The sequence below is a fragment of the Schistocerca serialis genome, chromosome 11, assembly GCF_023864345.2.
Source record: "Schistocerca serialis cubense isolate TAMUIC-IGC-003099 chromosome 11, iqSchSeri2.2, whole genome shotgun sequence".
Taxonomy (NCBI): Eukaryota; Metazoa; Arthropoda; class Insecta; order Orthoptera; family Acrididae; genus Schistocerca; species Schistocerca serialis.
The window spans coordinates 153305124-153427019 of record NC_064648.1 but is presented as its reverse complement, the minus strand read 5'-3'; the positions used below and the strand labels follow the sequence as shown (position 1 = coordinate 153427019).

At 41.1% G+C, this 121896-nt stretch overlaps 1 protein-coding gene across 1 annotated transcript; it reads left to right on the top strand.

The window, feature by feature from the left end:
* The first annotated feature begins 431 nt into the window (after positions 1-431).
* On the top strand, positions 432-86152 carry LOC126426566 (uncharacterized). The gene is made up of 5 exons (XM_050088465.1): positions 432-501; positions 19955-20115; positions 39731-39801; positions 40428-40572; positions 85670-86152. Exons 1-5 carry the CDS (start codon positions 432-434, stop codon positions 85679-85681), a joined length of 459 nt encoding a protein of 152 aa, XP_049944422.1. The 3' UTR covers positions 85682-86152.
* The last annotated feature ends 35744 nt before the right edge of the window (positions 86153-121896 follow it).

Below are 121896 nucleotides of genomic sequence, written 5' to 3'. Positions count from 1 at the left end.
GTTGTTGTACTTCACGGATTTCAGCAGCAAAATGTAGTGATACAAGAGAGATAACTTTTATTAGTAAATCGAGGTATGCTTATAGTTCTTAGCTTCAGCTACCAGAAAAGTGATCTAAAGTTGGTGTAAAATAATATTACGTTACATAAACAGTGTGGCATAAATGTTTTTGGTGATTGTTTGAAAGATATCAAAGATAAATTTTGTTAGCAGACTGTGGCGAATTCTCAACAGCTGGCAAGAATGCTGGTGATTCATTGTTGACCTCCAATAATATCACGTTACCTCAGCAATGCAACATCAGTTTTGCTGTTGATTATTGTAACTGACATGCATGAATAACTAAACTCCAATTGTAGCAGAAGGTTCTATGAGTTACGTGAGTGCGGTTGTATTGTGCCAGTTGCCTACAGTGAGTTTAACTCTAAAAAATGTTTGCAAGAAGCATCCTGCTTGTGGGGTTGGCCAAGCAAATTATTCCCACAGAAGATGAAAATGCAGGTAAGTAATAAAATGATACTCCAAACATGAACTTAATTCTTACAACACAATGAAATTTTAAAATGCATGAATAATTTTAGTTCATATTTTTATTAAGGAAATGAATTTGAATCTCCAAGTGCATCAACGGGAAGCAGAGCACCTGCATCCACATCTACATATATACTCTGCAAATCACACTTAAGTGCCTAGCAGACATTTCATCGAATCACAATATTTCTCCATTATTCCACTCTCGAACAGGGCAGTAAATACGAACACCTATATGTTTGCATGTGAGCTCTTTTTTCCCTATGTAGGTCGGCGTCAACAAAATATTTTCGCATTCAGAGGAGAAAGTTGATAATAGCAATTTCTTGAGAAGATTTTGCTGCAGTGACAAACGCCTTTGTTCTAATGGTGTCCATCCCAAATCCTGTATCATATCTCTCCTCTATTTCGCGATAAAACAAAACGTACTGCTCTTTGTAGAAATGTCTCGATGTGCTCCGTCAGTTCTATCTGGTAAAAGATCCCAGATTGCCCAGCAGTACTCCAATAGCGGACGAACAAGTATACTGTAGATAGTCTCTTTAGTACTCTGTTACATTTTGTAAGTGTTCTGCCAATAAAACACAGACTTTGGGTTGACTTTTCCACAACTTTTTCTAAGTGTTTTTTCCAATTTAAATTCTTTGTAATTGTAATTCCTATGTATTTACACTCATGGTCATAAATTAAAGATAATGCTGATACATGGTGAAACAACGGTCTGGTGAGCGGTTTGCAGGTTTAAATCACCTCAGGGTATCACCATGTGGTGCATTTGACCTGTGGTCGTCGCACAGTGGCGCTGGCAGCAGTCCACATATGCAGAGGTGTGTTGGTGCAATACAGGGTACAGTGTAGCGAGTAAGTGTGCAGACGTTTTCAGAAGTGATAATGGTACTGTGTGTTGAAAATGGCTTAAAAAACCCATATTTATGACATAATGAGGGATCGAGCACGTCTGGTATGCTCTCGGTCGACGTATCGCTGCATGTCTTCAAACCCCTAGGACACTTCAGGAGCTCCGACAGGCACTGGTGCAAGAATGGGAGGCTATACCCCAGCAGCTGCTCGACCATCTGATCTAGAGTATACCAACCCATAGTGCGGTCTGTGCACGTATGCATGGTGATTATATCCCATACTAATGTCTGGGCACATGTGCAGGAAACAGTGGCGTTTCTTAGCACATGTGTTTCGGGACTTATAATCAATACCGAGGACTTACAGATCTGTGTCATGTGTGTTCTTTATGTGCCTATGCTATTAGCGCCAGTTTTGTGTAGTGCCAAGTTGTGTGGCACCACATTCTGCAATTATCCTTAATTTATGAACATGAGTGTAGTTCAATTTATGCCCTTTTTTATTTATTTATTTATTTATTTATTTATTTATTGTTCCGTGGGACCACATTAAGGAGAAGTCTCCATGGTCATGGAACGAGTCAATACATGAAATTATAACACGATTGTAGAAACAGATAAAATGAAATATAAGAAACATATTTGGGCGACAAGTCGTTAGTTTAAATAAAGAAAATCAATAATGTAACACTGGAACTTGCTTAATTTTTTAGCTCTTCCAGGAGCTCCTCGACAGAATAGAAGGAGTGTGCCATGAGGAAACTCTTCAGTTTAGACTTAAAAGTGTTTGGGCTACTGCTAAGATTTTTGAGTTCTTGTGGTAGCTTATTGAAAATGGATGCAGCAGAATTCTGCACTCCTTTCTGCACAAGAGTCAAGGAAGTGCATTCCACATGCAGATTTGATTTCTGCCTAGTATTAACTGAGTGAAAGCTGCTAACTCTTGGGAATAAGCTAATATTGCTAACAACAAACGACATTAAAGAAAATACATACTGTGAGGGCAATTTCAAAATTCCCAGACTATTGAATAGGGGTCGACAAGAGGTTTTCGAACTTACACCACACATAGCTCGAACAGCCCGTTTTTGAGCCAGAAATACCCTTTTGTATCAGAAGAATTACCCCAAAAAATAATACCATATGACATAAGCGTATGAAAATATGCGAAGTAGACTACTTTTCGTGTTGTAATGTCACTTATTTCAGATACTGTTCTAATGGTAAATAAAGCAGCATTTAGTTTTTGAACAAGATCCTGAACATGGGCTATCCACAACAGCTTACTATCTATCCGTACGCCTAGGAACTTGAACTGTTCCGTCTCGTTTATAACATGCCCATTCTGTCTGATTAAAATATCAGTTCTTGTTGAATTGTGAGCTAGAAACTGTAAAAACTGAGTCTTACTGTGATTTAGCATCAAATTATTTTCCACAAGCCACGAACTTATTTCATGAACTACATTATTTGATAATGTTTCAATATTACACACAAGATCCTTCACTACCAAGCTGGTGTCATCAGCAAACAGAAATATTTTTGAATCACCAGTAATACTAGAAGGCATATCATTTATATAAATAAGAAACAGCAGTGGCCCCAGCACCGACCCTTGGGGAACGCCCCATTTAACAGTGCCCCATTGGGACTGAACATCATTACCACTCTCAATATTGCGGAGGATTACCTTCTGCTTTCTGTTCTTAAAGTAGGAGGCGAACCAATTGTAAGCTACTCCCCTTACTCCATAATGTTCCAACTTGTGCAGTAATATTTTGTGGTCAACACAGTCAAAAGCCTTCGTTAAATCAAAGAAAACACCTAACGTTCGCAACTTTTTATTTAATCCGTCCAAAACCTCACAGAGAAAAGAGACTATAGCATTTTCAGTTGTTAAGCCATTTCTAAAACCAAACTGTACATTTGACAGCAAATTATGTGAATTTAAATGCTGCAGTAACCTTGTATATACAACCCTCTCGATAACTTTAGCAAACACCGATGGCATAGAAATGGGTCTATAATTGTCAACATTATCCCTGTCTCCCTTTTTATAAAGTGGCTTCACTACCGAGTACTTTAATCGGTCAGGAAACCGACCACTCCTAAAGGAAAAGTTACAGATATGGCTAAGTACTAGGCTAACATACATGGAACAATACTTCAGTATTCTGCTAGATACCCCGTCATATCCATGAGAGTTCTTGGTCTTTAGTGATTTAATTATTAACTTAATCTCCCTCTTGTCAGTATCATGGAGGAGCACTTCAGGTAACAGTCTCGGAACACTTTTTTCTAAGAGCGCTATATGATTCCCTGTTGGGACTAGGTTTCTATTTAGTTCACCTGCTATATTCAGAAAGTGATTATTAAATACTGTACATATATGCGACTTATCAGTAACACGGACATCCCCACTACGCACTGATTCTATATTCTCGACCTGTCTCTGCAGACCAACCACTTCCTTTACGACTGACCATATGGTTTTAATTTTATCCTGAGACTTAGCTATTCTGTCTGCATACCACATACTTTTTGCTTTCCTAATAACTTTTTTAAGCACCTTACAATACTGTTTGTAATGGGCTGCTGCATTTAGATTTTGACTGTTTCTAACGTTTTGATATAATTGCCACTTTGTTCTACAAGATATTCTTATCCCTTTAGTCAGCCACCCAGGCTGCCTGTTTGTGCTAGTACCCTGTTTTGAACGTTCTAATGGAAAGCAACTTTCAAAGAGCACGAGAAAAGTCTTGAGGAAAGCATTATATTTATCGTCTACTGTATCAGCACTATAAACATCTTGCCACTCTTGTTCCTTGATAAGGTTTACAAAAGTCTGTACAGCAACTGGATCAGCTTTCCTAAAAAGTTGGTAACTATATTTAACATGTGTTGCAGCACAAAAATCTTTTAGACTTAAAATTTGTGCATCATGATCTGAAAGGCAATTCACCTTTTTGCTAACAGAATGCCCTACTAGTAATGACGAATGAACAAAAATATTGTCTATGGTTGTTCTACTGTTCCCTTGCACTCTCGTTGGAAAGAATACGGTTTGCATAAGATTATATGAATTAAGGAGGTCTACCAGCATCCTTTTCCTTGCACAATCACTTATCCAATTAATATTGAAGTCACCACATATAACTAACTTTTTGTATTTCCTATAAAGTGAACCAAGAACCTCCTCTAGCTTTAGCAAAAATGTTGTGAAATCGGAGTCTGGGGATCTATAAATAACAACAGTAAGAAGTTTAGCTCCACTAAATTTAACCACACCTGCACAACATTCAAACACCTTTTCAGTACAGTACTTTGAAACATCAATTGACTCAAATGGGATACCGTTTTTCACATACATGGCTACTCCCCCACACCGCAAAGAGCTCCTAGAAAAGCTGCCAGCCAACCTGTATCCTGGTAAAAGAAGCCTCTGAATTATCTCCTTATTTAAGAAGTGTTCAGATATACCAATAATTTCAGATTCAACATCTATAAGAAGTTCACTAACTTTATCTCTAATACCTTGTATATTTTGATGAAATCTACTAATTCCCTCATTAATCGGATACCCAAGCTTTGTAGAAAGTGGTTTCTTTGTTAGAGAGACTTCCCTTAAGCAGGAATACCTATCAGCTGACTTCAATCTAAAAAAGGTACAGCTCTAACACCCACAACTACCGGAATTTTCCCATGAGTGATCCCACCAACCCCACCTATGCTGTCACCTATAAGCTTTGCCAACCTCCCCTTCCCATACCTGTTGAGGTGCAGGCCATGTCTAGTGAAACCCGTCCTGCTGATAGACTCCACCAACACCACTGAAATGTGACTCATGCCTTCTGTCATCAGCGCACCCCCAAGTCTCATGTTATTACGCCTGACGGCTGTATTAAGATGAGGCCGATCGTGACGCTGAAACAGTTCCACGAAATGCACATTCGTGTTGCCAGTCTGAGTGGCTATCTTTTCCAGGTCACCATCTATGTCATACTCCCCATCCCTATCAATACTATTGCCAGCCCCACCCACAATCACTACCTGATCCTCTTTAGCAAAATCCCTACATAACCCCCCTATGTTAAAAGTCACCTGAGCCAATCTTGCATTAGGCTTCACAATGCTGGTGACCTGGTACTCACTCCCCAGTACTTCCTGCAACTTCTGGCCCACACCTCTGCCATGAGAACTACGTAACAGCAGAACCTTCTTCTTTCTCTTAGACTTTGCAACTGTCCTAGCCACCGTAACTGCTGAGGTCTGCTGCATACTTCCTACATCTACAGCTACTAGAGATTCCTCTCCACTAGACTCTGACAGTTGGTCATATCTATTACAAACACCAATAGTAAAACTATCTGAAAATCTCCTTCTCCTAGGAGATCTCTTGCCAACAGCCAGCTCCCATTCCCCAACCCCCTTCTCCCTCCTCATCCTATCTAGCTCCTCCTGTGCGTTTTTCAGCTGCACCTGAAGGGCACAGATCTTACGCTCCTGCTCCTCTATCAACTTACTCTTGCTGCATAACCTGCAGTTTGTGATATTCGCTATTTTTGACTTAATTAAAACAGCAAATACGAGTAGTTAATACTTTCAGCCAGAAGGCAAATACTTGTTTGTAAATAATGATTAATGTATAATGAGGCGTCGCATGGCGACGGTGGAATTTTCTAAATAATGTAATTCGTCGTCTTTGGGCGGCAATATAAACAGAAAAATACGGATAGATATGCATCTTTCACTATTTTGTTCGCTGGAGAACAAATGAAGCCTTGAGCGCTAAAGAGACTTCTACTGTTTTTCTTGAGTAATACGGACGCAGATTTGTGGCAGTCTGATCTAATTTCTTACTAAATGTATATAAAAACGTGTTATGTCTAAGTTTGAGTGAAGTGTAAAGAACTGTTATAACTTACCGTGACGACGCACGAGCGACCCAAAGAAGACAATGGCTATTTAAAAGAGCGCTCAATGGACATTAAACAGACATAAAAATCTACTGTCATTGTAGTACTAAGCTTAAGGTACGATATATGTTTTAGTTATAATAAATACTTGTTTTGGGAATACTGAATCATTTAGCAGTGCTCATTCCTATTATCTCCTCAGTATTATTTTCATTTTAATTATGCATTTTGCTAAGATTACAGACACGGAGGTCAGCAGTCCAATGTGTGTGTTACATTGATAAAAAGAAAACTGTTTTATTGTCTTCTTGCATCAGCTTTAATATTGAATTTCCCTTTGTGTGATGTTACAGTTGTTTTTGCGCCCTTAAGAACTTTCTGGTCCCTTAGGAAATTGTTTTGTCATAACAATAACTTCACAACCGGGTATGATCGTATCTACGACCATGAAGTAATTAGAAAGACGATAATGCGATTTCTTAATCAATAGCACGCTAGTTGTGACTGCCTCAAGCCACGCGAAACTGCAAGTAAAAACTAATCACATCTCATAATGCAATATTTTATGACAATGGTCAATCCATGATTCTTACGCCAATTGTGATTGATAAAACAGTAAGCTAAATCTCAATTTCCAACTTTCCATTGAATAACAACATCACTTTTATTTGGTAACATCACAAGTTCCAGGAGAGGATCTCACCAGAATGCCCACTGGCTTCCCCACTGCATTCCCCCCAGTGAAAATACTTCGAACAAGTCTCACACCGCAATCCACTACTCACAAACCTACGGAAAAGCCCACACTTCTCACTCATGGTAAAATTTTACAGTTATTGAAACAAGAAAACAACTTTATCTAAGTTCCGCTACTACAACAAGAAGATGTTAAAAACTGTCTACAATAATCACAAACTTGCTCTATACTACAGTAACTACTATTATTGACAGTATTAATCAACAACAAATGAGAATATAACAAAATACTAACAAAGAATGAAAATCAAACGTCTAATGACAGTAACGAAACTGAAAGCAGTTCGCAAAAATTTCTTCTGAAGTTATTTCACCAGAAAACACCACGATTAGTGTAATCGAAGTTTAATGGATTCCTTTTAGTGCTCATCTGGATGACCTCCCACTTTTCATTATTTAGGATCAATTTCCAATATTCGAACCATTCAGCTATCATTTCTAAATCGTTTTGCCATTTGTTTTGATCTTCGCTCAGGCTCATGAACTAACTGCTCAAAATAATTTTCAGAGAATGTGTTTAGCACAATTTCAGATGATGTTTTATGCGTACCTTGGGATTTAATCCTCGAGCTGGCGCGCGGCTGTGTATGATGTGTGCCGACCAAAAATAAAATGTCTTTGTGCGGTTCCATTTCTGTTTCACAACTGCAAACCTATACCTAGTCCTTCAGTATTGCTTCAGGTAACACAGCAATAAATTGTGTTATCATACGTCCAAGTGAGCACCAGTGATATTAAATACAAAGCGAGCTAGACGAGAAAAAATTTACAATCAGTTCAAATGACTCCAGTTACGAACTAGCAACATAATCCCACATTGAGGCAGGTGTCTATGAGATAATTAGTGATCGAATAAGCAGCTGACCGAGATCTGATGCAACTGCACTGCTTAATGCATCAAATGCGTCATTACTGTTTCTTTAACACCTATCCTTGGGGCAACAGAGAGTTATAGAGAAAAGTTATTTCATTATTGTTTAATAAAACAGTAGTTTAGCTCATATTATGCAAGTTTATTACTCCTTGTTTAAATGAACTAAGGTTAAACTGTGATTTTGATCATACATGACTTACTTTGGTAATATAAGGTAACCTATTCTTTTCATTTGTACAAGGAGACCGCCCCCCCCCCTACTCGTGTTATGAGAAACGGCTCGCCTGCTCGAGCGTTAAATACGTATTTTTGCCAACATATCGAGAAGTACCATCAACTATAGTTGCACGAGTAGATTACGTGTTTGAAATTAAACAAGTTTTGTTTGAACCCTTCAGCAATTATATTATCTGAGTTGTGAGGTCGATAAAAGAATGCAGATGATGCAAGCAGAGTACATGATGAAGTTCCCACACAGTCAGTAGTACAAGATAAACCAAAGCAGAAACTGTATGAGATGAGCCTCTCTGGAAGTGCTTTTAGTGAAATGGTTAAACATAGTTGAGAAGAGATTGAGTTTGACTTTGATTGTATCTTATGAAGCAGGTTCCAGTGATACATGCAGTATAGATAACACGATTGCAGAAATCAATATTCTAAGAGGGACTAACAGCGCTAAAATGTCAAGAAGGAACACAAATGATCCCAAAAGATGGAAGAAGAATATAATTAAAAAAATATAAAATTTAATCTAAGAAGCCAAAGCCAGTTAATTGTTAAACATGTAGATACAAATGCAACAAAAATTTTTCTGATGAAAAGAGGTTCTCCTTTCGTAGAAGCTTCTGAGTTTAAGAATATCCAATGCAGAAAGATTTTATGCCTGGTAACACAGTGAGTCTAACCCCAGCTCAAAGACGAAATACTGATCACCAACTGAAACAACGTAAAGACTCTGTAGTTTACTATGTAAATAAAGACAAAAAACTCAGGTTCTGTAAGAACTTCTTAATTAAAACTTTATGTATTTTGGCAGATTTCATTGACACTGCATACAAAGGGGAAGCTGAGAGTGGCTTTCATAATAAGTGATAAGAGAGGAAAAACAATTCACCATAATAAAACTAAACCAAATAATGTGCAGAGAGTTACAGAACACACAGAAAAGTTTCCTACAATGGAGTCTCACTACTCGAGGAAATCCAGAAAATGACTTCGCATAGACTGCAAACTAATTACATATATCTAAAATGTACAGTCTCTGCAAGGAAGATTGTATGGATTTCAAACCAGTCAGTAAAAAAACTTATAGAGAATATCTTGTTAGAATGATAATCTGACCTACAAACCTAAAAAGATCAATGTCAAAAATGTATGAGTTAGGAAGGAAAGAAAGCATTAGAAACTCAGTACAATGAGCATTTGCAAGGAAAAATGAATGCAGCAAGCAAAAGCTGATGATAAAGAATAATGTAAACCAGACAAGACATTGATGTGTTCTACATATGATTTAAAATCTGTCTTGGAAATTCCTTCAATTCTAGATCAGATCTACTATAGTCTGAAAATCTATGCATACAGTTACACTATCTATGAACTTTCTGTTCCAAATGGTGTATTCTGTTATGCTTGGGCTGAGTTAAATGGAAGAAGAGGTAGCTCAGAAAGCGGTACCTATTTCATGAAATACATTAAACACATTTGATAAATTATAAAACACATTTCCTTCTTCTCTCACACTTATGGAGGTCTGAATGGGAATCAAAACATAGCTGCATTTTTAATGCTGGCAACAAATTTTGACATTATTGAACACAAGTTACTTGAATCCCATCACACATTCACGGAAGTGGACAGCACGCATAATGCAATAGAATGTGTGAGGAAACATGTACCTGTTTATGCCCTTCAGGATTGGCCAAACGTATTCGTACTAGGAAGATTGAAAAGGGTTTGAAACAAGAAAGGTTCACCTTATGCAGCATACGAATTGAAGGCTGCAGAATTCAAGGGTTTAGGTAAACTTTCTGCATCTATAATTAAAAACAGAAGTACTGAGAGTCCAGGAAATAAAATTAACTGGATAAAAGTGAAATGTTTTCGCTACCAGAAATGCAAGCCAGGAGTGATGGAGTGGAGATACAATCACTCATCAGAGTATAAGTAAATACATATATTTGACAAAAGACATACTTTAAACATAAAAAGTATTGTCTTACAAGATCTTCATTCTAAGATTCTGATAATAAGTGGAAAGGAAAAGAAATGCCTGATACAGTGATGCAAAAAGGGAATTCCACACTTGGTATATGTCTCATCCTATTTCAACTGCAGCCACCAACACAGGACCTGAACCTGGTGTAGAAGACAGTGACAGTAGTGACATGGATATATAAACTAGTGGAGGAAAAAATAACTTCTTCAGTTTAGTGATATAATAAAATGACTGGTTTTACTGAAATAATTTGAATGTTTGCCAGAAGATATATGTGTTCTGTTAATTATTAACAAAAAATTATCCATTAACTGGTTAGTTATACATTAATCTTTACTACAAAATATCATTAGTTAATTGTTGCAATGGAACAATCCCTGTGATGACACAATTACTTGTTGCTTAAAAATAAACTAAACATTCTGTTTTGCCAATACTTCCTAAAATGTAGCTGATGGGTTTGTCGAGAAAACCCACAGTTTGGAGGTCATTACTTCTGTTTGTCATACAAAGCACAAAATTTGATTCAAGACAAAACTCAAAGAAGACGGAGAATCTTCAGGGATGTAGAATGAATCAAATTTATTTATGGTCTATAGAAGACACAAATAAACACAGAGATTGGATATGGAAGAAGAGTTGGAACAAAGATATTGTTGAAAGCAAAAGAAGTTAATAGTTGATGATTTAGTAGTGTATGTGCTCTGAAGGTCACACAAATAAATAATATAAAATAACGAAGCTGTAATATTTATGTTAGCTGTTTTCATTAACACATTTCTATTTAACATGTTTGTTTGCGTGGCCATCCTCTGCAACAAGTACAGAAATATTAGTTTTGTAAATAAAACCGCCTTTCCTTGCTGCAACTATAGTTATTTTCTCCCAGACAAGTCTCAACTTTTTTTACTGTATGTTATCTTCAGTGGGGTCTAGTATGACATAGTTTTGTTCATATATATGTTATTTTTAGATTGTACTAATAGACAAAAATAAGATAACACTCCAAAAGAGGATTATTATCATAATAATAATACCACACTACATATTTTCATTCACTTGTCGATGAACCCCTCCACAGAACATTTAAAGCAAAACGCGTATCAATTGATCACTTTATTTGCACATTACATCTCATATACAATCAAATGATTGGGATGTAGGTGACTCATCGAAGAGTAATTTACTGCTGTTTTATAATTTTAAGCACCACAAAATGATTTAATACAGTCATGTTGAAAATAAAGTACAATTAAGAATAAATATTTACTCAAAGTACTTTTTCTAGCATGAAATAGAATAACGTTAAACATCAGGAACAATTACTTGTGATAAGTAGTCATAAATTCTTCTATACTGTAATAATATTCACTTGCTAGGTACCTGTTTAGCCCAAACTCTTCTGGTTCAAGATTTTTAAATTTTTCATGTCATTCTCAAAAAGTTGTGGGTTAGTTTTCGAAAACTTAATTGTCTCACAGATATAGAGGCCAGGAACAGTCGTAAGATAAAGAGCCTTGAACATAGGTCTGTATGATTGTGTTTTTTCTTCACCTGCCATGGTTGTAATGATTTTTTCTGTAGCCTAAAGTCTCTCTGTAAGTTTGTTTTCTTTGGACCCCAAAAAAATTATACCATATCTAATCATAGACACAAAATGTGCATGACATACAATTATTTCGACTGGAGTTTCTATTAAACAACTTATAACATTCATTGAAAATATTATACTATGTAGCCAGCGTCACATGGCATCTACATGGTCTGACCATGACAAATTCTTATTCAGGGATACACGCAGAAATTTGGTACAGTTTCTTGTGGCAAGGTGATTGTCCTCATACGTTTCAAGTATATCCTTTAGAGCTTGTTTTGTGACAAAGTGAATGATTGGTGTCTTTGTTAGGTATATTTTCAGACCATTATTTCTCACCCAAGTCTTGATTTCGTCAAGAGTCTGCTGAAGATAGCTAATTAAATTTTCAAGTTTCTTGCAATGAACTATCACTGTCAAGTCATCTGCGTAAAGAATCATGTCTGAATTTGTGTTAGTCAGCATGTCATTTATAGAATACAAGAACAGTACTGCCCCAATGATAGGTTATTGTGGCACACCTTGTTCTGCCTTTTTTTCAAAACTTGAGAAGAATCTCTTACGATTCTCTTCTATTGCTACTCTCTGTTTGCTTTTTAATAGATAAGATGACATCCAACTCTGAGAATTTTCACCAAAACCATATGGTTGTAGCTTATGAAGTAGTAGTCTGTGGTGTATTACGTCAAAGGCTTTAATTTTTGTAATAAGTTCTTTGATGGCTTCCACAGTGCAGCATCCTCTTTGGAAACTATGCTGATAATTCTGGATAATATTTTGCAGATTATTATAGTTAACTATCTGGTTACATGCTACTCTTTCAGATATTTTGGAAAGTATTGATAAGTATTAGATTGGTCGAGAATTACCCACTTCATTGTGCTAGCCTTTTTTATAAATGGGTCGTATTTCAGCATACTTCAATCTGCTGGTAAAATATCCATCCTCGAAATATTGACTGATTGTGAAGGACAGAAGGTATGCAATACTACAAGTGACTGCCTTTATTATTTTTGTAGAAATTTCATCCCAGCCAACAGAATTAATATACTTAAATGACTTTATGGCATCAACTATTTCAGAGTAGGATATATGAATGAATTTGAATTCAGTGCAGTTAAATAAAGTGGAAAAAGGACACACATTGGAGGTAGAAGTGCATCAGTTTTACATGGATTTGTGAAGTGGCGGTTAAAAGCTTCACAGAACTGTGTGGGGTCTGGAACAGTTTCATCTGCAAATACTAGTTCAAGTTTTGTTTGTCTGTCTCTTTTGATGCCCATTTCATTCTTTACAATGGTCCATACTGCCTTAGACTTATTTTTAGCATTCAGAATGTACTTATTATTTGTCAGTTTTTGGTTTGTCTGACTACTTAATCATTTTTTTTATTTTGCATAATTTTTATATTACAAAATTAAGAATTGTACGTTTGATTGACTTTTGCTTTCATATGAAGTTCTCTTTTCCTCATGCTTGAAATCTGAATACCCTGTGTTATCCATGAACCCTTCTTAGATCTGTCAGTTTTTATGATTAGAATACGAAAGCATTCATTGAACAACATCAACGGGCCTTCAAAAAGCTAATGAAATTCTCTTTTACTGAGGACTGAGTAGTAAACGGTCACGAGATGAGGCAGATTTTATTGCGAAGCATTTCCTTATTTCCTTGTCTAAAATTTCTGACTTTCCTATTTGTGTCCTTTGTGATAACACAAGGTAATAGCAGTAATGAAGCACTGTTGTCTGAGATACCTAAGTTTACTACACATTTTTCTGTTACTCTGTAATTTAAGCTACTATAAAGGATGCAGATTAAGCAGTTGCCCTTGTCATTTCTACAAAAAAAGACCATTTGTGGACATCAGCTCCTTCATCTCAAAGGCAAATTTGTCATTTTTTCTCATGTCTATATTAAAATGAGCACAAACAACAATTTTTTACACAACTTTTCAGTTTTTAGTTGGTGAAGCAAATTTTCAATTTTGACCAGAAAACTACAGGAGAGTTAATGATCAGGGGTACGATAAGTGCTGACTATCAGCATGTTATACTCCTTACGTTCTATACAGCAGCTCTCAAATGTACATTCTTCAATTAAATTGTTGTAATTTTGACTAATTCAGTATTTCACTGATGAATGAACCAGAATACATGAGCTACCCATTGTCTCTACAGATGCTAGCTGCTACTTCGTAATCTGTAAGTTTGTTCAATAAATATTTTCATTTCTAAGCCTATGTTCTCTTAAGCAAATAACCTTTACAAAGCATTTTGTTCACTCTAGAAATATTTCTAAGTCATGAAGGTGACTCACGAGATTACTTGATAATCCTCCAATATTTAAATTCATTATAAGATTATTATTTGCTATTCTGGATGTGACATTATTAAAATTATCTATTCTAAGATGACCATGCACAACGTTTTGTAGGTTACTTATCTTAGTGTTTCTTTCATCGCAGTTTCTATTAAAAAATCCTTAACATTCCATGGTGTTGAAATTTTTCTCTTGTTATGGGGATGAGTGGTTCTTATTGCTTCTTCTGCTGTTGTTTCTTCTGCTGATGTTGTTGGTTCTTCTGTCTCTGTTGCTTGTTCCCATGTTGCTTATTCTTGTGATGATAATGGTCATGATTGTGGAAATGCTGGTGGTGCTGCCACTGGTGACAGGGCCTCTGTTATTGTCACAGATGGTGGTGGTTGCGTTGTCCATTGAGATGATGTTGCTGCATCCATAGGTCCTGCCACTTCTGAAGAGGATTGTTTTGCTTCAGTTGATGTGGGTTTCTCTGCTACCCAGTAGGGTAGCTGAGAGCACTATCCTGCTCCTTCCTGGACTTGGGTAGGCGCGCCACCCCTAGATCGAATCCTCCTGGCGGATTAATAACGAGGGCCAGAGTGCTGGCCAGTCTGGATGTGGTTTTAGGCGGTTTTCCACGTCCTACTAGGTGAATACTGGGCTGGTCCTCACGTTCAGCCTCAGTTCCACGACTCACAGACATCTGCAACACATTCGCACTCTTTCATGCTTTACACTAGACGCAGACAGCTGGGGTACACTAATTCCATCCCGGGAGGGATATGGGGTGGTAGCAGGAAGGGCATTAGGCCACTGCTTAAAATTAACCTTGCCAAATATGTACTTAACCCTGCTGACCCTGCGCTGTGGGACGCAGGCAGTAGAAAAAGAAGAAGATGTGGGTTTTTCTGCTCCTGGTTTCTGATATAAATAGTATTTTTTCTGTAATGTCTGATGGTTTAACTGTTGTAGTTGGTGGTGATAGCTGTACTGTCATTTGTTGCTGGCTTGGTAACCTTGGTTCTGCTGTTCCCGTCGACATTTCAATATTTTTGTAGCTGAGAAGTCTCTTTCCCTTTCCGTTTAAGTGCATTCCATTCTGGTGAAACTGTCTGTACCTAGCTGGTTAACAGGTAAAAATTAGCGTTTTCATACATATAGAGATATAAACGCCATGAATATACTTTAGTTTTCAACATATACATCTTTATGTTGAAAACATTTAGGTAAACAAACCAAACCGGAGGAAACAGTGTGAAGGAAAAACCTCAGAATTTAAAAATGTGCTTATGTTTCGGAATTGAAGCGGTAGTGCTATTTCCAGACCACATGAGAGGAAACGCAGATGCCAATAAGTTGTAAATAGTTGCCTATTTTAATAAAAAAGTGACATGAACTCTTTGATATAATCCAAAAATAACACATATCAAAACAAAAATGTATCGCTCTAGATCCCACTAAAGACTGCAGGTCAGGAATAAAATCCACATGTACTTAGAGACATTTATTTGCTTGGATTACAGTCGGAAGAACAGCTCTAAAAAAATAGGATAACCATCAAAATCAGCTCTCCTTCCAAGGAATAAACAATGCACTTTACTGGTTGATATCTCTTTTCACACAGCCCCTCTCCCTTACAGTGCAGAGCACCTGGGCTGTAGGGGTACTTGGATTTGACTTGTCGTCCAGATCTTGTGCGGATAACTGGTTGTTGTGTGGGTATGAGCACGGGTGCGACCAGTTGTTCTGTAGTCCTCTGGCATCTTGGTGTTGTCTCTCCAGTTTAACTGGGTGTAGGCTCGCCTGACCCTCGATCATCCTGAACTTGAGGAGTGCTTTCATGCTTCGGTGACGATAAGGTCCATGCTGGTTTCTTTCTTTCAATGGATACCCTGAAAGTTTTTCATTTTGAGAGATGTCTATGGCATGGGCATTACATCGCTGTACTTACTAGGGCCCAGTAGAAGGAGGTTGTAGGGGTGCCTGTATGGTGTCTGTGTGCAACATGATGTGCGAGCAATCCGCCAACACTTTGTGCACAAAGACTGGATGTTCACCATGGCAGGACGCCTTTGGCTCTCTCATCCTTGCCACATGGTCACGAATGCTCTGTACCTGCAGTGGCTGTAGTGGTGCCGTTGTGAGATAGTCTGCAGCAATTCTCAAGGGTTCTCTGTGAATCATCTCCACCACTGACGCGTCTATATCCACCTTATACACAGTCTGAAAACCTAAAAATACCAGTGGTAGCGCCTCTGTCCAACGTTCTCGGTGACACATGAGGGCCGCCTTCAGTGTTCTGTGCCACCTTTCCACCATCTCGTTGCTTGCTGTGTGATAACTGGTTGCGTGGTGATGTTGGAATCCACACAGTCTAGCCAGTTCATTGAAAAGACTAGACTGGAATTGTTGACGCTGATCTGTTGTAATATATAGGGGGCATCCGAAACGTGCCCATCTTGTGCATCTGTCTACTGCTGTGAGCAAGTATTCATACCCCTGAAGGTGGAAGTGGATCCACTATGTCGAGATGAACGTGAACAAACCTTGCTGGCGAAGCTGCAAAATTTCCGACCTCTGCCGTCCTACTTCACAACGCTGGCGTTGCAGGCATGAACGACTCCAATTCCTGGCAGCCTTATGAGTCAATGGCCACACAAACAGCTCAGTTAGCAATTTGATAGTGATGTTTGTACCTGGGTGTACTAAGTTGTGGACACAGTCAAAAGCCACTTTGCAGAATCGCTGCCTAATGTAGGCTGTGGTCTCTGTTTTGATACATTCCACCATATTTTGATTTTGCTTCCTTGAATTTATATTTGTTCCAGTCGCTACCCTGTTAGTAAGTCTTGCAACTCTTGATCCCTCTCTTGTACTGTGGCGAGGTCGTCGCAATTTGAGATGCCGACTGTGCTGCATACTTGAGAAAAATAATCGGCGATTATGTGCTCTGCGTCTCTAATTTGCTGTATGTCTGTAGTGAATTGGCTGTCGAACTCTATGTGTTGGAACTCCCCTGTCGAACATTTGTCGCTGATGTTGTGGAATGCTGATATGATAGGTTTATGATCCATGGAAATTGTCACTAGTTGGGCTTCAATGTAAGGGCATATATGTCTCACACTCTCATATACTGTCAATAACTCCCTATTGTATGCACTCCATTTTGTCTGTCTGTGCTGTAGCTTATTCGTCAAAAAACTCAAAGGCTGCCAATGTCCATTCACTTCTTGGTGTAGTGGTGCTCCAATTGCGGCATGGCTGGCGCCGACCACAATATTCAATGATGCAGCTGGGACAGCGTGGGCAAGCAATGCTGCTTCCTCAAGGCTGGTTTGTAATTGGCTGAAAGCTTTATGAATTTCTGATGCCCATTGTAATATTTGATTGCCCTTGATATTCTTACCCGCAACTGCATCCATTGATGGTACCTGGGTGGCAGCTGTTACCGGCAAATGACAGTGGTAAAAATTTACCATGCCTAAATATCGTCTAAGTTGTTTATAGTCCGTTGGCTTTGGTAGATTACACAATGTGGTAAGCTTTTCAGGCTAAGGTCGGAATCCCATCAGCCAAGACTTTTCGACGTAGGAAAGTTACCTCAGGTTTGTACACGACGCACTTGTCTTCATTTAGTACCACTCTATAGTTGCACAACCTCTGTTGCATTTCACGTATATACTTGTCATTAACTTGTGCATCAGCTCAATATGTTAATATGTCATATAGGCCGAAATACGTGAAGCAAAATGGCAAGCCTTGTAACATCTCTTCAATGAATTTCCGCCAGGTTTGGGCTGTACTTTTAAGACCAAATGGCATAAACAAAAAATCAAACAGGCTGAACACTGAGCACCAGACAGAGAATAAGTAAATTGTTGGATATTACGTATCAGTACTTATCCGGGGCTGTTCTTGCGTTCAGCCAACAGTAAGCGTCCCAGGGGCGCCATGTGTCGTCAAATGGGTCAAATGGCTCTGTGCACTATGGGACTCAACTGCTGAGGTCATTAGTCCCCTAGAACTTAGAACTAGTTAAACCTAACTAACCTAAGGACATCACACACATCCATGCCCGAGGCAGGATTCGAACCTGCGACCGTAGCGGTCTCGCGGTTCCAGACTGCAGCGCCAGAACCGCGCGGCCAATTCGGCCGGCCCATGTGTCGTCCTCTTTGCGCACTAGGTGCAACGGGGATGACCATAGGCTGTCTGAGCTTCGTATAACACGAGGCAGAACATATCCTCAAATATCGCTTTAACTCAGTTTGTCTTTCTGGAGCTATACTATGGACGCGTTGTGTAACCAATGGACCTGGTTCATGCATATATAATGCACTGTATAATGCTTAACACTGCTTGGCTGCACCGAAGTATGTGGGATCGACTGTTTTACTTGCATCAGTAATTACGCCTATAACGTTGTCCACAGAGGTTCTCTGAATTACCTTCACCCTGTCACATTGTGTCCCACTTATAAGGCAGGCATTTGCCAAATCTACAGCCAGTGGAAAATGCGACAGAAAATCAGCACCTAATATGGGTTGAATAATGTCTGCTATGACGAAACACCAACTGTATGGAGTAGGGAAACCAATGTCTATCATCATATCTTTGCACTCATACATTTTGATGCTGTAGTTGTTCATGGCCAGCAACTGTAGGGAATCTTGCATTGTGGGCTTAACTGTGCCCTTGACTGGAAGGGTGCTGACCTCTGAACTACTGCCTATTATAAATCTTAAGCCTGAAATCTTAGCAACCACGTACAGCTGACGCGATGTCCTGCCGCGACTAATCGGAAAAGCAGTAAGCATGCCATCATAGGCCTTACCTTTGCCATGTGTTCATCTGCATGTTGCTGCAACATGACTCTTCTTAAGTTGGCAGTACCATTTGTGAGTGCTGCAGCTCGTGGTGCCTAATTCGGACTGCTCTTGCAATGGGCGCCGAACCATTTGTGGTACCAGCAAATATCATAGGCAGCAGTTTGACCCTGAGTGGTATCTAATGGCTGTAGGTTGGATGAACGACGCGACAGCGTCCTCTTACTGGAGTTCTTCCCATTGTGGTCCCCAGTGATGTCCGGTGATTGTCGACAAGATGCGGCGGCACAATTCTGCATGGGCTCCTCCAAAAACTGCGATGCGTATTTGTCACCTTCTGTTGTGACGCTCGCATTTGTCGCTGCTACGCATGTCACAAGGTTGAATCCAATGTGGCATATGCACTATCAGCTACTTGCAGGAATTTATCCAGCAGTTGTCCTTCATACGCTATTAATGTCAACTGTACTTGGGACGGAAGCAGTTGTCACCAGATACGTAGCAGCAACTCGTTAGATATTACAGTATAGTCCACTGTCGCTCGCAAATGTCTCCAAAATACCGACGGGTTTCTGTCCCCATGTTTCTTCTGGCAAAGCACTTGTGAAAGCCTCTGCTTGGGTAACTTCGTGCAGCGAGTGATTAGCGAAGTCCTTGGGGCAAGGTATGCTTGTTGATGGGGTGGGTGTAGTATCACAGCCGGCCGCTGTGGCCGTGCGGTTCTAGGCGCTCCAGTCTGGAACTGCGTGACCGCTACGGTCGCAGGTTCGAATCCTGCCTCGGGCATGGATGTGTGTGATGTCCTTAGGTTAGTTAGGTTTAAGTACTTCTAAGTTCTGGGGGACTGATGACCACAGATGTTAGGTCCCATAGTGCTCAGAGCCATTTGAACCATTTTGTAGAACCACATCGAAGACTACTGTCGTCGTTCGCTATTCCAAATTGCTAATTGCCAGCGTAAATTGTTCACGGTCTTCTGTGATCCGTTGTTGCGCGAAAATGTTTTCCAAGATCGCAAACCGTATGTCTGGTTGTGAGGGTGTAAATGGAGGTGCCCGCAATTGTATGCGCGGCGCAGTTGGCACGAACGAAACATTTCCGGCGCGGGTGTGCGCTCACGGCGCTGCAGTTATCGCTGGAGTTTGTGATCTCGTCGTGTCTGTCTTGCTGTCGTTTCTCAACGTCGACTCTTCTAAAAATTCGGTCTCTTTTTGCAGCTTCAGGATCTTGTCACCAACGGTTTGTAAAGAACTATTTGTGCCTTACATGTTTAACGGATGTAATTCGAAAAATGTTATTGCAACTTACACCGTTTTTGTTTTCGCTGTCACCAATTACGTAGGTCAGAAATCAAACCCACATATACTTTGAGACACTTATTTACATGGATTGCAGTCGCAAGTACATCTCTAAACAAAAAACAAATACAAAGAATAAACATCAGACCATGAAATTCAGCCACTCTTCCAAGTAATGCACTTTACTGGTCGGTCTGTTTTTTCCCCCCGAGATAAATTACAGTTGAAGGAAGGAAATGCGGTTTTATTTACAAAACAGATATTTCACTTCATTTGGTGAACGTATTATCAGATTCCAGACATTTAGTGTTGTTTCCAGAAACTTCGGATTTTCGCATTTATTGTCCCGCGACTTCAGTTTGTGAAAGCAGTTGTGACGTCACGCTTTTCTAAAGTAGTTAGTTGATACAAGTTGTGAATACCAGACTGTGGTGAATACGATGCATAGTCTTCGTCCGTTGACGCCTTGTGTTAAATCGCTGGCGAAAGTCGCAGTCAGTGCCGCAACGGTTTTGCGTGTATTTGTTGATTTGAACAAATGGTTTTTTGTGGTGAGTTGATGTTTGTCACCAAATTAGACGTATCCTATTGAATAAACTGCATGGTGAGCATAAAAATGATAAAAATTGTGCAGTAGTTTATAAGAAATACCTCCGATATTTCTATGTTATGGTTTAACAATTAGTTGTTTTTCTATGAAAACCTATTAAATTAGAAGAGATGAAAGTCGGCTTGGAAAGGAAAAGGCACGGTATTTCTAGGTATTTTGAGTAGTTTTACACGTCATGGGTAGTTATAGTTCACGCGCCAATTCAAATTCATTCTCACTTGCAGCGTACTGTTTGTTTGCTGGTGCCCTCTGTTAATTTCTTGTGTGAAATATACTTGAAGACCTGCTTGTGAACATACTGTCTTTTTATTGTAGTGTTTTTCACATATTCTGCCTCATTGCCCAATTATGTTTGTGTGTTTTTATGTTTGTATTCACTACTCCCAGGGAGGTAAGATCTGTTGCTTTTTGTCGGACTAAAAGTTTTCGTCATAGTTCTTGGCGTATTTGTTTTCTTTCTAAGTTGTAGTTCAGTAATGGACACTGATTGTCATACCGTTTCCACTAGCCTTCTTTATTTTCGTTATGCTATTTTTCTTTTGGTGATATGCATTTTCTGTTGTAAATAATTTATCCCTATTCCATGTAGTTAATTATATTATTTTGTTTCTGCTAATACTGTGACGTGAATGGAATATGACATTTTCATTGGCAATGGAAACGAAAGCTATAGTGAAAGAGATCTATGTGTTTTGTCTGGAGAGTGTAGTCACTGTTTTGGTCTTCTGTCCGAAGATTGGTTTGATGCAGCTCTTCATGCTACTCCATCCTGTGCAGGCTTCTTCATTTCCAAATGACTACTGCAACCAATATCATTTATAACCTGATTACTGATTCATGTCTTGGTTTCCTCCTGGAATTTTTATAAACACGTCATTTTAATATTAAATTGGTGAACCCTTAATGTATTGAAATGTGGCCTATTAACCAGTCCCTTATGTTAGTCACGTTATGTCATATTTCCTTTCTCCCCATATGTGTTCATTGTCTCCTCATTGATTACACGATTTACCTATATTATCAACATTCTTTTACAGTACCATGTTTCAAAATGTTCTATTCCCTTCTTGTATGAATTGGTTATCATCCACATTTTGCTTTTGTAAAAGACCATATTCCACACAAATACCTTATGAAAAGATGTCCTAACACTTAAATCTATGTTCGATCTTGACAAATTTCTCTTCTTCAGAAACCCTTTTCTTGCCACTGCTAGTCTTCATTCACATCCTCTCTACTTTGGCCATCATCAGTTATTTTACAGCAAAACTCATCAACTACCTTTAATGTATATTTTCCTAATCTAATTCTCTCAGTATCACACCATTTAATTCAGCTATGTTCATTATAGTACCTTTGTTTCGCTTTTGTCTGCTCACCTGCTCTTCTAATCTGCTGTCTGTGACAGAGCTACAGTTTTGGTTGCAAACCAGAAAGTTTTTGTTTCTTCATCTTGAAATTTAATTCATGTAAATTTTTCTATGTTCTCCTGTACAACATGCTCAGTGTACAGAATGAGTAGCATCGAGGGTAGATTACAGTCCAATCTCGCTTCCTTCTCAGCCACTGCTTCTCTTTCATGTCCCTTGACTCTTTATAACTGCCTTCCGGTTTCTGTAAAAGTTCTGTATAACGCTTTCACTCCCTGTAGGTTACATCTGCTACCTTCAGATTTTCAGAGGGTGTCTTTGTCAGTAGCTTTCTCCATATCTGTAATTAAGCATACATTTGGCTTTTGTTAAAATCTCTCTTCTAAGGTAAGTTGTAGGGTCGATATTCCCTAGTATGTTCCTACATTTCTCCGAAATTCAAACTGATGTTCCTTGAGGTTAGCTTTGCCAGTTTTTCCACTCTTATGAAAATAATTTGTTAGTATTTTGCCACAGTGACGTATTAAATTGATAGTTTGGTAATATTCTTACCTGTCAGTATTGTGGTGTAGACAATCAATAGTCGGTGTTACAGATGGGGATGACAGAAGCTTTTGAAATTTGGTGGTCCACTGGAAGGCAAAACCCAAAGTTGTGATCATTGTGCTTTGATCATTGACATCATCAAGATGGGTTGGGGGAGGGGGGCACTTATTATATCTGCGGCCAAACGGAACACATGGAATATTTAATTCCGGCAATAGAATTACTCTAACAGGACAATTGTAGGAAGTATGGGGTTTTGAGCAGGGTCAAACTAAATATATAATGGTAAGAATAGTGATTCCATTGGAACTACTCACGGCCTTGGGAGAGCCAGTCCTGACAAAACTCTACCATCTGGTGAGCAAGATGTATGAAACAAGCGAAATACCCTCAGACTTCAAGAAGAATATAATAATTCCAATCCCAAAGAAAGCAGGTGTTGACAGATGTGAAAATTACCGAACTATCAGTTTAATAAGCCACAGCTGCAAAATACTAACACGAATTCTTTACAGACGAATGGAAAAACTAGTAGAAGCCGACCTCGGGGAGGATCAGTTTGGATTCCGTAGAAACACTGGAACACGTGAGGCAATACTGATCTTACGACTTATCTTAGAAGAAAGATTAAGGAAAGGCAAACCTACGTTTCTAGCATTTGTAGACTTAGAGAAAGCTTTTGACAATGTTGACTGGAATACTCTCTTTCAAATTCTAAAGGTGGCTGGGGTAAAATACAGGGAGCGAAAGGCTATTTACAATTTGTACAGAAAGCAGATGGCAGTTATAAGAGTCGAGGGGTATGAAAGGGAAGCAGTGGTTGGGAAGGGAGTGAGACAGGGTTGTAGCCTCTCCCTGATGTTATTCAATTGTGTATTGAGCAAGCAGTAAAGGAAACGAAAGAAAAATTCGGAGTAGGTATTAAAATCCGTGGAGAAGAAATAAAAACTTTTGAGGTTTGCCGATGACATTGTAATTCTGTCAGAGACAGCAAAGGACTTGGAAGAGCAGTTGAATGGAATGGACAGTGTCTTGAAAGGAGGATATAAGATGAACATCAACAAAAGCAAAACGAGGATAATGGAATGTAGTCGAATTAAGTCGGGTGATGCTGAGGGAATTAGATTAGGAAATGAGACACTTGAAGTAGTAAAGGAGTTTTGCTATTTGGGGAGCAAAATAACTAATGACGGTCGAAGTAGAGAGGATATAAAATGTGGACTGGCAATGGCGAGGAAAGCGTTTCTGAAGAAGAGAAATTTGTTAACATCGAGTATAGATTTAAGTGTCAGGAAGTCGTTTCTGAAAGTATTTGTATGGAGTGTAGCTATGTATGGAAGTGAAACATGGACAATAAATTGTTTGGACAAGAAGAGAATAGAAGGTTTCGAAATGTGGTGCTACAGAAGAATGCTGAAAATTAGATGGATAGATCACATTACTAATGAGGAAGTACTGAATAGGATTGGGGAGAAGAGAAGTTTGTGGCACAACTTGACCAGAAGAAGGAATCGGTTGGTAGGACATGTTCTGAGGCATCAAGGGATCACCAATTTAGTATTGGAGGGCAGCGTGGAGGGTAAAAATCGTAGAGGGAGACCAAGAGATGAGTACACTAAGCAGATTCAGAAGGATGTAGGTTGCAGTAGGTACTGGGAGATGAAAAAGCTTGCACAGGATAGTAGCATGGAGAGCTGCATCAAACCAGTCTCAGGACTGAAGACCACAACAGCAACAACAAGAATAGTGACACTACTTCAAAACAAATATTAACCAAAAAGTCAAGCCCACAAAAATATCAACATTCAACATAATAATGCAGTGAGGAAAGCCGTTGTATCGTAAATTTTGCTCAACCTGTAAATCTCAAACGTAGACCAACGCACTTGCTTACGACTCAAAAACCCAGTATTGCAAAGTGTGCTTGATGTAGAGAGCTCATACCCCTGGATGCTGTGAACCCACAAACAACTCCAAAACTTGATACCACAAATTTCACTTGACCTATATGACAGCTGAAATGAAACCAACACACTCAAATCATCAGCTCTGTTACCCAAGCCTTAACGCATTGCTATCCTATCTGTCTACATCAAAAGCTCACAGTACAACAATGGAAACTCACTCACATAACTAAGCTCAGAAATGTAACCTAACCAATGATGGCAAACAAATATACACAATAGCCACTAACCACTGTCCCACACAAGTACCAAACATTAACAAGAAAGACCCCAAAATTGTGAAAAAATTGCGTCATCACCAATTTTGATACACAGAAACAACTATGAACACAGAAGCACATATTATAATTAAAAACAAATAAAATCATAAAAATAACAATGTATAACACATTGTAGAAATAAGTCACATTACCATGCAATCATTACGGAAGATTGTAACTATGAGTAAAAGTGTTATACATCAGATTTATAACAAAACTTCAGTATATTTTGTCAAATTACCAAAATGATTTTTTCTGTGTTCTTTCTCTGTTACATGCCTAACAGATGTAACCTAATTTATTTTAATCACAAAAATCTAATTCTATTTTGTCATTAGTTGTTATCCTAACTGTATTAGTTATAAATAATGTAGGAAAAGTCAAGAGTGCTATCGACCATAAAGAGACATGTCAAGTTGCAGACAGGTGCAATTAAGACACTTGCATAAAGCTTTCAGCCTCAGTCTTCATCAGTTAAGGAGAGACACACACCATTCACACACACAAGCAGGCACACCTCACTCACTTGCAACCACCAACTGTAGCATCTCGGTCGTGTGTGCATGAGGTGTACTTGCTTGTGTGTGTGTCTCTCTTCTACTGATGAAGGCTGTCACCAAAAGCTTTATGTAAGTATCTTTTAATTGCACCTGTCTGCAACTTGACATGTTTCTTTACAATAAGTAGCAATCTGTCTTTTCCTACACTGTTGATATTCGAACCTGGAGTTTCCGTTGTATTAGTTACAATTATTTGTAAATTAAAAGGTATGTGACAACTATTAAACAGCAAGAGCAATGGCAAGTTTAACTTTTGAATGTCACATGCCTAAAATAATAATAATAATAATAATAATAATAAAAGCAAAAAAGTAAAAATACATCCAACTGGCTGAGGAAGTCAAGGACATGTGGCATCAGGATAAAGTTGACATTATACCAATTATACTATCAACTACAGGAGTCATACCACACAATATCCACCAGTCCATCAACGCAATACAGCTACATCCAAACGTATATATATACAGCTTCAGAAATCTGTAATTATTGACACATGTTCAATTACCCGAAAGTTCCTAAATGCAATGTAACATATACCGTACAGTTAAAAGGAAGTCGTGCGTGTTCAAGGTCCACGTCACATTCCATTTTTAACCAGTCATAACGTCTGAGAAAGGAAAGAAATAATAATAATAATACTGTGAAATGCCTCTCAAAGGAATATGAGTTGCAGTACTTGTGCAGAGAGAGAACAAGTGCAGAGTAGACGAATGTGAAAAGCTGCATGGAACCATTGTTTCGAAATTTATTACTCTTTTGTGTGATACATGTATGCTGTAAAATGAAAATTGAAGAAAGTTTTCCATTTCTCAGTAAAAGCTGAACTCTAAATTTCATTGATCGCTGTCATATGATGTAAAGATTATACTCTTCACTTATAGGAACTAATTTGCACGGAGCTGTTCTGTAAATTAAGTGAGCTGTTTGGATGTGTCAAAATTCTATGCACAAATGTAGCTAAGATGTTTTTAACATTTGAAAAGCTGTTTAGTTTATGGTGCATATCTTCGTAATTTCTATTTTACTCCAGGTGTGATGTGCATTAAAAGTAGAATACTTTTATACATAGCAGTTTTTTTTAAAAAAATCAGCATTATGAATTCCTTTATCAGATGGTGGAGTGAAACTTAAAATTTGTTTGTAAGGATAGCAGTGAGGATTATCTGAAAAGTATTACTACACTCTTCATTTTTCAGGTAGCAGCCATGTGTAGAAATGAAGAAAACCTGTTGCAGGCTACTGTTACAGTCCGTAATGAGTGTAGTAGTCTCCTACGGAAGTACCAGACCTTAATTCTTCGAAAACTGAGGTTACAATGAGAGTATTATTGGATCAGTTGGAAGATGCAATGCACTCATTGCAGGTTTTCGTATTTTCAAGGCAATTGTGGCGGCTGTGTATCAATAGAACTATATTATATGATGAGGAAGAGAAATCTTGTGACACAGATCACCTCATTCTCCCACTTGGGATTACTTTAGATACATTGAGAGTTGGCGTTACATGATTTACCCGAGGATAATTGGTGGAGTGCAACAATAAGTTTAAGGTATTTGTGGTATCGCAACTGAGTTGTTGAAATAAGCAATTGGGGCTGAACAGCAAACAGGACAAATCCCCAGCAGAAAATGATTGCATTCATGTAATTTTTGTACAAGTACTGAGATTGGAATGTGTACAGAACACACGTTTTATGTAAATACTACTCAAAGATGAAGAGGAAATCGTGGTTGCTCCATCGAGCCAATTGGAAGATTGCTCACCAAATTTGGATTATGTTTTCTTACATGGTAAGTTGTGATAGTACAAATTTTGGACTCAATGTACTTTTTAGGTTTGCTCTTTTTATCCTTTGTTTCATTTATCTCTCTGATGCCATTTTTTTGTGTGACTCATTGAAAGACTTCTCCTGAAAATTCAGATTTCCTGTAATGAACCTTAGAGCTGCACAAACAAACCTCCCTGTGAAGTGAAACAACAAGATGCCCGTTAATGCTTAATTTATGCTGTGTTTTGTTGGTGTGGTGATAATGTTTTCGGTTTGAGATCTTTGACTTCAGTGTGATGCTACATATAAAACTTTGAACAATGCTGAGCAGACTGATTCTGAGTTTGAACTCAATCTGTGATATGTACAGATTACTGAAATATCCTAGGCTTTAAGAGTTGATACTGCCAATATTTTGTGTTACATACAAGAGCTTAGTGTAATTTGCTTTCGTTAATTATACAGACAGATTTTTATCTTCAGGCTAGTAGAATGATCTGCTTGCAGATGATGTGACTAGGTGAGTCATGTTGACCACATTGTGAGTACTCAGGTCACATACTTCTCTGCAGAGTGCAAGCTATATTGTGGCTGACCTCTTTTTAATTGAAGTGAATACATAGTGCACCGTGGGGTGATCACTCTGTTATAGAAATAATTCAAAAGCCAAGATCGCTCAAATACTGTTTACTGGGTAACTGGTTTCAACACACTAAAGGTGCCATCATGGGATCTGAATGTAGATTAACATGAGGCAGACCAGCTGATATGATTTTATATCAGCTGTGGTCTGCCTCACGTATCGTTATATCCAAATGCTTTATAAATGTTAAGCTACATTCAGATCCGATGATGGCACCTTTAGTGTGTTGAAACCATTTATCCAGTTAACACTATTTAAACAATCTTGTCTTTTGAATTATTTCCTTTTAATTGAGGCTCATTGCTGGCATGACTGACACATGGAAGTCATTACAATGCTGATTGGGTAGAGGTGATGAGTGAAGATTTTAAGCATATGTCAATAAGTTGCGTTACTCGTGAATGTCAGAGTTGATGGTTTCAATAACTTTTTGTTAATTCAAGAGTGGCATCTGTTCTTACTTCCATCATTTATTATGCACAAATGGGTGAGTTGGTTACTCTATTGCTACAAATTTCTTACTGCACAATGAGTGATTTGTGGAGTTGACATTAACTGGGCAGTTGTTTGCAGTATTTGCACGAAAAAGAATTTGTAGCAGAAGACACATTGTGGTTGATTAGCTACTTAAAATTGGACAGTGTATTAGTACTCTACTCTCTTGTTTTGTATAATAGTTACTGTTAGTGCTGTATGCATACAAAATACCTGGGTCGACAGAAGCGTCCGATCCCACGCGTCGGCTCTTACCCGTGACGTAAGGGTGTTGTCGTGTGTGACGTCATGACGGCGCGGAGTTTGGTTTGTGAGTGTAGCATGTTTGTAGATGTTGTTGTGTTGTGATATGTTGTGTTCTCTGGTGGTATGTTCACGGTTTTCGTTCGTGTGGTGTAATGGGCTCAGTTTGCTTTTGCTTATTATCCAGAATTGTTAGTGTGTCGGCTGTGTTTGTAGTGGAATTTGTTTCAGTGAGTTAACAATTTTGTGTGAAGGTTAATTTAGTGTTGTTCGCTGTACATCGTGTGGTAATTTTAGTAAAATTAATCGGTTGTTGTTTTTGTTCAGGAATGGATGTGACGGATAAAATTAACAGTGCACAGGCCAAGGGAAGTGTTCGATCCCTATGTGTGGCTGTGTATGTTGATATTGGTATCGGGAGATGTTTTTGAGCTATATAGGCCAAGGGAAGCGTTTGATCCTAATTTATGGGATCGGGAGCTGCTGTTGAGCTATATAGGTCAAGGGAAGTGTCCGATTCCAGATGATATTGTGTTTAGTGGTGTTTGGGGAGTTTTGTGATGTCGGTTTTTTTCGTCGTTTTGTGTGGTTTGGTATGGGGATGGGTGTCTAAATTTGTTTATATTTAGTTTGCTCCCACCCAAAAACACCCCATTTCCCATGCTTGTCCCGTTAGTGTCATTAGGCTTTTTGTGGAAAGTGTGTGTGTTTGTTTTTCGATGTATTTTCGTCCTCATAATGTGTATGTACCGACTTTATATGTGCCATATTGGAATCATGGTTTATGGTCGTTTCCGCCATATTTGTGATGTCATGGGTCAAAGCAGACGGACGGGATCGGACACTTCCGTATTTCCAAATCCCAGTCTATTAATAGCAATGTAGTAGCGAGCACATAGGAACCCTCATTCCACAGAGAAGATGAGTGAATTAAGTGTTAGTGTCAGTGTTGTTGAGAAACAGGCGAAATCATTAAACTTGAACAAAGTTCCAGGGCCCAATGGAATCCCTGTCAGATTCCCTACTGAATTTGCAGCTGTGTTAGTTCCTCTTTTAACTATAATTCAGTGTAGATTCCTCAAATAAAATATGGTGCCCAGCTCTTGGACAAAAGCACAGGTCACACCAACTACAAGAAGGGTTGTAGAAGTGATCCAGAAAACTACTGTAAAATATCCTTTACATCAATTCATTGTAGAATCTGAGAAGATATCCTGAGCTCAAACGTAATGGCATATCTTGAACAGTATGACCTTCTCCATGCCAACCAGCACGGATTCCAAAAACATTGATCATGTGAAACTCTACTCGCACTTTTCTCATGTGAAATACTGAAAGCTTTGGATCAAGGCAATCAGGTTGATGCTGTCTTTCTTGCTTTCTGAAAAACACTTGACTCAGTACCACACTTACGTTTGTCAAAGGTATGATCGTATGGCATTTCAACTGAAGTTTGTGGCTGGCTTGAGGACTTTTTGATAGGGAGGGCGCAACCTGTTATCTTAGATGGAGAATCGTCATCAGGTGTAGGAGTAATTTCATGTGTGCCTCAGGGAAGTGTGTTGGGAGGCTTGCTGTTGATTTTGTGTATTAATGACCTTGCAGACAATCTGTGCAGATGATACAGTTATCTGTAATGAAGTACTATCTGAAAGAAGCAGCGTAAATAGTCAGTCAGATTTCAGATTGGCGCAAAGAATGCCAGCTTGCTTCAAATGTTCAGAAATGTAAAGTTGTGAACTTCACAAAGAAATAAAATGGTATCCTATGACTCACTGTTGAAATCGACCAACTCGTACAAATGCATGGGCGTAACACTTTATGGGAATGTGAAGTAGAATGGTCACATAGGCTAAATTGAGAATAAAGCAGATGGTAGACTTCAGTTTATTGATAGAATACTGGGTAAGTGCAATCAGTCTACAAAGGAGATAGCTTACAAATCATTGTGTGATCAGTTCTAGGATATCGCTTAGGTGTGTGGGACTTCACCAAATAGGACTAACAGGGGATATTGGATGTATGCAGAGAACGGCGGCATGAATTGCCACAGGTTTGTTTGACTCATGGGAGAAATGTTGAAGAAACTGAATTGTGGGCTCTTGAAGATAGGTGTAATCCCAAGAAAGTCCCCTAACAAAGTTTAAAGAACTGGATTTAAATAATGACTTTAGGAGTATACAACAACTCTATCCATATTACTCACATAGGGATCATTGGCTTAAGATTAGAATAATTACAGAATGCACTCATTATGACATTTACACTTATTGTCAAAAGTGTTATCATATGGGATATCGAGTGAAATTTGTGATTGGATTGACTTTTTGGTAGGGAGGACGCAGTATGTTATCTTGGATGGAGAGTCATCATCTTGTGTAGAAGTAGCTTCAGGTGTGCCCCAAGAAGTGTTTTAGGACCCTTGCTGTTAATGTTGTGTATTAATGACCTTGCAGACAATATTAAAACTAAAATCAGGCGTTGTGCAGATGATGCAGTTATCTGTAATGAAGTACTATCTGAGAGAAGGCGCCTAAATATTCAGTCAGATCTTGATAACATTTCAAAGTGGTGCAGAGATTGGAAACTTCATTTATATGTTCAGAAATGTAAAATTTTGTACTTCACAAAGCGAAAAAAACATGGGATGCTGTAGCTAGGATATCAGTGAGTCACTGTTGGAATCGACCAACTTTGACAAATACCTGGGTGTAGCACTTTGTAGAAACGTGAATTATGGAATGGTCACATAGGATCAGTCATGGGTAAAGCAGGTGGTAGGCCTCTGTTTATCAGTAGAATACTGAGGAAGTGCAGTCAGCCCACAAAGGTGATTGCTTACAAATCACTTGTGTGATTGGCTCTAGAATATTGCTGAAGTGTGTGGGACCCATACCAGATATGACATATACAGAAAATGGCAGCCTGAATGGTCACAGGTTTGTTTAACCCATGGGAGAGTATACTGAAGGAACTGAACTAAAAGACTGTTGCCGGCCGGTGTGGCCGTGCGGTTCTAGGCGACAGTCTGGAACCGCGTGACCGCTACGGTCGCAGGTTCGAATCCTGCCTCAGGCATGGATGTGTGTCATGTCCTTAGGTTAGTTAGGTTTAAGTAGTTCTAAGTTCTAGGGAACTGATGACCACAGATGTTGAGTCCCATAGTGCTCAGAGCCATTTGAAAATACTGTTGAAGATAGACATAAATTGTCCCGAGAAAATCTATTAACAAAGTTTCAAGAATCGGTTTTAATTTATTACTGTAGATAATTACTGTACGCACAGAAGCATTCACTCACTCATTCTTCCTGGGCTCCATATGTGAGTGGAACAGGAAGAAACTTTAATAACTGCTACTGTGGAATGTACCCTCTGCTATGCACCTAACAATGGTTTGTAGATTACCCTGTTCCAGTACTCTATCAATAAACCGATGTGTACCACTTGGTTTACCCAAAGCTGAGCCTATGTGATCATTCCATTTCATATCCCTACAAACTATTGCACCCAAGTATTTCTATGAGTTGGCCAATTCCAGCTGTAACTCTTTGATATTATAGTCATAGGGCACTATGATTTTTTGTTTTGAGAAGTGCACAGTTTTAAGTTTTTGAACATTTAAAGCGAGTTGCCTATCTTTGTACCACTTTGAAATAGTTTCAAGATCTGGCTGAATACTTATGCAGTTCCTTTCAGATAGTACTTCTCTATAGATAACTGAATCATCTGCAAAAACTCTGAGGTTAGTATTAATATCGTCTGCAAGGTCATTAACATACATCATCAACAGCAAGGAACCCAGAGTTATTTCTACATCTGATGATGACTCTCCATCCAAGATAACATGCTGTCTCCGACCTACCAAAAGATCCTCAATCCAGTTACAAATTTCCCTTGATATCCATATGATAATACTTAAAGCATTTAAGTATGGTACCGTGTTAAATGCGTTTTGAAATCAAGATACACTGCATCTACACCTGCTTGCCTCGATACAAAGCTTTCAGTACGTCACATGAGAAAAGTGGATCGGTAGTCAGGGCTTGTATTGTTAGCCAATCAACAGATTGGAATAATAGTTAGAATTTTTTCGCAAACTTAACACTTTTTGAAATGGAACAATTCCTAGAGATTAGAGTGAGTTTTCGTTTCTTTGGGCCAAAAATCAGATGATTCTCGTGGGTGTGGAACATGTCAGAAAGTATAACATAAAAAACATAGTACATTTGAATATAATGCTAACTACCCTGATCATTTGTCAGGAGATTACGAAAATAGGTGAATATGTTACAGTAAACTGGAACTGCAAGTATTTACAGAATCAATACGCTGGCAGAATGAAACATTCTTAAAGAAGTTCTTGGTTGGTTTAGTATTAACTCCCTTTCAATAAACCTGAAAAAAAACCAATTTTATCCAGTTCCAGACAACCCACAAAAACCCAAAAGAAATAGTTATCACACAGAATGATCAGATGATTAAGCAAGTGTACTTATCAAAATTCCTAGGCGTATACGTGGACAGTAGGCTGAACTGGGAACATCACGTTCTACAAACACTGAAACGGCTGATGTTGGCAACATTTGCTTTACGAATTTTGTCACGCTTCAATGACATTACCATCTCAAAGTCAGCTTACTTTGGCTATTTTCATTCAGTCATGTGTTATGGCATCATCTTCTGGGGCAATACACCTGCCGCAAAGAAAATCCTCACAGCACAAAAAAGAGCAATAAGAATCATTTGTGGTGTACCCCCACGAACCTCATGTCGAAATCTTTTTAAACGACTTGAAATACTGACAGCAACATCTCAGTACATATATTCACTGATGTGCTTCATAATAAATAACCCCACTCTGTATGAAACGAATTGCCTACATCATGAACATAACACCAGAAGAAAAGAGGATTTCCACTGTGAGTTAAAGAACTTGACACTTATTCAGAAAGGGGTAAAGTACGCTGGAACGAAAATTTTCAATTCCCTACCCAACAGCATCAAAAGTATACGGAGTAGTACATCAGTATTTAAACGTAGCTTGAAAAATTATTTACTTGAGACCTCACTTTATTCACTAGAGGAATTCTTTCAGAGAAATAAGTAAAACCCAGATTGGAAAGATGATTTTGAATTTTTTGACACTGTTTACTGTTAAACTAATGTAATAATGCCCTAATGTAAAAATTTCTGTTTTTCTCATTTCCATTTTTGGGTCGCTTTTAAACCCAAAGTGGGAAGTTTTGATTACTGTTCAAGGTTAAAATAGATGAAATAATGCCCTAAATATGAAGCTGCTATCTTCACATTTATGTTGACTAGTTTTTAAGCTAATAAGTATGACTTTTGTGCACTGTTATTAATACTATAACAATGTCTTTATTCTATGTATTTTATTATGTACATTGACACATTCCACATCTGAGTGACTTGCTCACATGTACAGGTCTATGGAACAAGTATATAAATAAATAAATAAAATAAATTATGCACTTTATATAATACCTAATCTTGACTGTCATGACCAAGTGCTGTCACAACAGGAAGATATTTTACTGAACCTGGTTTTAACAGTCCTGTTAAGATATTCATCTATAGAAAGGAGGAGTTGCCTATCAAAAAGTCTTTCAAACTCGGTTTAAACTGTGCTTTATCTGAAACCAAGTTTTTAGTGGTTGCTGGCAGTTGATTGAAAACATGTGTTCCTGATAGTTGACATTAACAGACTAAAAGTAGGGTAAATTAGAATGTCAGTTATGTTTGTTGTAGCATTCTAGTGTGATTCCTTTACAAGATACCGTATTTTGATAGTTTCTAGTCCAACTTTTGTTTATGCCATTCACCCTGCGTGGTTGCTAGGTACAATATTGTTATGTTTGCTTACAGTGTGCTTGTGTGTTTCTTGGGTTCATTGCAGTCTGCTGGCCAGTTAGTCCAAGTAGTAGGTCATGAGTGGATGACGGGATTTACCACAGCAGACTTGGTCGTTGTGTGTGGAGAGTAGGAAGGATGTAGTTTGTTCTTGTACAGTGTATTCCGTCTCCCTTACTCCACCTCTCACTTTTTTACTACTGGAGTTAATTTTATTTGGCTTGTGGTTATGGCGTGGGAGAGGGAATAAACACTTTTATCATAAATGTGGCACACCGTGGATCAAATGATTGCTTTTCCACATCTGCTCTGGACAATTATGCGTGGAACATTCACTTGCTACTGTAACGTAATTAAGAAAGAAAGACTACTGTATCTAAACTTACTACTTTGCATCATATTCAGAAAAGTCAGTAATGAAATTCAAATGATTGTTACAGCACTGAATGTTGGTTACGTTATGCAGTGGATTTTTGAATACTGTTAATTAGAACAGGCGCGCGGCTAGCCCGCGTTCTCAGGGAAAAAATGTAAAATATTGCTTTAGTTTCACAGAGTAGACCTTGCCACAAAATGTGAAAATGATAAAGTCATAACACAGTTATTCGTTATATTTTTTTCGGCAGCATGGAACATGTCGCACAGCACCTTCCAAATCAAACTGAGAAATGCACTGAATAATATGATGTAGTCTGCCGGCACTGCTGGAAGCTGTAAGGAAATGCTAAATACTATTATGTTACCTCGCTTTACCGGCGAGGCGACTGCGATGCCTGAAATAAATATTTTTTAAATGCGCCGCGTCTGCGGCCGTTGCCATCGCAGATTGGTACAGCGGCTTCCGCTAAATTAAATGCTGAAAATGTCTAAATTATTTACGGGACAAATGGCTGGCAACTTTACAAATTATTTTAAAAACATATTTGCCCAAACTCTATATATTCAAACAAAAATGCATTAATTTTACACACCTTTTTTCAACAAATCGCCTAATGGCGGATCTCAAGCTTCATGAACAAACGACTCACGGCTAGCATATACGTTTGCTTAACACGCGAGTGTTACTCGTAACGAACCCCAAAGAGAACAGAAATTATTACAACGCTTTTTACTATTTATACATGTACTGAATTGTCCTTTTTATCTGAGGCACAGATCATAATCACTAATTCATTTAACAAGATTTTCAAAGCTAATTATATGTCATGGATTCAAAGTTAACAAATGCATAAAACGTCAAATAATTATGAATGTTCTACATACACACATAGTACATTCGTGAAATGTTTACACAGTCTTGCTTTATTCCTTCACTTGGTCATGTTTAAATTATTTCTCTTTTGCCGTATGCGTAGCACTATATCGATACATGTTAACTGGTCTTACACACGGAAAAAATTCTATCACACGCTTTTTATGACGACTGGCCAGGAGACGCTACAAGTGTATGTGGCAAAATACCCCAATAGATATCAACCATCTCAGCAATTATTTATTATTTATTAGCCTCTTCAACTAGGTACATAAAAGTGGTAGTATAAAACCTATACAATGTAACAGAAGAGTTGAAGATCAATATTCTTACTGCTGTTGCAGTTGATCTGCACGATAGCTCCTGCACAGTCGCACAAAGATGTAGCACGCATGAGGCAAATGTCCTACGTATTCTCCGTCGACATATGTTCCGTCACTATCACTTTTCTCTGCATCGAGAGCTGCGTGGAAACAATTATGAGAATCATTTTAACTTATGTACGTGGACATGTCTTGTATCTTGTTTAGTGACGAACCCACATTTACCAATCGTGACTGTGTAAACCACTGAAATATGCACAATTGGTCTGTTGATAATACCCATTGGCTTTGTCAGGTGGAATATCAGTGTCCGTGGAGGGTAAAAGTGTGGTATGGGGTAGTGAGCCATCAGCTCATAGGCCAGTTTTTCACAGACCGGACACTGAAAGCGCACAAGTATTGCAGCCTCCTAACAGATCATCTTCCAGGGATGCTAGATGATGCTGCAGACTAGGAGGAATATGTGCTGGTACCAACATGATGGCTGTCCAGCCCCTATCACGTGAAGTACTACTGTGTCTTCACGATCTGTTTCCAAATTGTAGGCTTGAACTTGGCGGACCTGCACCTTGCCTGACCCCTTCCACGGATTTGACAGCTGTAGACTTCTTTCTGTGGGGGAAACTGAAAGACGCTGTCTTCAAGGACGTACCAACTATACCCAGTGATATGCAATGGCTGCACTCAGAAATCTCTGCTGAAATGCTAGCTCGTGTGCAGCAGTTGTTCTATACCAGACTGGAAGTGGTTGTCATACCTGTGATGGTCAATCGTCTCGTTGCTGGTCAGCATCCACATAACTAGTGTATGCACTTATGTTATTCTTTAGTGTGGGCTACCGCATATATTGTACGAGTGTCGGTCTGGGAACTCCTCAAAATATGTTAAATCGTATGTGGTTCTCAACAGAATCCTGGAACAAACATCTCTGACATTCTAATTTACCCTACTTTTAGTTTGTTTCTCTAAGTAATATTACAATCTACGAGGGCAGTTCAATAAGTAATGCAACACATTTTTTTTCTCGGCCAATTTTGGTTGAAAAAACCGGAAATTTCTTGTGGAATATTTTTAAACATTCCCGCTTCGTCTCGTATAGTTTCATTGACTTCCGACAGGTGGCAGCACTGTACGGAGCTTTAAAATGGCGTCTGTAACGGATGTGCGTTGCAAACAACGGGCAGTGATCGAGTTTCTTTTGGCGGAAAACCAGAGCATCTCAGATATTCATAGGCGCTTGCAGAATGTCTACGGTGATCTGGTAGTGGACAAAAGCACGGTGAGTCGTTGGGCAAAGTGTGTGTCATCATCGCCGCAAGGTCAAGCAAGACTGTCTGATCTCCCGCGTGCGGGCCGGCTGTGCACAGCTGTGACTCCTGCAATGGTGGAGCGTGCGAACACACTCGTTCGAGATGATCGACGGATCACCATCAAACAACTCAGTGCTCAACTTGACATCTCTGTTGGTAGTGCTGTCACAATTGTTCACCAGTTGGGATATTCAAAGGTTTGTTCCCGCTGGGTCCCTCGTTGTCTAACCGAACACCGTAAAGAGCAAAGGAGAACCATCTGTGCGGAATTGCTTGCTCGTCATGTGGCTGAGGGTGACAATTTCTTGTCAAAGATTGTTACAGGCGATGAAACATGGGTTCATCACTTCGAACCTGAAACAAAACGGCAATCAATGGAGTGGCGCCACACCCACTCCCCTACCAAGAAAAAGTTTAAAGCCATACCCTCAGCCAGTAAAGTCATGGTTACAGTCTTCTGGGACGCTGTTCGATGTCCTTCCCCATGGTCAAATGATCAACTCTGAAGTGTATTGTGCTACTCTTCAGAAATTGAAGAAACGACTTCAGCGTGTTCGTAGGCACAAAAATCTGAACGAACTTCTCCTTCTTCATGACAACGCAAGACCTCACACAAGTCTTCGCACCCGAGAGGAGCTCACAAAACTTCAGTGGACTGTTCTTCCTCATGCACCCTACAGCCCCGATCTCGCACCGTCGGATTTCCATATGTTTGGCCCAATGAAGGACGCAATCCGTGGGAGGCACTACGCGGATGATGAAGAAGTTATTGATGCAGTACGACGTTGGCTCCGACATCGACCAGTGGAATGGTACTGTGCAGGCATACAGGCCCTCATTTCAAGGTGGCGTAAGGCCGTAGCATTGAATGGAGATTACGTTGAAAAATAGTGTTGTGTAGCTAAAAGATTGGGGAATAACCTGGTGTATTTCAATGCTGAATAAAACAACCCCTGTTTCAGAAAAAAAAAGTGTTGCATTACTTATTGAACTGCCCTCGTATTTATTCGATAGCAATACATGCCCCTGACCACCAATCCATTTCGTGAAAGCCGCACATTGACAGCACTTTTTGAATTTCCGCAATATTTGAAATGCAAGTTCTAGGTAATTGACACTATGTATAATACCATATGGCTGAAGAGCATACATATAACAGGTAAAAAAGTTTTCTGGAGGGATAAAGCTTCTGGGGAGGGGGGGGGGGGGGGGAGGCTATGTTCTTTAAGGAAGACATCATGGATCATGTCAATTTACTTGGCACAGTGTATTACATCATATGACATGCGGACCAATACTATCAGGTAAAACAGTGCCAGCATGTCAAGATGTTATGATTTAAATGTCTTTCAAGCTACCAAATAATTTGAAAAGCTAGTTCCCCTTCTTTTACATCCCTAACTCTGCTCACGACATTTTTGTCTTCTTTGTGTTATAATAGGAGCATTTTTCATTCTGGTCTGTACACTTGTTCTTGTGTTTGTTATGCTCAGGACGGAACAGCCCAGTTTCTTTAGTGTTCATGGCCGTTACGCCATTGATGCTATGTGTAGTGAAGTAGTTTTGGAAAAGTTTAAGTCATTGATAATAAAAGGTTGTTATTGTTCGGAGTTAGTGAAATGGAGGTAGATATGGCCAAGAATAATGAATGGGAGCTGCTTGGTGTTCCCACAGAAAATAATCACTAAGAGGAAATGCCATGAATAATGAAATGCGTGAATTAAAGGGACCTGACTTTTCTACCACCATTGCCAATTCTTTTCCGGGAAACGATTATTGTCGGGGGGGGGGGGGAGGGGGGGATTTGACCATTTCTGCCCTGTATCCTGAATGGTAAATACCAAAATTTGATAGTTGTCACAAAATTAGTTTGCGGTCTTTCCCATGCAAGTGCTAACATTGGAAGTGGCTTTCCTGTTAATGCTGAATTCATCTTTGAAAGCATGGGAGAGAAAACTGTGATGATATGTGCACACATATATGATACTGTTTACAATTTTAGAGACCTTGGCAGTTTGGATACTTCAAAGTTCATTATTAACGGCACAAGAAATACACACTCGTGGTATGTAGACAATTGTAATTGACTTAATGAGAATAGCTTGCAGAGAAACAGAGTAATTTAGAAAAACAGAAAAAGTTGGAAGCAAAGTGTTTGACAGCTTGAGAAAGTGCTACAAAAGAAGTGTTGACACTTGAAGAACAAATTAAGGCTTAATAAATTAGACAATTGGATTGTGACAGTGTATCTGCTTCACAAATGTTGAGATTATCGTAAAAATTCAGAAGTTTGTACCTTAGTCTCAATTTTCTAAATAGACATTTTGTGTGTTTTCAGTTGGGGGAGTGGACGTTTCAAGAAATCATTGGGACTTGCATAAATGAAACATTGAAAAATATATGTATTGTGTAAGTACCATTACTCATAATCGCAAATAGTACTTAAAGTGTGTGAGTTTTTGGCAGAGAATTACATTATGTTGTATAACTACTTAATTTTAAATAGTTTTCTATCAATTTAATGATTTTGATTTTGTTTTGAGTGTACTTTATCAGCAATTTTTGATGATTTCCTTAGAAATCTGTTGTGTTAGTATTGTTTTTCCTAAACCTGGAATTCTGACCCCCACAAAAAAAAAAATATATATATATATATACACCTGCAGCCTGTGAAGTTTGAGTAGCCACCTGCTGATGCTGTTGTTAAAGAACTTAAAAAACTTCTTTTACAGAATTTATACTTGCTTAGTCATTATTGAAATTGTCAGATAATTAAAATGTGTGAGAGAAAGTGTTAGAAGCTTGTACTGTTCATTATAACATTTCTTAATGATATAAGGAATAAAAAATAGCCTTTTTTTAGACATGATATTTTTTGCAGTATTCATACCTGCAAATGTTTTGGCTTTATGTATCACTGCCAAAATTGCTTTGCAAACTGCAAGATTGTCCCTTGAAATTTTTAAATGTGCTTGTATTAGTGCACGAGAAGATAAGATCAATTCCTATCAAATTTTTTCTTACATTACTTTCAGCTGGTGTGTAACGTATGAAGTGACAGAAAATTGCACTGGATGCAGAATCTGTGGTCCTCTACACCCTTCTGTCACGTCAACAGACTGGTTGCTACCTGAAATGCAAATGAGGGATTTTAAAGCTGAACATGTATCGTGCATTAATGTAAGTTTCTGTCAGCAATTGCCTATTTGGTCTTTTCAGTTTATTACTGTTTCATTTATAAAGGCTAACTCGATTTTGATATTTTGTGGGTAGAAATTGGATAGTTTGAACTTAAAAAGGCGTGTATGCTAAGGAGTCTGGCATCTGTTGGTAGCACTGTATCAGAGAATCATTGTTTCTTCTCTGCTGCTCAAAAGTGCTGTTATTGTTGACTGCCACTGGTAGTTTTGTAGTGTCGTGTATTCTGAGAGGGTTAAACTGTTAGTCTACACAAAATATGTAAAACATTTTGATTGTTTACCTGGACAGAACAGTTGTAGTCGCTCCAAATGGAGAATGAGTTTCCGTTTCTGGTTCAGGTTGTTAGCATCGCGTGAGGGAAGTGTCAGTTACCCCCAATCCCTACACTCCTCTCGCAAGGTGAAAAAGAAAACTTGGGCTATAAGCGCAGCTCTAGATTGCGAGCTGTTGTTTGTCCGATGGCCTGTACTGTTTCAGCTCAATTTGATGACAGACTTTTCTTCTTACTCTTGAGCAATACCCAGTGCAGAGAATGGTCTCATTGTATTAGTCTTCTATTCTCAGCCGTCATTGTGATGTTACAGCAAAATGGTTCAAATGGCTCTGAGCACTATGGGACCTAACATCTATGGTCATCAGTCCCCTAGAACTTAGAACTACTTAAACCTAACTAACCTAAGGACATCACACAACACCCAGTCATCACGAGGCAGAGAAAATACCTGACCTCTCCGGGAATCGAACCCGGGAAACCAGGCGTGGGAAGCGAGAACGCTACCGCACGACCATGAGCTGCGAACGATGTTACAGCATTAACATTCACTACCTTTATCCTTTTTTCGTCAGTTTTCAAAGTTTACATCGACTACTGTGAGTGAAATGGTATTTCTATTAAGTCAATACATAAGGAGGGCCTATGCGTGAAGCGTTCAGTGAATTCGAAAGTAAAATTCTATGTACCGACTTGACAGAAAATCCTAGGAAGTTCTGGTCTTATGTTAAATCAGTAAGTGGCTCGAAACTGCATATCCAGACACTCCGGGATGATGATGGCATTGAAACAGAGGATGACACGCATAAAACTGAAATACTAAACACCTTTTTCCAAAGCTGCTTCACAGAGGAAGACCGCACAGCAGTTCCTTCTCTAAATCCTCGCACAAACGAAAAAATGGCTGACATCGAAATAAGTGTCCAAGGAATAGAAAAGCAACTGGAATCACTCAACACAGGAAAGTCCACTGGACCTGCCGGGATACCAATTCAATTCTACACAGAGTACGTGAAAGAACTTGCCCCCCTTCTAACAGCCGAGTATCGCAAATCTCTAGAGGAACGGAAGGTTCCAAATGATTGCAAAAGAGCACAGGTAGTCCCAGTCATCAAGAAGGGTCGTCGAGCAGATGCGCAAAACTATAGACCTATATCTCTGACGTCGATCTGTTGTAGAATTTTAGAACATGTTTTTTGCTCGCATATCATGTCGTTTTTGGAAACCCAGGATCTACTTTGTAGGAATCAACACGGATTCCGGAAACAGCGATCGTGTGAGACCCAACTCGCTTTATTTGTTCATGAGACCCAGAAAATATTAGATACAGGCTCCCAGGTAGATGCTATTTTCCTCGACTTTCGGAAGGCATTCGATACAGTTCCGCACTGTCGCCTGATAAACAAAGTAAGAGCCTACGGAATATCAGACCAGCTGTGTGGCTGGATTGAAGAGTTTTTAGCAAACAGCACACAGCATGTTATTATCAATGGAGAGACGTTTACAGACGTTAAAGTAACCTCTGGCATGCCACAGGGGAGTGTTATGGGACCATTGCTTTTCACAGTATATATAAATGACCTAGCAGATAGTGTCGGAAGTTCCATGCGGCTTTTCGCGGATGATGCTGTAGTATACAGAGAAGTTGCAGCATTAGAAAATTGTAGCGAAATGTAGGAAGATCTGCAGCAGATAGGCACTTGGTGCAGGGAGTGGCAACTGACCCTTAACATAGACCAATGTAATGTATTGCGAATACATAGAAAGAAGGATCCTTTATTGTATGATTATATGATAGCGGAACAAAAACTGGTAGCAGTTACTTCTGTAAAATATCTGGGAGTATGCTTGCTGAACGATTTGAAGTGGAATGATCACATAAAATTAATTGTTGGTAAGGTGGGTACCAGTTTGGGATTCATTGGGAGAGTCCTTAGAAAATGTAGTTCATCAACAAAGGAGGTGGCTTACAAAACACTCGTTCGACCTATACTCGAGTATTGCTCATCAGCGTGGGATCCGTACCAGATCGGGTTGACAGAGGAGATAGAGAAGATCCAAAGAAGAGCGGCGTGTTTCGTCACAGGATTATTTTGTAACCATGATAGCGTTATGGAGATGTTTAGCAAACTCGTGTGGCAGACTCTGCAAGAGAGGCGTTCTGCATCGCGGTGTAGCTCGCTCGCCAGGTTTCGAGAGGGTGCGTTTCTGGACGAGGTATCGAAAATATTGCTTCCCCCTACTTATACCTCCCGAGGAGATCACGAATGTAAAATTAGAGAGATTGGAGCGCGCACGGAGGCTTTCAGACAGTCATTCTTCCCGCGAACCGTACGCGACTGGAAAAGAAAAGGGAGGTAATGACAGTGGCACGTAAAGTGCCCTCCGCCACACAGCGTTGGGTGGCTTGCGGAGTATAAATGTAGATGTAGATGTAAACGATTGGCGGCTGCTGCAAATCGGTGGGTTGGAAGAGCTCCCGAGGGTCGTGTTCTTGTGATACCTGTACCAGAGGTACGTCAAGTACTATCCTCTCCTGTGGATCCTGTCTCCTCTGAAGAAAGTACACGATCTGTCATTACCCATCCACTTGACTGCGAGTGGTGTGCCAATATCTAAGCATCCTGTACGGGGTGGATGGGGCTGGGGGGGACCTCAGGATGTTGTACTGATCCCCCTAACTGGCAAGATGAGATGCTGTCTTTTACTGAAAGTGCAACTGAGCCAGTGGAACTCACTTCACCTGTTTTGGGGAAACCTGTTTTGTTCATTGTCAGGAGGAGGCAAATGCAAGAGGGTAGGAGTCTATTATCATCGGCAGCTCAAACGTATGGCGAATGGTGGAACCCTTCAAGGAAATGGCAGAAAGGGACAGGAAATGACACCAGGTGCGCTCATTGTGTATTTGTGGGGGCCTCTTTTGACACGTTGAAGAGGCTTTTCTGGCAGCCACTGAGGGAACAGGGTGCAACCAACTTTAGATTTTGGCGCACTTTGGAACAGATGGTGCCTGTCGTCTGGGCTCCGAGGTCATTCTTGGGTCGTTCCGGTGACTGGTAGAGAAGGTTGAGAAGACGAGCGTTGTGCGTGGAGTTTCATCAAAGCCCACAGTTTGCAGCGTTGTCCATAGAACTTATTGTGGTCGTTCGGTTCTGAGTCGAATGGAAGGACTGAACCGGTGACTTCGAAGCTTCTGTGACGAGCTAGGCTGCGACTTCTTGTACTTGGCCCGTAAGGCTGAAAACTCACTACACACCAGAGGCTGCTACTCAGGTAGCTGCCTGTGTGGGGTTCACACACGTTTTTTTAGATTAGGCGACTCTACATCCAATCTAGGTAACAGTAGCTGTAGGAAACCCAGAAGTAAAAGTGTAAGATCCAAAGAAATGCCTCCCAAAGGTGAGAGTATTAAAATCCTAATGGTAAACTGCTGAAGTATTGGCAACAAAGTGCCAGGGTTTGAAGTACTCATGAAAAGCAGTGAAGCTCACATCATAATAGGTACAGAAAGCTGGTCAAACCTGAAATTTATAGCAGTGAGATTTTTTGGGGAAAATTGTAGTGTATATTAAAAGGGTAGGCAAATCAGAAATGGAGGTGGCGTATTTGTCGCAGTTGACAAGAAACTCAAATCCACCGAGGTAGAAATTGAAGCTGCATGTGAGATTGTATGGGCAATACTCGGCATCGAGGTTGCACATAAAACGCTAGTTGAATCCTTCTATCACCAACCAGACTCACCTTCTGATGTAACCGAAAAATTGTAGACAAAACCTCATTTCACTTTTACTTAAGATCCCCAATTACACAGTGATCATCAATGGAGATTTTAATCATCCAGTGATTAATTGGGAAAATTACAGACAGACAGCTTGTCGGTTGTCATGCCTACATAGAATGCAACACAGTGGTTGGAGCTCAGCTTGTAGACGACATGACTGGTTTTACAGGTAGCCCTGCCTTTGATGGGATAGGTTATGTTTGTAACCAGGCTGGAGTAGGTGGTGGTGGGAGGATGTACGGGACAGTTCTTGCATCCAGGTCTATTTCAGAGCCTTCGCGGACAGTAATTATCCTCCCAACCTTGTACAAAAACAAATCTCGCATGTCTTATCTTTCCAGTTTCCCACCATCTCCCAAAGAACCATCGTCCGGCCACAGAGGAGCATTCCCCTCGTAACTTAGTACTACCCAGGACTGGAGCAACCGAGTTACATTCTCTGCCAGGGTTTTGACTACCTCTTGTCGTGCACTGAAACGAGAAATGTCCTGCCCACTATCCTTCCCACTTCTCCCACAGTGGCATTCGGCTGTCTGGCAAACTTACGCTATATACTCGTCCATCTCTACCCAACATCTACTCCCGACCCCCTGTCTCGTGGTTCATACCCCTGTAATAGACCTAGATGCAAGACCTGTCCAATACATCCTCCTATGACCACCTACTCCAGCCATCACAAATATCACCCATCCCATCAAAGGCAGGGCTACCTGTGACACCAGTCGTGTCATCTACAGGCTATGCTGCAACCACTGTGCTGCATTCTATGTAGGCATGACGACCAACAAGCTGTCTGTTTGCACGAATTGGCACCGACAAACTGTGGCCAAGGAACAGATGGACCACCCAGTTGCTGTTGCTGAGCATGCTGCCAAGCGTAATGTTATGTCCGCACTATAACACAACAAATATTCCGTGATAACCAAATTTATTTGACCTTCTGTCACTCAAAACAAAACTTAAGTTCGACTACACAACACTTCGCTGGCTGTAGCACCACGGAGAAATCAGTCACTAGTAGAGAAAACAAGTCCAAACCACTGCCAACCAGTCGATACCGACACGTCGCAAGTTTCCAGCCAGGGAGGCCACAGTACGGTTCGGTCGTCGTGAATCCGGCAGCCGGGTAGTAACACAGTCAGTGGCGAAGATTGAACTGGTTAAACGGGCTTAGGGAGCTCGCTTAAATCCGCAGGTCCGGCCAATCAGAGTGTTGGTAGATGGCGCCCTTATACGGTTGCTCACTCTGGTGGCAAGGGCAGCACCGCCAGGGTAATCCGTATCGACAGTGGTGTGTACGCTGCTGCTAACCCCGCAACGACGCGTTCACTTGCGCCAGTTGTTGACATTGTGTGCGGCGCCAGCGGTACTCGCTGTGTGCCGCGCGTGTTGTAGCACGCCGCGCCGAGTTGACGGCTGCTGTGCGGCGGCCGATACGACATATAACATTCTTCATTTCAATGACTGCTTCACAGGGTGTACAGCATGGATCCTTTCCATCGGCACCAGCTTCTCTGAACTGCGCTGGTGGGAACTTTCCCTAAAATACACTTTGTGATCAAAAGTATCCAGACACCTGACGCCCTCCATCAGTAATGCTGGAATTCAGTATGGTGTTGGCCCACCCTTAGCCTTGATGACAGCTTCCACTGACGCAGGCATATCTTCAGTGAGGTACTGTAAGGTTTCTTGGGGAATGGCAGCCCATTTTTCACGGAGTGCCACACTGAGGAGAGGTATCGATGTCGGTCGGTGAGGCCTGGCACAAAGTCGCCATTCCGAAACATCCCAGAGGTGTTCTGTAGGATTCAGGTCAGGACTCTTTGCAGGCCAGACTATTACAGTGTGTTATTTTCGTGTAGCCACTCCACCACAGGTCGTGCTTTATGAACGGGTGCTCGATCGTGTCGGAAGATGCAATCTCTATCCCCGTATTGCTCTTCGACAGTGGGAAGCGAGAAGGTGCTTGAAACACCAATGTAGGTCTGTGCTGTGATAGTGCCATGCTAAACAACTAAGGGTGCAAAAACCCTCCATGAAAAACACGGCCACACCATAACACCACAGTCTCCGAATTTTACTGTTGGCACTACGCATGCTGCCAGATGATGTTCACGGGGCATTCACTATTCCCACACCCTGCCATCGGATCGCTGCGTGGTGTACCGTGATTTGTCACACCACACAATGTTTTTCCACTGTTCAATCGTCCAATATTCTCCGCTCCTTACACCGAGCGAGGCATCGTTTGACATTTACCGGTGCGATGTGGGGCTTACGAGGAGCCACTCGACCACAAGATCAAAGTTTTCTCACCTCCCGCCGAACTGTCATAGTACTTGCAGTGGATCCTGATGCAGTTTGGAATTCCTCTGTGAAGGTCTGTATAGACCTGTTACACATTACGACCCTCTTCAACTGTCAGCGGTGTGTGTCAGTCAACAGACGAGGTCGGCCTGTACACTTTTGTGCCGTACGTGTCCCTTCACATTTCCACTTCACTATCACATCGGTAACGGTGGACCTAGGGATGTTTAGGAGTGTGGAAATCTCGCGTACCGACGTATGACAGAAGTGACACCCAATCACCTGACCACATTCAAAGTCCACGAGTTCCGTGGAGCGCCCCATTCTGCTCTCTCACGATGTCTAATGAGTACTGTGGTCGCTGATATGGAGTACCTGGCTGCAGGTGGCAGCACAATGCACCTAATATGAAAAACGTATGTTTTTGGGGGTGTCCGGATACTTTTGATCACGTAGTGTATATCCTACATTCCTGTAACCATCCTGGCCTCAACTTTTCTTAGTCATTATTCTCACCCAACCAGTCTCCCTTCCCATTCCAGCAGTATACAACCCTATTCCACCATCGCGCCCAGTCTTTTTACTTTTACGTAGATGCAAGACCTGTCCCATGTGTACTCCACGCCCTTCTTTGAACTTATCCGATAGACTCACTTTAATTCTATCTGGTAAGGATTCCATACTGCACAGCAGGACAGACAAGTGTAGTGTAGGCAGTCTCCTTAGTAGATCTGTTGCATCTTTTAAGTATTCTGCCAGTAAGACACAGTCTTTGGTTTGCCTACCCCACAACATTAGCTATGTGATCTTTCCAATTCAAGTTATTCATAGTTGTTATTCCCAAGTATTTAGTTGAAGTTACAGTCTTTAGATTTGTGTGTCTTATCCTGTATCGGAAATGTAGCAGATTCCTTTTGGTACATGTGGATGACTTCACACTTTTCATTATTTAGAGTCAGTTGCCACTTTTCGCACCATATCCCGTCTAAATCATTTTGCAATTTGTTTTGATCATCTTACGACTTTTTAAGACTGCAAATTACAGCATCATCTGTAAACAATCTAAGAAGACTGCTCAGAGTGTCTCATAAATTTATAGGTATGGAACAGCAGAGGGCCTATAACACTACTTTGGGGAACACCAGAAATCATTCTGTTTTACTTAATGACTTTCTACCACTACGAACTGTGACTACTCTGACAGGAAATCGTGAATACAGTCACACGAATCAGATGGTTTGATTGATTGATTGATTTATTTATTGATTTCTTTATTAATCCGTGTAACAATTTACGTTGTGTGGATTTTGTCAGCAAAATCATATACAATACAATATACCTACAATTTATACACATAAAATTAGCATTTACACACATTTTTGAGGTATCTTACATTAGTTTTATATCCTTATGTACTGTACAATTCTGGATTTCATATTATAATTATTTCCTCATATATTACAATGCAGGCGACTTTAATTACACTACATGTTTTAATTCAGATAGTCCGTTACTGCGTAATAACTTTTATTTAATAAAAAATTGTTTAGTTTTGTTTTGAACTGTCCAATTGTGTCAATATCTTTTATATTTTGGGGTAATTTATTATATAATTTAATAGCATTGTACAACAAGCTCTGCTGAGTTTTAACTTTATTTTTCCTCTCTAGATGCTGATTGTATTTATTGGTTTCTAGTTTCATAGCTGTGGGCTAAAGAATTTTTAACGTAGCAGTCAATAATTTTTTTTTTTTTTTTACATAATACTTTGAAAAATTATTCACAGGGGATAGTTAGGATTGCCAGCTTTTGGAAATGTTCAAGGCAGTGAGCCCTAATGCCACACTGTCTGGTTATTATACGAATTGCTCTTTTCTGTAATTTGAAAACTATTTGAATATTTTTACTGTTGACTCCCCAAAATATTATTCTGTAGCTAATAACAGAGTGGATTATAAGAAAAATATACAGATCTGACACAGGTAGTATCACACTCTGCAGTCAGAATTCTAAGAGCATAGCATGCTGTAGCGATTCTGTTACTGAGTGTTTTAATATGTTCTTCCCACTGTAACCGACTGTCAACATGCATACCAAGAAATTTTGTGTAGTCTACAAATTTTATAGTTTCATTGTTTAACTTAAAGTTGTTATAGTGTGGTTTTTTGCAGACATAGAAGTTAACAGCATTTGTTTTTTTTAAATTTAGTGTTAGTTTATTATTGGATGCCCACTCACGTACACTGTTTAGTGTTTGTTCGGCTTTTTCTTTCAGTGCATCTGGTGATTTGTCACTGATTAGAACATTTGAGTCATCTGCAAACAATATTGTTTGTCCATGCTTGATGCTCTGTGGGAAGTCATTTATGTAAATGAGGAATAGTATTTCATAAGCACGAAATTTGATTGCAAGCTGCTTGTGAGATGCTGTGTCCAAAGCCTTCTGGAAATCCAGAAATACAGAATCACATTGAAATCCATTGTCAGTAGCATTCAACACTTTGCGTGTGTAAGGAGCTAGTCGTTTCATAAGAACAATGTTTTCTAAATCCTTGTTGACTGTGTGACAATAGACTGTTCTCTTCTAGATAATTTGTAATGTTCAAAAACATGTATGTTTCAGAATCCTGCTGCATGTTGATGTTAGTGATACGGCCTGTAATTTATAGCATTATTCGTATTGCCTTGCGTGAATATTGGAGTGACCCGTGCAACTTTCCAGTCTTTAGGTACAGATCATTTCGTGAAGCAAATGGTTGTATACAATTGTCACATATGGAGCTATATTATCAGCGTACTTCGAAAGGAATGTAATTGGAGTGCCAAATGGAGAAAACGACAAACTGCGTGCAATGTGTCTTTCTCGTGGATCTAGTTTCACAACTGTTTACATTCTTAACAGGTCTTGGGAAGACTATTGAGAATGGTGATTTGAGAAGCATCACTTTCAAAGAAAATTTCCTTTTACACAAGATGAATTATGTTACATGTGAGAATGTGTGGTGAATTCTTCAAATCACAGAGCATTAGACTTTCATTCAGAACTTAACATTGAGGACCAGCCACAGAAAAATTTCGGGCCCAGAAGACCAGCAGCCATTTATGCCATTATATAAAATTTTACTTGCTCATATTTGTTCGATATACCTTAAAAGGTAACACCCACTAAGAAAGACCGAGTTTGAAGGTTCGTTTTTCGTATTTATTTTGGTTCTTCCATAGATTACAAATTATGCAATAATGATAGGTTACAAATTATGCAATAATGATGGCAGAGAGAATAATCATCCTCAGAGAGAGAGAGAGAGAGAGAGAGAGAGAGAGAGAGAGAGAGAGAGAGTGGTTGTCACATAGTTATGTATCACATAGCTAATATTGTGGGTAGAGCAAACCAAAGACTGTGATTCATTGGCAGAACCCTTAGAAGGTGCAACAGGTCTACTAAAGAGACTGCTTACACTGCGCTTGTCCACCCTATTCTGGAGTATTGCTGTGCGGTGTGGGATCCGCATCAGTTGGGACTGGCGGATGACATCGAAAAAGTACAAAGAAGGGCAGCTCGTTTTGTATTATCGTGAAATAGGGGAGATAGTGTCACAGACATGATTTGTGAGTTGGAGTGGCAATCATTAAAACAAAGGCATTTTTTGTTGCAACGGGTTCTTCTCGTGAAATTTCAATCACCAGTTTTCTCCTCCTATTGCGAAAACATTCTGTTGCCACCCACCTATGTAGGGAGAAATGATCATCACGATAAAATAAGAGAAATCAGGGCTTGCGCAGAAAAATTTAAGTGCTCGTTTTTCCCGCCTGCCGTTCGAGAGTGGAATGGTAGAGAGACAGCTTGAAGGTGGTCCATTGAACCCTGTGCCTGGCACTTAATTGTGAATAGCAGAGTAATCACGTAGATTAGATGAGACAACAGGTTGAGCCACCAGATTGACGTACAGATTTCCCGTCAGGGTGTGTGGGATAACCACGAGGGTGCTCCTGCCCTCTCACTAAATTGCACTCCAGACCGTAACTCCAGGTATACCGTATTTACTCGAATCTAAGCTGCACTCGAATCTAAGCCGCACCTGAAAAATGATACTCGAAATCAAGGAAAAGAAATTTTCCCAAATCTAAGCCGCACCTGAAATCTGAGACTCGAATTTCAAGGGGAGAGAAAAGTTTTAGGCCACACCTCCAAGTCGAAACAAAGTTGGTCCATTGTAATATGGGACACAATTTAGGTCGAATGAATGACGATACAGCTACAGTAGTTTGGTTCGAGTCGTAAGCTTAGCAGTTAAGCTTTACCAGGTAGCTATTGCTATGCGTAAGGCGCTCTGTCCGTATTTATATGGGTACCCTTCCTTTTTCATGTGCTACGTCTGGTCTGAATTGATTGCTCATTTTTCTTTGATCTGATAAGTGCCGTTCTCTTTGTTATAGGTGTTTCCGACACTCTAAGCTGAAAAAGCATTACTGTACTGTGTCATGCATTGTTTGTCACATTCTGATAATAAGTGTTTACGACCTGTCGCCGCTCGCGGCATGGCTTGCTTTTGTACATGTTGCCGCCGCTTACGAAAAAATAAGAGGAATTGTCTCATAAGCGAAACAATGGCAAGAGACTGCTATTTGTTGTTACTTACACTGTTGCTTTCTTTGATAATGATCAACAAGAACCAAATAATAGACTGCGTATGATAGAAGATGTTCTGAACGAGAGTTTAGCAAAAACTTTTCTCCGTTTGAAAATCTTTGCAGACGCCTCTTTAGTACTTTACATTCTGCACAGAAATTAGAGCGATCTTAGATTTAAAAATCTAGTCAATTGCCGTGCTGTGCTTAATTTCTGACTGTATCGCTATTAGGCATAAGAATAATACGAACATAAACATGACACGATATGTATATTCTTCCGCGTTTGCTGTTCTCTCACTCTAGTTTCGTAGTTTATTAGGCAGACAGGATTTAAATGAGATAGCAGCAAACACGAAAGAATACATAGCAAAATGTTTATATTCGTATTATTCTTATGGTGAAGAGAATAGGCCTACTGGATGTGATTCACAATTCATAAAAGTTCCTATTAGCAACCATCTCTTCTCACAGGTAGGAAAAAATTCAGAACGTAGAGTTGGCCATATTGGCAAACATCCCAGTCTTGCCAGTCGGATTTTCGTAGTACATTGAAATGCTGCTACATTCGAAGATGAGGAGTACGGAATTTGTATTTACTTCATTGGATAATGTACGAAAATGCAGTGGTCGAAACTCGTGGCGGAGAAAAAATCCTCGTTTCCACCTTTTTTTTTATTTATTTACTGACGCAGGGGTTTTGGCGCTAGTATTTATCTCTGAGCCTGCAAAGCACACCTGTGTAGCGCTACATACACTCCTGGAAATGGAAAAAAGAACACATTGACACCGGTGTGTCAGACCCACCATACTTGCTCCGGACACTGCGAGAGGGCTGTACAAGTAATGATCACACGCACGGCACAGCGGACACACCAGGAACCGCGGTGTTGGCCGTCGAATGGCGCTAGCTGCGCAGCATTTGTGCACCGCCGCCGTCAGTGTCAGCCAGTTTGCCGTGGCATACGGAGCTCTATCGCAGTCTTTAACACTGGTAGCATGCCGCGACAGCGTGGACGTGAACCGTATGTGCAGTTGACGGACTTTGAGCGAGGGCGTATAGTGGGCATGCGGGAGGCCGGGTGGACGTACCGCCGAATTGCTCAACACGTGGAGCGTGAGGTCTCCACAGTACATCGATGTTGTCGCCAGTGGCCGGCGGAAGGTGCACGTGCCCGTCGACCTGGGACCGGACCGCAGCGACGCACGGATGCACGCCAAGACCGTAGGATCCTACCCAGTGCCGTAGGGGACCGCACCGCCACTTCCCAGCAAATTAGGGACACTGTTGCTCCTGGGGTATCGGCGAGGACCATTCGCAACCGTCTCCATGAAGCTGGGCTACGGTCCCGCACACCGTTAGGCCGTCTTCCGCTCACGTCCCAACATCGTGCAGCCCGTCTCCAGTGGTGTCGCGACAGGCGTGAATGGAGGGACGAATGGAGACGTGTCGTCTTCAGCGATGAGAGTCGCTTCTGCCTTGGTGCCAATGATGGTCGTATGCGTGTTTGGCGCCGTGCAGGTGAGCGCCACAATCAGGACTGCATACGACCGAGGCACACAGGGCCAACACCCGGCATCATGGTGTGGGGAGCGATCTCCTACACTGGCCATACACCACTGGTGATCGTCGAGGGGACACTGAATAGTGCACGGTACATCTAAACCGTCATCGAACCCATCGTTCTACCATTCCTAGACCGGCAAGGGAACTTGCTGTTCGAACAGGACAATGCACGTCCGCATGTATCCCGTGCCACCCAACGTGCTCTAGAAGGTGTAAGTCAACTACCCTGGCCAGCAAGATCTCCGGATCTGTCCCCCATTTAGCGTGTTTGGGACTGAATGAAGCGTCGTCTCACGCGGTCTGCACGTCCAGCACGAACGCTGGTCCAACTGAGGCGCCAGGTGGAAATGGCATGGCAAGCCGTTCCACAAGGACTACATCCAGCATCTCTACGATCGTCTCCATGGGAGAATAGCAGCCTGCATTGCTGCGAAAGGTGGATATACACTGTACTAGTGCCGACATTGTGCATGCTCTGTTGCCTGTGTCTATGTGCCTGTGGTTCTGTCAGTGTCATCATGTGATGTATCTGACCCCAGGAATGTGTCAATAAAGTTTCCCCTTCATGGGACAATGAATTCACGCTGTTCTTATTTCAATTTCCAGGAGTGTATATTCGATGGCAGAAGTTAGTTGTGGCGGCACCTACCAACATTTTTCAAAACTTCCGCTTACTTTGCACTCGAATCTAAGCCACAGGCGGTTTTTTTGATTACAAAAACCGGAGAAAAGTGCGGCTTAGATTCGAGTAAATACGGTAGGTCCAATGTGTCTAGCATGTAGACAGGTTGGCTGCAGATCCTCAACTGGCCTACTCCTAACTGACACACATCCATCACTGGCACTGAAGCAGAACCAGCTCTCATCAGAAAACTCGACAGGCCACCATCGTGCCCTTCAATGGGTTTTCACTTGACAATGCTGAATTCTCAAATGGTGGCGGTTTGGGGTCAGTGCTACGCTCACATGCAGGGCACCTGTCTCGAAATTGTGGATTTGTAACAGTTCGTCGTGTCACCGAGGTACCGACAGTTGCCGAAATTGCTGCTGCAGACACAGTATTATGTGATAGAGCCGTGCGCCGAACACAGTGGTCTTCCATCTCGGTAGTGCCACGCGGCCGTCTGGAGCCCGATCTTCTTGCGACTGTACATTCTCGTGACAACTGCTGCCAGCAGTTGTACAGTGGCTGCATTCCTGCCAAATCTTTTGCTGTGTTGCATCCGGCTTCTGAGAAAGATCGTACGGCTTCTCGTATCCCTATTACACGACCTCATTCAAACTGAGGGAGGTGTCGATAATGGTGTCCTTGTCGCCTTAAAGCTACTCTCGACTGACATCAGTTCACTCCATCCGACCTCAAACGTAACTGGTGCTCACGACCGTTACGGTGTGTACTTAAAGCGAACCTGATTTGAATCCTTATAGTGGCACTACCGGCACCACTTGTATGTTTATACGGAGGTAACTAAATGACTTCATCCATTTTCTTCAGTGATGTACATTTGAGAGTGTGGGTTCATTTTCGTTGCAATTTTGAACAATTGAACCTTCCTCAGTTTTCCTTGTGGCCCATATTACAGTTTTTGAACTAATGAATAATTTTGTATTTTGATGATGATATAGTTGCTGCTGTATCCACAGCAACAGAATGACGAGGGTCATTATGCGTAATAAAGGCTGACAGTGGTCTTGTGACATTTATTGTAAATTATGCGACTATTGGTGCATGAGTTAGTTGCGTATTTGTTCCCCCTGTTGGTAATTTGGTTGCTACGGTTTTATTTATCAGCTGTTACTTGTTGAGTTTGTATATTGTTGGGAAGGGAGTGAGACAGGGTTGTAGCCTGTCCCCGATGTTATTCAATCTGCAAATTGAGCAAGCAGTAAAGGAAACAAAAGAAAAATTCGGAGTAGGTATTAAAGTCCGTGGAGAATAAATAAAAACGTTAAGGTTCGCCTATGACATTGTAATTCTGTCAGAGACAGCAAAGGGCTTGCAAGAGCAGTTGAACGGAATGGACAGTGTCTTGAAAGGAGGATGTAAGATGAACATCAACAAAAGCAAAACGAGGATAATTGAATGTAGTCGAATTAAGTCAGGTGACGCTGAGGGAATTAGATTAGGAAATGAGACACTTGAAGTAGTAAAGGAGTTTTGCTATTTGGGGAGCAAACTAACTGATGATGGTCGAAGTAGAGAGGATATAAAATGTAGACTGGCAATGGCAAGGAAAGCGTTTCTGAAGAAGAGAAATTTGTTAACATCGAGTATAGATTTAAGTGTCAGGAAGTCGTTTCTAAAAGTATTTGTTTGGAGTGTAGCCATGTATGGAAGTGAAACATGGACGATAACTAGTTTGGACAAGAAGAGAATAGAAGCTTTCGAAATGTGGTGCTACAGAAGAATGCTGAAGATTAGATGGGTAGATCACATAACTAATGAGGAAGTATTGAATAGGATTGGGGAGAAGGGAAGTTTGTGGCACAACTTGACTAGAAGAAGGGATCGGTTCGTAGGACGTGTTTTGAGGCATCAAGGGATCACAAATTTAGCATTGGAGGGCAGTGTGGTGGGTAAAAATTGTAGAGACCAAGAGATGAATTCACTAAGCAGATACAGAAGGATGTAGGTTGCAGTAAGTACTGGGAGATGAAGCAGCTTGCACAGGATAGAGTAGCATGGAGAGCTGCATCAAACCAGTGTCAGGACTGAAGACAACAACAACAACAACAACAACAACAACAACAACAGATTGTCAGTTTCTCCTTTGGAGGTAGTGAGTGGACATTAGGAAGTGGAGTGCCAAGTGAAGAAATTGGAACATTTCCCATATATTCTTCTCTTTGAGGGATGACAGCAGCGGTGGCAGCCAGAAACATTTGCGCTGCATATGGGGATTACGCTGTCGGACATAGCACGGCAAGGAGATAGTTTTTCTGTTTTAAGTATGATAGTTTTGACATTAGTGCCTTTTCACGTTCGGAAAGGCCGTCGGGTTAGATGAAGATAATTTAAACCCATTAATTTACAGTGATCCACACCAGTTTACTTGAGAGTTGGCAAGTGTGATGAACTGTGATCATTCCACCATTGTGCATCATTTGCATGCAATGGGGAAGGTTCAAAAATTGGGTGTATGGGTACTGCATGCTCTAAGCCAAAATCACTGAAATCAACGGTTGCTTGCTTGCTTGTCATCCTCGCATAATTTTCAGACCACCAATATTATATGTGAAAGCTTAGCTTTTCTTGTAGCTATACTGCATGCACATTAATTTAAAGCATTAACTTTTCCTATTAGTGCATCATGCTACTTCACAGTGATGTTGCTTCTGGCTGACTACATCACATGTACGGTGCTCGGAAAATCTGCTGCCATTGGCTGGCAAGATCACTTTATGTGAACTGTGACTGGCTGACAAAAGTGAATCGCATTCTAGATTTCAGTGTGTTGGAAGCTGCTGTGCAGTATTTGGTGGAATTCGTATTTATACTTTCGAAATACAAAATATGCAGTTGCTGCGCATCACAAAATCTTTCCCAATCCGCCCCCCCGCCCCCGCCCTCCCCCCGGGAGTGGTGCAGGGAAGTTCTACACCTTCTACAGCAATGTATAAAACCTTTACCATTGAAAGAACTGATAAGTTTTACAGCTCTGAGGGAAAGTATATTGTCACTTAGCATTGAAAAAGTATGCTTTCACTAAGGGAAAAGTTATTTTTAACCAAGAAATATGGGAATATCTTTTTTCTTGCCCACATATACACCCTGGTAATGAATTTGCTTTGCAGGGTCATAATAATTTCATCACATCTCACATTCCATATTGATAAATTGTAGCCCGTCAGGTAATGGAATGGGATTTGATCAAACAATGGAAATTCCATATCCGAATAACAATAATATTATGAACAGGATAGATTGCTACTCACCATATGGAGGAGACATTGAATTGCAGATAGGCATGCTGAAAAGATTGCTATACATTTAAGCTTTCGACTAAAAGGCATTTTTCTGAAATAAAGAAATAGGAAAATGCACGTGCTTTAGCACAAGAACAATTCACAAACACATGACCATTTTCTCTCTCTCTCTCTCTCTCTGTGTGTGTGTGTGTGTGTGTGTGTGTGTGTGTGTGTGTGTGTGTGTAGGGGGGGGGGAGAGGGGGGGGCGCGGGTGTATGTGGGCGCGCGCGGGTGTGTGCGTGCGTGCGTGTGTGTGTTTGTTTTTTCTATTTTGAAACCTTATGTGTATTGCAGTCCTTTTGTTGTGGCTGTCTAGGACTCAATGCATCCTCTGTATGGTGAGTAGCAATCTATTCTCTTCATGATATTATTGGAATGGAGTTTCACATTTACTGAACTATAATTCTAAATTAAATCAAATATGTTACGGATATCTGGACGATTAAAGGAAAAATCCTGCTCAGTTTGACTTTTTTTTTTTTTAAAAATTCAAGTTTCTGTAATTTTGGTACATGAACATTAAATAATTAAAATACTAAAATTAGTTTGGTTTGTTACAAAAAGAGTTTTGGGAGGAGTCTGGTTACAACATAAACTCTTTGGAAGTTGGTCAGTAAACGGTGCAGCAGCACGGCTCTAGCAGAGAGACTTACGTTCGATACATATTCCCAGTGTCATTTAGTAAACAAAATAAGAGCTTACAGAGTGCGGGACCAGATGTGTGATTGGATTCAGGACTTTGTAGAAGATAGGGTCAGTTGCATGATGATGGCGTCCTCTTGGGTAAAATATTCCGGAGGTAAAATAGTCCCCCATTCGGATCTCCGGGCGGGGACTACTCAAGAGGATGTCGTTATCAGGAGAAAGAAAACTGGCGTTCTACGGATCGGAGCGTGGAATGTCAGATCCCTTAATCGGGCAGGTAGGTTAGAGAATTTAAAAAGGGAAATGGATAGGTGGAAGTTAGATGTAGTGGGAATTAGTGAAGTTCGGTGGCAGGAGGAACAAGACTTCTGGTCAGGTGACTACAGGGTTATAAACACAAAATCAAATAGGGGTAATGCAGGAGTAGGTTTAATAATGAATAGGAAAATAGGAATGCGGGTAAGCTACTACAAACAGCATAGTGAACGCATTATTGTGGCCAAGATAGATACGAAGCCCACACCTACTACAGTAGTACAAGTTTATATGCCAACTAGCTCTGCAGATGACGAAGAAATTGAAAAAATGTATGATGAAATAAAAGAAATTATTCAGATTGTGAAGGGAGACGAAAATTTAATAGTCTTGGGTGACTGGAATTCGTCAGTAGGAAAAGGGAGAGAAGGAAACATAGTAGGTGAATATGGATTGGGGGACAGAAATGAAAGAGGAAGCCGCCTGGTAGAATTTTGCACAGAGCACAACATAATCATAACTAACACTTGGTTTAAGAATCATGAAAGAAGGTTGTATACATGGAAGAACCCTGGAGATACTAAAAGGTATCAGATAGATTATATAATGGTAAGACAGAGATTTAGGAACCACGTTTTAAATTGTGAGACATTTCCAGGGGCAGATGTGGACTCTGACCACAATCTATTGGTTATGACCTGTAGATTAAAACTGAAGAAACTGCAAAAAGGTGGGAATTTAAGGAGATGGGACCTGGATAAACTAAAAGAACCGGAGGTTGTACAGAGATTCAGGGAGAGCATAAGGGAACAATTGACAGGAATGGGGGAAAGAAATACAGTAGAAGAAGAATGGGTAGCTTTGAGGGATGAAGTAGTGAAGGCAGCAGAGGATCAAGTAGGTAAAAAGACGAGGGCTAGTAGAAATCCTTGGGTAACAGAAGAAATATTGAATTTAATTGATGAAAGGAGAAAATATAAAAATGCAGTAAGTGAAACAGGCAAAAAGGAATACAAACGTCTCAAAAATGAGATCGACAGGAAGTGCAAAATGGCTAAGCAGGGATGGCTAGAGGACAAATGTAAGGATGTAGAGGCCTATCTCACTAGGGGTAAAATAGATACTGCCTACAGGAAAATTAAAGAGAGCTTTGGAGATAAGAGAACGACTTGTATGAATATAAAGAGCACAGATGGAAACCCAGTTCTAAGCAAAGAAGGGAAAGCAGAAAGGTGGAAGGAGTATATAGAGGGTCTATACAAGGGCGATGTACTTGAGGACAATATTATGGAAATGGAAGAGGATGTAGATGAAGATGAAATGGGAGATATGATACTGCCTGAAGAGTTTGACAGAGCACTGAAAGACCTGAGTCGAAACAAGGCCCCCGGAGTAGACAATATTCCATTGGAAGTACTGACGGCCGTGGGAGAGCCAGTCCTGACAAAACTCTACCATCTGGTGAGCAAGATGTATGAAACAGGTGAAATACCCTCAGACTTCAAGAAGAATATAATAATTCCAATCCCAAAGAAAGCAGGTGTTGACAGATGTGAAAATTACCGAACTATCAGCTTAATAAGTCACAGCTGCAAAATACTAACACAAATTCTTTACAGACGAATGGAAAAACTAGTAGAAGCCAACCTCGGGGAAGATCAGTTTGGGTTCCGTAGAAACACTGGAACACGTGAGGCAATACTGACCTTACGACTTATCTTAGAAGAAAGATTAAGGAAAGGCAAACCTACGTTTCTAGCATTTGTAGACTTAGAGAAAGCTTTTGACAATGTTGACTGGAATACTCTCTTTCAAATTCTAAAGGTGGCAGGGGTAAGATACAGGGAGCGAAAGGCTATTTACAATTTGTACAGAAACCAGATGGCAGTGGCAACAGGTGAAATACCCTCAAACTTCAAGAAGAATTTAATAGTTCCAATCCCAAAGAAAGCAGGTGTTGACAGATGTGAAAATTACCGAACTATCAGCTTAATAAGTCACAGCTGCAAAATACTAACACAAATTCTTTACAGACGAATGGAAAAACTAGTAGAAGCCAACCTCGGGGAAGATCAGTTTGGATTCCGTAGAAACACTGGAACACGTGAGGCAATACTGACCTTACGACTTATCTTAGAAGAAAGATTAAGGAAAGGCAAACCTACGTTTCTAGCATTTGTAGACTTAGAGAAAGCTTTTGACAATGTTGACTGGAATACTCTCTTTCAAATTCTAAAGGTGGCAGGGGTAAGATACAGGGAGCGAAAGGCTATTTACAATTTGTACAGAAACCAGATAGCAGTTACAAGAGTCGAGGGACATGAAAGGGAAGCAGTGGTTGGGAAGGGAGTAAGACAGGGTTGTAGCCTCTCCCCGATGTTGTTCAATCTGTATATTGAGCAAGCAGTAAAGGAAACAAAAGAAAAATTCGGAGTAGGTATCAAAATTCATGGAGAAGAAATAAAAACTTTGAGGTTCGCCGATGACATTGTAATTCTGTCAGAGACAGCCAAGGACTTGGAAGAGCAGTTGAATGGAATGGACAGTGTCTTGAAAGGAGGATATAAGATGAACATCAACAAAAGCAAAACAAGGATAATGGAATGTAGTCAAATTAAGTCGTGTGATGCTGAGGGAATTAAATTAGGAAATGAGGCACTTAAAGTAGTAAAGGAGTTTTGCTATTTGGGGAGCAAAATAACTGATGATGGTCGAAGTAGAGAGGATATAAAATGTAGACTGGCAATGGCAAGGAAAGCGTTTCTGAAGAAGAGAAATTTGTTAACATCGAGTATAGATTTAAGTGTCAGGAAGTCATTTCTGAAAGTATTCGTATGGAGTGTAGCCATGTATGGAAGTGAAACATGGACGATAAATAGTTTGGACAAGAAGAGAATAGAAGCTTTCGAAATGTGGTGCTACAGAAGAATGCTGAAGATTAGATGGGTAGATCACATAACTAATGAGGAAGTATTGAATAGGATTGGGGAGAAGAGAAGTTTGTGGCACAACTTGACCAGAAGAAGGGATCGGTTGGTAGGACATGTTCTGAGGCATCAAGGGATCACCAATTTAGTATTGGAGGGCAGCGTGGAGGGTAAAAATCGTAGAGGGAGACCAAGAGATGAATACACTAAGCAGATTCAGAAGGATGTAGGTTGCAGTAGGTACTGGGAGATGAAGACGCTTGCACAGGATAGAGTAGCATGGAGAGCTGCATCAAACCAGTCTCAGGACTGAAGACCACAACAACAACAGGGTCAGTACGTTGTTCTAACCCGTTTCGCTGTTACAGATATGAGCTTTACATTCTGTGCTGTCCGCAGCTTTGTCGTCAGTGTATTTGCTCGCTGAACTCTGCTACCTGTGCTGAGAGGTGGCGTTTTGAGTGCTATGAAATACTTGTAAGAAAACGTTCAGCGAAAGGAAATTAATTTTTGCACGTCTTACAGTCTGATATCTTTGCTCGAAAAAGGACTGAATTTCTTTTTGTTATTTATCATAATTACTGTACTGCATCAAATTGAGTAAAATATTGCGCAAAATTTTAAAAAAGGTAACTTTGCATACCGGTGATTTTAGCTCGTACATTGCAGTGTGTTGAAATTTGATTTGCATTGAGAGCGGAATGATATTTCATTTTATTTTTGAGTTATTGGTTTTGATATGTGCTGGACGGTTGTGTGCGATGCACCCATTTCCATCCCTGCCCATTGGGAATCGTGTGGCTGTAACAGCCATCATATTTTATAAACGATTCGAAACATCATAACGAGGTTTTTACAAATGTAGCACACAAAGAGGTACATACGTCATATGATAAACACTCGAAATTTCTTTATTTACTGAGAAATGGAAGTAAGTTGTACAGATCAGTGAGAGGTCAGTGGAACAGGATGCCTAAACATGTCAGTAGCACTTGTTGGAAAAACCAGGGGCCACTTTTAAGCCTGTCCTCAGCACCTGCATAGCAGCAAAGCACAAGAGTTAACTGTTCCGTAGCAGTGAGAGGGTCAACATGATGAAATCTAGGACATAAAGTGTGATGTTTCATATGTGGACACTGTTTACTAGTTCACATTACAATCTACAATACACTTAAATTTTGAGCTTATAAGTATCTCTTGAATTGCAGTTCTGTCAAACTGTATCGTTCTTGCAATGAATGACTACGTCTATGATGCAAATGTATCAGTGCTGAAAATTTGAAAGTGGTTATCTACATCTTCAACTTCCTACCAGCTAATGGGAAGCACTTTTCTTGCAAGATTTTCATCCATCATTTAGAATACACACTCTTCATACAGTGTTTGTATACAGAAAGTTACGACATTACATGTGCTCAGTGTAAATCGACAGTTCTCTTTAAAATGACAATTTGGCTTCCTCTCTTATATATCAAAGCTAGACATATTTGTCACTAGGGACTGCGTGTGAGCGTTATGTGTAACTGTCTTCAGGTTGCAATATGGAGATTGAATTTGGTCAATTTTTTCCACTTTTTGTTTCTGTGACGTAGTACCAATTGCTGTGGTACTCTTCGGTCTTGATTTTTCTGAGGGAATGTTACAGGGTCATTTCTGTTTACAGTAGACAGAAGTTAATTCGTACAAAATGCTGGGAGCTTCATGGTGCTTTTTTGCAGACAGTGTGGTTGCAATGCCAGAAGCTTGTAGTGAGATGCAGGAGGGCCTTTGGAGGATCTGTGAGCATCTACATCTACGAGGGTTGACTGAAAAGTAATGCCACCACCTTCGTAACTCTTCAACAGTTGGCAGCAGTTGTATGCGGCAGGTACTGGCTTGTTCCATTGCCTCTTTACATCTCCAATTGGCGGGAAGCCTCAGCATTGAACTGTTGGGTGGTTACAGTGTAAAGTATGGAACCCTGCGCAGACGGTCGGTCAATGCGATTTAAACAACGTGCAGTCATTGAATTCTTGACAGCAGAAGGTGTCACCCCAAAGGAGATTCGTCACCCCATTTATGGGTGATTGTGTTGATGTGAGTACCGTGCATTGTTGGGCAAGTAAATTTAAAAATGTTGAGGTGGAAACATCTGATCTGCGTGACAAACAAAGAAAGGGGTGAATTATACTGGCACTGAAAGGGGTGAATTATACTGGCACTAAAGTCTTTGGTCACTTACCAAATAGTATCAAAAGTCTGACAGATAACCAACAAGTATTTAAGAAGAAATTAAAAGAATTTCTGAATGACAACTCCTTCTACTCCATAGAGGAATTTTTAGATATAAATTAAGAAAAAAAAAAAAAGAAAAAAAATATTAAAAAAATAAAAATAAAAAATAAAGAAAAACAAAAAACAAAAATAAAGTTGTTATATTAACTAAAGTATGTTGTTAAATTAACCTAATTATGTCATGTATTGGAAAATTCGACTCGTTCCACATCATTACGAAATATCGTATTCATGATCCATGGAACTAGTATTAATCTAATCTAATCTAATCTAATCTAGTTGGACGTTCTGTGACAGCAACCACTAGGTGTTTCACAGCAAAATGTTGACAGATCGATTCAGGACGATCGACGTATCACTCGGAGAGAGACTCCAAGCACAATCAGCATTTCACAAGAACGTGCGGGTCACATTATTGCTTTGCTCGGCTATCGGAAGATCTGTGCACAGTGGGTGCCCCGGATGCTGACTCCTGAAATGAAAGCTCACGGACTTTAAATGTGCGAGGAACTCTTCTCGTTTTAATGAGAATGAAGGTGACGGCTTTCTCCATTCAGTTGTGACAGGAGACGAAATGTGGGTACGCCATTATGACCCAGAGATGAAATGTCAGTCTACGGAATATCGACACAAAGCTTTCCCTGGGGAGGGGGGATCAGGACGCAGCCCTAGGCTGGAAAAATCGTGGCCACAGTGGTCTGGGATGCAGACGGTGTTATCCGTGTTGATTTCCTCAATTGTGGAACAACAATAAATTTAGAGTGTTCCATCACAGTGCTGCAAACTTTGAAACGACAGCTAACAAGGGTCCTAAAGGAAGAGGGAAATGGTTTTCCTGCAGCATGATAATGCCAAAGCAGACACTTCTTGTGCCACCACAGCAGAACTTCAGAGAATCTCACCACTCTACGGCATCCTCCATACAGTCCAGATTTAGCACCGTCCGACTTCCTTCTGTTCCCGATAATGAAAGACGATCTGCAGGGACACCATTATGCTTCTGATGAAGATGCTGAGAGAACTGTGAGACTGTGGTTGCGGAAACGGTGTTGACTTATTCCGTGACAGCTTCAGAATACTTGCTCGTCATTGGTAGAAATTTATCCACTTAGGATTATTTCTGCATTTGATTTATTAAAATATTCCCATCCAAACCTAGTTAATGAAGGTGGAGGAATTACTTTTCATTCAGTCGACATACATTCATACTCAGAAAACTTCCGCGAAATGCGTGAAAGAGGGTACATCCTATTACACCTGTTACTAGGGTTTCTTACTGTTCCGTTCACTTATAGAGCACAGCGTCAATGATAGTTTGAATGTCACTGTGCTTGCTGTAATTATTCTAGTCTTGTCCTCAAGATTCCTAATTAAGGCCGTTTCTTGAAACTTTGTTAGTAGACTTTCACAGACTAATTTACATCTGTCTTAAAGAGTCTGCCAGTTCAGTTTCTTCAGCATCACTGTTACACTCTCCCATGAGTCATACAAAGCTGTGACCTGCCCTTCACTGTATACATTCATTATCCCCTGTTAGTTCTATTTGATACGGGTACAGTTGAGCAGTGTTCTAGAATCGGTCACACGAATGATGCGTCAGCAATATCCTCTGTAGACTGATCACACTTCCCCAGTACTCTTCCAATAAACCGAAGTGTAGCACCTGCTTTACCGATGACTGAGCCTATGTCATCGCTTACATTTCATGTTTCTACAATGTGTTAAACCGTGTGTGTGTGTGTGTGTGTGTGTGTGTGTGTGTGTGTGTGTGTGTGAGTGAGTTGGCTGATTCCAGTACCTACTGCAACCTACATCCTTCTGAATCTGCTTAGTGTACTCATCTCTTGGTCTCCCTCTACTATTTTTACCCTCCACGCTGCCCTCCAATGCTAAATTTGTGATCCCTTGATGCCTCAAAACATGTCCTACGAACCGATCCCTTCTTCTAGTCAAGTTGTGCCACAAACTTCTCTTCTCCCCAATCCTATTCAATACCTCCTCATTAGTTACGTGATCTACCCACCTTATCTTCAGCATTCTTCTGTAGCACCACATTTCGAAAGCTTCTATTCTCTTCTTGTCCAAACAGGTTATCTATCGTCCATGTTTCACTTCCATACATGGCTACACTCCATACAAATACTTTCAGAAATGACTTCCTGACACTTAAATCTATACTCGATTTTAACAAATTTCTCTTCTTCAGAAACGATTTCCTTGCCATTGCCAGCCTGCATTTTATATCCTCTCTACTTTGACCATCATCAGTTATTTTACTCCCTAAATAGCAAAACTCCTTTACTACTTTAGTGTCTCATTTCCTAATCTAATCCCCTCAGCATCACCCGATATAATTTGACTACATTCCATTATCCTCGTTTTGCTTTTGTTGATGTTCATCTTATATCCTCCTTTCAAGACACTGTCCATTCCGTTCAACTGCTCTTCCAAGTCCTTTGCTGTCTCTGACAGAATTACAATGTCATCGGCGAACCTCAAAGTTTTTACTTCTTCTCCATGAATTTTAATACCTACTCCGAATTTTTCTTTTGTTTTCTTTACTGTTTGCTCAATATACAGATTGAATAACATCGGGGAGAGGCTACAACCCTGTCTCACTCCTTTCCCAACCACTGCTTCCCTTTCGTGTCCCTCGACTCTTATAACTGCCATCCGGTTTCTGTACAAATTGTAAATAGCCTTTCGCTCCCTGTATTTTACCCCTGCCACCTTCAGAATTTGAAAGAGAGTATTCCAATTAACGTTGTCAAAAGCTTTCTCTAAGTCTACAAATGCTAGAAACGTAGGTTTGCCTTTTCTTAATCTTTCTTCTAAGATAAGTCGTAAGGTTGGTATTGCCTCACGTGTTCCAACATTTCTACGGAATCCAAACAAATCTTCCCCGAGGTCCGCTTCTACCAGTTTTTCCATTCGTCTGTAAAGAATTCACGTTAGTATTTTGCAGCTGTGACTTATTAAACTGATAGTTCGGTAATTTTCACATCTGTTAACACCTGATTTCTTTGGGATTGAAATTATTATATTCTTCTTGAAGTCTGTGGGTATTTCACCTGTCTCATACATCTTGCTCACCAGATGGTAGAGTTTTGTTAGGACTGGCTCTCCCAAGGCCATCAGTAGTTCTAATGGAATGTTGTCTACTCCCGGGGCCTTGTTTCGACTCAGGTCTTTCAGTGCTCTGTCAAACTCTTCACGCAGTATCTTATCTCCCATTTCATCTTCATCTACATCCTCTTCCATTTCCATAATATTGTCCTCAAGTACATCGCCCTTGTATAAACTCTCTATATACTCCTTCCACCTTTCTGCCTTCCCTTCTTTGCTTAGAACTGGGTTGCCATCTAAGCTCTTGATATTCATACAAGTGGTTCTCTTCTCTCCAAAGGTCTCTTTAATTTTCCTGTAGGCAGTATCTATCTTACCCCTAGTGAGACAAGCCACTACATCCTTACATTTGTCCTCTAGCCATCCCTGCTTAGCCATTTTGCACTTCCTGTCGATCTCATCTTTGAGACGTTTGTATTCCTTTTTGCCTGCTTCATTTACTGCATTTTTATATTTTGTCCTTTCATCAATTAAATTCAATATTTCTTCTGTTACCCAAGGATTTCTATTAGCCCTCGTCTTTTTACCTACATGATCCTCTGCTGTCTTCACTACTTCATCCCTCAGAGCTACCCATTCTTCTTCTACTGTATTTCTTTCCCCCATTCCTGTCAATTGTTCCCTTATGCTCTCCCTGAAACTCTGTACAACCTCTGGTTCTTTCAATTTATCCAGGTCCTATCTCCTTAAATTCCCTCCTTTTTGCAGTTTCTTCAGTTTCAATCTGCAGTTCATAACCAATAGATTGTGGTCAGAATCCACATCTGCCCCTGGAAATGTCTTACAATTTAAAACCTGGTTCCTATATCTCTGTCTTACCATTATGTAATCTATCTGATACCTTTTAGTATCTCCAGGATTCTTCCAGTTATACAACCTTCTTTCATGATTCTTGAACCAAGTGTTAGCTATGATTAAGTTATGCTCTGTGCAAAATTCTACAAGGCGGCTTCCTCTTTCATTTCTTCCCCCCAATCCATATTCACCTACTATGTTTCCTTCTCTCCCTTTTCCTACTGACGAATTCCAGTCACCCATGACTATTAAATTTTCGTCTCCCTTCACTACCTGAATAATTTCTTTTATCTCGTCATACATTTCATCAATTTCTTCATCATCTGCAGAGCTAGTTGGCATATAAATTTGTTCTACTGTAGTAGGCGCGGGCTTCCTGTCTATTTTGGCCACAATAATACATTCAATATGCTGTTTGTAGTAGCTAACCCGCACTCCTATTTTTTTATTCATTATTAAACCTACTCCTGCATTACCCCTATTTGATTTTGTATTTATAACCCTGTAATCACCTGACCAAAAGTCATGTTCCTCCTGCCACCGAACTTCACTAATTCCCACTATATCTAACTTTAACCTATCCATTTTCCTTTTTAAATTTTCTAACCTACCTGCCCGATTAAGGGATCTGACATTCCATACTCCAATCCGTAGAATGCCAGTTTTCTTTCTCCTGATAACGACGTCCTCCTGAGTAGTCCCCGCCCGGAGATCCGAATGGGGGACTATTTTACCTCCGGAATATTTTACCCAAGAGGACACCATCATCATTTAGTCATACAGTAAAGCTGCATGTCCTCGGGAAAAATTACTGCTGTAGTTTCCCCTTGCTTTCAGCCGTTCGCAGTACCAGTACAGCAAGGCCGTTTTGGTTAATGTTACAAGGCCAGATCAGTCAATCATCCAGACTGTTGCCCCTGCAACTACTGAAAAGGCTGCTGCCCCTCTTCAGGAACCACATGTGTGTTTAGCCTCTCAACAGATACCCCTCCGTTGTGGTTGCACCTACGGTACGGCCATCTGTATCACTGAGGCACGCAAGCCTCCCCACCAACGGCAAGGTCCATGGTTCATGGGGGGCCCACACCTACTACCGTAGTACAAGTTTATATGCCAACTAGGGGAGAGAAGGAAACATAGTAGGTGAATATGGATTGGGGCTAAGAAATGAAAGAGGAAGCCGCCTGGCAGAATTTTGCACAGAGCACAACATAATCATAGCTAACACTTCGTTTAAGAATCAAGAAAGAAGGTTGTATACATGAAAGAACCCTGGAGATACTAAAAGGTATCAGATAGATTATATAATGGTAAGACAGAGATTTAAGAACCAGGTTTTAAATTGTAAGACATTTCCAGGGGCAGATGTGGACTCTGACCACAATCTATTGGTTATGACCTGTAGATTAAAACTGAAGAAACTGCAAAAAGGTGGGAATTTAAGGAGATGGGACCTGGATAAACTGAAAGAACCAGAGGTTGTACAGAGTTTCAGGGAGACCATAAGGGAACAATTGACAGGAATGTGGGAAAGAAATACAGTAGAAGAAGAATGGGTAGCTTTGAGGGATGAAGTAGCGAAGGCAGCAGAGGATCAAGTAGGTAAAAAGACGAAGGCTAGTAGAAATACTTGGGTAACAGAAGAAATATTGAATTTAATTGATGAAAGGAGAAAATATAAAAATGCAGTAAGTGAAGCAGGCAAAATGGAATACAAACGTCTCAAAAGTGAGATCGACAGGAAGTGCAAAACTGCTAAGCAGGGATGGCTAGAGGACAAATGTAAGGCTGTAGAGGCTTATCTCACTAGGGATAAGATAGATACTGCCTACAGAAAAATTAAAGAGACCTTTGCAGAAAAGAGAACCATGTGTATGAACATCAAGAGCTCAGATGGAAACCCAGTTCTAAGCAAAGAAGGGAAAGCTGAAAGGTGGAAGGAGTATATAGAGAGTTTATACAAGGGCGATGTACTTGAGGACAATATTATGGAAATGGAAGAGGATGTAGATGAAGATGAAATGGGAGATACGATACTGCATGAAGAGTTCGACAGAACACTGAAAGACCTGAGTCGAAATAAGGCCCCCAGAGTAGACAACATTCCATTGGAACTACTGACGGCCTAGGGAGAGCCAGTCCTAACAAAACTCTACCATCTGGTGAGCAAGATGTATGAAACAGGTGAAATACCCTCAGACTTCAAGAAGAATATAATAATTCCAATCCCAAAGAAAGCAGGTGTTGACAGATGTGAAAATTACCGAACAATCAGTTTAATAAGTCACAGCTGCAAAATACTAACACGAATTCTTTACAGACGAATGGAAAAAGTAGTAGAAGCCAACCTCGGGGAAGATCAGTTTGGATTCCGTAGAAACACTGGAACACGTGAGGCAATACTGACCTTACGACTTATCTTAGAAGAAAGATTAAGGAAAGGCAAACCTACGTTTCTAGCATTTGTAGACTTAGAGAAAGCTTTTGACAACGTTGACTGGAATACTCTCTTTAAAATTCTAAAGGTAACAGGGGTAAAATACAGGGAGCGAAAGGCTATTTACAATTTGTACAGAAACCAGATAGCAGATATAAGAGTCGAGGGACATGAAAGGGAAGCAGTGGTTGGGAAGGGAGTAAGACAGGGTTGTAGCCTCTCCCCGATGTTATTCAATCTGTATATTGAGCAAGCAGTAAAGGAAACAAAAGAAAAATTCGGAGTAGGTATTAAAATCCATGGAGAAGAAATAAAAACTTTGAGGTTCGCCGATGACATTGTAATTCTGTCAGAGACAGCAAAGGACTTGGAAGAGCAGTTGAACAGAATGGATGGTGTCTTGAAGGGAGGATATAAGATGAACATCAACAAAAGCAAAACGAGGATAATGGAATGTAGTCGAATTAAGTCGGGTGATGTTGAGGGTATTAGATTAGGAATTGAGACATTTAAAGTAGTAAAGGAGTTTTGCTATTTAGGGAGTAATATAACTGATGATGGTCGAAGTAGAGAGGATATAAAATGTAGACTGGCAATGGCAAGGAAAGCGTTTCTGAAGAAGAGAAATTTGTTAACATCGAGTATAGATTTAAGTGTCAGGATGTCATTTCTGAAAGTATTCGTATGGAGTGTAGCCATGTATGGAAGTGAAACATGGACGTTAAATAGTTTGGACAAGAAGAGAATAGAAGCTTTCGAAATGTGGTGCTACAGAAGAATGCTGAAGATTAGATGGGTAGATCACATAACTAATGAGGAAGTATTGAATAGGATTGGGGAGAAGGGAAGTTTGTGGCACAACTTGACCAGAAGAAGGGATCGGTTGGTAGGACATGTTCTGAGGCATCAAGGGATCACCAATTTAGTATTGGAGGGCAGCGTGGAGGGTAAAAATCGTAGAGGGAGACCAAGAGATGAATACACTAAGCAGATTCAGAAGGATGTAGGCTGCAGTAGGTACTGGGAGAAGAAGCTCGCACAGGATAGAGTAGCATGGAGAGCTGCATCAAACCTGTCTCAGGACTGAAGACCACAATAACAACAGGAATTACTACTACATATCACTCTCGTAGGGATTGTGAGGACAAGTTTAGAATTATTACAGCATACACAGAAGCATTCAATCAATCATTCCTCCCACAGTCCGTGTTTGAGTAGAACGGGAAAAACCCCAATAGCTGGTACAGTGCATTTCAGGTTATTTGCAGAATATAGGTGTAGATGTGTATGATGCTATATCTTTTGCTGTGTGTTTTACTGTGACTTAGTTTTGCAGGTAAATTCAGTGATATGAATGGATACTGTGTGCAAACTGTGTTATGAATAGTTTGTTGTAAAGAAATAATAAATTGGAACAATATGCCCAACACTGCAGTTTTTCTGCAAGAACAGCATAAATGTTGTAAGTGATAAACTTTTATTCCTCTGATCATTTTGTGTGGGGTATCAGTGAGAAACAGCTGCATGATGATTGGGAATTGTGTGTAAAGTGTGCCGGAAGTAGCAAAGTGCTCTCATTCTCAAATACAGGATGAATGAAGTCAGTTTACTGGCGCATCGCCAGTTATGCTGTGCATCCCGCCACCCCCTTGCGCGTCTCTCTCTCTCTCCCTCTCTCTCTCTCTCTCTCTCTCTCTCTCTCTCTCTCTCTCACACACACACACACACACACACACACACACACACACACCCACACCCACACCCACACCCACACCCCTGCGGGTTTGGGGGTTAGAATAGGCCCAGGGTATTCCTGCCTGTTGTAAGAGGCGACTAAAAGGAGTCCTTCTCCCTCAAGAGGGTAGTTAGCGCCTGCGTCCGGAAACGGACAGTTCCACGACCTATATTTGTGGTCATTTTGGTTTTTCACTTCTTCTCGTTTCTTCCTTCCTTTGGTTGGTTCCTTTCTTTGTTCTTCTCCATCTCACTGTCTTACTTACTCTTCTCCTTGCCTTCTTCTCCTTGCCTTCTTCTCCTTGCCTTCTTCTCCTTGCCTTCTCTGGTCTCCGCCTCGGCGTTTGAGACAGTCTGTCCTCTCTCTCTTCTTTTTCCTCTTCTTCCTTCCTCCCTGTGCGCGCCTGAAGGCCGACCCACGTGTTCTCACGCGTAGCCGGTGACGGGGTAACGCGTAATTCCCCACCCTGGGTAGACAAGTAAGGCACGCACGTTCCCCCTGGTAAAGGCCAGGCCCAGGGAGGGGTGATTGCCCGAGCTGACACCTTCCGACCATGCCGATTGGTCCCTCCGTCCGTTTGTTGGGAGGTGTGACCTGAGGTGTGAACAATCACCTAAGGCGGGAGTCCCCACAAGGAAGGAGCGCGCCATGGGAGACGTTGGCAATCATGGGGGATTCCTCCGCAATGGATTTCTCTTCTTCTCTCTCGACTTCTGCCCACAAACGGAAACTTGACCAGTGGCAAAAGTACTACCGCCTGCCACACAGTTCTTCGTAGTTTCTCGCTCTGAGGACGGAAAGGATTTTTCCTCTGTCAACGCTTTCGTTATCCAGAAGGGCGTAGATGCCATAGCTGGATCTGTCAAGTCTTGTACCAGGTTGTGGAATGGTACCTTGTTACTAGAAACTGAGAGCGCCTTTCAGGCACAAAAACTGCTTCGGGCCACACTCCTATACACATTCCCTGTCCGGGTGGAGGCTCACCGCACTTTGAATTCGTCTCGTGGTGTGGTATATACTAGATCACTTGACGGATTGACTGACGAGGAAATTCAGTCTTTCCTCGCTGAGCAGGGCGTGACGGCTGTCCATAGGGTCATGAAAAAGGTCGACAATGACCTTGTACCGACCCAGACACTTTTCTTGACCTTTGATAGTGTTCAGCTGCCGTCGCGCATCAAAGCGGGCTACGAGGTTATTTCTGTTCACCCCTATGTCCCGACACCTACGCGCTGCTACCAGTGTCAGCGTTTTAATCACACTCGCCAGTCTTGTTCCAATGCGGCTAAATGTGTCACTCGTGGCAGGGATGCCCATGAGGGTGACTGTCCACCTCCGTCTCCTCGTTGTGTGAACTGTCAGGGTGACCATGCAGCGTCCTCCCACAACTGTCCCATCTACAAGGATGAATGCTGTATCCAAGAAATTCGGGTCAAAGAGAAAGTGTCCACCTCGGCTGCTCGCAAGCTATTTGCTAGTAGGAAGCCCACGCTGCTCCCACCGGGGAAATACAGTACTGTCCTCGCCTCTCCTCGGACTACCAGGGAGGTGGCGACGCAGACATGCGATCTGACCTTCAGCACCACGGTCGTCCGTTCAGCCAGTGCTAAGATCGCGTGGTCGATGTTTCCTCTTCCTCCTGTCACCCCTCAGACACCAGCACCTTCATCAGCTTCTGCCAAGACGAAGACCCAGAATTCAGATGCACGGGCCTTCCAGAAGGAACCGTCGCGTGCAGACTTCCTACGTACCTCGAATTCCCAGCCATCGACCAGTACTTCCACTAAACAACCTTCCAAGAAGGCTCATAGGAAGCACAGTTCTCCTTCTCCGCCACGGCGCATTTCTTCTCCTGCGCCACCCAGCGGTTGCCGCCCCAGGCAGTCATCCGTTTCGCCTGGCCACACCGCTGGTAGCCGAACATCTGGCCGTTCACCTGCAGAGGAAGCTCCCCCTCCCGGCCATCTTAACAAGATGGCCGATGAACCTATAGAACCAATGGACGATGACTGTCCGCCTACTGATAGCGGCGGCAGTGCTCGCTCGAAGCCAGGCCCCCAGCGGCCTTCGAGGTGACCCCTTCTTTCATCTTCCTTTTCTTCTCACGATGGCACTTATTCACTGGAATATTCGTAGCGTTCGCTCCAACCGAGAGGACTTAAAGTTGCTGCTCTGCTTGCACCGTCCGCTCGTCGTAGCCCTCCGGGAAATGAAGCTATGCCCATGCGATCAAATTGCCTTGGCACACTACACGTCTCTGCGTTTTGACCTACCCCCTGTGGTAGGTATTCCGGCTCGTGGAGGGGTTATGTTGCTGGTCTGGGATGATATTTACTACGATCCCATCACATTGCACACCGGCCTGCAGGCAGTAGCCGTCTGCATTACTCTCCTCACTTTTACATTTTCCATTTGTACCGTTTACACTCCGTCGTCGTCTGCCGTTACCAGGGCAGACACGATGCAAATTATTGCTCAGCTACCTGCACCATTTTTGTTAACTGGAGACTTCAATGCCCACCATCCCCTTTGGGGCTCTCCAGCATCCTGCTCGAGGGGCTCCCTGTTAGCAGACCTTTTCAACCACCTCAATCTTGTCTGCCTCAATACTGGTGCCCCTACTTTTCTTTCGGGCACATCTCACACCTATTCCCATTTAGACCTCTCTATATGTACTACCCAACTTGCACGCCGGTTTGAGTGGTATGCACTTTCTGATACATATTCGAGCGACCACTTCCCGTGTGTTATCCATCTCCTGCATCATACCCCCTCTCCGTGCTCAACTAGTTGGAACATCTCCAAAGCAGACTGGGGGCTCTTCTCTTCCAGGGCGACCTTTCAGGATCAAACCTTCACAAGCTGCGATAGTCAGGTCGCACACCTCACGGAAGTCATTCTCACTGCTGCTGAATATTCCATCCCTCACACTACTTCTTCTCCACGTCGCGTATTGGTCCCCTGGTGGACCGCAGCATGTAGAGACGCTTTACGTGCTCGTCGACGTGCTTTACGCACCTTTAAATGCCACTCTCCAGTGGCGAATTGTATCAATTATAAACGATTACGCGCGCAGTGTCGTCGTATTATAAAGAAAGCAAGAAAGCCAGCTGGGCTGCTTTCACAAGCACCATCAACAGTTTTACTCCATCTTCTGTTGTCTGGGGTAGCCTGCGCCGGCTGTCTGGCACTAAGGTCCACTCACCAGTTTCTGGCTTGACGGTCGTAAATGACGTCCTTGTGGCCCCTGAGGATGTCTCCAATGCCTTCGGCCGCTTTTTCGCAGAGGTTTCGAGCTCCACTCATCACCACCCTGCCTTCCTCCCCCGAAAACAGGCAGAGGAGGCTAGGCTACCTAACTTCCGCTCCTCGAATCGTGAAAGTTATAATGTCCCATTCACCATGCGGGAACTCAAAAATGCACTTGCCCGGTCACGGTCCTCCGCTCCAGGGCCTGATTCTATTCATATTCAGATGCTGAAGACCCTTTCTCCTGGGGGTACAGGTTTCCTTCTTCGTACTTATAATCGCATCTGGATTGAGAGACATGTTCCCGCATGCTGGCGCGAGTCTATTGTTGTACCGATTCCTAAGCCGGGGAAGGACAAGCGCTTGCCTTCCAGTTATCGACCCATCTCGCTTACCAGCTGTGTCTGTAAGGTGATGGAGCGAATGGTTAACTCTCGTTTGGTTTCGCTGCTCGGATAGTGACGCCTACTTACCAATGTACAATGTGAATTTCGTAGGCGCCGCTCTGCTGTTGACCATCTGGTTACCTTGTCGACCTTCATTATGAATAACTTCTTGCGGAAGCGCCCGACCGCGGCTGTGTTCTTTGGTTTGGAGAAGGCTTACGACACCTGTTGGAGGGCTGCCAGCTTGGCTTGATTGTGTAAGAGGTAAGTTTCTTCCTACACGTCGGCCCAGATCACGTAAGAAACAGATTGCCCGATCACTTGGTCTAGCAGGCAACCCTTGTGAGGGAATAGCCACCAGGTGGCAATAGCGTCACACCCTTACTTGTGGCACCAACCACTAGATGGCACTACGTTCTGTGAAATATGTGCCAACATGGTCCAAACACGTGCAGCTTTCCACCATTTGGCGTCTGTGAAGTACAGCTGTTTCTGACATACCGGGGGTAGTGGATTGAGTCGTCATGCCGAGTGCCTGCGAATATATCAACTGTGGAAGGAGTAGATGGACAAATCCTGAACTAAAAATGTTTAGATTTCCCGTCAAAGAGAAAGAAAGGTTACGGGAGTGGATTTTAAATTCAGGTAAATCAATAAATTAGTTACGAGCAAGAATTAATAAAGAGCCCTAAGCATTCGATCCTATCAAAATTTTCGATCTTATATTCCGATATAACGTGGCAGCCCTTCCTGTACAAGAATCATATCATATAATTTTTAAATGAAATCTTTGCTGCCATTTGGACTTTTTTAAACTGTTTATTCACTTCACTATCGTAATTTTGGCTGTAGAGGCTTTTTTGTGTGCAGTGTGAAAACTGAAACCAATATAAGATACGGATAACAAAATGCAAAGCATAGTGTGGTAACATTTCGTAAACAATTTAAGAAGCATTACCTTACAAGACCTTTCCCTTGGTACTTGAAAATGGCTCTAGAGCTGAAATCGCAACAGTGAAATAAATGAATAATAGCCGTCATCTAACTGCTGGTCATCGGTCCTTCTAAATCCTGGAGCGAACAAAGTGAATGAGCGTAAAACCTCGTTTACACTACTGCAAACAAGTATTCATAGATAATTCGCCAATGTTCCCTGCCATTCGTTTGTACCTGTGAGCAAGCGTTTATACTGGAATGAAGGGAGGAGAATAGAATGAGCATAGCATGCAATCTATAGACGCTGCCTATTTTAGTTTTTTTTTATCTGTGCGCTAATAATCCTCACACTGCTTTCACTCGAAAACAACACTACTTGTAGTAACAGGTCTGCGAGAGTGCGGATATCCCCAGTAATAACTGTGTTGTAGATAAGAGCGTACATCTGTTGCGAATATTTGCGGGTTATCTTTAAACTGTACAAAGTAAATTTTTAACATAATTATGGTTTGTTGTCTGTTTCTCCTTAAGACACCGCCAAAATACGCTCGAAAAACACGCTTTTACTTGTATATTACCGCGTTTGCAGCCCCCTTTCAACAACAATCCAAAATTCATCGTTTTGTGCCACTCTTATATCATTTACGATAAGTTACGTGCAAAGTAAAAGAATTTAAATTTGAAATGACTGTGACTGAAATATGTTGTCACTGAAGTATGTCCAGCCATAATTCGCATCATAACCGAGTGCTGATTTTGAAAACTTTCTAGTGTTAACCTGCATGTGGAGATCTTTTTTACCACCATAATCCGTATCAGAAGAGCTGTATAGCAAAGAGGAAATAGATGGCATGGAATGCGAGTGTAAAACCTATGCGACTGCAATACAGTCTGCATTTAAACAGTAACTCACGAGAGATGTTTGTGTGTTACTTTTCATTTATTTCATTTCGCACACGATTGTGAGAAGTATCCCTACAGTAGAAATAAACTTGGTTTGTAGAATTACAGGAGATAATCTACATTCTTCGATTCTCGGGAAAAACCACAGCTGATCATGAGCTACAGTCAGCTGTGTGACGAATGCATTTCGCGCGCAGCGCTTTAGCCGAACGCAAATCAGCGTCATTCATGTCACTGAAGATACAGCGTTGCCAATTCCGCGACATGGACAGGTCAGTGAGCATTGTAGCGTCACCTGCGACATCTGTTGACCGACAGGAAAACTATTTTTCCGGTTGCCTGTTCCGCTGTAAGGACGGTCAATCTGTTTCTTCCGTGATCTGGGACGTCGGTCAGGGCGCCTGGTTGCGCAAATAAAATAAAACTGGAAATTTGGACAGCTGAAGGTGTTTCGTTTTGATGTTTTATATTGAACATCTAAATTCCACAACAGTTTTGTATAAAGGTGGACTTACAGAGAGAACTGTCTCCGTCCATCTGCTGCACATTTCCGTCATTTCATTTTCATTCCCTGCATAACTTAAATCTTCCACTTTCCATGATCCATATTCAGATTTTCATGGTTTTTGCATTAAAAATATGTGGGTTACTGCTACGAGTCAGAAGGATTAACGATGAAGATTGTTATTGTCCCAGTTTCGTTTGCATCGGAATTGTTTTGAAAACTAGTTTATGAAAAGGTTAGTGACCAGTTTCCATAGTTTTCTTTCTGTGCAATGTGTCGATTATGTGAAACTTGCTGGAAATGTAATATCTGCTCGTGTATTGTGTGTATTATGTATTGAACTGGGGACCTAGAAACGACGGAGAGGCTTCGTCCCGCCTGAGCCCTCAGCAGTTCACGACCCCACAACAGGCCACAGCAGTCCACCCACCTCATGACCTCCCCACACCGAAGCCAGGGTTATTGTGCGGTTGGGCCCCCAGTGGACCCCTCCTCCCCCTGGGAACGACTCGTATCAGACGAGTGTAACCCCAATGTTTGTGTGGTAGAGTAATTGTGGTGTACGTGTACTTGGAGACAGTGTTCGTGCCGACATAATGTAACTGAGGTGGAATAAGGGGAACCGGCACGCATTTGCCGAGGCAGGTGGAAAACCGCCTAAAAACCGTCCACAGGCTGGCCGGCACACCAGACCTCGACACTTATCTCCCAGACAGATTCGTGCCGGGGACAGGCACGCCTTCTCTCTCGGGAAGCAGCACGTTAGAATGCGCACCTATCTGGGCGGGCAATATCTGCTTTCTCACATCTCAGTTCGACATCTGTATTTTCATTGCAGTCAGATTTTGTACTTCGACTTTATTTCGCTTTGACATTACCTTCCCTACAATTGGAGTCCCGTCATTTGATCTGCTCTCCAGAAGACTGATGTCCTGTTTCATGTGCTGGTAAAACTTTTTGCAAGTTGTCATAGTGGCTTTCTGACACTTGCATTGTTTGCAGATTAAGAAATTATGTTAAAAATTTGCATAGACAACTGAAGTAAATTTTACACTGTTGCTTGCAGTAAAGGAAAAAAAACCTTCCTTAACTGTGAAATGCAAAAACAGAAAAATGTAACTTCACCATCTCCAAAGATTATATGTACCACAGAATATAATGTCCTTGGTCAGTGAACATATCTAACAACAACAATTTAAGTAGGATGAAAAGGATAGATTGGTACTCACCATATAGAGTGGAGGTATTGGCTTGCAAATAGGCACAACAAAAAGACTATCAAACATCAAGTACATCAGCCAACAAGGCTTTCATCGGAATTGGAACACACACACACACACACACACACACACACACACACACACACACACACACACACACTTTTTAGGCACACATCGCCACAGTCTGTGGCTGCTGAGGCCAGAATGTGAGCAGCAGCGCGTGATGGGAACAGTCTGCGTGAAGGGGGTGAGGAGGAAGCTGGTGCAGGAAAGGAAAGGGGTAGCAGGGTAAGAGTGGGGCCTGGTGAAGTGCTGCTTGTGGGAGCATACAGGGGTGACGGAGGGGGGGGGGGGGGGTGGAGAATAGGGCAGCTAGGTGTAGTCATGAGGTCAGAGGGGGTGAGAGGGAGAGAGGAGACCAGAAAAGGATTTTCTGAAGTAAAAGACTGGATGCATTTGTGGAATAGAAAGCTGTGGAGTGGGAACAGGATAGGGGATAAGTAGGTGAAAGACAATGACTAATGAAGGTTGAGGTCAGGGGTTACGGGAACATAGGATATCTTGCAGGGAGTGTCCTACCTGCACTATTCAGGAAAATGGTTTTGATAGGACACTGTGAAGCACTCATTGAAATGAAGAAAGTCACGTCGGGCAGACTGCCGAGCAGCTGGGTGGTGCAGCCATTTCTCGGCCACAGTTTATCTGTGGGCTTTCGTGCACACAGACAGCTTGTCGGTTGTCGTGTCCTCGTAGAACGTAGTATAGTGGTAGCAGCTTAGCTCGTACGTCGTGCGACTACCTTTACGAGTAGCCCTGCCTTTGATGGGATAGCTGATGCTTGTGACCGGACTGGAGTAGGTTCAGGTGGGAGCACAAACGCGACAGGCTCTACATTTGGGTCTATTTCAGGGACATTAGCCACGAGGCAAGTGTTAAGGAGCAGGGGCAGAGAAGAGACGTATGAGTATATCTACATCTACATACATACTCCGCAAGTCACATGACAGTGTGTGGCAGAGGGTACCTTGAGTGCCTCTATCAGTTCTCTCTACTATTCCAGTCTCGTATTGTTCGTGGAAAGAAGGATTGTCGGTATGCGTCTGTGTGGGCTCTAATCTCTCTGATTTTATCCTCGTGGTCTCTTCGCGAGATATACGTAGCAGGGGGCAATATACTGCTCGACTCCTCGGCGAAGGTATGTTCTCGAAACTTCAACAAAAGCCCGTACCGAGATACTGAGCGTCTCTCCTGCAGAGTCTTCGACTGGAGTTTATCTATCATATCCATAACGCTTTCGCGATTACTAAATGATCCTGTAACGAAGCGCGCTGCTCTCCGTTGGATCTTCTCTATCTCTTCTATCGACCCTATCTGGTACGGATCCCACACTGCTGAGCAGTATTCGAGCAGTGGGCGAACAAGTGTACTGTAACCTACTTCCTTTGTTTTCAGACTCCGTTTCCTTAGGATTCTTCCCACGAACACGTCCACAACGATCGTTTTACACCTCTCGTTTTCCACTACCGCCCTCCCCCTCCCTGCCTTCTGTCTAACGTTCTGACTGCACCTAGCTGCCTTACCCTCTCTCAACCTCGACCGTGTACGGTCCCACAAGTAGCAGTGTACCGTCCCTCCCTCCCCCCCCCCCCCCCCGCCTCCCCCCTACACTGGTGTCCCTCTAGGCAACCCCTCCCCTTCTCCGCCCAGGCTGCTCCTTACCCCCACCAACCTGATTGCTGCTTCTATCATGCGGCACTGCACTGCAGCTAGCAGTGTGGCTTCGGCAGCCAGAGACTGTGGTTTTTTGTGTGTGTGTGTGTGTGTGTGTGTGTGTGTGTGTGTGTTTGTTTGTGTTTGTGTGTGTTTAATTTTGATGAAAACCTTTTTGGTTGAAAGTTTGTGCCTCTCTGTGACTCAATGTCTCCACTATATGGTGGGTTGCAGTCCATCCTTGTTCCATCCTGTATTTTCCATTGTTTGATTTTAACAACAATTTAACCCTAGGACGCCCAAGCCTTTTTTTTCTAACTTGGGTGCCGGGGGGGGGGGGGGGGGGGGGGTTCGGCGAACCCACAGGTATTAAATAAGTTTACTGACGAAAAATTACAACTTTCAAAACGGTTTATGTATTTTAACTAAGGCATCAGTTTATAAATGTTGTTAATTGTTATAAATATTGGATTGAGTGAATAAAAAATTGACATATAACAATACAAAATACAGATGTGTTCATATACAATAGACTACTCTGAGCCCTCAACTTGAAGCAAGAGACACACTTCACAATTTTTTGTGAATGTGTGTTACACACATGTTTATGACACTGTCCGCAATACTGTTTTGGTTTACTTAGATTGTTGTACTTCTGCTTCTTTGTTTTAGCTTCTCTTACACAAATATGGCACCGACCTTTCCTGCAGGAGGCTGACGTGCTTCTGTTGTCACTTCTTTGATTTTCTTTTGTAGAATAGTCTCCATTCATTGAAGAATATGGTTAGATAACCCTCTTGCATTGGCACTCTTTTCTTCTGCCTGCAGTTTCACTAGTTCCATCCCAGCTTGCAGAAGATAAAGTTTCCGTTTGCTGTGTTTCTTTTCATTCCATCTTGGATGTTGCTAGATGAATATGGTGGTTGCATTGATAGTACAAATGTCGATGAGAGAGTAAAATACAGATAGAGGCCATCTCTTGGTTCCCCTCTTGCAGGTGTACATACGCGCCATTTGATCAATGGTATCAATTCCACCTTTAGTGGAATTATAATATGCATTTATCTCGGTTTTATTATTCTCTCCTCCAACAGTGCCTTTATCTTGGTTTTATTATTCTCTCCTCCAACAGTGCCTTTATCTTGGTGCAATGTTGACAACATCAGTAAGTTTTTACTTGGTTTCGTTTTTTCTATGTAGGACATCAAAGTTACTGGAGGCCTACCTGTTGATGGGTCTGTGAACAAGAACATTGATGAATATAGCTCTCGATTTGAAGTGTTCTCCATTATGTCTGGAATATGCTTCCTGTTTGACTGGAGAGTTCCTACTGTAGTAACTTTGTAGTCTTGCTATAACTCTTCTGCCAAATCCACCGATGTGTAGTATCGGTCTGTAGTAATATTTCGACCAGTATTTTTCACAGGTGCTACCAGATGTTTGACGACAGCTGCTGAACCCCATTCTTCTTTCGACAAATTCACGTTGAAGGGCAGCACTCTCTAACCAAGCTGAGCATCTCATCAATGGTGAGGTGGACCCCTGGTTTATACAGTAGTGGAAACCTATCATTCACTTTGTTGAAAACATCACGGAATACTGTGAACTGGTCTGATTCCCTTCTTAGCTGGCGGGTACTTTTGTCATCAAACCTTATGATTGCAATAAGTTCCTTGAAACGTACTCTTGCCAGAATAACCTTGTGAACTGGCCGACCCATTAGGCCTGACCAAAGATCGTGTACACTGACAGACTTATCCTTATTTACCCCCATAAGTATCAGGATTCCTATAAAGGCATACAATTCTTTCTCATTAGTCAAAGTAACATTTCGCCTAACTGCCTCTTCATTTGAATGTTTTACTATAACATCCATGATGTCAGGCTAAGAAGTTACTTCAAGGCTTCTCCACGTGAATGGCAAGCACCAGCTGGAGTTACTCCTGCCTGCTCTCTTACTATATTAGCAACAGACCTCCGAGGAATTATAGGCTGTGTGGTTATGTACCTTCTTCCAGACTTGGCCACAATAACATCCTGATGGTCACTTCCTGAAGCTGCGCTATCTTCATCTTCTCTAACATCCACATCACTTTCCCGATCTGAATCGTACTCCATAACACCATCCTCATATTCACTTTCACTCCCCGAGTCAGAATCTTCATCTAAAATTTCATTCAGAACTCTTTCTAAAGACGAGTCATGTATCCTTTTAGTCATTTCTAAGTCTGGGTGTGAACAGTAGGGAACTGCACTAACTCACTGCAAGTTTACAAGATAAATAACAGCTGACTGACATCAACAATCACTTCCTCTCAAAGTAAACCGATTGTTCTGAATATCAAGAATACCAACCAACAAGAAACTAACTTGCGTTGTTGTAGAGATGAGAAATACGAAATCCTACTAAGGGAAATTTTCTATAAGTTTGTTTATTTTTTCTTTCAAAACAGGAATTTTCTATAAAATATATTGACATTAATGTTTCATGAAATAGCCAACAAACAATAACTCAAAGGGAATATGCAAGTTACTTGGGCAAAAGCAGGAGACATAAAAAAAATTGTGGGGTCCATGGCCCCCCCCTCCCTTAGGCGTCCTAGCATTAATAAAATACGTGAGAATGATCAGTGAACCTTTGTGTTCATTCAAAAGACAGAATAATATGAGCTTCACCTTCACTTAAGGAAAATGGCGTATAAGAATTCTGTGTAAAATATATATAGTGTTAATAAAAGACAATTCTGGTCCTGGGAACATCTTGTACGGTTCGTGCTTTGCAGCTTGTACTTATTTGATAAATGTGACATTTCGTAAGTGTGGCTATGTTTCACAGTAACAGTGTGTAAAGACAGTGATGTGTGTACAGTAGAGGTAAGACAGCTAATAGCTCTCATCTGGTCTTGTGGGCACGTTTTAAACAGAAAGATTTTATACATGATACTCGTGTCAGTTGGTGAAGGAGTGCACAGAATGCAAGTAATCTTATATCTCTACATCAGTATACAGGGTGATTCAAAAATGCATGTAAATATTTTAAGGGTGTATTTGTGAGGTAAATATAAGACAAAAATGTTCTATAAATGTTTTTCCATAAACGTTTAATTCCAGAGTTATCGTTAAATACGAAAGTCATGTCCGTATCAAAACGACGGCAGTGCAAGCAGCAGGATGCCATATTCTGGTACGTAATTCACATACGTATCTCCCAACAGTTGATTCGAAACTGCATGAATAGTGTTTGTTTTTGTTTGCACGTGATGTTTACTCCTACTGTACGGAAGATGGCGCTGATGTTGTTGGTAACGGAAAAGTACGTCCTGTCGTTCATTCATCGTCGGAAGGCTAAAGGTTTCGTGCACATGATGTACTCAAACAGTGAGTATGCTGATATGCACCTTGTGTATGGTGCAGCAGATGGAAATGCACTTGCAGCAAGACGAAGGTACAGTGAGCTGTTTCCAGGAAGACGGTTACCAAGTCATCAGACGTTTGTATCTGTGGACAGACGTATGCGGGAGTATGGCATTCGTCCTGGGCCACATTCAGGTCGACCACTTGAGCATGCAGTGAACGTCGAGGAACATGTTTTGGACCTGGTAGACCAAGATCCATCTATCAGTACGAGACAAATTAGTGCAGCTGTACGACTTCCACAATCTACTGTATGGCGGCTGCTTCGGAGACAACAGTTGCATCCATTTCACCTGCAAAAAGTGCACGAATTGACACCTGAAGACTGTCCTCGCCGTCAGCAATTCTGCCAGTGGTTACAAGAGCGTCATTTGAATGATCCAATGTTCATTCGGTGGATATTATTCACAGATGAGGCCATGTTTACTCGTGCGGGTGTAATCAATTCGCATAATATGCACCAGTGGGCTGTCGAGAATCCTGGCGCGAGAATTGTGCGTGGATATCAACATCAATTCTCCATAAACATTTGGTGTGGTATTGTGGGGAATTACTTACTCGGACCTCATGTTCTGCCTCCAAGGCTGAATGGGCACGCGTACTGCGAATTTTTGGAGGGAGAATTGCCTGGATTGTTACAGGATGTCCCTCTTGCAACACGAGCCACCATGTGGTTTATGCACGATGGTGCTCCCGCCCATTACAGCCGCAACGTAAGGGCGTACCTCAATTCTGCGTATCCACATCGATGGATAGGTCGCGGAGGGCCAATTGCTTGGCCAGCCAGATCACCTGACCTGAACCCTTTAGACTTTTATTTATGGGGCCGACTAAAGACATTGGTGTATTCTTCTGCAGTACCGAACAGAGAAGTGCTACAACAAAGAATTGAAGGTGGTTGTGAAATTATTCGTGGAGAGTTGAACGGACTGTGTAATGTGCAGAGATCATTGATGCGACGAGCACGGGTCTGTCTGCAAGTTCAGGGACAGCATTTTGAACATGCATTGCATTAAGATTTGTGCAAATACAGTACAGTACAGTACAGTCTGTAAAATGCTTCAATTTTCCTTAGTTATTGTGCATTGCTGTAGTTCAATCAACAGGACCTAAATTAATACAGTGTTCGCGAGGAATTGTTTCAGTTTGTTACGTCACGTTTATTTATCAGTTTGCGTTGTTAGTCCAAATGCACTGTAATTAAACTGTGAACTCTGGGAATTAAATACCTTACGTTGTATTGAATGTATTATCCTGTTTTGTTCATAACTCTGTAATAAGCCAAGTATGGAAAAAATTGTATAGAACATTTTTGTCTTATATTTACCTCACAAATACACCCTTGAAATATTTACATGCATTTTTGAATCACCCTGTATACAGCATGTTCGTTGTTATTGACGCCGATGTGGATATATTGGTTTGTTTGTCCTCTGTATCAGATGTCACTGTTGATTGGCTGTATTCCCTAACACCAGTCTGGAAAATAATTGTTTTGAAGTACACCTCATAGTTTACATAAAGATGTCCTTCACCAAATTATTGTCTTGATTACATATTATTTGGCACTGATTGGCCTAATCTGGCTGTGTGGAAACCAGAGATTAGATTTTTCAGGAACTTAAAATATAATTGTCCATATTATTCTGTGTTTCCTTGCCTCAACTCATTTGCAGTGCAATTTCTGCAGCACAGTAAGACTTTTATTGTATGTTTACTGCAATCGGAACAACTTTGAAATAGAATGAGGTACATATAGGTGTGGTGCATCAGAGAAAATGGCGCATCAGATGCTCAATAGAGAGCTTACACATTAGAACGTTGTACGTGAATCATTGTAGAGCATCACTATATGGTCTGATAACATCAAGTGAAAGATACTTGTGATGTTTGTTTAATCTACCTTTTAAGGCATTCTGAACCACTTGTAATTTATGCTATTGAATAGTTTGCACAGTTAGTGTTTGAATTATGTACTACATGTTATGTTGCAACTTGTTTAATTTTTTGAATTAGGATCCCTTTTATTTCGCAGGTAGACGAGTAACAGTGGTGTTTGCCGAGTCTCACAGTGCTGTGAGAGAGGTGTGTCCTTTTGCAGAGCTGGTGTAGCTTGCAGGTGTCTGGAGGTGCGGACCTCAAGATTGCCAGGAGGAAGATACAGCGTCTGGGTTGCAGGAAGCTTTTTGCTGCAATGTTAGTGAAAAAATTCACACTCTTTGGCCGGTAACTGTTGGCTGTAATTCTTGTTGTGGCCATTCACACCTTTAGCTACAAGAATCGGATGGTTCTCAAGCTGGTAAAATAATTAATTATTGAAGAGTTTGCAGACTATTTACAACGTGAAAGTGACCTCTTTGTTTGAGGAAACGCCGATATTGATTCGGATGTGACGGTAAATGAAAGGAAAATTGCTGTAGGTATCTTTACCTCATGTCGTGGCATATTACAGAACGGGTCTATCAATGTTTTTAGAAGATGCAGAAAATACAGAGGTTTGTAATGTAAATTAGTTTTTCTTGGACTGACAGAAAATATTTGTATCAAATGCGTTTGGATGCTGGAAATGAATATACTTAATCATCCAGATGTGTTTCGCCTTTGTTATTGAGACATCATTAGCGAATGACCTGGTATGTTACGTTATGTTAGTTTGCAGATGTCAATTTTTGGTTCAAAAGAATTTACGTACAAACTTTAATGTAAATGCAAGTGAAAAGTGGCTAATTTCTGACTTCTGTTTTCACTCTTGTGCTAATAGATTGAGTCGCACTTTTTCCTTTCTTTTGTATGTTGTTAACATATCTAATTTGCAATTTCTGTTTTCTCACTAAATTCTTGCCTCTATTGTCGTGTATTAATTGCTACAAATTACGTAGCAGTGGCAGAAAATGGACACTGAAAGACTTAAAGTATTTGTGTTGTGCTCACACCATTGTGCCTTATTCTAGATATATATATATATATATATTTTTTTTTTTTTTGGGGGGGTGGGGGGGGGGGGGGCATGTTAGTATGTGAAGGACATTCTAGCTGCAGTGTTTGCAAATGGACAGGCCTGATGAATTTTTAATACACAAGCTGCAAATTTTTAAAACTTTTTGAACATAGCTGCACTTCAGCAACTGTGCATACAACAGTTTCAGCAGATTGAAAATATCAGCCAACCAGTTGCAAAATGCAAGTTTATTAAATATTGTCTGTAGTTTTAACAGTTTTAAAACTGTCTTCTTGAGAAGGTATTGTACAATATTATGACATTATGTGTAGAATAGATATGGTATTGTTACAATAAAAAAATTACAGGAAATGTTTACAAATAAGTTTAGTGAAGCGTGCTCACGTAGAATCACATTATCTGTATCCATTGTGCGAGTCATTGACTCTGTCTAGTACATGTGTGTCTCATTCAACTGATTGACATATAAGATATATGATTTAAAAATAGTAGCTCTCTACTGTAGAGCTTTGTCTCAAGATTTTTAAACATTAGCAGTGTAGGAAAAGACAGGCAGCTGCTTAGTGTGAAGAAGACATGTCAAGCTGCAGGCAGACAGGCACGATTAAGACACTCACATATGATAGCTTTTGGCCTTCATCACTAGAGAGAGAGAGAGAGAGAGAGAGAGAGAGAGACACACACACACACACACACACACACACACACACACACACACACACACAAAACCTCATGTCCACACGACCACCGACTCCAACTCCAGCTTCTTGGGCTGGAATGCATTTGGCGGTCTCGTGTGTGTGTGTGTGTGTGTGTGTGTGTGTGTGTGTGTGTGTGTGTTTTCTGACGAAGGGGCTGTGGCTGAAAGCTATAGGAGACTGTCAGTTAATTGTGCTTGTCTGCAACTTGACGTGTCTTCTTTATGGCAAGCAGCAATCTGTCTTTTGATACATTATTGATATTAAAAAAAAAATTTAAGACAAAGGTCTATAGTAGAGAGCTACTACTTTAAATCATGTATTTTAAATGGTGATTAGTTGAATGACACACACATATGCTACACAGTCAATGACTCTCACATTGGATATAGATGATGTGATTCTATGTGAGGATGCATCACGAAAGTCCACATACAGTGTTGTAATATTTGTTAATAGGTACAATAGCTCCTGAAGAAGACAGTTTTAAAACTGTTGAAACCGTGGTCAAGCCTTAATAAACTTGCCCTGTGCAACTGGTTGGCTGTTATTTCCAAGTCATTGAAACTTTTAAAATGTTTAGAAATTAATGTACACCCTTTAGAAAGATTTGTTAAGGCTTACCCTATTTTTGTTCCTTCATTAGGTAGTTGTAACTCCAGGAATACCTACTGTAAACCACGTGAAGACTGCACGACAGCTCTTTGATGTGTTCTTGAGTGCAGTGGTATGGACAGAATAAGAAGAGAGAAAAACGAGATTGAGTTATTTCTCTAGGGCACTGCACCCTGAAAACGTGCAGCTTGCTATGCTAGAGGGCTGCTGAAAGAGGGATGTGTGCACCACCTCTCACTTTGCTGCTATGTGCTTTGTACCTGCCAGTGAGAAGTCTGTCATTTTAAGATATATCAAACGCAAATGTGCCAGTAAAATTTCAACTAGTAGAATAATGCGTGGTAACCTCGCAACCCAATTTGAACCGTACACATCGGTTTGAATTTCTTCAAACACTTTCAGATTATAGCGAAAACAATATTTGTCCGTGTGTTGCAATACGTTTACAGGATCCTCAATCGCCTCACTCTTAAACTGGTAGTCTTTTGTTTTCTTCGGCAAACTAGGAGATTTTAATGCAGGAAAGCTGAGCTGTTGGCTGGCTGTCAACATAGCTATATGTTGTTTCTCAGGTATAAGATCTTTCACAACACTTCGAAGCACTGTGTAATATGCATCTGTGTGTGCCCTGCTTGTTAATGTAATTGTTCTCTATCAGATCTGTCATTGGGTCATATAAATAATAAAGAGAACATTCCCTTGGGAAGATACTCAGAGCAAAAGAGCATTCTCCGAGAAAGTTCACAATTTAGTATGAATAGAAAATTCGAAGCATATTCTCTGATGGGGGAGTTTCTTCCCACTGCCTCCCCACCTGTCTGCCGTGCCTGGCACAGGACACGTGTGTAATGTTATATTTCATTCAACTCACCCAAACAGGCAAACTGTTCCGTATACAAATATGGAACTGGCTTCAGTGTGTTCTGTAAGAGTTGCACTACATTTCGATTTAACTTTTATGTGCACCAACACATTATTAAGTGGTTACGGACAATTTACAAAAATGCATTTGCTTGCGATATTACCAAATTTTCGATGTGCGGGAAAGATTTTTGTTATTGAAGTTATGTGAACACACTATGCGAATGAAATCTTAACATTACGTGACATTTTCATCTACTCCAAACCAGAACTTTGTCAGAGTTTTCTAGCACAAGGTAATTATGGTTATCCCTTACGCAATTGCGCGGCTTTTTGTAACTTTAATAGTTGCGCGGGATTTTGTTAATACCTTCGGCCCTGGGACATAGTGCATGAAGCTCTACCACGAGGCCTAGCTGTTTGTAGTGTATTTTAATTTACTACAACTCCTAAAGAGTTTTCGTTATAGTAATGACATTACCCTTATTGAAAAGCCTGAAATTTCTAGTTCAAAGTTATGTATCATACTTTGTTCTCTTAATTAATATTTGCTTTCGTGAAACTTTCAATTATAGCATTGTTTTTGAAAAGAGGAAAAATTGGTGAAGGATATATGCACTTAATGCTCAGAAGGAATACTACATTATTTTAAGGAAGAATTTCAATAATTATTTATACTGCTTGTTTTATATACAGTAACCTCTTTTGGCTTTATTTTAAGATGCAGTTTTGGTCTTTGTATGATAAATTTTGAAACACGGTAGTTTGGACAATGCCACTTTGCATTCATTACACTGGTAGCTTGTGTTGTTGCGCCACACTTTCCCAGTAAGCTTTTTGCCTCTCAGAGAACACACTACACATTGTTTTTGCTTCTGTTTCTTGCCTATTTCTGTCCCAGTCTTTTCCCAAAAATAGTTTCCAGTTGGTAGTCGGGAGAGTCCCAATGTACCAGGTTGTGGTTCGAGATCTCTGCTGTCTGCAAGACCTGCACAAATCGTTGTCATAAACTGTGATGCTGTGAGGCACTTCCCAATTATCTTGATGTACAATGTACTTGAATTTATCATCACCACTAGTATTATGTGGAATGACAACTTTCTCCACCACTTCACAGTTCGATGCTCAAAAGCCCCGTACGATAGTCACTGGTCTGATAAGTCGACACTTAACTAGTTTTTATTATAGTCCACCACACAGGCTGGTTTTGACTTCTCTCTGCCTCTCTTATCAGTATAATGCCACAATCTCAGCAGTGGGTCATTCCACTGTTGCGGGTGTGACATGTTGTCACATTTTTCACGCATAAAGTTATATTTATTTGTACTACAGGTGTCAGAGTAAGGCTAACTTTAATTTAGTGAATAGAATAGCATGTTATTAAGTTGCTGTAAAAATTGTAGCTCTTAATTTTACACTCAAGCTGCTAAAAAAATCGTGAAGAAGTGTTGCAGGTGTGACAAAGCTTTACCCTTCATTTGCACGTAGCCGTGTTCTTTAATTATTTCGTCTTTTACTCCTGAATCAGGATGGTTGATAATTTTTTGCACAGTGAAGAAAGGAGTAATAAAATACAAGATTGATAACTTTTATTCACAGACACTTCCAAAAGACAACATATTTTTTTCCTTCATGTTGCGGGTGTGACACATAGACACATCAATATTATTGAGTGAAATTTAAAACAAAACAGCAAGAAAATGCTTTAATTATTATGTTAAAATGATAAAAACTTAAACAAGAGAGAACTAGGCCTATTTCAATACTACTGAAAAACAAATTGTCCCCTGTTATTCATGAGGTTGGGTGGATTTACTTTCTGGGAGATTACTGATATATTTTCCCAACATATGTCTTCTTCTGTGGGCCAAAATCCAGCATTTCCCACTGGGTTGCATATACTTCAGTAAGCTTGTTAGTCAACTTGAAGAACTTCTGCAAAGTATTTCTTCCTCAAACAGGACTTTCCAGTGACAGTTAACTCTGACAGTACAAAGTCTCTTATATTAAGTTTAAAGGATTCTTCACTATCAACACTACGTATCGAATTGTGTGCATTTTCATGGTTATGAAGTGATATCACTGTTGTAATCTCTTTGGCAGATGTAGCAGAAACCCTTATAACTCCCTCTTTAACTGTGATAATGCAATGGAGTTCGTGTAATCCTGGAATAGGCTGTACACCTTTCCAACGATTATCCAACATAGCCATTGCTGAATTAATTTCTTCAGATGATAAGTAGAGGGTCGTAATCCCTTTCAGTTTCTACTTGACGCACTTGTAAAAATCGTAAGCAGTGTTAAAAGTAACCCTCCGTGATTTTACAGTTCTTCGCACTGTTCTTTTCACGGTACCACCAATGCCATCAATGGCACCTTTACGATGAGTACTGGCAAAAAAAATTCCAGTCACCAGTAATGGCAAAGTCAGCTTGTAAATATGTAACATCTAATAATGTGAAGCGATTCTTGAATTTGCGCTGCACAACTGTCGGAGAAAATCTTGACTCTTTGAAGATAAGGAAATTATCTCTTTAGGTCCTGAAAAGCTTAAGCATTGTCGAAACTGAAAATTTATTGTGGGACAAGTCATCGATAACAGTGGCATAGCTGCGTACGGTGCCATCTTTTAATCCAGGCCACAGCTGTAAATATAGTTGTTGCTGTTGGTGCCAGTGAGAACTCTGGATTTCACCCTGACAAACAGGAATATAGTTTTCAGCATAGTCAACCTGCAAAACCAAATCGTGATTACTGAAATTTACTTTTGCATCCTCAAAGTACTTTCCTTCTTCTTAACATAACAGTGCAGTTTGAATCCCAGAAGGAAGCTGTTTTTCTATTTCTTTAATGGCATTCAAAACTGTTTCTATACGGTGAGGGCGACCTTCAACATCTTTCCATCGAGCTCATTGTTCAGTACTTGTTCATCGACAAGGCTCTTCGCATTTAAAGTGTTACACTTTTCCCAGGCACTGGACATACACTTATAATTTTCTGTGTCACAAACAAGAATGCTAACTAAATCTTGTGCTCTACTTGGAAATGTATCGGTTTCTCTTAAAACGTTTTCAACCAAATGCTGTATGTTTGCGCGGTATCGACAAATACACACATTATGTGGCATAAATGATACAGGATATACAAAAGGTGGACGAAGAGAGAAGAATTTAGATTTTTTTATCTGACACTCTGGATATTCAAGAACAAATTGTTCATATGCTTAAGATATTGTCATCATCATATAGCACTTCTGTTTCTGTTCTTGTTCTCCAGTTTCAGGGTTCTCGACACTTACCACATCTTTTCTTCCTGGTTCTTGTCGGCTTATGTCGTCATGGAGGTAGAATTTCTTAATTTTATTTTCTGTATTTGCACTGAGAAACTTACTCCCTTTCTTGTACATACCTTTAAGTTTATTTGCAACTTCAGGCAGCTCATCATTACACAGCTTTGCCACTACATCCTTTCGTTTCCTTGGGCTGCGTGGTAAGCTTTTTTCACCTTGTTTACCGCCTTCCCCCATGATCTTTTGGAACTATATGATTTAGAGGGTGACAAAATGCAAGATGAAGTGGGGTTTGAGCAGGAATTTTATTCTTTTCTCGATGCCTCCTTTGTCTTTCCCTATCTTGCATACGTTTAAGTTTCTTTTGATCATCCTACAAGGCAGCTTTATTTTTTTCTCTCCGTAACTTATCTGTTTTGCAACATTGCCTGATACTGAATTGGAGAGTGCTTCAGTTTTTCCCTAAACTTGCGGCGCCTTTCAGTGGATGACATGCTTGTCTTATAATAAATTACAACAGTAATACTTTCAGCTGGTTGATAATAATAACAATCACAGCAATAATATCAACAATAACAATAACTGTGTCTGTTGTTACAGTAAAATTTCCTTGTTACAAAGTTCTGGTATCACGATAACAGCTCTAACACTCTGACATGTCACACCCAAAACACGTCTCTTGATGTGATAGATTGTTCCTACAAAAAAAATTATAATTCAAAGTTGTAGCCCATGTAACTAACCTCACTTTTACAAAATTTCAACTTTACATAACATGAAACTAAACTGATAAACAAATAAATATCTGTGTGTTGCGGGTGTGACAGAAATTCCGTATTTTGTTTTTTCAAGATTCAGAGCTTATTTACCTGTATTATAAATGTAAAATCACAGTTACAGCTTCATAATTATCCAGAGAGTATATGCACAACACATGGACATTCAACTTCAAAGACATTAGTCTGTAGGGCTGCCAACATTTCACAACAAATTTTACAATTTTGTTCCCTGACACCAAGAGTAAGTTTGTAACTGTTTTACACCTTTCAGGCCAGGATATAATGAAGACTGGGATTAGTTTCTGCTTCCTTGACCTTTTGGCTACAGAAAGATATGTCACACTTTAAGATCTTTTAAACTTTATTTTTTTTATTATGATGGGTCCTTTCACATGAAATGACCCCAGTGTGCCTTGTACTTGTCATGTGCACATTTCTTCTGTCCTTCCAACAGAATGCCAATATATTTCCCTTACGCCTAAAAATTAGTTCACCTCGCTGAAGTTTCGGATCTTTTATAGCAGAAGGTAATCCCTGTCTAGATTTTCTTGTAGTCCCCACAAGAGCAGTTTTTGCAACTTCCAGTTCTGAAGCAAGGACTGGACTGGTCTAGAATCTGTCTGTAAACAAAGTGTAACCTTTTCCTGACAGATTCCCGAGCAGTGTCTTTACGTGTGTCAGACCTCTCACCTGCATAAACAGAAAAATTCCAGACATGACCTGTCTCTGACTCTGACGACATGTGCAGTCTTTATACCATATTTGTTTGGCTTCTGGGGCACGTACTGCTTGAAATACACACGGCCATGAAATTTGCACGTGCCTTCATCAATTGTAATGTTTTGAGAGGGTGTATATGCTCGATGGAAATTCGCAGACACCATATCCGGGAGGGGTCTCACCTTGTGCAGTGGGTCATAGCCTTTATTCTTAGCAACTGAATTGTCACTGATGTGAAAGTTTCTCAAAATAGAAAGAAACCTGTCATGGCTCATGATGTTTGGACAGAAATTACATGACACAACGGGATTCTTGGACAAGTGCTCTCGTATATGGCATCTCACACTTAACACACGTATGGACCACAATTGCCAGAAACTTTCTTATTTCTACGAGAGTAACTCCTTTCCACTTTGATAGCGAGCACGTAGGGGAAAGGGAATTTGTGCTTTGTAATTTCCTTGTGCTTTGTTGTGCACACAGATTAGTTTGCTGCTTTATATGATTTACCATACTGTCTGTAAGTAAACACAAAAAGAAGTCTAGAGGTGTGCTGTTCTGCTCTAAACTGGTAAGGCTGCACTTTCCCTAGTGTCCTGAGAATGGATAGATATTTGGCACATGATCAGTACTTGTCCAGCCTTCCTCAGAATCGGTACGGCGCGAAGTTCTCGGTCTCACACTTATCAAATGAAATCACTTACTACTGTAGTTATGTATTGAAAGTACTTTCAATTGAAATCTGAATAAAAATATTACGTCTTTTGTTATCTGCATTCCTTACCTGGAGACTCAGCATTTTCTTCTGGAATGTAGTCTGCGTAGTCATCAGAATTGAGCAAATCGTAATCCTCCGAAAAATCAAAATCACTTTCTTCAAACTTGCACAATAACTCAAGGGTGATTTCCTCACCCGTCAAACCACGCTTCGCCATGACTACGCAACTGAGTGTCGTCTTCTTCTTTCTTCTTTATCGTCACCTTGTCCCACATCATGTAGGGTCGGTGTTGCTCTTCTGGATCCTTCTCCTCCATAGTACTGTATCCATTGCCTCTTCCTTCTTCCATCCTTTCTCCCTTAGGTCCCCGGATATCTTATCCTTCCACCTCATCTTCGGTCTTCCTTTCCTTCTTGCTCCTTCAATTTATATAATACAACTCTGTTTCTGATATACTCTTCTCCTTTTCTCTTTAAGTGTCCCTACCACCTTAGTCTGCTCTCATGTATATTTTTCCACATGGGTCCTACTTTCACAGCTCCTCTAACAAATTCATTTCTAATCCTGTCCTTCCTTGTTACCCCACACATCCACCTCAGCATCCTCATTTCCGCCAATTCCATCTTCCTTTCCTGGGCTACTGTGATTGGCCATATCTCTGCCCCGTATATCATAGCAGGCCTTACCACCGATTTGTAAACTTTCCCTTTCAACCCAATGCTCACCTTCTTGTCACACAACACTCCACTCATTTTCCTCCAGTTGTTCCAACCGCAATTTATTCGGTGTTGTATCTCGCTTTCCAGTCCTCCGTCCCTCTGTATTTACGACCCCAGGTATTTAAATTTGCAGACCGATTTCAGCTCATCATCCTGGATCTTGCAAGACCTCATCTGCACATCCTTTAGTGCTAAATATTCTGACTTTGTCCTGCTAATTTTCACCCCTCTTTCTTTCTAGTGCCTTCCTCCAATCCTGATGTGGAAATCCCTGGTGTGAAGGCTAGGAGTGGGTGGAATTAAGGTCTTGCTAACTTTAACAAGTTTCAGTTTATTACGAAGAATTACAGCTCACCCTAATTGCATGGTGATTGCATTCGCAGGAAGGCTCAGTCTAATACAGAGACAGTGACTGTTTCCACCGTTCCGACTGCCTACTAGAAGCTACGCAATACTTCCTAGTGCCCTGCATCAGAGTCTCGCAGCTACGCCCTGACGCTCTTCGGCGACTATCTCCGGCTGCCTGCCTACGGCCCGTTCCTCGGTCCGAGTCGGCTGCCCCTATCGTGCTGACTACTGACTCTACCCAGAGCCTGACATCGAGAGCAGCCCGAGCGGCGTTCTCCCGAGTTTTGTCAGCTCTGCCCCCTCTGACTCCGCCTGCGCTCGGCGTGACGTAGCGTCAGAGGCGACATTACCCTCGTTCGGTAATGTTTAAGTGTTATTGTTGTTATTGTTCTTCAGAGGCTGGGTGGAGGGGTAGAGGCGCCTCTCCCAATACGGTCACGCACTGCGTCCTGGGCCCTTCGTGACCCACCGAGGGCCCTCTCTCTTTCTCTCCCTGATCCCAGACTTCTGTCACTAACCAGAAGTTTTCCGTCGATATTTTGATTGTCTACTTGTCACGAGTCCCTACACAGAGCATATTTTGTCTCGTTAAGGAATCTGTTTCTTTTCTTATCATGCGTACCTACCTGACAGTTTGGACTTCAGCCTTGGTTCTCCAGCTGTGTTCCTTTATGACCCCTCTGCCACGCCAGGCATTTAGCTTACATTTTAACTCAACTCGTGTTTACGGACTATTTCCGTCGTACTGCCTGAGAGCACCTCGCCCACCAGGGAAATTGGCATTACTCCTCAGAGTAGTGTCAATTGTGACTCACTCTCATTTTATTTGGGTTACCTGCTTACATTTCTCTGTTACGTCAACACTTGACCTGTTATTTTCTTTCATTATACATTCGATACACTTAATTCCATTAAGTTCTTTGTAGGACACAATTATCTTATACATAGATAGCATTTATCAAATATACATTTATCAAGGTACAGTTTTACGAAGCATTGATACAAAATACCATTTTCATTAAACATTGGTAATTACAATTACATAGTAGGTACAGTTTCGTAAAACATGGACAAAACAGTAAACATTGACTACACTTTTTGGTAAGACACTTTTAATACCTTTGTTATACATATATTTTATCTTTTACTTTTACTTAACGCCTGTTTCTGAACATAACTGCCTCTTCTTGGTTTTTTCCACATCTTTCATATATTACCACATCTTCAGTTTCTTTATTAGTTTGTCTTCTACTTAAGCTAGTCTCTGGGTACTGATTTACAATGGTGTTTCTTATACATACTTTACCACAACAGTTACTATCGTCAAAGTATTTCCATAGGCTTTTGAAGCATTCTTTACAACATCTACAGTTTTTACGGTGACTTACCATACGAAAGCGCTGGCAGGTCGATAGACACACAAACATACACACAGAATTCAAGCTTTCGCAACCAATGGTTGCTTCATCAGGAAAGAGGGAAGGAGAGGGAAAGACGAAAGGATGTGGGTTTTAAGGGAGAGGGTAAGGAGTCATTCCAATCCCGGGAGCGGAGAGACTTACCTTAGGGGGAAAAAAAGGACAGGTATACACTTGCGCGCGCGCGCGCGCGCGCGCGCGCGCGCGCGCGCGCGCGCGCGCGCACACACACACACACACACACACACATCCTCTCCACATATACTGACACAGGCAGACGTGTGTAAATGCAAAGAGGTTGGGCAGAGATGTCAGTCGAGGCAGAAGTACAGAGGCAAAGATGATGTTGAATGACAGGAGAGGTACGAGGGGCGGCAACTTGAAATTAGCGGAGGTTGAGGCCTGGTGGGTAACGGGAAGAGAGAATATATTGAAGGGCAAGTTCCCATCTATGGAGTTCTGATAGGTTGGTATCAGTGGGAAGTATCCAGATAACCCAGACGGTGTAACACTGTGCCAAGATGTGCTGGCTGTGCACCGAGGCATGTTTAGCCACAGGGTGATCCTCATTACTACAAACACTGTCTGCCTGTGTCCATTCATGCGATTGGACAGTTTGTTGCTGGTCATTTCCACATAGAATGCTTCACAGTGTAGGCATGTTAGTTGGTAAATCAAGTGGGTGCATTCACACGTGGCTCTGCCTTTGATCGTGTACACCTTCCGGGTTACAGGACTGGAGTAGGTGGTGGTGGGAGGGTGCATGGGACAGGTTTTACACCGGGGGCGGTTACGAGGGTAGGAGCCAGAGGGTAGGGAAGATGGTTTGGGGATTTCATAGGGGTGAACCGAGAGATTATGAAGGTTAGGTGGACGGCAGAAAGACACTCTTCGTGGAGTGGGGAGGATTTCATGAAGAATGGATCTCAATTCAAGTCAGGGTTTGAGGAAGTCTTATCCCTGCTGGAGAGCCACATTCAGAATCTGATCCAGTCCTGGAAAGTATCCTGTCACAAGTGGGGCACTTTTGGGGTTCTTCTGTGGGAGGTTCTGGGTTTGAGGGGATGAGGAAGTGGCTCTGGTTATTTGCTTCTGTGCCAGGTCGGGAGGTAGTGGCGGGATGCGAAAGCTGGTTTCAGGTTATTGGTGTAATGGTTCAGGGATTCAAGACTGGAGCAGATTCGTTTGCCACGAAGACCTGGGCTGTAGGGAAGGGACCATTTGATGTGGAATGGGTGGCAGCTGTCATAATGGAGGTAATGTTGCTTGTTAGTGGGTTTGATTTGGACGGATGTGTGAAGCTGCTCATTGGACAGATGGAGGTCAACATTGAGGAAAGTGGCATGGGATTTGGAATAGGATCAGGTGAATCTGATGGAACCAAAGGAGTTGAGGTTAGAGAGGAAATTCTGGAGTTCTTCTTCACTGTGAGTCCAGATCATGAAGATGTAATCAATAAATCTGTACCAAACTTTGGGTTGGCAGGCTTGGGTAACCAAAGCTTGCTCTAAGCGACTCATAAATAGGTTGGCGTACGAGGGGGCATCCTGGTACCCATGGCTGTTCCCTTTAATTGTTAGTATGTCTAGCCTTCAAAACTGAAGAATTTGTGAGTTAGGATGACGCTTTTGGGTAGGGTAGCAGGTGATCGGCATGAAAGGAAGTGCTCCATTGCAGCGAGGCCCTGGACATGTGGAATATTTGTGTGTAAGAAAATGGCATCAAAGGTTACAAGGATGGTTTTTGGGGGGTAACAGATTTGGTAAGGATTCCAGGCATTCGAGAAAGTGGTTGGTGTTTTTGATGAAGGATGGGAGACTGCATATAATTGGTTGTAGGTGTTGATCTACGTAGGCAGAGATACGTTCTGTGGGGGCTTAGTAACCAGCTACAATGGGGCGGCTGGGATGTTTGGGTTTGTGAATTTTAGGAAGTAGATAGCAGGTAGGGGTGCGGGGTGTCAGTTGGGTCAGGAGGTTGATGGAGTCAGGTGAAAGGTTTTGTAGGGGGCCTAAGGTTCTGAGGATTCCTTGAAGCTCCACCTGGCATCAGGAATTGGATTACCTTGGCAGATTTTGTATGTAGTATTGTCTGAAAGCTGACGCAGTCCATCAGCCACATACTCCCGACGATCAAGTACCACTGTCATGGAACCCTTGTCAGCTGGAAGAATGACGATGGATCGGTTAGCCTTCAGAGGTTTCTCAAGAAAGATTGAAAGGCAAGGCTGGAAGTGAGAAATTCCTGGAAGGTTTGGAGACGGTGATTTTGAGGAAGAGGAGGTGGGTCTCGCTGTGGTGGAGGACGGAACTTTTCCAGGCAGGGTTCAATTTGGATAGTGTCTTGGGGAGTTGGATCATGAGGAGTAGGATTAGGATTATTTTTCTTTGTGGCAAAGTGATATTTCCAGCAGAGACTACGAGTGTAGGACAGTAAATCTTTAACGAGGGCTGTTTGGTTGAATCTGGGAGTAGGGCTGAAGGTGAGGCCTTTGGATAGGACAGAGGTTTCGGATTGGGAGAGGGGTTTGGAGGAAAGGTTAACTACTGAATTAGGGTGTTGTGTTTCCAGATTGTGTTGATTGGAATTTTGAGGTTTTGGAGGGAGTGGAGCTGGAAGTGGGAGATTGAGTAGATGGGAGAGACTGGGTCTGTGTGCAATGAGAGGAGGTTGAGGTTTGTTGGAAAGGTTGTGGAGGGTGAGTGAGTTGCCTTTCCGGAGGTGGGAAACCAGGAGTTGGATAGTTTTTTGAGGTGGAGGGTGGGATGCTGTTCTAATTTGCGGTTGGCCTGTAGGAGGGGTGCTCTGAACAGCCGGTGTGGATGTGGGAGAGGAAAGATTGAGGACTTTGATTAGGGATAGGAGTTGACGGGTGTGTTCATTGGCTGAGTTGATGTGTAGGTGAAGGATTAGGCGGGTGAGGTCTATGGATTGTTCGGTTTGGAACTGGTATAGGGACTGATGGAAAGAAGGGTTACAGCCAGAGCTGGGAACTTTAAGTGAGAGGCTTTTGGGGGTAATGCCAAGTGTCAGACAAGCATGAGTAAATAAAATATGGGAGCGTAATCTGGCTAGGGCGAAGGCATGTTTACGGAGGGAATGTAAATGAAACTTGATGGGGTCGGGGGTGTTGTGGGGATGTTGTGAGGGGACATGGTATTTAGAAGGTGGAAAGTGTAACATGAGGCTAAAATGAAAATAAAAATAAAAATATATGGGGAGAGATAAAGGTGAACTAGAAAGCAACTGGAGTTCTGGTGTGAAAAAAGTTGAAAAAGGGTTGGTTAAAGCTGAGCTATGTTGATCCTGTGGTGAACTAGGTTGGTGAATAATGAAGTGCACAAAGATTAGGTAGTTGTATTAACCTCCAACCAGTCCCATGCACCACCACCACCACCACCACCTACTCCAGTCCTGAAACCTGGAAGGTGTACACGATCAAAGGCAGAGCCATTTGTGAAAGTAACAATATCATCAAGGTATACCATAGCAATCTTCGGTTTCAGTTCCTGAAGCACACCATCTAACAGACGCTGGAAAGTAGCAGGAGCGTTTTTCAACCCAAATGGCATTCTACGATACTGAAAGTGACAAAGGCTTGTTGTAAAGGCCGTCTTCGGTCTGTCCTTGGGACTTACTTCTATCTGATAGTACCCACTCTATATACAGGATTATTACAAATGATTGAAGCGATTTCACAGCTCTACAATAACTTTATTATTTGAGATATTTTCGCAATGCTTTGCACACACATACAAAAACTCAAAAAGTTTTTTTAGACATTCACAAATGTTCGATATGTGCCCCTTTAGTGATTCGGCAGACATCAAGCCGATAATCAAGTTCCTCCCACACTCGGCGCAGCATGTCCCCATCAATGAGTTCGAAAGCATCGTTGATGCGAGCTCGCAGTTCTGGCACGTTTCTTGGTAGAGGAGGTTTAAACACTGAATCTTTCACATAACCCCACAGAAAGAAATCGTATGGGGTTAAGTCGGAAGAGCGTGGAGGTGATGACATGAATTGCTGATCATGATCTCCACCACGACCGATCCATCGGTTTTCCAATCTCCTGTTTAAGAAATGCCGAACATCGTCATGGAAGTGCGGTGGAGCACCATCCTGTTGAAAGATGAAGTCGGCGCTGTCGGTCTCCAGTTGTGGCATGAGCCAATTTTCCAGCATGTCCAGATACACGTGTCCTGTAACGTTTTTTTCGCAGAAGAAAAAGGGGCCGTAAACTTTAAACCGTGAGATTGCACAAAACACATTAACTTTTGGTGAATTGCGAATTTGCTGCATGAATGCGTGAGGATTCTCTACCGCCCAGGTTCGCACATTGTGTCTGTTCACTTCACCATTAAGAAAAAATGTTGCTTCATCACTGAAAACAAGTTTCGCACTGAACGCATCCTCTTCCACGAGCTGTTGCAACCACGCCGAAAATTCAAAGCGTTTGACTTTGTCATCGGGTGTCAGGGCTTGTAGCAATTGTAAACAGTAAGGCTTCGGCTTTAGCCTTTTCCGTAAGATTTTCCAAACCGTCGGCTGTGGTACGTTTAGCTCCCTGCTTGCTTTATTCATCGACTTACGCGGGCTACGCTTGAAACTTGCCCGCTCGCGTTCAACCGTTTCTTCGCTCACTGCAGGCCGACCCGTCGATTTCCCCTTACAGAGGCATCCAGAAGCTTTAAACTGCGCATACCATCGCGGAATGGAGTTAGCAGTTGGTGGATCTTCGTGAACTTCGTCCTGAAGTGTCGTTGCACTGTTATGACTGACTGATGTGAGTGCATTTCAAGCACGACATACGCTTTCTCGGCTCCTGTCGCCATTTTGTCTCACTGCGCTCTCGAGCGCTCTGGCGGCAGAAACCTGAAGTGCGGCTTCAGCCGAACAAAACTTTATTAGTTTTTCTACTTATCTGTAGTGTGTCGTGACCATATGTCAATGAATGGAGCTACAGTGAATTTATGAAATCGCTTCAATCATTTGTAATAGCCCTGTATCTAGGGTCGAAAAATATTTACACGGACCTAGGTTGTCCAATGTTTCCGTGATGTTTGGTATTGGACATGCATCTGTTACAGTTCGTGCATTCAAAAAATGATTGTCATAACAAAACCTATACTTTTTAGTACCGTCCAATGACTTCTTAGGAGCTACCACTATGTTGGCAGACCACGGGCTTTCACTGTTCTCTATAATACCGTCCATTAACTGTTAATTTAATAAATTCTTCCACTAGTGGTTGTAGGTGTTTCGCTATTCCGTATGGTTTTCTGTAGATCGGCAGACTATCGCCAGTCGGTATATGGTGCTGTGTAATTGGAGTTGATGGTAATGGACCTTCTGAATTAAACAAATCTAAATACTCTAATAACAAAGCTTCCATAGCTTTATGACCACTATTCTACAAATGATGAATCTTATCACGTAGTGCAGATGCCTTGACGGTTTGCTTGACGTTATAATCACCTTGGGATTCACCTCTATCCTCGTCGTCGAGTTTTTCCAAACTTGCTACCACTAAACCCTTTGGGAGATCCACTTCATCTGCCCCAAAATTATCTACACTGACCGGAATCATCGGTTCCCCATTTATATCCGTTACGCGCGCAACGCTCCTCCTAATAAAACAATGCATTTCATCCAGTGCTTCATTGCTCTGCAGTGGCTCCACTACACATAGTCTCTGCTGTGGTACATCGGTACCTACTGACAACCAAACTAATTTCCCTGTACCTGAAGGCACTTTGACATGCGTAATCATCTTTAATGCCCTTGTACGCGGTTTAGTTGGTGACATCTTAGCAACGGATGCACCTCGCGATCCTTGAATCCATAATACTGATTTGCACCAATACTGGTAATAGCTGCTATAACAGCTTCCCATTCTTCTGGGAACATACGTTTGATCATGGACCATCTGAAATTGCCATATTTCTTTATTGCTCTGCCAGTCGAAACAATTGAGGTCAATCCACCCAAAGTTGCTTGATCAACAGTTAATTTCAACCTGAGGGCATGATTTGGGAGCATTTGCCGCCAATGTTCAATGACACAGAATATGGTCATATTGGTAATATGACCTCCGAAAAAGTCAAAGAAAGTCTTTATAGCTTCAACCCGGAATTCAAAGCTTTGACCTATTCGGTTTCGACTCCATCCGTGATTTTGTTAAGGAATCGTGTAGTTACTGTTCCCCTCTTAAGGATTGAGACATAGGTATGCACTAATAGAGCGATACCGCTCATTTTCCATCCCCTTCTAGCCATTTGAGCTATCTGTACACAAATGTTATAAGCTCCTTCAAAGGTTTGTGCATTCCTAAGAGCATCCCATTCATTGCCTGATTGTATATCACGAGCAGCAATATCTGCTTGGGCTACTCCAACCCTTCTTGAATCAATATAGGTCTGCTGGACAGCTTCTAAGACGATATTTAAACATTCAATTACAGCTGTTGTACCCATTGAAAACAAGTTTCCACTAAGTTCAACTGTACGCTGTGAAAGACTAATTTTGCCATGGTGTTTATCGAGGAAGTCCAGTCCGAGAATCACAGAATACCCTTGTCCCACAGTTGGCAACACTTCCATTTGCTCTCCGCACTCTACAGTTCAAATCTTAAAAACGAGCTGTGCTGTACCCAATGATTGCAACTCATTATTCCCTTCTCCACGTAATCTATACCTAGGAGTACCTAGTCTTCTCCTACCCACGAGGTCTAGACTAACAACAGATACATGTGCCCTTGTATCAATCAAAAACTTACATCTGTTATTCCTTACAACACCCATCAAGCTACAATCCATCTCTGTACTAATTTTCACCGTGCTTCTGCTTACCGGGAATGTCTTCCAACGGACGAAACACTCCCATTCCCGTTATCGCTTTTTCCTGTTTATTACCGTTACCTTTCTGCTTACTAAGACAGTCATTCGCCTTGTGACTGTAGCGTTTACAAGCATAGCACTGCGGCTGTCTGCATTGAGCCTTCACATGACCTTTCCTCCCACAATGGTAACAATTCCTCTCCGACGCAAAGATGCGTTTATCATTGCGAACCCTTGTTGCAATGTCTATCTCCTGCAGATGCGTTGCAATATGCAGTGCTGCAGCTAAATCCCCAGGATTCTCCATCCTAACCCTACGAGAAAATTCTGCAGCAATTACCCTGAGGAATACATCAAGGGCTCTGTTTTCTGCCTCTCGTATTAACACACGATCCGCATCAGGATTACCTTATAATTCATAGGTCTGAGAATTAATTTTTCGTATCCTATCTGAAAACGACTCCACTGTCTCATTGACTTTCTGTGTCAAATTAGCTAACTTCTCCCTAAAAAATCTTGCACTATTCTGCTTACGATATCTTTGTCGTAACCCATCTGCCAATTCTTCAAACGTGCTCACAATACTAAGTGTCTCATGGTACATCACGAGCGTCTTGGCTTCCCCTGCAAGTCACAAATTTGCCATATGTAACGTAGTTACATCCGACCAATTGCTCATTGCAGCTGTTGCCAAAACATCGTTAATGAACGCTGTGACATCCTCTGTTGTTTTACCCCAGAAAGGCGTGATCAGGTTAGCTACTGAAGGATATATTGCAAGGTTGGACATTGCTACTGACTTGCACTCACTTGAACCCGTTTGCGACTCTTGCGCCGAACGCGAGGTCTCCATTTGCGTCATTAATTCTAAATTATGTAACTTATGCTGTGCATTCTCGTCTAACAATTTTGAGACTTGCTCCATCAGAGCAGCTATACTCACTTCAGTACTAATGGATCTTGTTTCCAGCATGATTTGTGCTAATTACCAACAACTTATTCTATACTTAATTTACTCCTGAGAACAATAACTACACTAGCTACTCAACTCCTTTGTCACAGTTGAGCACTAAACACAAGAAGACAAACAAGACTCACAATGCACAACTAAACAAAATTAATCCTTCCGCCTTGTTATTGCCCAGCGACACACTCTACAATAGTGTGCTGCGTGACCAAACCGTCTACAAATTGAACATTCTACTGGTACAAACTTCGTGCATGGCTCCCCATGCCCCTTTAATTTACACACAGTACATCTGACTGGTACCAAGTACGTTTCCCAACTGTTTCCCTTAAACTCAGATAAATCTGCTGTTTCCGCAGGTCTCACAAAGTGCACTCCCAACAAAGAACATGCATCCATAGTTATCAACAAAAATCGCCTTGTGCACTTACCACAAGGCTCTGTAGAGTCGACAGTTCTGACCGCAACTCTGTGGTATCAGTCCTGCAGTGGCGGTGTCGACGACTCCAGATACCACATCTGCAGGCCAGTGCTGTAGTGGGCGGTTCGAACACTTCCGATACCAAATCCGTAGGAGGTGGGCGTGACCAAATCTGTAGGCACCCCGGTCGTCCCGCTCGCCTACGGTGGACTGGAAGCTGAGCGGTGACCTCTCCAGTTGACAGGATGCTAGGAAATGACTGTGGACGCGTCAGAAACGCCAAAGAAACATTATTAATTCCTGACACCTTTATTCCTGCCGAGTACAATGTGGCCCGCGTAACACAGGCTGGCTGAGCTCGGCGATATCAACGACCTTTCCCGAGTCCTCGCTGACTCGGAGCGATGACATCAGCTCCGGGCTGCACCAGTCTTGCTAGCGCAGTGCTGTGTGCTGCGACGTAGCGGTGGAATGCCCTTACTTCGGCCGCGCGTGGCTGGCAGTGCCCGGCTGGCTCGGTAGCGGACAGCAGGCCACTGCACGTAGGAGGCTCCGGGTTGGAGTCCCGGCGCTGTCGGCACGAGAGGTGTTCTCGTAGTGCGGAGTGTACTCTGTCCCACCCCGTCTTCTTCCCTGCTCCTCCTGGTGGCTCGTCCGCGGTGGACTTGCGGAACGGGCTGCAGGCCCCCAGCATCGTCGGCTCACCCGGTTGTGTCGGCGGATGCACGGGGCCTAGGCTCCGCATGATCTCGACGACCGTTCACCGGTGTGGTCAGCATTGGTGGTGAGGGAGTCTGCCGCGATGTCTGCTAATCCTGGGCTGATGATTGACAGCGGCAGCAGAGAGGACCAGAGCTGGTACTGTCCCCTCACGTCTGCTGCCGGATGGGCCGCCCTTACTGCAACATCTCCTTAATAGAGATTAACGTGTCGATCACCGAGCTGAGCGCTACGCAGTGTCCCAGTACACATCCGACTGCAAGTCTAGCTGCGAGTGCCTTGTTGCTATCAGCGCTGGTATATTTGAAGGAAGCACGAGCGACGTCCTGCTCGTTTGTAATGAACACATTTGTTCCACTTACAGTGCTGATTTATCTGTCGTACTCGCCCCTTAGGTGTTCTTATGACAGAGTTACGTGAAGTTATGAAATGCAGTACAGCTGACGCTATACCTCTCTTACACTCTACGAAAGTCTCTGTCTAACACAAACTCGTGTGCTAAGCAATTCTCTCTCGCCTGTTGTGTGTAACCAGGCCACTGCCCTTGCGTGACGACACATGAGCAATTCTCTTAGCTCTCGGCTAACCTACTGCCTCTGGCTCTCGGCATAGGCAACAAAACTTTGACAATATTCCACGTTTCCAACTCTTTACTATTCCGCGACATTACACTACTCCACACAGGGGCACAGTACTCTGCCACGGAATAGACGTCTGATATTGCTGCAACACGTAGTGTATTTGCATCTGCTCCCCACGTGGTACCTGCTAGTCTCTGGATGACGTTATTTTGGGTTTTCAATTTCTGGCTAGTTAGTTCCAGGTGTTTCTTGAAGGTAAGTGACCTGTCAAGAGTTATGCCTAAATATTTGGGAAATTTGTTATGTTTAATTTGTTTTCCGTGGAAAGTAATATTTAATTCTCTGTCTGCTAGTCTGTTATTTAAATGGAAGGCGCAGGTCTCTGTTTTATTTGGGTTTGGGTACAGTCTCCATTTTTTGTACTACTGGTTTAGTACTTCTAGGTCAGCAGTTAGAGTTCTTTCACCATCTTCTAACCACTTGCTTTGAGTAGCTATAGCCATGTCATCAGCGTAGCAAAACTTATTTGACTCAGTGTCTATCATGTCATTGATGTAAACATTAAAAAGCAGTGGAGCCAATACAGATGCTTGGGGGAGTCCGTTTTTTATTCTTTTTGACTTGCTGCTTTGTGACCCCAGGTTTACTTTGAAATATCAGACTTGCAGCATTTTTTCCAACAGGTTTGTCAATTTCAAGCATGGAATCATGTTGGCAAATTTCAGGATAAGACCATCTATCCATACCGTATCATAATCCGCACTGAGGTCGACAAAGACTGCTGATGTTTTCAATCCATTTTGGAATCCCGATTCTATGTATGAAGTGAGAGCTAATACTTGTTCGCAGCAACTTTGATTAGTTCTGAATCTGTCTTGTTTGTGAGACTGTTCGTGAGGCAGTTGTTTGTCGTTGAGTATATCCTATTGTAGATCAGTCTCTGCAGCAACTTATAGCAAATGCTCAATAATGCTATTGGGTGGTAGTTTGCAGGGTTTTCACCAGATTTCCCTGGTTTAAGGATGGCCAGAGTAAGAGACATTCTAAATTCCTCCCACTCTAAAATCAAAGAGTTATTTTGTATCACTGCATTTGTGTTTGAACTAAAATATCGCTGTTGTGAACTGTTGGTGTTCCCAACCATGCAAATGCAGTCTTTGTGGAGGTAAATTTATTGTCTACCATCTCTGTACTACTTACATCCTTTCTAAGTTCAGGTTTTTGCATCCTTGGTTCCAGTTCATTTTATTACAGACAGAAGTCAATATTTTTGCTAGTTTAAGTATGTAACATTGTTTGATCGAAACCCATGTTCAGTTTTGTTTCCAGTGTATTTATCCTACCATTAAGATGGGTAGTGAACACATCAAATTGAGTTTCTAAATTTGTGAATATGTTGTCAATTTTCGTCAGTCTGTTTTCAACTTTGTGAACTTGTCATCCGTGTGCATGAGTGCAGTATTTAAATGAGCCAACTTTTGTAAAACCAATTGCATCAACTCTTCCATGGTCATGTTGTTATCCATGGCTGCCATTGTATTGTTTACAAATTAAAACAAATGTATACCTATCTCACATGTTACTGTAGCTATACTGAACTATATACAATACAAGATGTCTTAATTGTGGAGTGGGTTGTAGCGGAACTTTGAATTTCGCCACACTGCACTCGTTCCCTCAGACATAAATTATACTGTTGCAGCGGTATGAGCGCTTGACGGCAGAGAAAATCCTAAAATTGTAACTCTTTTTTTTTTTTTTTTTTTAATCCGTCTATTGTCTCTCGAGAGATGAAGACGAAAAAACATTGTTAATGTGTAGACATATTGTGGAAGTTGTTATGACATTTGGAGGAGGGAAGCAACGTAAAATAAATTGCATTTAATATCAAGATGGTTTTGTATACCTTAGAAAAATTCCTGGACGATGAAACCGATTGCAAGATTTCGGAGCAGACTTTTCACGCAGAAATGAAGTAGGAGATTTTGCAGACCTGGACGCCGCACGAAAGAAGACATGTTAACCTGGTAAAGGATGAACTCTTATCTACGCCGTTTCCCCCTGTAGGTTCATTCGTTTTTCTCTGTCTTTTTTCAAATAATTTTTGTAGTGGAAATTGGTTTGACCTTTGCTCAGGAACGCCACAAGGACCACCCCAGCAATAGCCTTTCCGAATCACGAAGTCCTATAACTTTTCTGTAATACGAAGTCCGATTTGCATTTCATTCTTTCCCATTTTCACGGTCATTAACGATTTTAAAAAACCCCTTTTTACTCATGATTTCTTCCCACATTTTCAACCTTTTCTTTTCTTCTCTTTTTCTTTTTTATTAACCACTACAACTGTCTGATTTAATGTTTTTCTCGTCGGTTAATTCCTGTTCTGCTGTCATTTTGTCATCGTACCTGAGGAAACAAACCGTCTCAGCCGTTGCGCTCTTACAACACCTCACGGCCGAAGCACGAGCGCTTAGCTCGGTCGTCAACTGTTTTCCGTCGTCTGCTATGTTTGGCCGAGTTCATTGACCAGCTCCACTATGTTTGCATTCCGGCCAGTTGGCGCCCACGCGTCAGCTGATGGCGTGCCGCAATTTTTATTGCTACTTCGTGGCGGGGAGTGCATGACTGTACTGGGGAACGGTGGCGGATTTCATGGAGGGTTATGATTTGTCATGCGTGAATTTTGTGTGTTCCACATATTCTGTTGGTGATTGTTGGGATTGTTACTGTTTTGGTGGTAATTATGTCTGTTATATGGCATGTTCCTGTCAAAGTAGCCTGGGTTGTACCGGTTATTCTCACGTCTCCTATTGCTGTTGTTGTTGTACTGTCTGTGATTTTCATTTTGTTTGTAGTTACCATTTTGATGTGGGTGATAATTATTGTTGTTATTATTATTCCATGAATTTCTGCGTTTGTTCCTACCGTCATACACGTTTCCATTTGAATATGTTTTGCGCGCAGGCATCGTATTGTGTCGCGGCGTGGACGGATGGTTCCACCAGCCACCGTCACTATGGTTCCTTTGGGGTGGGTACTAATATGAGTAAAATTTGAATGGCATCAATCGCCTCTGTAAACTACGTCCATTTGATCTAAGAAGTTTAAGTAAGTCTTAACGTCATTCTCCGATACTCCTATTAATCTGTCTCTGTATGGAAAGGGTAAGTGGCTCTTTAAAGCGTCAATTATCGCTGGCAAGTCGGCTGGTTTGGACCAGTACAGTGTCTTGTCTAGGTACCTCTCAAAGTATTGTCTTAATGTCCTCTTTTTTAGGGTCATAGGTCTCGGGGTTGCACACTTCTCTCCTTAGACTCTGTTGCTCATTCTCGGACCAGAATTCGTCCAAGAAGGCTTGTTCGAACTGTTCAAACGTAAGGCACCACCGCTTCATAGCGGCACCCCACTTAGCTGCTCGTCCTCTCATGAGATTGGTGACGTATCTGATTTTATCGACTTCTGACCAACTACGTGGAAATACACCGTCAAATGATCTAATAACCACAATAGGGTGGACTTTGTGCTTGTCCTCATTGGAAAATGTCTGGAAATACCCATGCCTCACAAACGTGTCATCGGCCATGTTGGTTGGCATAACTCTATTGACGTGGTTTGTGTCACTTGCTACTCTAGGTGTCGTACCGTAATATTGCTCGTTTGGTGCAAAAGAAAGCGGCACATTGTAATTTTGACTTGAAATAGGTGATTCCACAATAGGTGTTCTGTCTGTGTCATTAGCTGTGGTTTTAGCTGTTTTGTCGTTCCCTGACGATGCGTTTGCACCAATCGCCAAACACGGCACAAAATGGTCTTGTAATTTTGTCACTTCGTCTTCTATGTGTTTTGTCTTGTCTTTAACATGTGTCTTTGTTTTTGAAAGTATGTCTTTTGTAATTGTTTCAAGTTTTTTGTCCAGATAGTCGTCACACAATTTACATTCATGTACAATTCTCTCGGCCATGTTGGTGTCATTGTTTAGTGATGCGAGGTCCGCTCGGTCTTGTAATTTTTCTATCTTTTCTGTGAGGTGGGTTTGTTCAACAACTACCATTGTGAGTTGTTAGGTAATATTTCCCACTTCTTCAGTCAGCTTTTCTTGGGGGGAGCTAGCTGAAGTGTGGGCCTGAGCTAACTCTTCCACACTGGTGTTCACTTCCTGCTGCACATTAGCTATTTGAGTTGACTGATTCTCACATTGGGTGATATTGTTTTTTGTTTCATGTATGAATGTAAGCAAAATTTCTTCCTGTTTAGTGACTCGGTCGGACAATGTCTCAATCGCTGGCTGAGCTGTTGAGTGGTGTTATTTAATTCTGTCATCTGTTCTGTCGTTCGTCCAAAATTTTTGGTCATAGTACGGTTTAATATGTCAATTTTCTGACTAACGTCATGTTTCATGTCTGCAAATCACTCTAACAGTCGGTCCAGTTTGTCAGTTTCCTGTGTCCGATTTGTGTCACATTGCTGAATTTGTCTCATATTCGGTTCTGACATTGATGTTAACAATGGGGCTGACGGTCTAGTCTCGCGTCCATTCCTCATTTCGTCATTTAAAGTCGCCATCTGTGTATTATCACAAATGTTGCGAGTTTGAGGCAAAATCATTGCATTGATCTGTGAACTCGTCCTTGGAGGGAAACGTGGAATGTCTTGTTGGTTGAACGATGATCTAGTTCACTTAACTCATCTGCCAAAACTATCTCTACCTTACCGCATTCCACTGTAATAGGATGTATAATTGTAAGTCAAAAAGGGAATAATATAAGTCTGATTAATAAAGTTTTGACTCAAATGTAGGTTGAAATATTTCCTCGTCAATGTAAATGATTGCTTTATTACAAACAATGGTTGAGAAAGATGCGGCAGGGCGGACAAAATTTTTCGTAACAAATGACTGTTTGGCGGTCAAATTCACGATCTTCATATGCTACAACAATACTATAATTACCACAAACTACAATAGAGATAGATAATTTTGGAGAAATCTGGAAGAAAACTACAGGATGTGTGGTACGGGAAAAATGGATTCTGCAGTTGGCTATTGAATGCTTGAATGAAACATAATTGTGTGACTCACCATTAAATTTTCTGTTCTGCAGTGGCTGGTCAATCACTTCTGCGTTAATAGCATTCGTCAAAATATGGATTTTCTTACTACATCTCCATTGGATAATCATCAAAAGGTCTAAAAATAACAGTTTTGCATCAATATATGCCACGAAAAAAAAAAAAAAAAAAAAACACCAGATTGAATTAGTTACAAAAATTTTTTACAATATTGTTGTATGATCATTTGCTTAGGTACAATAAAGTTGGTCTTTTAGTTAGCAATTAAACTTCAGGATTTTTGGTTATTCTCTGTTGGGAAAAAATACAAATTAAAGTTGCAAATTTGCTTAAAAACGACACACCTGAAAATTGCGTCCTGTCACGGTCGCCAGTTGTAGTGGTTAATGAAAAAGAAAAAGAGAAGAAAAGAAAAGGTTGAAAATGTGGGAAGAAATCGTGAGTAAAAAGGGGTTTTTTAAAATCGTTAATGACCGTGAAAAAGGGAAAGAATGAAATGCAAATCTGACTTCGTATTACAGAAAAGTTATCGGACTTCGTGATTCGGAAAGGCTATTGCTGGGGTGGTCCTTGTGGCGTTTCTGAGCAAAAGTCAAACCAATTTCCACTACAAAAATTATTTGAAAAGAGACAGAGAATAACAAACGTAACTAGCAGGGGGAAATGGCGTAGATAAGAGTTCATCCTTTACCAGGTTAACGTCTTCTTTCGTGCGGCGTCCAGGTCTGCAAAATCTCCTACTTCATTTCTGCGTGAAAAGTCTGCTCCGAAATCTTGCAATCGGTTTCATCGTCCAGGAATTTTTCTAAGGTATACAAAACCGTCTTGATATTAAATGCAATTTATTTTACTTTGCTTCCCTCCTCCAAATGTCATAACAACTTCCACAATATGTATACACATTAACAAGGTTTTTTCGTCTTCATCTCTCGAGAGGTAATAGACTTTGAGAATTTCTTTTAGATCATCATCTATCAGCTCCTCAACCAGCTGAACCTTCTCGGATTCCTTAATTAATTCCAAATCTTCTTCAGTGGATACTGTCTGCCAACTGACTTCAAACCCGCATCTGTGGAACAAGTTGTTGAAATTAAAGGGAGTCAGCCATTGGACCCAGCTCAATAAGGGTTCCTAAGATAGAGAAGTAGGCTCCTATCACCTGAGAACCATCAGGATCTAAGATATTGAGATCCTGGACGAACGGCGCTAGAGAGAACAACTGCACATAGTAGTTGCTCTCGTCAGTAGGGTTGGGATATTTACCATCTCGGTACACTATCGAGATCTGAGAAGGGGCATACTTCTACCCCTGATGGGCGCAGCCAACAGAACATTCTTGGGCACTAAGCTGACTCTGCGTGGTCCCAAAGAGCAGGTTTACCCCACCGGACCTCTCCCTTGACTCGATTGTTGATGCTCACCTGAATCGGATACGGACTAGCGTATATCAGCTCGGACTCCGGGTGGCGAGGGTTTATGCTTGTGTCCCATTTGTTACATCCTCAATGTTTTGAGACTGAATTTTGGCATTCAGAATCAGAAATCGTAGGCTGTTGATTCGTCTCAGCAAATAAGTCATCCTTAGAGTCAGAAATTGAACATTCTGCATCACTTTCATTCAGTATGCGTGATATCACTTCCTTGGGAAAAAAAAAAAAATTACGCTATGAAGTAGAGACCTATTCTAAAAGTACACACCAAGAACCAAGGTACACAGATGTGTACCATGAAAACATCGTCATTTACTGCACAGGAAAACTGAAATAACACACATTTGCTGCATTTCTAATAATTCTCCAGTCTTTCAACTTCACTTATCACTCACTACAACGAAGATAAACACATACAGCTCTACGTATTATTTACTTACTATCATTACGACACTGTCGGCCGTCATCTTCTTTCACAACAAACTTCTGATGTGTGTAGCTCACGAAGTGCTGCTACAAGAGCGCTCCGAGCGGCGTCATTTGAAAGCACAAAGGCACACGACCGCGACCTCACAGTCTCGGCACACAAAATACACGCCAGACAGCGACACAAGCTTACGAATGATGGTGCACATTTGTGCACTTATAGACTGTAGAGGTTATAGGGGAAAGTTATCCTTTCCAGTCAAATTTCTTTGCCGGCCGTGATCTCCCCGTCTCTCATTTATTTTGGGCAAGATATAGGTTAGTGGGTTGCTTGCAATGTAATAATGGTATTTTGAAGTGAGAAACACCAAAACAAAAGATATTCACTCTTTCCCTGTGTGTGCCTCATGGTTGAAAATCATTTATCTTCTCTCACCTTTTACATTTCTTGTCTTGCGGACTATACAGTTCCTTGTAATAATTCTTCTTTTTTGTTGTGCAATATAAAATGAAACCTCCCATTCAGCCTCTTCTCAACATTGGAAAACAAATGTTTTCCTCTCTCCTTTGAATGTGCATTCCCAACAATGTCTAAAAGCTGTGTGATGAGTTTTCTTCTATATGAGAGCTGTGTCTGCCCCCTTCTTGCCTTATCTGTTGAATAAAGAATGTAGCTGTTTACAACTGCAACTTCTAAGTGGCAGAAGACTAATTTTTTTCCACCATTTGTATGACCACTTTGTAAATCTGTAACGCCCAGAATATTGATCAGTTTTGCCCACTCCTCTCATAAAATCTGTTAACTTCAAAACAACGGTAGGGCTCTCAAACTGAACTGGCTATTTCTTTCTACAAGGCGATTTCGTGATGGTGATAAAATCTTTCGTGGCTGATAGAGAAGGGTGAATGTATCAATTTAAGGTAATGGACTGTGGTACGTAAAAAACAGAGTCGTAAGCTGTAAGTGGAGTTCACATACTTGTACAGTAAGTCAACTTTCGGAGGTGGTAGTGCATACCAAAACAACAAAAATGTCTTGTAAAAAGGACTCTAAAATGCAGTTCGGAGACCAAACCTGAAAAATAGCTCAGGCCGCAACTTTCTGTTAAATAGACTGCGCCTGAATATAGGTCGGGCCACGATTTTCGTGGTGTGCGGCTGACCTATTGCCCGTAAGCTGGACTCTTATTCCGTACGACAGCAACGTATGGACATCTCATCACCTGCCCCTTGACTGCTGCTGCTGCATTCTGTTGTCCATTTCTAGGATTATTTTGAAAGAAACATTAGAGAACTAATAGCTACCATTGTGAGTGGCTTAGCCACCATGACACTTGATGTAATTTTATGTGTACATTCATTAGGTTTTGCAGTTTGCTGTGATTCTGCTGCAGATATGTCACATTTGTTCAGTGAGTGAAAAATTTTAGCAGGTCAGGAGGAAGCAATTGCTGAATAATGCGCCTCACACTTTTTTCTTGGAATAATAAATATAGTCCCTTCCATCATTATTTTAAAATTTGTTATCTGTCTGATAACTGAAGTAAATATGGAAAATTAGTCTTGAAGTTTGGACCTTTCTCAGTATATATTACTCTTGAAGATACGTTAGTGTGTCAGTGACACCTTAAATAACAGCAAAGATGGCTGGTTCCCTAGGTCCAGTATTCTTGTAACAAGGGAATGGTCAGACTTGTCATGCTGAAACATGTATTGCTTTTTTTAGCACTGTTATTTAACTGTGCAAAAGGTCCGTATGCAAAATTGTAGCTGCTGACATGAACTGGATGTCACCTAAAAAAAAATCACGAACGTGGCTGTGTTTGCTGCTTGGCACTTGCAGTGGCGGCTAGCAACCCCTGGAAATGGCGAGTCGCGAGCGTTGTGCGCACGGTCGGGAAGTGCGGCCGTCTTATCGCGGCGTTCACTAAAGAGCAATATCGCTGCATGATTTTTATTGGAAAGGGGAAACGAATATTCGTTTCTGTAGCATTCACGTTCTTTTAATTTCTGGTACGTATTTTGAAACATACTGTCCTGAAACTGGTTAGAGATGTGAAAGATATTCTGTACATGTTCATCTGTACTCCGCAAGCCACTTTACGGTGAACATTCAATCTCCCCTCACAGGTCAAGGCGACCCCTGTAAATGTTTTGCTGCTTGCCGTGGAGATATACCACAGACGCCAAATGAAGCAATCAACAGAAAACACACGTGAAGGCTATGTGTTGTGCGACATGGTTGTTAAACTTCTAGACGAGTGTGTAAATGCCGCAGACATGTGACTAGAAACAACTGAAACACTCGATGTTGCAGACTGTGACTCTACAGATGGCGAAGACACCAAAGAAAGTTGCTCTCATGAAGACTCTTTGAGTGATAGTGCCACGTACCATCATCAGTTATCTCCGAAAGTAACACCAGCAACTACAATTACCTTATCAGACAAAGAAAAAGCGGTGACGTATTGGTTGAACCAAAGTGGAAGAACCGCCTACGTGTCAGTACTGTTCAAAATAAGTATCGCTTTGTCCGTTCTGAACGTGAATTGTATAGATGGAAAGAGGAAGTTGCTGGACAATGTAAGAGTCGACTGGAAATTGCGACGGAGATAAATGCGCGACTTTTTGAGCTATTTACCGATGGCAGACAATAGTCATTTAGTGTCAGCAATACAACTTTGTGTGATTGGGCGTTAGAGATTGCCAATGCGATAGGTGCTAAAGAATTTACAGCTTCTCAAAGTTGGATTAGTCGCTCCAAAAGATCACGTAAAATTGTGGCAAGAAAAATAACAAAATTTGTATCGAGAAACAGGTCGGAAAATGAAGTGACACAAATCTAAATGATAGAAGCTTTTCTTAAGAATGCAAAAAATAAGATCGCTAGTTTTAGTGAATCATACGTGTACAATGCAGATCAGTCAGGTTTTCAAAAAGAAATGCGCGCGAAACGAACACTGTCATTCAAAGGGGAAAAACTTATTGAGGCGATTGCGCAGTCCAAAAGTGCACTCACCCATTTGTACACTATAATGCCCATAATTAGTCTGGATAGTTCATTGCTGCCTAAACTATATATGTTTCTTCAAGAACCAACTGGACGTTTTGGACCACGTGTCAAAAGAACAATGTTCTACGCAAACAATCTTGTGGTAGACGCATCGAAGTCTGGAAAAATGTGAAATGAAAAAGTTACGCTTTTCATGCGTTGTGCTTTTCTTCCGTTCTGTGGGAACAAATCTCTTCTCCTTCTAGATTCGTGGTCAGGTCATAAAAGGTCCGATTCATTAAAAGCTGTATTTTGAGCCCACCCTGACAAAGAAGTAGAGATACTTCAGATTCCACCCGGCACGACCATCGTAATTCAACCTTTAAACAGAGAATTTTTCCATTAGTGGAAGGCATTTCACAGAAAACTAACAGAGAAAATTATTGTGTGCAGGTCACTGCAATTTCCTGTCTGTCACCGTGACAATATTCTCAAGCTGCAGTCAGTAGTACAGTATCAATTTTCCTCCCCATGGTTTCAGAATTTGATAAAATATTCGTGGCACTCCTCGAAATGTACTTTTTGAAAACCTGACTGATCTACATTGTACACATATGATTCACTAAAACTAGTGATCTTATTTTTTGCATTCTTAAGAAAAGCTTCTATCATTTAGATTTGTGTCACTTCATTTTCCGACCTGTTTCTCGATACAAATTTTGTTATTTTTCTTGCCACAATTTTACGTGATCTTTTGGAGCGACTAATCCAACTTTGAGAAGCTGTAAATTCTTTAGCGCCTATCGCATTGGCAATCTCTAACGCCCAATCACGCAAAGTTGTATTGCTGATTCATTCCTAACACCAGCCCAGTTTTGTCTACGGACATCTAACAACGTCTGTGATTCGCAGGGCTGTCATATGTCGTCTTTGCTCGTATGTTCTTGGTGCACAAGAAACCTATGTTTTGAACATTGTATCAATATTTCGCATTTTTGTGGTAATTACAAGAAATAAAATTTGGACGTGTTCTAAACCGTATATTTATTTGTGTCTATTTCATAGCTATTTGGAAAGAATGTTGTAGATAACATATCAGCCATATTTGTCAACGAATGTTTAATTATCATACGATTTCACTGGGGGAATCAGCTCTCACTGCTGTGGCAAGAGAGCGTCGCGTAGCTAACGCCACCTCGTCCCTAGATGGCGTCGGTATAACGTAGTGAGAGAGGTCAGGGTTGTACAAGAGGCAGTTACCAGCGCGGAAACCGTGCCACAATAATGTCTTACTTCATAAAATTGGTTTACAGACTTCCCAGTCACGTCAGCAGCTAAAATTCTGCATACAGAATTCTTGCAATGTTAACTCACAGTGGTAAAAAAGCAGCACAGGTTTTGACATGACAAGTCTGACCATTCCCTTGTAAGTACGATGTGGTAGTGCCTGTGTTGTTCAGAAGTATGATGCAATGTTCAGTCGGACATGCATTGCACTCCTGCAGGTCACAGGTACTGCCATATCGTATTTATAGACTTACACTGGGCAAGCAACTTTCAATTCAAATGTCCCCCTTGTAGGCAAATGTACACGATGGGTGTAAGAGTACAGGTTATATACACACGGTTGACCATGTTTGGAAGTTTGGGTCTGGCCGTGAAATGTGCTCGGACAGCCTGAGGGTAAGGCGATCCCTCACAAAAAGTGAGAAAATTTGGGTTTGACTTCTGATCCTGCACAAATTTTCGTTATCATCATTCCATTGTACAGCTGATGGTTGTCCATTTTCACAATTGTGAATACATGAATACATTTCCTCATCTTCACCCTGTGAAACCCATCTCTTCCGCTCATTAAGTGTCCACAGCTCGTAAGCTATGGATATTAGAGCCCGTATTTATCCCCCCCCCCCCCTCTCTCTCTCTCTCTCTCTCTCTCTCTCTCTCTCTCTCTCTCTCTCTCTCTTACATCCTCCAAAAATATAGAAACCAAAGAGCTTATAGTAGAAGAAATGTTTTTCACAGTATCATAGATGAACAGGTGCTCATAGCTTTAACACATTTCTGCCTGAATTTTTTTTTTCTTCTGATTTCTACAAATTAGATATTTATGTGTTTATTGTCATCAAAGGAAAGCAATACAACAATCAAAACAAAAAATAATAAATAATTGAAACAAAAAAGGGTGTAACATGTCACACTAGGTAGAACATAACATTTTAGGCAGAATACATGACAGCAAGTAAAATACTACACCGTATGTGATTTACATAAAGTTCAGGCGACAGTACTCACTTTCTGTGATATGGCACAAAACATTCTATGCACAAACCAACATCACATTTGCAGCACATGGTTCTTTGGGTTCCTTTGCAGTTCTCCGCCGTACAGCGTCTTCTTTTTCTTTTTCTGTGGCACTGTGGCTACCAGATGATTTGTATCATCATTTCTAATATCTTGCAGCACTCTGCCTTGGTTTGAATTACCTGCAGGGTGTCCAGGACCTCTTGGTACTGCAGCATTGGAAGTCTGGTAACATTTCACAATGCAGTGCCAGAAGTGCAGCCGAGGCACTATGAAGAAGCCATGCATTATGTATAGAGATATCTAAGAGCCATGTAAAAATTGGCCATCACCATTTCTTTCTTCTGACACTGTAGTGTAACGACGTAAGTTTTGTATAAATGATTTTCTTTTGACATACAACCATGTGCAGACTTCATCACCAACGTCAGTTACAAAACACTTCAAAATTATTTAAACTCTTTTTAAAGTTGTCGCTGAATGGTTCCCGAACGAAACTGTAGTTAAAACATCATCATTTGAGTCGTATGCGCAGAATTACGTCACTCAGTCCAATTTGTTTGCGCAAACTTTTTTCAATTTAGATGTCGTTTGTTTCTTCTCAGACATTATATTAATGCAAGTTTAAATATTAAAACCACATTGAATAAACTTTTAAGACTCAAACTTGCGATGAATGTTGTCAAAATTAATAATCTTGTCAAATAAATCAGTGATGCTTCTTCCTTAATATAATTCTTCATAAATAAATTCTCGGAACACGTATTTAAACTTTTGTAGTATACACTAGTTTATTATCTTCCTATATACCACATATAGACGTGAACCTGAACCTTGACAAAAATAGGACTGAACATTTACAACATGATTAAACTTTCTATGACGTCATTGTTGTAGAAACATTACAAATTCTTATTTTTTTTAGTTTTTAGAAGCACGACGCAACAACTCGGTTTCAGGATCTTCTGTTGCTCTTTGGCTGTCGACCCGCGATGTATAGTGGCCAGCAATTTTCTGTCTGGTCCCGGCAGTGAAGATGCTGTCTCCGTTCGTTGCGCCGCCCTCTCCGTACATGAAACATAAAAATAAATACAAAACTTTAGATAATTCACATCCATTACAAATATTGCTAAATACATAAACAAAACACTAAAATAAACCTGCAAACTGGGCTGACACAGGTGGATGGGTGACGCTTCAATTTCGCGTCCCACTACATACGCCACCCACAAGCTCAACTTGTCAGGTTTTAACCGAAAATAAAACTTCTTCTATATACAATATTGAACTGTTAATATTATACATTTTTCTCACATTTTCCGTAATCTAAAGTCCTTGCTCTTAGATAGATTCAATCATTTTATGACGATATTGTTGTGACTATTTGTCATTTACTTTTAATTGTGCTATTATGGTAATTCATAACCGAATATATGGAGATTACTCCTTTTCATTTAATAGTTGGTAGTAAATAATAATTTAGTACGTTCATTAACGTTGTTACATTAGGACAGAGCGTTCAAATTGTGATAGGTTAGTTTCAGTTTTATTCATTTACTAGAGTTATTCTTTCCAAAATATATATTACTAATAAGTTTCTCACAATAACTAATAGTACTATTTACTTTACGTCGTTCTTTTCCATAATGCTTTATTTATGCCTCAGGTCAAGAAGAAATCAAGCAAAACTTTCTTTAGAATCTCGGCACGGCTTTCTTTACCTTCGGACACTTTGTTGGGTAATGGCAATTTATTTAGGAGAAACAAGCGAGAGAACCCCGTTTGGTGTGTTCTATATTAACACTATTACAGATCTCTATTAAAGGCACTCTGCTATGTTCTCGTGAGCCATATAGCTCTGGACGCCCATGGTCCCTAAAATTATTAACCATCCCCTTTGGTTCCTACTATCCGAGTAAATATAAAATATACAAAATTCTTTCTGACCTAATAACAAAAATTTCTTCCATATAAATCCCCTTTTAGTTATCTTTCACTTTTTGAAGTACTGGTAGATTATTATAGAACACTTGTTTAAACTTCCTGTCATTTCTTTAAAATAACACGTAACTGTCACAAAAAACTTCACATGAATAAACTATGAATGCTCGTCCATATGTAACATATACTAAATATTAACTTATTTAGGAATGAAGGGTTTAATTTGATCGACACTATATAATTCTTTAATTACACGTGATGAAGGTTCCATAAGAAGTAACGCTTTGGGATGTACAATCTTATGACCAACATATGAACCTTCAAAGATAAAGAAGAATTTTCTACATTCTTTATTGATCTTCGAAATTTTAGGATGAGATCGTACTAATACAAGGTCTCCTGCCTGAAATGAGGGTTCTATAGCATGTTGATTATACCTTTTAATTCTCTGTTCAGCATTTTTAACAATCTGTTTGCGAATTTTTTCGTTTGGATAGACAATTCGTAGAATAACATTTTTCTTTCCTTTACATAATACGGTAACCTACTAATTAGGACTCGTATTAGATGACTTTCAATAATTGGTTCTTCAATTAATTTAGCACAGTTTAAATGCCATTCGAAATAATTCCTATAACCTCCCCACCCTTTAGAATAAGGAGGAGGGTCTAACAACTCTAAAGTTAAAGAGTTGTTGTTTTCCTCTTGACCAATAATTTTGTTTAAACTGCTTAACAAAATCATCCCAGTCCCTAAATTCAGTTCTATGCAGTACTGCCCATTCCACAGCTTCTGCTTCTAAATGTCCTATTACAAATTGAATCTGTTTTTCATTACTCCATTTAGGAGATAATGATGTTTCAAAACCTTTTATAAAGATTATAGGGTGAAGTTCGCCTCCTGGTTTGAATACAGGAAATCGACTTGCTACATTTGAATTTGTCGTTATATCATCTCAACATTCTGCGAGAGACGTAGTTGGATTGTGTTTAGATTGCAGAGACGGAGTTGCGTCGGATTTGCTTGCTGTGATTTCTTTATTTGTATTGTTGTCGTCCGAGCTAGCAAACACGATGCGACTGTTGTCTCTGATTACGTTATTACTTCTACTACTTGAAATGTTTTCATTATTATCTAATTCTGATAACCGTTCAGTAATTTCCTGTATTCGCATTTCTGTATTGGATACACGGTTAGCTAATATCAATTCTTCACTGTGTTCACGATGTGAACGCTCTGTACCTTCGTCAATGTTATTATCTTTGGAAGTCTCAAGGTTAATTTCATGTTTTCTATTTCAGTATGATCTTTTTGTACTCTATGAGTTAATGTCTCTAATTCTACATTATCTATTGAAGAAATCTCTACAGGTTTGGTAGAAACCTCTTTAATAGATTCTAATAATTCTCTACGAACAGTTTCTATTTGCATAGAAAATTCATCTTGTAA

What these genes read in the sequence shown, in the direction of transcription:
- LOC126426566 (XM_050088465.1), top strand. Translation starts at nt 432, where the DNA reads ATGTTTGCAAGAAGCATCCTGCTTGTGGGGTTGGCCAAGCAAATTATT. An exon ending in TCAGGATCTTGTCACCAACG is followed by an intron (nt 20,116 to 39,730) that starts GTTTGTAAAGAA and finishes GTGTGTTTTCAG; the next exon opens with TTGGGGGAGTGGACGTTTCA. An exon ending in TTGAAAAATATATGTATTGT is followed by an intron (nt 39,802 to 40,427) that starts GTAAGTACCATT and finishes CATTACTTTCAG; the next exon opens with CTGGTGTGTAACGTATGAAG.